The 144,179-nt window shown below is 34.5% G+C and overlaps 4 protein-coding genes and 3 long non-coding RNA genes across 12 annotated transcripts; 3 read left to right on the forward strand and 4 right to left on the reverse strand.

The window, feature by feature from the left end:
• Positions 1–30,351: 30,351 nt before the first annotated feature.
• On the reverse strand, positions 30,352–32,296 carry LOC141721531 (uncharacterized). Of its 3 annotated transcripts, none has more exons than XR_012574781.1 (5): positions 32,210–32,296; positions 31,260–31,319; positions 30,920–30,968; positions 30,760–30,833; positions 30,352–30,398 (listed from the first exon to the last, which is right to left on the reverse strand). It is a non-coding gene; the product is annotated as an uncharacterized LOC141721531 (long non-coding RNA). The 3 variants fall into 3 exon arrangements; XR_012574780.1 differs by lacking the exon at positions 32,210–32,296 and adding an exon at positions 31,745–31,810; XR_012574779.1 differs by lacking the exons at positions 31,260–31,319; positions 32,210–32,296 and having other exon boundaries at positions 30,920–31,006.
• A 19,956-nt stretch (positions 32,297–52,252) lies between these two features.
• LOC141669532 (uncharacterized) lies at positions 52,253–56,947 on the reverse strand. 4 transcript variants are annotated; one of them, XR_012553836.1, is made up of 2 exons: positions 55,268–56,947; positions 52,253–53,017 (listed from the first exon to the last, which is right to left on the reverse strand). XR_012553836.1 is itself a non-coding variant. In XM_074476106.1 (2 exons), the coding sequence occupies exons 1-2, from the start codon at positions 56,468–56,470 to the stop codon at positions 52,429–52,431; spliced, it is 771 nt and encodes a 256-aa protein (XP_074332207.1). In that variant the 5' UTR covers positions 56,471–56,947; the 3' UTR covers positions 52,253–52,428. The 4 variants fall into 4 exon arrangements, 2 of the variants coding, with proteins under 2 accessions (XP_074332207.1, XP_074332206.1); XR_012553830.1 differs by having other exon boundaries at positions 52,253–53,025; XM_074476106.1 differs by having other exon boundaries at positions 56,289–56,947.
• Positions 56,948–75,552: 18,605 nt separating this feature from the next.
• On the reverse strand, positions 75,553–76,222 carry LOC141659133 (uncharacterized). Its single transcript, XR_012549630.1, has 3 exons — positions 76,095–76,222; positions 75,923–75,992; positions 75,553–75,616 (listed from the first exon to the last, which is right to left on the reverse strand). It is a non-coding gene; the product is annotated as an uncharacterized LOC141659133 (long non-coding RNA).
• A 13,103-nt stretch (positions 76,223–89,325) lies between these two features.
• Positions 89,326–89,995, reverse strand: LOC141659126 (uncharacterized). Its single transcript, XR_012549625.1, has 3 exons — positions 89,868–89,995; positions 89,696–89,765; positions 89,326–89,389 (listed from the first exon to the last, which is right to left on the reverse strand). It is a non-coding gene; the product is annotated as an uncharacterized LOC141659126 (long non-coding RNA).
• A 6,811-nt stretch (positions 89,996–96,806) lies between these two features.
• On the forward strand, positions 96,807–98,699 carry LOC141709300 (uncharacterized). The gene has a single exon (XM_074513007.1). It carries the CDS (start codon positions 96,807–96,809, stop codon positions 98,697–98,699), a length of 1,893 nt encoding a protein of 630 aa, XP_074369108.1.
• Positions 98,700–121,236: 22,537 nt separating this feature from the next.
• On the forward strand, positions 121,237–129,722 carry LOC141709331 (homeobox-leucine zipper protein ROC8-like). Its single transcript, XM_074513008.1, has 19 exons — positions 121,237–121,282; positions 122,922–122,986; positions 123,166–123,244; positions 123,666–123,802; positions 124,048–124,126; positions 124,224–124,342; positions 124,798–124,852; positions 125,046–125,099; positions 125,187–125,338; positions 125,491–125,596; positions 127,026–127,141; positions 127,214–127,321; positions 127,488–127,760; positions 127,869–127,970; positions 128,078–128,287; positions 128,373–128,550; positions 128,651–128,916; positions 129,010–129,099; positions 129,281–129,722. The coding sequence occupies exons 1-19, from the start codon at positions 121,237–121,239 to the stop codon at positions 129,635–129,637; spliced, it is 2,592 nt and encodes an 863-aa protein (XP_074369109.1). The 3' UTR covers positions 129,638–129,722.
• Positions 129,723–130,005: 283 nt separating this feature from the next.
• LOC141721541 (homeobox-leucine zipper protein HDG11-like) lies at positions 130,006–131,765 on the forward strand. Its single transcript, XM_074524491.1, has 5 exons — positions 130,006–130,365; positions 130,452–130,629; positions 130,731–130,994; positions 131,088–131,177; positions 131,277–131,765. The coding sequence occupies exons 3-5, from the start codon at positions 130,830–130,832 to the stop codon at positions 131,622–131,624; spliced, it is 603 nt and encodes a 200-aa protein (XP_074380592.1). The 5' UTR covers positions 130,006–130,365; positions 130,452–130,629; positions 130,731–130,829; the 3' UTR covers positions 131,625–131,765.
• Positions 131,766–144,179: the final 12,414 nt, after the last annotated feature.

Consider the following 144,179-nt stretch of genomic DNA (forward strand, 5'->3'; position numbering starts at 1 on the left):
GCTATATGTTAGCAACTGAAAGGAATATGTCCTAAGTCCAATCATGTATGAGGATTTAGGAATAACTTTTATGTAATCTGTTTTGATTTCATTGATATTAATAAAAGACTTGTTTTGTTTTTATTATGGGCTTTATCTATTTAAGTGTTTAAATAAGATATTCCATAGTTTAGAGTAAAGCTTTTTATGGATTATGATGAGATCATAATAGTGAGACCTAAAAAGATGATAACTCTAAACTTAAATAGTTCCTGGTCATAGGATTACTAACCGGTAATTAATAATCCGCAAAGATCGGTACATACTATGCTTGCTTCATTATGAAGGATGTCTGTTCTCATAGACATTTGTGTGGTGACACTATAGCTAGTATGTAGGTGCTTATTATAGAATAAGTTCACTGAACATGACTCGCACAGCTGAACAGCTGATGGAGTTCACTCACGTGTCAGCAGTTGTTCACATAGTGATAGTTGTGCAAGTATCCTTAGACTTGAGGTCATCATAGTCATCTTGTGTACACTGAACTATGCTTTGGTTTAGTTCTTAGTCTCCAGGGACAATTATTAGGGCTCTACTGGGTATAGGAATTTGTACACGAAGATAGTGTATGATCAATAAAGGATCTACTCCTTCCAGTGAAGGAAGCGAATGTTCAAGGCTGATCCACTTATGCTAGTTCAAGAATCTCTGGCCAGAGTGAATGAAATTGGAAAGGAGTTTCTAATTTGCATAGAACTACGCATAGTAAATGGTAAGCAAGTTATTGAATTAGATAGGCTTGACACGAGATCCATGCCTTGTATTTAATCGGGACATTGTAGGGTAGAAGGATTTTATTGTACGGTAACTATTCACTGAATAGGTTCTTGGTATTCTAAGCAGTGAATTCATGTTATCCGGATAGTCGCGATATGCTAAGAAGTATCCCTCACGATGTAGAATAAATGTGATTAATTAATTAATCATATTTAATAAATTAGAGAATTTATATAAATCATGATAAAATAGTTTTATTATTATTTATTTCTACTACCGGCTTAATATTGAACCTACAGGGTCACACCATAAAAAGAGAATGATTTAATGGTGGAGGAATTAATTAATAATGGCTAATAATTATTTATTTATGAAATAAATAATTAATTGGAAAATTTAATAATTGATTAAATGAGATTTAATTGATTATAAATTAATTAAGAAAAGTTCTTAATATTATTAATTAAGGATTTAATTTTTGGAAATTAAATTAAGAGAGAGAATTATTTCTAAAGTATTTAGAAAAAGGATTAATAATTAAAAGGTGTTTTAATTATTAGTGAGAATAATAAATGGGATAATAATAATATTATTTATGGAAAAATTTCAGCTGAAAATTTTGCCTATAAATATACTATTATAGACCCTATTTTCATTCGAACCCCAAAACCCAAAAAGTTTGGAAAACCCAATTCTCTCCACCTCCTTCCTCCTCCTTAACATCGTTTTCTTGGTGGATACCGGTGGAGTGCTTCACACTTGAGGAGCAACTGCTAAGGATCTCTGATCGTTGTCTCCGAATTATTTTAAAGGTTAGATTTGATCCCTCGAATTTTTATTCATGATCTGTATGCTTTTATTTGGATTTAATGTGTGCGAAAGTGTTTTGCCATGCCCCCACTGCGATTAAAATCCATCATTGGTATCAGAGCATACGTTGTATGCATATAGATCTGTGGTAAAAATTTCAGAATTTTATGTGCTTGTATGAATTAATTATGATTTTTACAAGTTATATCATGGATTAATTTTATCTGATGAGAAATCGTTTCTCATAATAATTTTGAATGTTGATCTGGGTTCTACAAGTGTTGTAGATCGTCTGGATATTTTTTTCATAATTTTATGATGTATAGATTATTTATTATGAATTTTTGAAGTTGTTGTAATTAAATTCATAATTAAATAAATCATATATATATATAAATTGAAAGCATGTATATATATCTGCATCTGTACTTTGTCTGTTGCTGTACTGCTGCTGCACGGAGAAAGAAGACAGACACGACAGAGGTCTGACAAGGTACGGTGGCACACTAATCGAGAAAAGGCGGCTGCTGCAAGAAAAAAAAAGAAAAAAAAGGGGTGTCGCGCATTCCGGGAATGCGTGACACCCTGTGGCGCATTCAGGAAATGCGTTATACCTTTTAATTGGTTAAAAGGGTTGTAACGCATCACCGGAATGCGTTACAGGGCTTGTAACGCGTTTCTGTAATGCGTTACAGCCCGACTGTCCAGATTAAAACTGATTTTCTGGGAGTTTCATAACTCCGTTTTGGGCGTGCAATATACCGTTGGATTCATTTTTCCGAGACAGATCTAATGGAGTGATCAATTTTAGTTTATATAAAAGTTTTGAACTGTTTATATTTCCGAAAGTGTTTTAAAGCTGTTTTTAACTATTTTTAATTGCTTTTAAATGCTTCATGTGATACATAGAGATGTATAATGCTTAGACTAATGTGCTAGATGATGCAACATGCCTACCTTGATGTTTATTCATATTTATATATGTGATATATGCTTAGTTTATCATTCGATGATAGATTTAGGTGAACTTAAATGAACATAAGGCGTTTGTTAGACAATCTAGCATAGTGAAATTGTTTCATAACCTTAATAACAATATTATGAATACAATCATGAGATTCTTGTGTTTGTGAAACACGTAATTGAATATGAATTTTCGATATGAGAGAAAGGATGATTTTGTCAACAACAGATTTCTATCTGTAAGAAAGGGTTATTAAGTGACGCCTCTTGACAATGCTCCACCCGATCTGGGAATCATCTGATTATTGATTATTGATTTGAAATATTTAATTTAAAAGGAAGAATCTCTTTATAATATGATTATGATTGTAACGTAATATAATCCCTCTAAAATTAAATAATATCAAGTAGTAATTGGCCAATGATACAACGGGCTTGTGTCGGTCATAGCCTTCCAACATGATAGAAAAGTAGTTCTTATTTTTGAATCATTGTCGGTTCATGCTACAGTCGAGGGCTTTGATTTCGAAATAAGAAATACTTGTCTATTACATAGAGATGTGTACATTGAATAAGAATCTAAAGGTCGGTACGTGCCACAGCCGTGGGCCTTTGGGGACTGATTCAACTGTACGGAATGTTGGGTTAGACTTGACTTAGAATATTGAGTTTGTCGTGCCACAGCCGAGACTCAATTATTCAAGAGGCTAAAGTTTGATTAGGGAATAACATAAGATGTAATTGACAAGAGTTGTCTGCCTATTAAACATTACATGGCGGTTCGTGCTATAGCCGGGGTTGTGTAATGGAATGTAGGATCCATATTCCCACTAGCATTATGAATGCTTAATTTTTCATGTAGGGGGTTGAATAAATTAGGTAAACTAGTGGGAGCCACTTATGAATAAAGACCCGATTCATATAGTGTTTTGAAATGAAATCGATTATTTGCTAAGTGTTGTTATGTGTTTATCATTTACAGATTTACTTTGTACGTTATGTCTTCTGCACTATCACTCAGGAGCATACTGGATGCTCAAAAATTGACTGGTCCTAATTATGCTGACTGGCTTCGAAACTTGAGAATTGTTCTCAGGATTGAGAAGCTGGAATACGTGATTGACTAACCTAAGCCTACTGAACCTGCTAGTGATTCACATAATGATGAACATGTTGTGTATTGTAAGTGGATAGATGATGCAAATGTTGTTCAATGTATTATGCTAGCTTCCATGAACATTGAGCTACAGAAGCAACATGAGCATATGGATGCTCACACTATCCTCATGCATCTACAAGAGTTGTATGATGTGGCAGGGAGGACAGCTCGATATGAGATATCGAAGGAGCTGTTAGGTTGTAGGATATCTGAGGGATCATCTGTGAATGACCATGTACTTAAGATGATCAATTTGATTGAACGTCTTGGACAACTTGGTTTTGCCATGGATGGGGAGCTGAGCCAAGACTTGGTCTTGCAATCACTTCCGAGTTTGTTCTCGCAGTTTGTTGTGAACTTTCACATGAATAAGTTGGATGTCATCCTGCCTGAACTCCACAACATGTTGAAGACTGCGGAATCAAATTTTCCCCCTAAGAAGAGTTCTGTTCTTCTAATTGGTGAAGGTTTCAATCCTAAGAAAAGGAAGTGGAACTCTTCCAAGAAGAAGAAAGTAGGTGAAGAAAAGCCGGTTCCACAAAAAGCTGAAGATCCCGAGAGCAAAGTTGTTTGCTTTCACTGTAACAAGGTGGGGCACTGGAAGAGGAACTGCAAGGTTTACCTTGCATAATTGAAGAAGAAGAAGGGTAGTGAGACTACCGCTTCTGATTCAGGTATGTTCATGATAGAAGTGAATATGTCATTAAATCAAATTTCTACTTGGGTATTAGATACCGCCTGTGGTTCTCATATCTGCAATTTGTTGCAGGGACCAAGGAGAAGTAGGACTCTTGAGGAAGATGAGGTGATTCTACTGATGGAAAATGGAGCAAGAGTTGCTGCTGAAGATGTAGAATCATTTCATTTACATATGCCTATGGGCAAGACTATTATCTTAAATAATTGTTATTTTGTTCCCTCGATCGTGAGGAATATTATTCTCATGTTAGACTTGGCTGGATTTTCATTTATTATTGAGAATAATGAATGTTCTATTCTTAGAGATAATTTTCTTTATGGACGTGGTGCTTTAAATAATGGTCTGTATATATGTGACATAATTTACTTCAGATTGAACAAACTAATAAAAGAAAAGGGATGATGAAAATCTCACTTTATTGTGGCACCGCAGTCTCCATTTAGTAGACATGGAGAGAGGGCTGCAAATTTGCTAGGAATGGTACACACAGATGTATGTGGACCAATGTCTACACAAGCCATTTGTGGATTTTCATACTTCATTACTTTCATAGATGATAGATCTAGATTCGGATATGTGTTTGATGAAACACAAGTCTGAAGCCTTTGAAAAGTTCAAACAGTATAAGTATGAAGTGGAGAAACAACCAAACATAGTATTATAACTCTTCGATCAGATCGAGGTGGTGAATACTTTAATGGAGTATTTCTAGATTATCTCAAAGTAAATGGTATAGTCTCCCAGTGGACTCCTCCAGATTGGTATCTGAAAGGAGAAATTGAACTTTGTTAGACATAGTTCGGTCCATGATGAGCTATGCAAATCATCCAGTATTCCTATGGGGTTATGTATTGGAAACCTCAGCATATTTACTGAATAAGGTTCCTTCCAAAATCTGTTCCTCAAACTCCGTATGAGATATGGAAAGAAAGGAAACCGAGTCTTAAACACGTTAAGTTTTGGGGATGTCCAGCTTATGTCAAGTAAGTTGACCCAGATAAGCTGGAATATCGATCCATAAAATGTAGTTTTGTGGGATATCCTAAAGAGACTTTAGGGTATTACTTTTACACCGATCATCGGGTGTTTGTCTCCAGACACGCTACCTTCTTGGAAAAGGAGTTTATCCTTGAAGGAAAAAGTGGGAGCAAAATTGAACTTGATAAAGTTCAAGAAGCACAAACTACTACGGTTCAAGTGGAAACACCTGTTCTGACTGAACAATCTTTTGTGGAACAGCCCATTCATAGATCAGGGAGAGTGTCTCGCCAACTTGAGAGGTAATATGGCCTTGTCATTAAGAATGACAATGAGTTGTCGATCATTGATGATGACGACCCTATAACCTATAATGAGGCTATGAGTAGTGTTGACTTAGAAAAATGGCATAGTGCCATGAAATCTGGAATGTAATCTATGTATACGGTATACAAAAGATAGATTATAGCAGATGACCAGGTGGAGACCTTTAAGGCCAGGCTTGTGGAAAAAGAATTCAAACAAAGGCAATGGATTGACTTTGATGAAACTTTTTACCTATAGCCCTGTTAAAATCAGTTCGGATTTTGCTTGCGATTGCTGCTTACTACGACTATGAGATCTGGCAAATAGCCAGATGATTTTCTTTCCAAGAGAAATGAAAACCTAGTGTGTAAGCTGCTGCAAACCATATGTGGTTAAAGAAAGCTTCTCGAAAGATGGAACATTCGTTTTGATGAGACAATCAAAGAGTTTGATTTTATCAAAAACGAAGATGAACCATGCATCTACAAAAGGGTTAGTGGGAGCGTGGCAGCATTACTTGTATTGTATTGAATTAGAGTTGACACATATAACAACATAGCAGACCCACTCACAAAGCTACTTTATGAAAGTCACTTTGATCGTCATAAAGACAAGATGGGTATTAGATACCAGAGTGATTGGCTTTAGTACAAGTGGGAGATTGAAAGGAATATGTCCTAAGTCTAATCATGTATGAGGATTTAGGAATAACTTTTATGTAATCTGTTTTGATTTCATTGATATTAATAAAAGACTTGTTTTGTTTTTATTACGGGCTTTGTTATTCCCAGTGGACTAACAATGAGATTTACAGAAGGGGGGTCGAATGTAAATCTCAAAACTTTTTCAAGTTTTGAGCAGTTTGTAAGGCTAAGTGTTTGAGTGATCAAATGTGTGTGAATTGCTTGGAGCTGATGCAGACAGATATCTATTCAAACACAAATGTAATGAACACAAAGAACTTAAAAACTTTTTTGGTGGATTTGTTGTTCCACCAGAGATGTGTTATTTCAGAAAATCTGTGATTCAAAATTAAATCACAGCTGCTTCCTAGTACAAACTAGATGATTTTCTCTCTTGATATTTCTGAACAGCTCAGAGAAAATTCACATCTAATTACTAGCTACTACTTGGTTTATATATCACCAAGTTTACAAGTGAAGACAAAGATAAAGTACAATAAGAAAATAGTTCTGCACTTGTTTCTATTCCATTTTTATCCAGTATAATATGGAATTATCTGTTGACTTTCCATTTTGAACCAGACTAAAAATGGCTGCTTTTTCTGCTGTTCCTGAAATAGGCTACCACATCTCTGTCAATCCATGTGCCTCTGTCAGCTTTGTTAACTGTCACTATCAACTGCTATGAGACTGAGCATCCGTTGAAGCTTTCATCCGTTGATGGCTTTATCCATTGATGCTCTAGCAGTTGAAGCTTTATCCGTTGAAGCGCTTATCCTTTGATGGATATTATCCGTTGAAGCATTAGAGACATCCGTTGAAGCTTTGTTTCTTATCCATTGAAGGTCTTCAATATCCGTTGACACTTCTTCACTTATACAAAATTACAAGGCATGAAATATTTACAATTAGCCCTCCTATTTGTACATCCATTAGTAGTCAACATGACTGATTATTTCCTAACAACATCTAAGAATTACAGCTTGAAACGAGAGAGTGAAATGTGTTACAATACCAAACTTATTGCTAAGTAAGGCTACTCCTTCAATGGATAGCCAAGATGGTCTTATCCGTTGAGGTTACAAACACTAGATTTCTACTTAAGTATTCTGCTTAACTTATCATCAAACTAATACACATATTCCTAACAGGCTTTTTCTATTTAAGTTTTTAAATAAGATATACCATAGTTTAGAGTAAAGCTTTTTATGGATTATGATGAGATCATAATAGTGAGACCTAAAAAGATGATAACTCTAAACTTAAATAGGATTACTAACTGGTAATTAATAATCCGCAAAGATCGGTACATACTATGCTTGCTTCATTATGAAGGATGTCTGTTCTCATAGACATTTGTGTGGTGACACTATAGCTAGTATGTAGGTGCTTATTATAGAATAAGTTCACTGAACATGACTCGCACAGCTGAACAACTGATGGAGTTCACTCACGTGTCAGCAGTTATTCACATAGTGATAGTTGTACAAGTATCCTAAGACTTGAGGTCATCATAGTCATCTTGTGTACACTGAACTATACTTTGGTTTAGTTCTTAGTCTCCAGGGACAATTATTAGGGCTCTACTGGGTATAGGAATCCCTTCCAGTGAAGGAAGCGAATGTTCAAGGCTGATCCACTTATGCTAGTTCAGGAATCTCTGGCCAGAGTGAATGAAATTAGAAAGTAGTTTCTAATTTGCATAGAACTACGCAATGATAAGAAAGTGATTGAATTAGATAGGCTTGACACGAGATCCATACCTTGTATTTAATCGGGACATTGTAGGGTAGAAGGAGTTTATTGTACGGTAACTATTCACTGAATAGGTTCTTGGTATTCTAAGTAGTGAATTCATGTTATCCGGATAGTCGCGATATGCTGAGAAGTATCCCTCACGATGTAGAATAAATGTGATTAATTAATTAATCATATTTAATAAATTAGAGAATTTATATAAATAATGATAAAATAGTTTTATTATTATTTATTTCTACTACCGGCTTAATATTGAACCTACAGGGTCACACCATAAAAAGAGAATGATTTAATGGTGGAGGAATTAATTAATAATGGCTAATAATTATTTATTTGTGAAATAAATAATTAATTGGCAAATTTAATAATTGTTTAAATGAGATTTAATAGATTATAAATTAATTAAGAAAAGTTCTTAATATTATTAATTAAGGATTTAATTTTTGGAAATTAAATAAAGAGAGGGAATTATTTCTAAAGTATTTAGAAAAAGGATTAATAATTAAAAGGTGTTTTAATTATAAATGAGAATAATAAATGGGATAATAATAATATTATTTATGGGAAAATTTCAGCTGAAAATTTTGCCTATAAATATACTATTATAGACCCTATTTTCATTCGAACCCCAAAACCCAAAAAGTTTGGAAAACCCAATTCTCTCCACCTCCTTCCTCCTCCTTAACATCGTTTTCTTGGTGGATACCGGTGGAGTGCTTCACACTTGAGGAGCAACTGCTAAGGATCTCTGATCGTTGTCTCCGAATTATTTTAAAGGTTAGATTCGAGCCCTCGAATTTTTATTCATGATCTGTATGCTTTTATTTGGATTTTATATGTGCGAAAGTGTTTTGCCATGCCCCGCTGCAATTAAAATCCATCAGCAACTAGCGGCTCGGTTAACAATTATGTTAAACTTGACTACTTAGAGCTTTAACTTTGACGAATTGGTTAATTTAACTTGATCGGTAGTTACAACGAGTCTGTTTTGTCGTAAGTCACTTATTTGAGTCATGGACGCAATGAGTCCCCTAATTGATATTTATATTTTAACCCTATTACTCCATTAGTCCATTTTTAGTTATCACATTTCCTTTTATGGAAGTCAAATTCACCAAATTTTGACTAAAAATTAAACATTACTCTTATACTCCTCAGTCCCTCCCAAATGTTTACATTTGGGTTGGGCACGGAGTTTAACAAAAATAATAAAGTAGTGAAGGAAAGTTAAAAAAGTGAGTAAAGTAGTGGGACCGATTAATATTATATGTATAAAGTGGATATATGGTGGAGAGAAGTAGTGGATGTAGTTATATTAAAGATTATAAAAACTTTACTATTTTTGAAATTTTTTGAAATGTAAACAATTGGAAGGGACATTCTAAGAAGAAAACTGTAAACAAATGGGGACAGAGAGGGGGTATTATTTTATAAAAATTTAAAATTATATATTAAAATAGATTAAATCTACTTTTTGGTGATGTAGTTTTCTTATTTTGTTCATTCATCTTTCAAAAATTGTTTAAAATATTAAAAAAAATATTTGTTGAGATTTAAAATTGAAAAAAATATGCTTGTGTTACTAAGTTATCCTTATATTATCTAGTATTGACTGCAATTATAAAAATAGTGGCTTCCACATATGTGCTAACAATAATCTTACTATAATTGGACTTTATAAACTCCATATTGTGTAATTAGTACAAAACATTGGTCAGTGGCATAGTACACGATCATTTTGAGCTAGGTAATCTATTTTAATATTTTTAATATTTTTAAGTAGGATGCTAAAAATATTTATAATTTGTATCAACGACGGGCTCCACAGTAAGGCAAACTTCTATATTAATCTTTTTAAGTCGGATGCGAAAAACATCTATAATTTATATCAAGGACATGCTCGGCATTAAGGCAAACTAAGGGGTCTCTTAGAGCCCCCAACCAAGCCCCTACATTTTTGAAAAAAATCATATAAATATATATTTAGGTAAAAAAACTTAAATTTTTATTTATATTTATTAAATACAAATAAATTAAATATATAGTACTTTCAAAAAATATATATAATATCAAATATTAATAAAATATAAATTAGGTTAACTTTAAAAACGAGAGTCAAAATAATCAAATGACATTTATATTTCAAGTGATATGTGTATAATGTCAAAATATATCAAAAATAATAAATATTTTTCTTTAAATATATGGTATTTATTTTTATTTATCAAAAGGTTTACGGGGAGTTTATATTTTTTTTCTGTTATAGTACTCCTTTTAACATTCAATTAATTACTTTTGTACTATAATTATATATATGTAGGGGTTTTATCAACAGAGAAACCTCTTATGTATATAAGCAAAGAACCCTTAATTGTAGCATAGAATTTCATTGAATTCGTTGTTAATGTAGAATAATAATTTTATTTAAATAAAATAAAATGTTTAACAATTGATTTTTTTTAAAAAAAATTGATTTTAAATTTGATTCTACTGTGAAATAATTTGGCATAAGAATGAGTGGTTTTACTGTGATTCTACTATAAAACCACTTTAAACTATTTCATCGAATTTCATTGATTTTTTAAATAAAAACATGTACAACTTTATTTTTAATTTGGTAATTAAAATTTGTAACTATATATGAAGAAAAATGAAAAAAAAAATTGTGTATTTATATTTTTTAAATAATAATTCTCTAGGGAACTCGATTTAAGGGAGGCCTTCATGAATTGCCACCCATATATACAAATCATTATCTTGTAACAGCCTAAAAATACACTATTTTAAAATATATAAAAATAAGCATTAAATCATATTATCATAAATAATACATAAATTTATATTTATATACAAAATAAAATGAAATCTTTTTTATATTTTGAAAAAAGGCCTCATATTATAAATTTTCTTATAGTCTCAAAATTTAAATGAGACGGCCATGTTCGCATTAAGGCCTCAAACTGTCAAAAATGTCTCAAACTGTCAAAATTTCTCCGGCATCAATTATCAAAACATAAAAGTTGAGAGATGTCAAATTTATAAGACTACAGATGAGTCTTTCATATACTTATTTATGTATTTAGATATGAAGAATGATGTAATATTTTGCAGTGTAGTTGAAAATATTCCAGTTGAAATTGAACATGTGACGTCATGCATGGTGTAACTGTATTCACATCCATAACCACTCAACCAACACAATATTTGATAAAATTCTTAAAATCATTAATGATATTAGTTGAACATGACTTTTAAACATATTTTTAAAATACTTGTATACCTTTTTTTACTAAATAGATCATAATATATATATTTTTATATTTATATATCTGATTTATTATTTTACAAAGATGTGAAAGTATTAATGATAACGTAACTTCAATAGATTATAATATTATATATATATGATTATAGAGTTTGCACAAAAAAAAATATATAGTTACCGTAAAACTATTTGAAGTAATAACAACTAATATTTTAAAAATTGAGAAATGTGAAGCAAATTAATATGGAAAAGTCTGTCATTTAAATAAATATATATATATATATATATAATAAAATATGGTTCGTACAAAGCACGGGCTATCATACTAATTATTAATTAATTTATCAAATTTTAGACATCATATCAAGATTTTTTTTTGTGATATGTTCTTTAAATGCTCGTTTCACGAAATATATATAGGATCTTGTATATGTATGTTGTGTGTAAAAATATATATTTATTTTTGTTGGTGATAAGTAGTGAAATTGGAATTTTATTTATGTCGTTTAATGTTTTATTGTATGAATCAATAAAATAATGGATTGGAGCTTAAATTGGAAAATTTGGAGTAGATTCATTAAAATTGTTGATTTTTTAACAACTTTTATGGTCTTTGTTGTTTTGGCTCCATCAGGTCTACAAATCCGTTTTAAGCCCATAAGAAGACTAATAATCCTATAATGGGCCCATAATTTTATTGTGCTATGAATTTCCCATAAAAGTCCAGGAACATAAGGCTACGAATTTCCTATTTAAAATTAATTTTTATTTAGGAATTTTTTTTATTCCTATTGTAACATTAAAAACACTTGAAAATAGAAAGTATTAGCAGTTAGAGAGAATGGACACATAGAGTAGTTTTAGACAGAGAAACAAGCAAAGGAGAACAAGAGATACACTTGGAGAAGAGGCACATAGAGATTGAAGATTGAAGCCATTTTACAAGTTTTATCTTTCCTTCAACTTCTCTATTCCTTTGTTGTGCTTTACTTGAAGTTGTTGAACTAATTCTTATTCTAAGGTTTATTGGAATCTTGAGTTTTAATTCTCTGTTTTATGTTCAATATGATTGATTATATTGATTTGTGTGTAATGCTTTACAAAGAGTAATTAACTTTCTAATTGAAATGGTAGTCTAGGCCATATTTGGAAAAGAAAACCTAGATGAGACCAAATCAGTATAACTTGTGATTAATAATTATGTTATATTTTTGTTTAGGATAGAAATATACCTAATTACCATAAGTAGTCAAATTAGGGCAATGTATTAATGCTGCTCATGGATTTAAATTCTGCATAGGAATATGGGAGTTAATCTTATGAGTCAGAATCACCTGAGAATCTGAAGATCCTTGTGATTATATATACCTAGACTAGAAATTAGAACATGAAATTAAAGATGACTAGGGATTGTAAAACTCAAGATGAAATTAAAGGCCTAGATCTTGTTGCCTTAGTTGCAGTATCCTTATCCTTCAGTAAACTTATCACTCTTTAAATCTTTGTGGGTGAAAATATGTCCATTAAGTTGCTGCCAAGAAATATGAAGTATACATCGTGATAGTATATTCTTATTTCCCTTAGTGTTACAACCCAAACTCTGACCATTTTTTCAACTAGTTGTTGAAAGTAGTCTTCGAGATGCACCGGTTCAGAGGTAGAAAGTCACTTTGATTGAAACAGTTTCAGATGACCCACTCAGTTACTTGCAGTTTCTTTGATTTCCTCTCAACAGATTTGTAATGAATTTTGGTTGGTGGCTTTACAGAATTTATTTGTACAAGAATTTAGGCTTTGAGGTTTGAGGTGGTTTAGTATTTGAGTTTGTTGGCTTAGAGGGTTGAGCTTGATTGATTTGGATAGTTAGGGTTTGTTGTTGTGGTTCTGAGGTGTCTTCCTTCTTCTTTCTTCTTCTCTCTTCCCCTCTCTTCTTCTCATCTTGATTTTTCTCATCCTTCTTCTTGTCTTTGCTACCAGTTGCTCTAGAAGTTTGACTTGGATTTGAGCCAGAAGGTGGTTGATCATCTTGCTTCTGCTCATCACCATCCTTGTCATCCTTTAAGTTGTATTGTAAGTTTGGCAACATGATATCAGCATTCACAAGGTACCTTTCAAGGATTCTAATCATCTATTCATTTTAAGTTTTCTTGTGTTTCTTGCATTTCAGACCAGATTGAAAAGTCATTATCAGTCTCATATTTCCTCTTACACAATTTTTAGGAATATTGAAGATTTTGCATTTCTTAGATTGAGAATAGATGTAGGCCACCCCCTTGCTTGGATAGAGATAGGCTTCAGGAAAAGCATCTATCTGAGCCTTCTTAAGTTCATGAGGTAATTGGGTGTCCTCTGGAATAACTACATATACTTTATTACTCACTACATCCAGCTCAGATGCTCTCATTTTTTGAATATTGGAGAGAGACACCTGTAGACATCTGTCCAATCTACAATCATTCACATTAACTATTATCCTATTTTCTAGGAAGTTATCAATCTTGGAAATCACTACTCTAACGAAGTTGATGTTGTTGGCCAATGCTCTTTTGTAGGTGATGTAGTTGTTGTGGAGAGACACCCTCAAGCCTGCTAGAAGTTCATTGAATTCTTGATCTTGACTTGGTCCTTCTGCATCTTTTAGAGGTCTATCATTTCCAACATCTTTAGATAGTTGAGCTTTTGAAGAACTTTGACCAACTTAAGTAGTAGATGTCAATTTGTTAGGCTCCTTTGATTTACCAGCATCCCTGGATTATTGAATCATAGCTTATATCTCCCCTTTAGTCTTGGGAACACGCATGAGTAGGGGAGTTGGAATTTCTGGCCTCACAGTCTCAGGAAGTGCAGGAAATGGAATGTTAATTTTTTCCATGATGGCTCCTAAAGCTACAGAGTTTTGCATTTGTAAATGCTTGTGGTAGTCCACCAAGGTTTGTATATCTACCTGTTAACTCTGCAATAAAATAGTGATAGGTTTCACGTGAGTTGTGAGTTTGTCATTGGAGGACTACAAAGTTGAAACTTGGTCTTGAAGAGCTTGAATTTGTAAATTTGTTGATGTAGAGATTGGTTGTTGAGAGCTAGAGTGAAGAGAGATACCAAAGGTTTCTTGAACAGCTTTCTTGATTCCTTCCATGAGAAATGCAGAAGGCTCATACCTACTTTGATGAAGCTGGTTCAACTTGATCTTTGTATCAAATCAACTCTTGCCATTTGATCGGAAATATGTTGGAATTTGGAGATGATTGTGACTTGTGAAGGAATAATTTCATCCATCTTTTCTCTCACCAGCTTTCGAATATTTTCATTAAGACTAGTTAATTTTAATTCTATTGCTTTACCAAACAGGTGAAAAACTTTGAGTTGAGCATTATAAACCTCATTAACTGCATCATAGACTTCCTCATGAGTTAATGCTTTTGTATTGCTTCCCAATATGGTCAAATAATCTTCCCTGAATTTTGCCAACACAGCTTCCATCTCAATACTGTAGTCTTTGTTCGGCCAAGCATCACAGTTCCTATCTTATTCAGCTTCATTAATAATTTTAGCTTGTTGTTCTTGGAACTCTGTCTGATAGGTTAGACATATATTTAAAGTTAGCAGCTGTTAAGATATTTGAGCAAGTCTAGACACTGATCGACTTGAAGATCATCTACAGTTATTGGTTAAACTTCAGCTACTTGCAATAATTGGGAGATAAGGTGTGGTTGTTAAGGTTGAGAAGTAGAAGGTTGATCTGATGGGATTGAACCACCTGTGACTAAGGTCACAGTTTTCCTCACAGATTGCTCTGTGGTTTTAATAGTTTGTTGTTCCTCACTTATGGTGGTAACCTGTATTTGAATTGGAGGGGAGTTAGCTAGGTTACTATCATGTGCCCTAGCCTCAAACCCTTGCTCATTTTGCAGTGAGCTTGCAGTTGAATGTGCTAAACTTGCCTCCCCTATAGCATGATCATTAGCAATTGAACTTCTAGCTTTAATTGTTAGTGCACTTTCAGCTAGGGTTTTGAGTGGAGTTGTTCCTATGACAGGAACCTCCAATTGAATTGAAGAGAATTTAGATAGCTCCCCCTCAAGAGTGCTACCCTCAAACCTTACAGCCTGTGAAGGCTGATTTGCACATAAAGTTGCATATATAACTACCATGTGGTCTTCAGTAAAAACTGATGGATCTCCCATATTTGTAATGGTGTCCTCAAGGTCTACCCCAGCTAATAGCTTCTCCCTATCTAGATTTAGTGTCAGGGTGGTAAGTACAGTTTCTTGAACCATGTCACTTGAAGTTGGCAACACTTGAGGATCAGATTCAAGTGTTTGATTATAAGATGAAGAAATTTTAGAAATCAAAGTTTGAATCTCAGATTGGAGTGTTGGCAGCTCCCCCGGAATAGAAGAGGGAGCTTCAAGTGATGTGCTCTCCTTATGTGTGCCATCGTTATTCCTTCTTTCATACACTTGAATGTGTTCAAGTGATGGTGCATACTCTTTACAAGGTGCATTAGGGAGAGTACTCTTTTCAATAGAGACACCCTGTTGAGAGGATGCCCCTAGGGTCTGTTTTTGTCCCTCTTTTACAACTACATACATTTGAGAGGATGCAGAGGTGGCTTGAGTGGTCAGCTCTAAGTTTTTAGCCTTTTTTGGTTTCTTGATCAAGGTAGACTATATCTATGTGTCATCCTTGAAGGGTTTCGAGCACATAAATGCAACGGAAATAATAATTAAAAATGTTAAGAAACCAGAATTTTCGAAACCCACTGCAAAGTTCATGTGAAAAATAGATATTTAATTTGTAGATCAGATTGTTTACCTTAAGAAGCTTTACAAATTGGTTGAATAATGGAGATTCAATGATTGTTAAATCACCACGCATTCCGCTCTCGCGATCTACGCTCTATCGGTATCCACACTGTTATGCAAGACATGCATGTACCTTAACAAGACTAACTCAAATTGACAACCCTAAGTAAGTTGTATTATAATCTTAGTTTGCATTCTGAATTTATAACATTAAAGTCTGTAAAAATATCAAAGAGCGGAATTAAGTCTTTTTCCTTTGAACAATATCAAGCCTAAGAATTCTATCTGGAAGAAGATCAAGAAGATCATGCCTTAGCAGAATTACGAAGAAGCTTGGAGTTGAATAAATTTGTTTTGGGAAAAATGTTCTAAGTCACAGATTTAGTGTTATAGAGAAGTCATTCGAGAACTCCAAAAATGACTTATCGAGAAGTCAGGAAAGCTATTAGAGACCTAAGAGATATTGACAAACCAAATTGAAGACATGAAGATTGGAGATACGATAAGTCATTTCTTCACTAGAGAACTCAGAGTTATCGACAAGTCAACATTCATTAGAGAACTCTGAGTTATTGATAAGTCAAATTCCACTAGAGAACTTAGAGATATCGATAAGACAAAATTCTATTAGAGAACTTATAGTTATCGACAATTCAAATTTGATTAGAAAACTTTGAGTTACCAATAAGTCAATAAGCCACTAGAGAACTCAAAGATATCGATAAGTTAAAGTGAAGATATGAAGACTAAAGATCTCGACAAGGCAAATTCTCTTATAGAAAACTCAAAGACCTCTACAATTCAAATTTACAATGGAGTATTAGAGATCTCGATAAGCCATTATACTTATCGAGATGTCAAGTTCTCTATAGACTAAACTGGAGATCTCGAGGTAAAATCTTAAAGTACAATTTGCAGACCAGTTCGATATCCAAGATTAACAATCAACAAACAATCCAACCAGCTGGATTAACAAGTCTACAAAAAGCAGCTTGAAGAGTGTACAAGATCAATGATGAAGATTAACTGACAAAGGAAGATCAAAGTTAACACAATATGCAAGGATATGCTAAGCTAGAAATGGAATATATACTTTTCCTTAAATGGAAATGACAAGTGACAGTTTATATTAAAGTTAATAGCATGTCTTATTATACACTGTGTAAACCAGCAATTAACTAAATTATAAAGTTAACCCTGGTACTTTGTTAGAATTAACAATTTAGATCAAGAACTCTTGTATTCTCTCAAGAAAGCAATTAAGCTCTTTATTAACAAAGAGCTTAAAAATTTTGTAGCAAAATATTCTTAATTTTTAATATAAAATTAAGTGAGTTTTGAAAGATTTGTGTTCTTCATTATTGCATGTTTAATTTCTGCATGAACACATTTCACTACAACAATTGATTTACTTTGTTCACAACCAAAATAGTTCAAGAAAAGTATAAAAACATAAAAACACATTCAACCCCCTCCGTGTGTAATTCATTACCTAACAAGTGGTATCAGGGCAAAATCTGAAAGTAAATAGATTCAAGATCTTGGAAGAATGAATACACAGAAAATCAGTAGCATCAAAATTCCTACCTTTGACAAAGCTAACTACACTCTCTGGAAAAAGAAAATGTTATTATTTATCAGGATGGCCAATCCACTCTATATTCAGATTCTAAAAAATGGGTCTTTTACTCCTATGGTTAAAGTTGAAGAATTAACAGATGGTATATGGTTATCCCAGCTCATTATGCTCCAAAAGATCCTTCTGAGTATTCTACGCCTGAGAAAGAAAAACTTTCCCTGGATAATGGCTTATAGTTGATATTGATAGAGTCACTTGACAATGTAATGTACAACAATATTGTCAACTGTGACACTGCCAAACAGATCTGGGAAAAGATTGAGATACTCTATGAAGGAACTGAAGAAGTTAGGTCAAATCAAAGAAGGATATTAATTTCATAGTATGGGGGTTTCATGGCTAATCCAAAAGAAAGTATTACTGACTTGTTTGAAAGGTTTAATAAGCTGATAAACGACTTAGAGCTTCATGACAAATATTATGAAGCTGAAGAAGTAAACTTGAAGTTCTTGTTTACACTTCGTGATCATTTGGAGCAGAAAATCTCAGCAATTAGAGAAGGGAGAGACTTGAGCAGAATAACACTGGAAGTTCTATATGGAATTCTTAAAACATATGAACTTGAAATGATTCAAAGGAAATCATTGACATCTGGTCAAGGACATGTTGTAGATGGTTTAAGTGCTTTAATTTTCAATGAAAGCCAAATCTCTAATGATGACCCAAGATCTCAAACTCCAGTTATCTAAACAAGTGAGAAAAGAACGAATGATTCACAAAAACAAGTCAATCTGGAATTGGAAGAAGATGAGTTTTACACTCTTGATGAACTGAATGAGCTAGATCAGTCAATGACCTATCTGGTAAGAAAGTTCTCAAATATTAGAGTAAAGAAGCCAAGATTCTACAAAGATAAAGGACAGTCTTTCAACAAAGGCAACAGCTGGAAAGGAAAAGGGAAGTACACATCTGATAGAAAAAATGGTTACAAAACTGGATCTGTTGACAAATCAAAGATAAGGTGCTTCAACTGTGATGAACTAGGCCATTTTGCTACAGAATGCAGGAAACCCAAGAAAGCAAAGAAAGATAAAGCTTATCTTGAATTGGAAGCAAAGTATGAAGCTCTTCTGAAGAAACAGGAAAGAAAAGCTTATATTGCAGAGGGAAAGAGTTGCGATGATTCTGAAATTGATGAAGATGAAGAATTTAGAAATTCTGCACTTATGGCCTTGGAGCAAGGATAATGATCCTCATCTAAAATACAGGTACCAACTCTTACCAAAATTGATTTAAATGTGAGTTAATATAAGGAAACTATAGAGAAGATGAGCACATAAATGTTTCACATTCACATAAGCATTGTTGCTACTAATGAAGAAGTTAGCAGACTGGCAAAGATAAAAGAGAAGCTTGAAAATGAGAAACATGAAACTGAATTGTTGTTTGTAGAGCTTGAAGCTGTAAGACAAGAAAATACATATTTGAAGAACAAGTTCGAGTGTGCAAATAAGATTGAAGCAGTGCTAAGGGAGAAGCTGGAAAAGAATGAGGTGAAGTTAAAGTCCTTCAGGAATGCATCTGAGTTGGTTGGACAATATTATGAGAAAAACAAACCATGTGCAAATATTGCTATTGGCCTCGACCATGATGCCTTGAACAGCAAGAAGAAAGAGATAGGTGACAAAGGAAAAGCAACATAAAATGAAAATATTCCAGCTATGCTGAAAAAGGTTATATCACCTATGTTCAAGGCATGTGAAGTTAACTTTAGTGAAGAAGAGTTGATTATCAAGTAAAAAATTGTTAATGAGGATAAAGAGAAGAAAAATGCAAAAGCAACTCAATCTTCCAAAACTGAAAAGAAGCTCATGAATAATCTAAGTTTCAAGACATCTGTAAAAGAAATCAAAACTGAAGATGCAAAAAAGAAAAAGAAAAATAGAAATGGAAAAATAGGGATAAACAAAAGTAATAATTTTGCTTATGTTGGAGATGCTCCAAGAAATAAATGTGAAAATTGTGTCTCTGTAAATCACTTAACTCACCTTTGTAAAATGGCAGTTAGCAAGCCAGTTGAAGGAGTCTGTAAATACAATGAAGTAGATGCAATTGATCCCTACTCTTTCTGTGATAAATTTGACTGCATCCCTTGCAACCTTAAGGCAATGAAGAGTTGCCACAAAGTGAGAGTAAACCTCAATGAAACAAGATTTGAGTCTACAACAAGGGAAAATGCACAGCGGTTAATGAATTCTATTTTATCTAGAAACTACTCATTCTACCTCTGCTAAATCACTTAACAAAAGAAAGTTCCCAACACTACATGGGTTGCTAAACACACTTAAAACTCATTGTGTGCAGGGTAAAGTGAAGAAGGTCATATGGATCATTGACAGTGGATGTTCCAGACATATGACAACAAAGGATTCACAATGGGATATGGCAAGATTGTTTTTGAAAATATTATCATTGATGATTTAGCACTAGTAGCTGGTCTTGAAGTGAATCTTCTCAGTGTTAGACAATTTGCAGACAAAGGTTTTAAAGTTTTATTCAACAAAGAAGAATGTACTTTTATCAGGAAGAAAACTAGTGAAGTTGCTCTGAAAGGAGCAAGGAAAGGAAGCTTGTTTGTTGCAGACTTGGACTCAATAAATAAGGATGGAATTTGTTGCTTCTACACTAAGGCATCAGAAGAACAAAGAAAGTTATGGCATAAGAAGCTGTCTCACTTGAATTTCAAGACAAATAATACCTTGGTCAAGAAGGAGTTAGTGAGAGACATGCCTAATTTGGAGTTTGCTCAAGTTGAAGTTTGTGAAGCTTGTCAAAAAGGAAAAATGAAAAGATCAAGTCACAAGTCAAAAACTGTGAATTCTATAAGTGCACCATTGCAACTCATTCACATGAACTTGTTTGGGCCAGTAAATGTCTTATCTATTTCAAGAAATAAATATGCACTTGTGATGGTGGATGATTTCTCAAGATACACTTGGGTAGAGTTCGTGCACTCTAAAGATGAAACTCCACACATCATAATTTAGCACATCAAGAAGATAGAAAAACAGGCTGAAGGTCACAATTGTGTAAAAAGATTGAGAAGTGATAATGAAACAGAATTCAGAAATAAAACATTGAGTGAATTCTGCAAAAGCAAAGTCATTGTTCAAGAATTCTCAGCTGCTAGAACACCTCAATAAAATGGAGTAGTTGAAAGAAACGAACATTAGTTGAAGCTACTAGAATAATGCTGCAAGATGCCAAGTTGCCAACAAATTTCTGGGAAGAGGTTGTTAACACTGCATGTTACACTCAAAACAAATATCTCATTAACAAGGCACATGGAAAATCACCATACTCAATCATGTCTAAGAGAAAGCCCACTATAAAACATCTTCATGTGTTTGGAGTCAAGTGCTACATTTTGATAGAAAACTCTGAATATATGGGAAAATTTGACTCAAAAGTCTTTGAAGCAATTTTTCTCGGATATTTATTGGAGAGAACTGCCTACAAAGTCTATGTTATAGATAGAAAGAAGATTATGGAAAGCATATATGTGATTTTTTATGATGACAGCTGTCCAGGCTTGGAATGTCTTGATGAAAATGAAGCTGAAGCCCTTGTATTTTGATAACCTCAATATTGATAGTGATTTTGATGGAAAAGAGGAAGTTAATGCACAATAGATGATAAATGAAGAGACTACTTAACAAGAAAATCATTGGAATGGAAGCTCATCTCAAACACTTGAATTTGATAGTACAAACTCAAGGGGAGAAAGAGAAGAAGGATCTAACAGTCATATCAATAATGAAGAAAATGGTGAAGGCACAAGTCAACAAACTCATACAAGGAAGTGGGATAGAAGTAACACTAGAGAAGTAATTATTGGTGATCCTACTGCTGGTGTGAGGACTAGAAGTGCAACTTCTAATGAGTGCCTACATGCATGCTTTTTGTCTTAAATAGAAACCAAAAAAATTGAAGAAGCTCTAATGGATCCTGATTGGATATCTGTAATGCAAGAGGAGCTTAATCAGTTTGAAAGGAACAAAGTTTGGGAGTTAGTTCATGCACCCAAGAATAGAAGCATTATTGTAATAAAATGGGTGTACAGAACAAGATGGATGAAAATGGTATAGTTACCAGAAACAAGGCTCGTTGGTTGGAAAAGGCTACTCAGAAGAAGAAGGAATTGATTATGATGAAACTTTTGCTCCAGTTGCAAGACTTGAAGTAATAAGGATTTTTCTAGCATTTGATGCATATTTAAATTTTAAAGTGTATAAAATAGATGTCAAGAGTGTCTTCCTAAATGCTGAGTTAGAAGAAGTAGTTTATGTGTAACAACCACCTGGTTTTGAAGATCCAGAATTTTCAAATTTTTTGTACAAATTACTCAAGGCTCTATATGGACTAAAGTAGGCACCTAGAGCTTGGTATGATACATTGTCAGAACTCCTACGAAAATATGGTTTTACTAGAGGTACTATAGACAAAACTCTCTTCTACAAAAACATGGTGAAGATATGATCCTAGTTCAGATCTATGTGGATGATATCATCTTTGGTTCTACAAATGGAAAGCTTTGCCCAAGATTTTCTAAGCTTATGCAGAGTGAATATGAAATAAGTATGATGGGGGAATTAAGTTACTTTCTTGGACTAACAGTCAGTCAAAGAAATGATGAAATCTTCATCAGTCAAACTAAGTATGTCAAGGATTTATTATAAAAGTTTGACATGGTTGATTGTTCACCTGCTTCTACACCTATGTCTACAGCAACAAAGTTGGATGAAGATAGAAAAGGCAAGAGTGTAGATATATCAAGTTGTAGAGGAATGATTGGATCATTGCTTTACTTAACTACAAGTAGACCAGACATCATATTTGCAACATGTCTATGTACAAGATTTTAAGCCAATCCAAAAGAATCACATTTGATGGATGTAAAGAGGATTTTCAGATATTTGGAGGGGACTCCAAACTTGAGATTGTGGTATCCTAAGGGAATTGGTTTTGAAGTTGTTGGCTACACAGATGCAGATTTTGCTGGATGCAGGGTTGACAGAAAGAGTACTAGTGGAAGCTATCAGTTTCTTGGTCAAAGACTTGTATCCTGGTGTAGCAAGAAACAACAATTTGTATCAACTTCTACAGTAGAGGCTGAATACATAGCTGCAGGATGTTGTTGTGCTCAAGTGCGTTGGATTAGAAATCAACTAATGGACTATGGCATAGTATTGCACAAGATTCCTATCATGTGTGATAATACTAATGCTATATATATAGTGGTTAATGCAGTCAATTACTTAGAACAAAGCACATTGATGTAAGGTACCATTTTATTAGAGAACATGCTACAAATGGTACCATTGAGCTCATTTTTGTTCCAACAGAAAAACAGTTAGCTGACATCTTTACTATACCTTGGGATGAAACAACTTCCACTAGACTTGCAAGTGAAATTGGAATGCTTAACTCTTAATTTATAATAAATCAACTCTTATTTGATTTAATTGGAAATTAACTGAAATATGAATTATAAATATTTCAAAAATCTCTGCATATTTATTTTTCAAAATTCAAAATTTAACTTGGAATTTTTCTAATCCTAAGTAAACTGCTCAGTTGTCAATTTACATCTTTAATATATAAAATTTGCACAAGGCAGAATTAAAAATGATCAGAAGTATATAGAGAACTGAGTTCTCGATAAGTCTAAACTAACTTATCGACAAGTCATTCTAAGACTTCTCGAGTGAGTTCTCGATAAGTCAATTTACTGACTTCTCGAGTGACTTCTCGATAAGCTTAATTATGACTTATCGATAAGTCCTTGTAGAGTTCTCTAGTAGTGTTAATTCACAGAGTTCTCTACAAGTATAATTTCTAGACTTATCAATAACTCAGAACTGGAATAATTTGATTTAATAAATTATTTTGGTAAAATACTTTTGGCAAATTCATTCTGTTTTATTTTAATTTATTCAAATAAAAGTTAGAATTATTCAGTACATTTCTGGACAAACTGGTTATTAATTTGTCATCTCGAAAAGTCAATTTTTAGTTCTCTGTAAGAGTAATTTTAAATGACTTCTCGATAGGTAATTTCTTTTCTTAAAAATGACTTCTCAATTGACTAATTCTAAACGTCTAATTCTGAGTTCTCGACAAGTCATTTTCTTTTACTATAAATACCCAGACATCTAGATACAAATACATGTTTACAACTTTCGAGATCTCAAGTGACCTAGCCTTTCAAGCAAAATCTGAATTCTCTCTCGTTTTCACTCATTTCTCAAAAAAAATTCTTACCCATTTACTCTGATCAATCAAAAATGGCATTCAATATTGCAAGAGCCTCTATTCCAGAGAAAGGAACTAATTACATCATTTTTACTGATGCTAACCAAGCTCCTGACAGTTTCAAAGGGTTTGTAAATTTTATGTCTGAATCTTACCTTGCAGGAGATTTAACTGCTAACCCAGTGTTGTACCTAGATGTGCTACATAAGTTTTGGACAACAGTTATGGTGAGGATGGTTATGAATGACAATTCTGTATCTCTGGTGGTAACTTTCTCAGTTGGAGGCCAACAAATTGAGTTTAATGAGCAAGATGTCAATAGAGCTCTGGGGCTGCCAACTGCAAATCTGGTGGAGGTGCTAACTTCTGATGAGCTGATTGAGTTTCTGGACTTTAGTAGTTATGGTGGAAGAATCAACTTGTCAAGCTTGAACATGACCAATCTAAGGAAGGAGTGATCCTTTGTCTTTGATTATGTGGTGAGGGCCTTCACATACTGGAAGACAGGGTATGACAACATTTTAAGTTTAGTGCAGAAGCTGAGGTACTCAATAGCCCACAACAGACACTTGAATGTTGGTCTATTGATCCTGGAGTAACTTGTAACCAGGCTAACAATGCCCATGTCAGCTAGAGGTAAGCAAATTTTCTTTCCTAGATTTATTATGTCCACTTTAAATCATAAAGTAGCAGACATACACTTATTAAATGGTATAGATAGTTCAAAAATAGGCAATTGTAAGCAAGTGTCCAAAATAATATTTTGTTAACTTACTACAAAGAATAAGGTCAATGTAAGTCTAAAAATCACTCTATTCATATTGGAGAGGTTTAGGACTTACCCTTACCCAATGCCTGACATGAGATCAAATGTACAATCAGCACAACTATGATTCCTGAACTATGGAAGTACAAACACATGAACACCCACAGGGATCTTCCCAAGCTAAAACCATTTTTTCAAAACCCTTAGTAGCTAGGAAACCAACCACCTCATCTTCTCAAAGGATGAGGTGATTAAAAGGAAGAGAAAGGAGGTAACCTTAACAGTTATAACTGAGAGTGGTGAGGATCAAACGGAAGCTGAGTCACCCTTGGTCAAGATATAAAAAAGGAGTAAGAAATATGAGATGACCACTCAAACCACCTCTGTATCCTCCCAACAAGATGACTTTGTAAAAATGGGGACTAAACAGACTCTAGATATATCCTCTCAACAGGGTGTATCTATTGAAAAGAGCATTCACCCCAATGCTCCTTGTACAGAGTCTACACAGCCTGCACCTGAAGCAATTCAAGTGTATGGTAAGAGAAATACGGATGGCACATACAGTAAGAGCACATATTTTGAAGCTCCCTCATCTATTCAGGGAGAGCTTCCAATACTCACATCTGAGCAACACTCTCTAATCTCTCAAATTTCTTCCCTACCTACAACACTTGAATCCATTTCTCAAGTGCAAGCTAATCAAGTGACTTGGTTCAAGAAATCTTGATCACCATCCAGACACTACATTTAGATGGTGAGAGGCTACTAGCTGGGGTAGACCTTGATGACACCAGGAAAAATATGGGGGATCCATCAGTATTTACTGAAGACCCCATGGATGTCTCAAATGCACCTTCATGTGCAAATCACTCTTCACATATTGTAAGGTTTGAGGGTAGTACTCCTGAAGGGGAGCTATCTAAATCCTCTCCAATATAATTGGAGGTTCCTCATGTAGGGACAACTCCACTCAAAATCCTAGCAGAAATTGCATTAGGAGTTGATGCTAGGAGTACAATTTCCAATGATCCTGTCATAAAGGAGGCAAGTATAACACATTCAGGTGACAGTGTGGTGCAAGACACACAAGGGTTTGAGACCGATACACATGACAGTAACCTAGTCAAATCCCCTCCAATTCAATTGAAGGTTCCCACAACTAGTGTGGAATAAATGGTCATAAACATTCAGAAATCTGTGAGTAAAACTGTGACTTCAGTCATAGATGGTTCTGATTCTTTACTACAACCATCCACCTCATAACCTCGACAACCACACATTCTATCTCACTGGCTACAAGAATCTGGCTCTCAACCCACATATGTAGATGATCTACTAGTTGAGCAGATTTCTGGACTGACAAACATTTCACAGCATCTACTGACTTCAAACATGAGCAATCAACATTATCAAGCTATCATGCTCACATACAATGAAGAAGTTGAGAAACAAAAAGAGAAAATTGTAAATGATGCAGAACAAGATGGAAATGTGGATACATGGCTCTCTCAGGAATTTGTATTAGAGATGGATCAAGTCTTGGCCAGATTTAGGGAATAATACATCACTATTCTGGGAAGCAATGCAAATGCCTTGACTCTACAAGATATATATGATGTATTTACAGAAGTGTACAAAGCTCAGCTCAAAGCATTTCATCTTTTTGGTAAAGCTCTTGAAGTCAAGATAACTGGTCATGAAGATAAAATCAGGAAGCTGGTGAAGGAGAAAATGGTTGAGATTATACCATCTCAAGTATGTATCACTTCCAAATTCAAGCATTTTGCTCATCAAATGTCAAGGATGGATCTTACTACCATTGAAAAGGAAGTCAAAAATCTCAAACAATCCTTCATCTGTCCTAATACAGTTGTCAAGCAGCAAATCATTCATTCTAATGACACAAAGGTCAAGCTGGACCAACTTTACCAAAGAAGATATGAGCCTTCAGCTTTGCTTATGGAAGACATCAAACAGGCTGTAGAAGAAAATTTTGGCACCTCAACATCTACTAGATCTTATCAGCTTGGCTCCACTTCAATAAATTTGCAAATCCAATCTCTTCAAACTCAAGTCTCAGAATTGCAGACCTCAAATGCTTCTCTCAGTGCACAAGTCTAAGCCTTTACTTCTCTAGTTAAGAATCAACAAATTGACATCCACACCTTGGTGGACTCTCATAAGCATCTTCAAATGCAGAATTTTGTTGCTTTGGGGGCCATCATGGGGAAGCTCAATATCTAACTACCTGCTTTACCTGAACAAGTTAGACCAGAAATTCTAACTCCCCTAATCATGCCTGTTTCCAAGACTAAGGGGGAGATTGAGGCTAGGATTGCAAAATCTAGGGATGCTAAGACACAATCTAAAGAGCTTGTTCAGGTGGGACAAAGCTCAAGTACTCAAGTTGATGTTGGCAAAAAAAGACTATTAAGGGTTGCAGAAGGACCTAATCAAGATCAGGAATTCAATGACCTTCTTGCAGCACTAAGAGTATCTCTGGATTGCAAAATCTAGGGATGCTAAGAAATAATCTAAAGAGCCTATTCAGGTGAGACAAAGCTCAAGTGCTCAAGTTGATGTCGGCAAAGAAAGAGTACTAAGGCCTGCAGAAGGACCTAATCAGGATCAGGAATTCAATGACCTTTTTGCAGCACTAAGAGTATCTCTACAACACAACTATATGGCTTGCAAGAAAGCTTTGGGCAAGAACATCAATTTTATAAGAGCAGTGGTTGTGAAAGTTGATAATTTCCTAGAGAAAAGGATTGTTATGAACATCAATGATGGTGGTGTGGACATGTGTCTCCAGGTGGCTCTTTCATATCTTCAGACCTTAAGAGCATCTAAACTGGATGTAATGATTAACAGAGTAAATCCAATGATTCAAGAAGACACTCAACTACTCCAAGAGCTCAAAAAGGCACAGATAGCAGCTTTCCCAGAAGCCTATCTACATCCAAATAAAGGAGCAGTTTATGTCTGTCCAATAACCAGTCAAGCAAGAAATCTCATTGTTCCCAAACACTATGTTAGATCAAACATGAGGCTGATCATGACATTGCAGTCTGACTTAAAGCATAAAAAGAACAAGAAGCCTGAGGATGTTGAAATGATAAAAATCTTGGACAAGTATCTCTTGAATCCTAACACCATGTTGCCAAACACTCAGTACAATCTAAGGAAAGATGAGGATGTTGATGGCCAGAAGGATGACAAGAAAAATCCTTCTGGCTGAAATCCAAGTCAAACTTCTAAAGCAACTAGTAGTAAGGATGAAAAAAGGAAGAGTGAAGAAAAAATGGATGAGGAGAAGAAGAAAAGAAGTGAGAGCATGAGTAAAAAGAATCATGATGGCCCAGAACCATACAAAATCCCTAAAAAACCAAACACAACTAGCTTAACCTTCAACTCAACTTTGAAGATCAACTATCTCAAGCATCAGACCACCTCGAACCTCAAATCCCAAATTTCTATACAAACAAACTGCTACCTCTTTCCTAAAAATTCCAATCACCACAAGACAAACATCTCTCTCAACCTTACCTTCTGTCAAACCATCTCATAAAACTCATTTCAAATCTGTTGGGAAGAAACCTAAGAAAGCCAAGTCTACTGAGAAAGTTAAAGTTACTGAAAGGGCCATTTGGAACTGCTTTAAGCAAAGTGACTTTCTACTTTTAAATTGGTGCATCTCAGATGAAGATTATTTCCAATAACTAGCTGAAGAAATAGTTAGAGTCTGGGTTGTATCTCTAGGGGAAGTTATAATTTACCACTACACCATATACGGGCTATTGCAAGCCCAACGTATATTAGTGTAAAATAAAGTGTTGCAATAAAGATAAAATTTGGTAGTCTATTACAATATTTTGAAAAATGTTGTAAAAAATATGAAAACATTGCAAGGGAAATGATAGTTTTGAATTTTTCAGAACAATTGCAATACTTTAGCAAAACGTTACAATAGACGAAACACTTTTCATTCCTTTTGCCAAAAATTATAGGCGGGATCCTGAAATTTTCATTGAGCAGGATAAATGTGTACCAAAATATTTCTTTCGTTTAATGTTTTCTTAAATCACAAAAAACATTTTCTTCACCCCGGTCTCTCATCTCTCTCGTGACCTAACCTGCAACATCCCTCCCTCTCTCTCGTTCTTTCTCTCCCCCTCCCTCTCTCTCTCCCTCCCCCTCCCTCTCTCTCTCTCTCTCCCTCTCTAAATACACGTCTCTCATCTCTAATTGAGCAGAAGCCCCAAAACCCCAAATCCAATTGAGCAATGCACTACAACATATTTGCAATCATACAACAGTTTTGCACCGTTGTGTGACATGTATAGTTTCCGTTGTCTATCCAACACTCGTGTGATAGAATACCAGACAACGGTTGTTTTAACCCTTGTAATAAGAGAAATTAGACAACCGTTTTTAATAGTGGTTACAATCAAGAAAGCACAACGGGTACTTTATATTTACCATTGTTGGAACTTTTTTAAAACAACTGTTTCTTTATTAAACTATTGTCTATCTAACTTAACAACAATGGTTTTGTAGAAAAACCATTATTGTTACCTTATACGATATTGTCATAAACAACAGTTTATAAGCTTCTTTTATGAATGTTTTTTTAAAAGACAATGGAGTAAAAGATTTAAAACATTGCAAAAAATATTAAAAGACAACAGTTTTTTAAAAAAAATATGTGCAGTGAGACATACAATGGTTTTTATCATTTTTTAAGTGGCTTTCACACAACTATTTACAAATTTAATTTCATTGTTTGAAATAAACCAATTTTAAAATTAAATTGTATTATGACAATCCAATTGTTATTTCACAATTGAAATTAAATTTACAATACAAAAATTCTCTACAAGAATTAGAAGTATAACTTAAAGATTCTCTATACATTTTAATTGGCTCAACTATTGAAAACATCAAGTCCCATTGGAATAGTGGCTTGCAACTCAAATTGGATGCCATCGAGTTCCCTCTTGAATCTGTCAGAGCTTGCGTAAATCATTTTGCTCCGTACCTTTTACAGTATCAGGACACCTTTGCAACCATATACACATGAGAAATAAATGAACTTAATGAAATGGAATGCAAATAAAGCAAAATTAAGACCTTGTATTTTGTACTTACCATGAAATGAATAAAATTCTGCTCTTGTGCTAATTCTCTAAGGTCACAGAATTATAGTCATAAACCGCATAACCGGCACTCATCTTCAGGAACGCTAGCTGCAAAATCTTTGTAACTCTCTGCTACCTCACCAAACATTACATATAATCTTCATAATTACTTCCATGTGAAACAATTTCTGCATTTCAAATAATACATACTTCCTAAAAGAAACTCAATGTATAATAAGCAACCACAGGAAAAACTATTTCACAAACACACATGAAATAATCACTTACAGCTAGTTTAGCTCTTCTGCTAGTCCGTGGAAACAGACAAGTTCCAGCACCTCCCCCCAGAATAACTTAAGCTAGTGTTTTTGGGTCTACCTCAGGATGAACAGGTACAGGTGGCTCAAATTCCTGAAACAGAATCTCAATCATAAAGAATTAAGACTGTTCTTAAACTTAAATTTCAATCAACCATCATCAGAAAGTTGCAGTATTGGTCAAACAGTAAATATTATCACTATTCTAAACCGACATTGCTCTCCAAGCTAAAAATAATAATATAAAGGTTGCAATTTTCAACACAACCTAAAACTCAAGATCTTCTTGGCAGTAGTTTGATCAGCAGTCATGAGACCAAAATGGATGGGTGGAAAATGTGCCCACTGATGAAGTGAAATTGGTAAAAAAGAGATATTTCTTTTTTCATATTAGCCTAATCATTGTATCAAGAAGTCCGAACCCTGATGTTCATTTATAACAAGGGGATACATACATTTAGCCGCAGCACTAAATGCTTCTCTGTGGCTGATATCTGGATTTGCTGCTTTGATTCGTTGAATTTCATCCCTGCATATTCACACCCACATATATCATCACAGATATATATTTATGTATGCATTTATACTGACAATGTTGGTCTGATCGATACTCACTTATTAAACCGATTCTAGGCAGAGGGGACTCGATGTCTCTTCTCCAGAGCTGATACATATATAACATTAACAAAATCACATTTTTAAATTAATCTTAAGGTTCTGGCGGAAATTACAGCCATTAATAAGCAGCCTAACATCTTAAATCACCATTATTAATTTATTAGCGATTGTTTTTCTGTTTTGACGATATCTTACAAGTTATTTCTGACCTTAATTAGTTTCTCCAATATTGGCTAGATTTTAGTAGAAGTTAAAATATTAGTTTCTTCAAGAAATGATTCAAACATTAATCTGTATATGTTTATACATGAAGATAAAGTAGAGAATAAGAACTTACAGGATGACGGGGATGAGCAAGCATAGGAAAAAGTACTCTGATGATAAGTGATTGCCTTGCCTAAACATTCATCAGAAAAAAAACATTTGTGTTAGTTTATGTATGGGCTATACAAAATATAAAGCTTATATTCACCTTACATGAACAATGACTAATTTAAACAATCAAACTTTTAATTCTATTCTTTCAAAGCAATTGACGAGAGAGTAAATGTATACATGCATCAGGAACAGAAACCGTGAACTAAAAAAAACATCACATGAGAATTTAAGGGGATCATCCCTGTTATTTTGTTATATATATTGACACATATTAGATTGGTTTGGCTATAAACTGGATTTTATCTTAGCATGGCTATTTCGGGCTTTGATAGTTTGATTTATTATGTTTGGGTCCTTAGTTTGTTAGCCTGTTAGGTTATATTTGAACATGATACACATTACTCAGGCCAGGTACCAAAACAACAGGGTGGTTTGCAGCCAAACCTTCACGCCGTGCCCCTGGAATTTCAGGTCCTTTAAGTCCACGAAAACTTACAGCAACAATGTACAACAACAAGAGTAGCCATGAGGTAGAATACTAATGTTCACATCTTTCATTCATGAGTGGAATAAAGATGCCCTGTACAAGACATAAGCAGTGCTAATGACAAGAATGACACGTGAACTTAATTTTTGACACTCGGTAAATCTACATATAATTAAAAAACCCACAATCACATACTTTTTAATAAAAGAAAAAAAACTACTCATACTTCATATTACTTCATATGCTACTTAAAATTAAATTATAGTAATCAAATTAAATATAGTAATTAAACAATTACTACTTAATCATAAATTTCTTCAAATATATTTTCAAACTAAAATATACTTAAAATGAATAAAAGAATGTCTAAAAATATCATGATATACACTAGTAAACATAATCTTAATAGTACATATTACTACCTGATAAACAACAACAACATTCCCCCAATATTATCAAGAACAATCTACTGATTTAATTGTATTCCTTCAAACTCTAATTAAAACGATTGCAGCGGAAGGAGCAGGAATCAAGCTCAGCAGTCAGCCACTCTCCTTGTGGTATCAGAAGTTTAGCTGTTGAAGTTGAATGACAAGCATCATAACATGCCTTCAATACCTTCAAACAACAAAAGTCCATTAATCGTTCTATCAGTTCCACAGTCAATCAGGGGGCGTGTAAACAGGGGGCGTGTAAACAGCTACAGTCACAACATACGTGAGGGGTGGAGAGGGGTAGGGAGAGAGTAGAGAGGGTGGAGAGGGAGAGAGTGAGAGAGAGAGAGATGGAAAGAGGACCTGTGCTTGTTGGAGAGAAGCCATGGCTTGGGGATTAAGAGCAGCATTAAGGGCTTGGGGATAAAGGCACTAGCATAAAACACTAGCATTTCAAAAGCAAAAACATACAGCAGTAGATGAAAAGAAAATGTAACCATATATCAAAAGAAATTGAGCTTAATCAACATCTAGCTTACTTTAATTTGCCGATTTTTTGTTTCAACTCCTTTAGAATTTCATCTAGTTGTTGGGATCCTCTAATTGGAACCAGAATCTCATTGTGCTTGAGAATATTACTTGTACCATCTCGGACAGGGAAAATCTCAGTCTCTTTCTTCTCCAAGGCCTCAAAAGACGAAACCCATGGAGTAAATTAAGCACAACAAATATAGAACCTAACCTTGAACTGAATCTTAATAGTTGAGCTGAATTCATAGGCAATTTTGTAAAAGAGAAACAAGATTGGGTGAGTGAGATGGTTAGGGTTTGAAAACTCAAAAACCTAAACCCATCATAATACACACTTAATTCATGTGATTTTAAGCAAAACCAGGTAGAAGGTGGAGAGAGGAGAGAGAAGAGTCGTGGGAGAGAGATGGAAGAGTAGGGAGAGAGAGAACCGATCAGATCTAACAAAGGGGAAGGGGAGAGGTAAGGGGGGAAATGAAAATTAGAAGGGAGAGGGAAATAAAAATTAAAGGGGGGAAATAAAAAATTTTGTGAAAAATGAAAAAATCATAAATTATTTTTCTTAATTATATATTATAATTAAATACCTATTTTTTTACTCTATATTAATAGAATAATTTTTATTTTAAATAATTTCACATAATTTTTTATATAAAATCATTTGAAACAAATTTGAAAATTTTAAATTATTTTTCTACATAACTAAAGTTAATATATATTAACATTGTGCAAGATGATCCTAAAAATATTTTTTAAGAAATTAATTATTTAATCAAGAAAGAGTCTTAATTTTTGGAATTGCACTTCTATTTGATTTTCATTATAAAATCATACAAGATAAATTTAAAATTTTTTGAATAATTTTTTATATGATTACAATCGATATATCACAATACAATTGGATCTTCGAAAATATCATTTTAAAAAATTACTATGTTGATAGGAAAATATCTCAATAATTTTTTCATATGACTAAAATTGATATATCTTAACATCCGTACGGCCGGATCGTCGAAAAAATCATTTTAAAAATTAATCTAGTAAATCGGGAGCGAGTCTCGTTGTTCGGAGGAGTACTTTTACGGGATTTTTCTAATCTTGACGTGCAAGATGAATTTTAAATTTTTTAATAATTTTTTCATATGACTAAAATTGATATATATTAACATCCGTACGGTTGGATCATCGAAAAAATCATTTTAAAAATTAATCTTGTAAATCGAGAACGAGTCTCGTTGTTAGGAGGGGTACTTTTAGCGGATTTTTCTAATCCTGACATGCAAGATGAATTTCAAATTTTTTGATAATTTTTTCATATGACTAAAATTGATATATCTTAACATCCGTACGGTTGGATCGTCGAAAAAATCATTTTAAAAATTAATCTTGTAAATCGGGAACGAGTCTCGTTGTCGGGAGGGGTACTTTTACAAGATTTTTCTAATCCTAACATGCAAAATGAATTTCAATTTTTTTTATAATTTTTTCTTATGACTAAAATCGATATATCTTAACATCCGTACGGTTGGATCGTCGAAAAATCATTTTAAAAAATTAATCCTGTAACTCGGGAACGAGTCTCGTTGTCGGGAGGGGTACTTTTACCAGATTTTTCTAATCCTGACATACAAAATGAATTTCAAATTTTCTAATAATTTTTTCTTATGACTAAAATTTATATATCTTAACATCCGAACGGTTGGATCGTCAAAAAATCATTTTAAAAAATTAATGCTGTAAATCGGGAACGAGTCTCGTTGTCGGGAGGGGTACTTTTACCAGATTTTTCTAATCCTGACATGCAAAATGAATTTCAAATTTTTTTATAATTTTTTCTTATGACTAAAATCGATATATCTTAACATCCGTACGGTTGGATCGTCGAAAAATCATTTTAAAAAATTAATCCTGTAAATCGGGAACGAGTCTCGTTGTCGGGAGGGGTACTTTTACCAGATTTTTCTAATCCTGACATACAAAATGAATTTCAAATTTTCTAATAATTTTTTCTTATGACTAAAATCGATATATCTTAACATCCGTACGGTTGGATTGTCAAAAAATCATTTTAAAAAATTAATCCTGTAAATCGGGAACGAGTCTCGTTATCGGGAGGGGTACTTTTACCAGATTTTTCTAATCCTGACATGCAAAATGAATTTTAAATTTTTTAATAAGTTGTTCTTATGACTAAAATCGATATATCTTAACATCCGTACGGTTGGATCGTCGAAAAATCATTTTAAAAAATTAATCATGTAAATCGGGAACGAGTCTCGTTGTCGGGAGGGTTACTTTTACCAGATTTTCCTAATCCTGACATGCAAAATGAATTTCAATTTTTTTAATAATTTTTTCTTCTGACTAAAATTGATATATCTTAACATCCGTAGGGTTGGATCATCAAAAAATCATTTTAAAAAATTAATCCTGTAAATCGGGAACGAGTCTCGTTGTCGGGAGGGGTACTTTTACCAGATTTTTCTAATCCTGACATGCAAAATGAATTTCAAATTTTTTAATAAGTTGTTCTTATGACTAAAATCGATATATCTTAACATCCGTACGGTTGGATCGTCGAAAAATCATTTTAAAAAATTAATCTTGTAAATCGGGAACGAGTCTCGTTGTCGGGAGGGGTACTTTTACTAGATTTTTCTAATCCTGACATGCAAAATGAATTTTAAATTTTTTAATAATTTTTTCTTATGACTAAAATGGATATATCTTAACATCCGTACGGTTGGATCGTCGAAAAATCATTTTAAAAAATTAATACTGTAAATCGGGAACGAGTCTCGTTGTCGGGAGGGGTAGTTTTACCAGATTTTTCTAATCCTGACATGCAAAATGAATTTCAAATTTTTTAATAATTTTTTCTTATGACTAAAATCGATATATCTTAACATCCGTACGGTTGGATCGTCGAAAAATCATTTTAAAAAATTAATCATGTAAATCGGGAACGAGTCTCGTTGTCGGGATGGGTACTTTTACCAGATTTTTCTAATCCTGACATGCAAGATGAATTTTAAAATTTTTAATAATTTTTTCATATGACTAAAATTGATATATCTTAACATCCGTACGGTTGGATCATCGAAAAAATCATTTAAAATTGAACTTTGTTATCGGGAATCTCATTTTATACAGTAATACTTTTACAATGGTTTCCTTGAAACACCATTGTGTAAAGACAAACTAAGACAACGCTTTTTTTTATTATAAAACCGTTGTGTAAGTATATCAGCTTTTTTCAATCTAACGGCTAATATCTAATCTCATTTCAATCAAGGGCTGTCATTGTGACACTTCAGCAATCCGAGTAATATGTTTACAACCTATCATGCGCTGCCACCTCATCAGGTGGTGCCCATTTAAATTATAAAATAACTATTTCAGACCACTGTTTTATTCCGTTGTATGAAGGTTTTTAAGACAACCCTTCTAAAAACTGTTGTGTGAATTACACAACGTAATACCTAAAAGCTTGTATGAGACTAACTAAGACAACACTTTTGTTTTAACATAAAACCGTTGTATAAGAATATTAGCTATTTTTCGATCTAACGGCCGATATCAAATCTCATTTCAATGAAGGGCTCTCATTTCGCCACCTCAGCAATCCTTGTGAATGATTTACCACCTATCACGTGTTGCCACCTCAATACGTGGTACCCATTGAAATTCCTCAGACAACTGTTTTCATTCCGTTGTTTGATGGTTTAGAGGACAACCTTTCTAAAAAACCGTTGTCTGAATTACACAATGTAATGTTAAAACTGTTGTCTTCTAACCCTATACGTTAACACAGTAACAACGGTTTGTAATCGTTGTGTTAAAGATCTACAACAACACTATATTTAAAAAACCGTTGCCTGACTCGATGAGAGGATACAACTTGTACAACAGTTTAAAAAAGATGGATATCCGTTGTCTATTCTGGAGCTCACACAACTGTTTTTTTTGCAAATTCAATTCACCGTTATATGATTTTTTAGGACGACGGTTTTTTTTTAACCATTGTCTGTCAAGTGTTGTCTGATTGTAAATTTCTTATAGTGGTGATTTGAGTAACAATCCAAATAAAGATTCAATTAGAGGTAAAATACTCATTCTTTTCTAAATATACTGAATTATACATATATATGTATGCATCATATGAATATCTTTCAACGTATTTGTCAAATTTAATGAATTTTTGTGTTAAAATTTAACCAAATGCTGACCCTCCGCCTCCTTTCTGGCTCACCCCTGTCAGAGCCTCGATTATAAGACCCCAAAACCCACAAAACTAAAAACTTTGATTTGCGGTAATTTTCAATTATGTTTCATTAAAGTATTAGCATGTATGTATAAGTACGATTTGAGGTATATGTATTTTTGCAGTTTTAAATTTTTGATTATAAATGTATTACTACAAATTTGGTTTCACAGCTTTGATTATAAATGTATGATTTAACACTTTCTTGTGTAGATCCCTTGTATCATTGTAATTTGTATGGAAATAACTAATATGTGCTGCACAACCTCTAGTAGCTGATAACTTCATTTGTCATTCTATCTAATATTATTGTTAGTACTTTGCAGAACAAGTCAGAAGAGGTCGAAAAATATTTAGACGGAAGGTGCATTTATCTTGTGTTTAGTCACCCTTTTAGTGTTTTCAGCACAAGTAATTACAATACAAGTACCAAAAACTATCTATAATTTAGCTGCTATCTTACATAGAGGGATGATGGGTTCAGGAAAAACAACAGTTGGCCAGATTTTATCAGAAGTTCTTGGTTATTCATTTTTTGACAGGTTTGTACTCTGGTGTTATTAAAATGTACATTCTTTATGTAGGTATATAAAACATAGCACATTGACATATGCATCTAATCCTAATGTTTAATATATCTTTTCAACACATGTTGCACTTCTGAGTTCTTATATTAATTTACAGTCTGATACAATGGACGTATTTATAAAATGTCAACTTTCTCAGTAAGTAGTACCCAGCTCCAATAAAATTGACATCAAATTCCAAAGTTTGATGTGTTGTTGCTTTACTTGCAAAATGGACATTTTTTTTATAATTTGTTCCATGTTAAGTTATCTCTTCTGGGACCATCCCCCCCATTACTTTGGTACCAGATTTCCAAGCTTTTACGTACTCTCTGGGAGGACAGGAGTGAAGCCTAAAGCAACGCAACTTCCACGGTTTCCTTTGAAAGTATGTCCATAATCAGTAGCCCGAAAAACTTCCACTTTTGTGTCAATTTGTTGAACACTTTCTTACTTGTTCTAGCTGATTCACTAATAAAATCTTTACCATTGCCGTCCCTGTTTAGACAAGTATATCGGAGATTCAATCCTTATGACTCTCCTTTCAGTATATAACCTCTTAAAATTAAGAATATAAGCTTTTTACGATGTAATACTTTGAATAAGCTTCACTTTTATAGTATTTTACATCAAGTTAATTGGTTTCTACATCAGCCATTTAGTCTAACTGTTGTCATTCGAACTGTACAAGTCAAATTGAGTTTTTTTTGGAGCAGATACGATACCATCTTATTTGGATGCTATTTATATGAAATCATAAATCTCTTCATCTCCATCAGCAAGTTTCCATCTCTTAATAATGGGTAGATGATTCTAATCAATCTGCAGGTATTGCGGCAAAACTGGGTTAAAGATGTATGCATTGTCACGTCAACTGCAATTGCAATAGAGGTGTTCCTCTTTTTTTCTCATATTTCAATGTTGGATATATCGTACGCGTATGTGCACATTAAAATCTCTTTTCTGTTCATTATTCAAAAATCTGTTTTGTTTATTGATCTTTTATACTTCAAGGCTGATTATTTGCTTATGTTTTATATTTCCTTTTCCTTAAATAGTTTTATCTGTGTTTTCGAATTTTGTGATTCTAGTATGTCTGGAAATAAACTTGAACGTTTGTTATTTATTTTGTTAATACAAGCGAAAAATGATGAATCTCTGGGAAATTTTCATAATAGTTGCAAGCAGTAGGCGTACTGCCGATTTGATATAATCACAGCACTGATCTCCATGAAAAATCAAAAACTACAAGTTTAAGTTATATGCGAGGACTCAGTTTTGTATCAAATTCTGTCCGATACTGATACAACATCATAACAAATAAACGCTTATTTAGATTATGCAAGTATTAGTGACAAACCGTTTCACAGCTAATCTATTTCTGTATGTTGCGAAACTTGGACTGACCTTGACATTTGGATGAAAATATGTTCTAGTAGGGCTTGAGGCAACTAAGCAAGGTTTCAATTTGGATGCAGTGGCAGAGCTAGCTTTTAATTTTTATTTCAGGTTACTTCAACGATAACTCAGAGTTTATAATTATATGCACGGTTTGAGGTATATATATTACTACAAATTTGGACTTATGATACATTATTTACATAGCATTTTTATAAAAAGAGCAATGCAAGTTATTATACAAACTGTAAAAAAATAAAAATAAAAAACTAATTGAGCGCTTAGTAAGTCTTGCACTAGGATGAAGTGAGATAGTCCCATTTCGCTTACAAACAGAAATCAGAAACTTGCAAATCATCAATATATGTGGTAATAAATGCATTGCATGATTGCATCTTAAAATAATAATAATAATAATTTATAGTTTATGATATCTAATTATGCTCTAAAGAGTGTGGAAGTCCATGTTTCATCCTAAGATTTCTAGTGTTTCTTAATAAACTTTTAGATAATATCACCGACACCATTTATCTCTTTTAAATCGTACTTCATCAATGTTACAAAGAGCACAGAAAGAGCACGGGTTGTTCTGTTAAGGGTACATATAATATTATCTCCCATTTTAAAATGCAATAGCGTGGTAAACAATGTGTTAATGGTTTACATTTATGTGCAGGAGAAATATTGTGCCCGACCAGTTCCTTACTGCCATTTATACAGATGGAGATGAATATGGCAGTGAGCAGAACATCTTCAAGTCTAATTAATTAAGAAAAATTATGCATCTTATGTTGTGTAATATTGTAGAAGAGAGAGACTGTTGCACCAGATAAAAAGATAGCGACATTTGGGGTCTTATACTATACTTTTTTGGAATTGCAATAGCCCACATATGGTGTAGTGCAAATTGAGGACCCCAATGGAGAAGAGAATGATGATCATGAGGCTGAAAGCGATGAGGAAGATTTTAATGAAATTGATTATGCTTGATATAGTTCGGTACTTTTATTTAAAATATGTGTGCTTTTCGTATGTTGCTACTTTGATATGAAAGACTAATTAGCTTTATCTAGATTAATGATGTGTACGTCGATTATGTATTTCGATGTTAGATTTATTACTTGCTAGATGCAAGATGATCTTCTGGTATAAGCCAAATTTGTTTGGGCTTTATTGACTTGTACTTTTTTAGATTTGCAAGAAATGTGAAATCAGGTTTATGTAATTTTTGGGATGGTTTTTGACATTTCAAACAGTATATTGCAACTTAGAGTAATAAAAAGTGTTGCAAATTAATGTTGCTAAAACTATTAAAAAGCATTACAATATGAACACAAGTGTTGCAGTAAAATATTGCTAGAAATGATAAATTATGCCAATAGGGAAAAAGTGTTACATAAAAATGTTGCAATAAATTGACATTTATAACACATTAGACTCCAAAATGTTACAGGAAAGTGTTGCAGTATTTTATTGCAACACCATCAATATATTGCTAAAACTGGCAAAAATGTTGCAATAAGTCCAAAAAATGTTGCTATAGGTTTCTATTGCAATGGCAGTAAATGCAACGCCGAATTTGAGTAAAAATGTTGCAAAAACCTCTATTGTAGCATATTTGGTATCTTTTACTACACTTATTTGAGGTTGCAATAGCCCATATATGGTGTAGTGTACTATGAAGATGGGTCCTTCACCTTCCTTGGATGTGATTTACTGGATTCTCTTTCTCACACAGAAATTAAAAGGATGATAAGTTTGTTAAAGGACAAGGACACTGCTACAAAGGTATGTAGATCAGTTCTAGCTGAATGGTTGATTACAAGGGAGGAAATAAGAAAAAGAAATGAGGATGAATCTGAAGAAAGGGTGAGGAAGTATAATGAAAAAATTGAGATGTTTATAAAAAGATTTGAAGACCTCACGGCTAAAGGAATGAGCAGAATCTCAAAGGATGGAAAATTTCTGAACATTAAAGCTGGTGGATTCTCTAGATTTATGATTGAATTACTAGAAAGTGGTTCTCCAAAGGAAGCAAGAAGGAAACTTGTAGAAGCTCTAAGTGGAACACATATTATAGAAGAACTTGAAATTCTTGATCACTTAAAGGATCTTCTTAGAGAAGAAGCAGATACAAAAACTGTTTTTACCTGATACTTGCAACCATTAAATTTTGTAAATCTCCTAATGTATAAAAGTTTTAATTATATCAAGCTTTATGTATTAATTTCATTTTCCATTTTTTAACTTGGGGTTAATCTTGTTAATATGCATGAATTTGTGTGAAGTAATTGGTTTCTCACAAATTAGGGGAGATTGTTGTGCTAGACATGCATTTACCTTAACAAGACTAAGTAAAATTGACAACCTTAAGTGAGTTGTATTGTAATCTTAGTTTACATTTTGTATTTGTAACATTAAAGTCTGTAAAAATGTCAAAGAGCAGACTTGAGTCTTTTTCCTTTGAATAGTATCAAGCCTAAGAATTTCATTTGGAAGAAGATCAAGAATATCGTGCTTCAGAAGAATTATGAAGAAGCTTGGAGTTGAATAAATCTGTTTTGGGAAAAATGTTCTAAGTCAAGATCTCTACAAGTCACAAATTTGGTGTTATAGAGGAGTCATTCGAGAACTCCAAATGACTTATCGAGAAGTCAGGAAAGCTATTAGAGAACTCAGAGATATCGACAAGCTAAATTGAAGACATGAAGATTGGAGATATCGATAAGTCATTTCTTCACTAGAGAACTCAAAGTCATCGACAAGTCAACATTCATTAGAGAACTATGAGTTATCAATAAGTTAAATTCCACTAGAGAACTCAGAGATATCGATAAGCCAAAATTCACTAGAGAACTATGATTTATCGAGAAGTCCAATTTGATTAGAAAACTCTAAGTTATCGATAAGTCAATAAGCCACTGGAGAACTCAAAGATATCAATAAGTTAAAGTGAAGATATAAAGACTAGAGTTCTCAACAAGCCAAATTTTCTTAAAGAGAACTTAGAGACCTCTTAAAGTCAAATTCACAATGGAGTATTAGAGATCTCGATAAGCCATTATACTTATCGAAATGTCAAGTTCTCTAAAGACTAAACTGGAGATCTCGAGGTAAAATCTCAAAGTAGAATTTGTAGACCAGTTCAATATCCAAGATTAAAAATCAACAAACAATCCAACCAGCTATATTGACAAGTCTACAAAAAGTAGCTTGAAGAGTGTGTAAGATCAATGGTGAAGATTAACTGACCAAGGAGGATAAAAATTAACACAATATGCAAGGATATGGTAAGCCAGAAATGGAAGATATATTTTTTCCTTAAATGGTAATGACAAGTGATAGTTTACTAAAGTTAATAACATGACTTATTATACATTGTATAAACCAGCAGTAAATTAAATTATAAAGTTAACTTTGGTCCTTTGTTGGACGTAACAATTTAAATCAAGAACTCTTGTATTCTCTCAAGAAAGTAGCTAAGCTCTTTATTAACAAAGAGCCTAGAAATTTTGTAGCAAAACATTCTTAATTTTTAATATAAAATTAAGTGAATTTTGAAAGATCTGTGTTCTTCATTACTGCATGTTTAATTTCTGCATGAACACATTTCACTATAAAAATTGATTTACTTTGTTCACAAGCAAAATAGTTCAAGAAAAGCATAAAAACACATTCACCCCCGTGTGTGTAATTCATTACCTAACACACACGAATGCTTGAACTCGAGGATTAGATGTGTACTAGCACAAACTCGTTTTTTCTTGCTCTCTCCATCTTCTCTCTTGGTGGCTAGTATTTTAGTAAAAGTCTTGCACCCAAAATAATAATTGAATCGGTGATCGATTAAACCTTTTGTGAATAATGTACAATGTAATATAATCCCTTTAACCAAATATTATAGATTAAACTAGAGTCATGTAATGTGTCATCCTCATCATAGTTTAATCCAAGTTTCCTTGATCAGATAGTAGACTATCATATCAAATCAACATTTGAGCGTGGCCACGCATTTCATAGTCTAGCTCATACAAGAGCCAATAATATCATTCCTAAAATAAGAGGGTTAAATCCAATCTAGATCATTCATATTTCTCATATGATTCGTAATATACCCAATGTCCACTTTTATCAATACCCGCTCAAGGATAATTGTTAATGGAATCAATGTATATTAATTTTCATATAGAAATATAATGACTTCGGGTCTAGGTACCATTACATCATTATCACTGTGATAATTACTTATGACACAACACACATGTGGAATCTCACATTGGGTTTTTCCAGCACTATGTACATTTACATATGCCTGTATTTTTTACTTTAGTATCACTATACCTATGATCAATGAGATGTGATCATCAATCAACAAACACACCTGTCTTAATGCATTATTATTGTCCCCTAATAATAATACTCGACTAGGGACCTTTGGGAATATTGATACTATTCTCATAATCTCATTTCTAACTCACATACTTAGAGATATAGAACTGCATATCATATTCCATAAACATTTATTAATCTAATATTTATATAACAGTAAATTAAGAATTAATAAATTATAAAGGGAATAATCGATAGTACGTAAACATTAATAATCCAAATATCTTAAACTAAAATATCATTGTGTTCTCTCTAGGGCACAAACACTAACAATCCTCATCACTCTCATTGATAATTGGTAGATGTGCCTGCTTTCTCTTCTTTTTACTCACTTCACCCTTTTGAGAGGATGAAATGATTAGCTTCCTAGCAGCTACTGGTATAGAAGAAAGGGTCTCAGTATTGGAAGGTCCCTGTTGGTGTTTTTGTGTTTGTACTTCCACAGGTTTAGGAACCATTACTGCATTAGGTTGACTTACATTAGACCTCATGTCAGGCATATGATAGGGATAAGTTCTAAATTTCCCCAACATAAATGATTTAATTTAAGACCCACCTGCACCTTGTTCTTTATAGATAGTGATCCAAATATAATTTTATACACTTGCTTACAATTGCCTATTAATGATCTATCTACACCATCTATCATATGTATGTCATTTACTTTATAATTTAAAGAAGGCATATTGAATCTAGAAAGAAATATTTCCTTACCTCTTGATGCTAATGGCATTGTTAGCCTAATGCTTAATTCCTCCAAGATGTAGTGTCCTACATTGATCTATTTGTTGTGAGCCATTAAGTAGACCAGCTTCTGAAAAACACTTGAAATTTTGTCAAACCCTGAATTTCTGCAGGTGAAAGCCCTTATTATGGAATTAAAAAGAAAAGTCATTCCCTCAGGTTCTTTTTATTCATGCTTGCCAGATTAATCTTTTCAGAATAATTGATTAAGTCCATGAATTCCTAAAGCTCGTCCAGAGTTGGAACATCCACCAGCTAGTAAGTAGGTATGCCCAAAGCCATGTTGAAATCATTCTCAGAGATCTCCACCTGTTGGCCCTTGATTGTACAATTTATCAATATTTTTGCAGCCTGATTCTCATGCACCACTGTTCTTGTCACTGCTGTAGTCCATAAATCCCTTAACGCATCCAACTAGAGTACAGGATTAGCAGTAAGAGCCCCCAGAAAATGTATTTCAGACAGAAACTTCACAAAGCTTTTGAAAGCTTCAAGAGCTTGATTTGCATCCAGAAATGCAAGAAAATTGGTTTCTTTTCGGATAAAGGGTACAATAGTGTTTGATGCCATTGAGAAGAGTATGAGGTTTAGTGGGTAAGAAAATTTGAAGAAAAAGAGTTCGAAACAGGAGAGAAATCGGTTTGGATTTGAAAATTCTAGGTCACTTAGAGTTCTCGAAGGCGTAAAGATGTGTATGTCGAGAAGTCTGGGTATTTATAATAAAAGGTAAATGACTTATCGAGAACTAAAAATGGACGTTTGGGATTTGCTTATCGAGAAGTCATATTTAAAGAATAAATACATATCAATATGCCATTTTCCTGACTCTTAGCGATTTCTGAAACGTTTATAATTCATATTATAGTTAATTTCCAAATAAATCAAATTAATTTTGATTTACTAGAAATTAATCAGCTGCAAAATATTAGTTGAGTTCTTGCCTCAGGATGAAGAATTTTACATTCCAATTTCACCTACAAGTCTAGTAAAAGGTGCTTCATCCAAAGGTTTAGTGAAAATATCAGCTAATTATTTTTCTGTTGGAACAAAAATGAGTTCACTTATACCATTTGTAGCATGTTCTCTAATAAAATGGTACCTTACATCAAGTGCTTTGTTCTAGAGTGATTAACTGGATTAGCCACAATAGATATAGCACTAATATTGTCAAACATAATTGGGATTTTGTGTAACGTTAGACCATAATCCATTAGCTGATTTCTAATCCAAAGCACTTGAGCATAGCAACTTCCAGCACCTATGTATTCAACCTCAGCTATGAAAGTTGACACAGATTGTAGTTTCTTTCTATACCAGGATACAAGTCTTTGTCCAAGAAACTGACAGCTTCCACTAGTGCTCTTTCTGTCCACCCTGCGTCCAACAAAATCTGCATCTGTGTATCCAACAGTTTCAAAACCAATTCTCTTAAGATACCATAATCCCAAGTTAGGAGTCCTGTTCAAGTATCTGAAAATCCTCTTCACAGCCATCAAATGTTGCACACATACTTCTTGCATAATAGAGTCTTGTCCATTGTTCCTCTAGTGAATCCATATTTCAGTAGAAAATCAGACAATGTGTCATACCAGGCTCCAGGTGCTTATTTTAGTCCATAGAGAGCCTTCAGCAACGTGTATACAAAGTTTGGAAATTATGGATCTTGAAAGGGAGGTCGTTGTTGCAGTTAAACTTCTTCTTCTAACTCACCATTAAGGAAAGTACTCTTGATATCCATTTTTTATACTTTAAAATTTGAATGTGCAACAGATACAAGAAAAATCATTATTGCTTCAAGTCTTACAACTAGAGCAAAAGTTTCATCATAGTCAATTCCTTCCTCCTGTGAGTAGCCTTTTACAACCAACCTTGCTTTATGTCTGGTGATAATTCCATTTTCATCCATCTTGTTCCTGTACACCCACTTTGTTTCAATTACACTTCTGTTCTTTGGTGCCAGAACCAACTCCCAAACTTTGTTTATTTCAAACTGATTTAGCTCCTCTTGCATAACAGATATCGAATCAGGATAAGGTAGAGCTTCTTCATTTATCTTTGGCTCAATTTGTGAAAGAAAATATATATTTAGACATTCATTTGCAGTTCCACTTCTAGTCCTTACTCCGACAGTTGGATCACCAATAATTGCTTCTCTAGTGTGACTTTTATCCTACTTTCTGGTGTGAGTTTGTTGACTTGAGTTTTCTGTATTTTCTTCACCATTTTCATGACTTGCAGAACCTTCTTCTCTTTCTCCCCCTGAGTTTGTGCTATAAAATTCAGGTACATGAGATGAGCTTCCATTCTCATTATTCATTTGTTCAGTTGACTCTTCATCTATTTTGTGATTTGTATTCAGTTTCATCATCAGAATCACTATCAATGTTGAGATTTTCAAACTTTAGGGCTTCTACTTCATTTTCATCAAGGAATTCCATGTCTGGGCACTTGTCATCATCAAAAGTAACATATGTGCTTTACATAATTTTCCTTTGTTCAAGCACATAGAACTTGTAGGCAGTTCTTTCCAATGAATCTCCTTGAAAAATTGTCTCAAAAACTTTTAAGTGAAATTTTCCCATATATTCAGAGTTGTCCTTCAAAACATAACACTTGCTTCCAAACACATGAAGATGCTTTAAAGTAGGCTTTCTCTTAGACAATATTGAGTAGGGTAATTTTCCAAGATTTTTGTTAATTAAATATCTATTTTGAGTATAGCATGCAGTGTTCACAGCTTCTTCCCAAAAACTAGTTGGCAACTTGGCATCTTGCAGCATTGTTCTAGCAGCTTTCATTAATGTTCTATTTTTCTTTTCAACCACATCATTTTGTTGAGGTATCCTAGCTACTAAGAATTCTTGAACAGTGCCCTTGTCTTTGCAGAATTCTGTCAAGGTTGCATTCATGAATTCTGTGCCATTATCACTGCTCAATCTTTTCACACATTCCTGATATTCAGCCTGCTTTTCAATCTTCTTGATGTGTTCAATTATGATGTGAGGAGTTTCATCTTTAGAGTACATAAATTCTACCCATGTGTATCTTTAGTAGTCATCGACCATCACAAGTGCACACTTCTTTCTAGAAATTGAGGACATAAACTGGTCCAAATAAGTCCATGTGAATAAGTTGCAAAGGTGCACTTATAGAATTCACAGTTTTACTCTTGTGACTTGATTTCTTCATTTTTTCTTTTTGACAAGCTTCACAAACTTCATTATGAGCAAATTCGAGATGAGGCATGTCTCTCACTAACTCATTTCTTACTAGAGTGTTGATTGCCTTGAAATTCAAGTGAGACAGTTTCTTATGCCACAACTTATTTTGCTCTACAAATTCCTTGATGTAGAAGCAACAAATTCCATCCTCATTTGTTGAGTCCAAGTCTGCAACAAATAAGTTTCCTTTCCTTACTCCTTTCAGAGCAACTTCACCAGTCTTTTTGCTGATAAAAGTTCATTCTTCTTTGTTAAATGAGACCTTGAATCCTTTGTATGCAAATTGACTAACACTAAGAAAATTCACTTCAAGACCAGCTACCAGAGCTACATCTTCTATGACAACATTTCCAGAAATAAATTTTCCATATTCCATTCTAAAACCTTTGCTATTATCTCCAAAATTCACTAATGCGCCAGCCTTCTCCTTAAATTGTGATAACAGGGTCATATCACCTGTCATATGTCTTGAGCATCCACTATCTATGATCCATATGACTTTTTCCTTTTTCCCTGCACACAATGAGGATTAAGTGTGTTTATCAACCCAATCAATGTTGAGTACTTTCTTCTTATTTACAGAATGTGCATAATTAGAATGAGTGGATTCAGATAAAATAGTGTTCATGGACTGTTGTGCATTCTCCCTTTTTGTTACAGACATAACATTCACTTCTTTGAGGTATACTATAAGTTTATGACAACTCTTCATCACTTTCATGTTGCAAGGGATGCAGTCAAAATTGTCATAGAATGAGTATGGATCATTTGTATTTGCTTCATTGTACTTGTATGCTCCTTCTACTGGCTTGCTAATAACCTTTTTACAAAGGTGAGTTAGATGATTCACAGAGCCACATTTTTGACATTGTTTTCTTGGAGCATCTACAACAAATGCAAAGTTGTTGATTTTGTTTATCTTAATTTTCCCATTTCTACTCTTCTTTTTCTTTCTTGTATCTTCAGTTTTTACTTCCTTAATTGGTGTCTTGGAATCTTGATTGACCATGGGCTTCTTTTCAACTTTAGAAGTTGGAGTTGTTTCTGCAATTTTCTTTTCATTGTCTTCATCAGCAATTTCTTGCTTTATGATCAACTCTTCTTCACTGAAATCTACTTAACATGCTTTGAACATAGGTGAAACAACTTTTCTCAGCATAGCCGGGGCATCTTCATTTTCAGTAGCTTTTCCTTTACCACTTACAGCTTTCTTGTTGTTGTTCAAAGCATCATAATCAAGACCAATATCTATGTTAGCACATGGCTTATTTTTCTCATGGTATTGACCAACCAACTTAGATGCATTCCTGAAAGTTTTTAACTTTACTTCATCCTTTTTCAGGTTCTCCCTCAACACAACTTCTATTTCAGAAACACACTTTAGCTTATTTTTCAGATAATCATTTTCTTGCTTGAATGAATCAAGCTCTACAAACAACAGATCCAGCTTTTGCTTCTCACTCTCAAGCTTCTCATTAGCTTTTGTTAGCCTAATCACTTCCTCAGTAGCTGCTACCATGTTAATGTGTATATGGAACATCTCTATACTCATCTTTTCTACAATCTCCTTATATTGACTAACATTTAAATCAATAGTGGTTAGAGTTGGTACCTCTAATTTTGATGTGGATGCTTCTCCATGCTCAAAATCCTTTAGTGCATAGCTTCAAACTTCTTCATCCTCATCATAATTGTTAGTGTCATCCAAACTCTGTGCTTCTATAATATAGGCTTTTCCAAACTGTTTCTTCAAGAGAGCTTCATACTTTGCTTCCGGTTCCAGGTAAGCTTTATCATTCTTCACCTTTTTAGGCTTTCTGCATTCAGTAATAAAGTGACCCAACTCATCACAGTTGAAGCACCTTATCTTTGATGTATCCACAAATCATGTTTTTTAGCAACCTTTGCTAGCTGAACTGTAATGAGCTTTTGGTTTACAATTGTTGTTGTTGGAAGATTGTCCCTTGTTTTTGAAAAACCTTGGCTTCTTCACTCTTATGTTGGAAAATTTCCTAACCAAGAAAGCCATGGATTGATCATATTCATCTAGCTCATCCAGGGTGTAATATTCATCTTCCTCCAGCTCCAACAAAACTTGCTTCTGAGGTCCTTTGTTCTTTTGTTCTACAGCTTGAATAACTGGAACTTGATTGTCTTACTCATCTTCACTTGCTTCTCTATCATTTATAATCAAAGCACCGAAACCATCAACAACATATCCATGATGTGCTTTCAATGACTTTCTTTACAGCATCTCAAGTTCATAAGTTTTCAAGATTCCATATAGAATATCCAGAGTCATTCTACTTAGATCTCTTCCTTCTCTTATGGCTGATATCTTTTGTTCAAGATGGTCCGGAAGGGCTAGAAGAAACTTTAGATTAACCTCCTCAGCTTCATAATATTTATCATGTAGCTGCAAGTCATTTATCAATTTGTTGAACCTTTCAAAAACTTCAGTAATTCCTTCTTTTGGTTTAGCCATAAACCTTTCATACTGACAAAACAGAATCTTCATTTGGACTGAGCTAACTTCATATGTTCCTTCACAAAGGATCTCTATTTTCTCCAAGATCTGTTTGGCCGTGTCACAGTTGACAATATTATTGTACATTACATTGTCAAGTGACTCTATTAAGATCAGCTGTAAGCCACTATCCAAGGAGACTTTTTCTTTTTTAGGTTCAGTATATTCTGAAGGATCTTTGGGAACATATTGTGTTGGAATGACCATGTCTCCATCTGTAGATTCCTCAACTCTTACTATGGGGGTGAAAGGCCCGTTCTTGAGGATCTGAATGTATAATGGATTGGCCATCCTGATGAATAACATCATTTTCTTTTTTTATAATGTGTAGTTAGATCTGTTAAAGGTAGAGATTTTTATACTACTAAGTTTCTGTGTATTCATTCTTCCAAAATCTTTAATCTGTTTGCTTTCAGATTTTGCCCTGATACCACTTGTTAGGTAATGAATACAACATAGAGGGGGGTTGAATGTGTCTTGGATTATTTTTGACAATTTTGAACTATTATGGAAGTGGTGAACAAAGTAGTCTAACTTGTAGGGATAATATGTTTAAACAAAAATAACAAAATATGCACATGAACACACTATCTTCAAAACTCACTTAATTTTATATTTAAAATCAAGTATGTCTTGCTACAAATTTATGGATTCTTTGTTGATAAAGAACTCTACTTTTTTTTTGAGAGAGTTACAAGATTTTTAGATTTATTTGTCACTTTTTAAAACAAAGCATCCAGTGTTTATTTTATAGAACAGTAAACACACTTTATAGAATAGTAAACACTGGTTTTACACAGCATGCATTAGCATGTACTAAACCCTGCTTTTAGTTAACTAAAACTTTCGATTTCTAGCTTAGTGTATTTTTGCAAATCGCGCATCTCTGTGACTTTACTTTGTCAGTTAATCTTGGCCTTTGATTTAGTACTCTTCAAACTGCTTTTTGTAGACTTTTCAAATCAGTGATTGATTTGTTTGTTGATTGATAATCTTGGATATTTAACTAGAATGCATTTTGTACTTTAAGTTTTATATCGAGATTTCCAGTTTGTTATATAGAGAACTCAACATCTCGATAAGTATAATGACTTATCGAGGTCTCTTATATGTCTATAGTTGTTTTGACTTATCGAAGTCTCTGACTTTTCTATAAGAGAACTTGGCTTGTTCAAATCTCTGAATTTCTGCATCTAGAGAAAAGACTTTTCGATATCACTGAAATCTCAATTTGCATATTGACTTATCGATATATCTGAGATCTCTAATCAGAGTTTGACTTATCGATATCTCCAATCTTCGCATCTTCATTTTGGCTTGTCGATATCTCTGACTTCTCTAATGCATAAATGACTTGTCGATATATCAAAGATCTCTATATACATTTTGACTTATCGATATCTCTGAGATCTCTAATGATGATTTGACTTGTCGATATCTCCAATCTTTATATCTTCATTTGGCTTGTCGATATTTCCGAGACTTCTCTATAAGCTTTTCTTGACTTCTCGATAAGTCATTCTGGAGTTCTCGAATGACTTCTCTATATCATTTGATCTGTGACTTGTAGATTTCTTGACTGAAAATATTTTTTCCAAAACAGATTTATTTAACTCCAAGCTTCTTCACAATGTCTATGAGGCATGATCTTCATGATCTTCTCCAGAGTTTATTCTTAGGTTTGACACTGTTTACATTGAAATACTCCAGTCTAATCTATTGACACTTTTACAAACTGAAGTAACACAATACACAATGCAAACGTAGATTATCATACAAATTACTTAGTGTCAATTTGACTTAGTCTTGTTATAGTACGGGTATGTCTTGCACAACAAATACGAACATGAAACATTATTACAATCAACACATAATTTAAAATACATATTTGAACTTATATAGAAAATCAGTATAAGCTGAATACCGAAAATATCCTTATATATATTAACAACAGGTTCTTTACATGTTCACTGTCCTTGTACAAGTTACGAGGTCTTAACTTTTTTTACAAACTGTAATTTTTATTATAACTTGGTTCTATGACTTTATATTTTCTTAATTTAAGTAATTTCTTATTATCTAAATGGTTGTTACGGAATTTTTTATTAATACATCTCAGAATTATAATATTTAAATAATTATTTAAAAAACAATAGTACAAATGTAAGTATTTGATATAAACAAATATATATATATATATATTTAAATTTACGATAAACTATTAAATTGCTAAATTACTAGAAATAGTCTCTTTATCCCGCTAAAATACGACCAAAATTTATTCTACTAAACTACAATCATGGTTGCTTCCTAATTTTTCTATTATTTTTATTATAAATCTATAAATATTATATATTTAAATAAATATATAAAAGTTATTATATGATTGAATAAACAAAATTTTAAAATTATTTGAATATTAGGGCAAATTAATACAAAGAACAATAAAAAGTTATTATAAGCAATAAAAAGTCTTATAAGCATTCAAAAGCTTCTAGCTTAGTAGCAACTAAACACATCCAAAGAAAACTACAGCCAACCATAAAGGTCAGGGACTGCACAGTAGATCATCTCCAAATTCCAAAATCATTTTGAAATTCTGTCATCTTCTCCATGCGGAGAGCCTGTAAATCTTGTAGTTTACTACTAGCATCATCAATATGACAGTCAATTTCATAAAGCTCGGGAATCAGCCCGTTAACCAACCAACTAACGTTGAACACCTGACTCTTCAAGTAAGCAAATACATCCCTGAACTCAAGAATAACATCAGAATTAACATCAGTCATAGATATCTTAGTAAAGTCATTCAGCGAGGTGCACAGCATGTTCAAATTCATTGTACATAGGTTATTGTTTTTTAAGGTGAAGTGTTCAAAGGTTTTCGGGTACTTGTGCATTATGCGATCAAGTAGGCATACAAACTCCAAATTAACCTCATGACCCTGCAATAACCCCAGTACTCTATTCCCCTTAAAAGAGCTCAACAGATCATTGTTTGTCCCTTCATCTAGAGCATCAGTTTTTCTGGCTCTGTCGGCATCAACTCGAGAATTTTCCACCGAATCAACACAAATTATCCCATTAATATATTGACAATCACCCAATTCCTTTGCTGGAGAAGCCAAAGGCTCGTGTACTACTGAAACTGGTGCCCTGTTATTCTAGGGAAAATAAATAAATTTGATGACATATCTCTAGCTTGCATAAGAAAAGTATAACTTACATAATATATCTAGTTTACAAAAAATAACATGTACCCTAAAGATTAGTAATGTACACACTATAGAAGTTCTGCAAAATATACTATCAACGACACTAGCATCGAACTATAGAGTGACAGACAATTTTGAAAACCACTGTCTTGGAGCATGTCGTAGACCGTATAAAGATTTGTGCAGTTGACAGACAAGAAGAGAATTGGTCTTGACCAATGTTTGATTAACTTGAATCCTGCATCCAAGGTGAGTATAACCCTGTGGCAGTTTCATGAACACAGTTTTATATAAGTCTCCATATAAAAAGCATTTGATACATCCATATGGACTGTTTCCCAGTTTGCAAGAGCAGCAACTGCCAGTAAGGTCCGGACAGTGGTGAGTTTAGCAACAGGAACATACATTTCAGTAAAATCTTCTCCCAACGTTTGATTGCAGCCCAGAATCACAAGTCTGGCTTTCTTCCTTTCAAAAGTACCATCAGCTCTATATTTGGTTTTATAGAGCCATTTACACCCAATGGCTCTCTTTTGAGGTGGTAGAGTGGTAATAGACCAGGTGTGGTTTGTTTCTAATGCTGTAAGTTCAGCATTCATGGCTTCCACCCAGCCTGAATCTGTGACAGCATCTTTGAAATATATGGGATCATTTGTAGAGATAAGAGTTGATTGAAGACATTGGAAGTGTGGTTGGGTAGAGGTGAAGGCCAGGTTTGACACTTGTGGTATATGAGCTGAGGTATTGAGTGAAGAAGTGGCCTGAAAGGTTTGATACTATTGGAGCCAAGGTGGAGTTTGTCGAGTTCTGTTAGATCTTCTAACAAGAGGTGGTGGACTATCATCAGGAGATGTGATGTTTGGTGAGGAGTTGGTTGTGTCTGAATGAGTATCACATTCAGAGGACAAAGGTGACATACTATCTCTATTTTCTGCAAGACTCGTGTAAGGATCAAACTCATCAAAGAATGCTCGTGGCTGAATAATTATTTCAGAGACTGGCAGGGGCTTCGTGTAACTGGAAAGAAAGTCTGGGTGATAGGGAAATATATATTCGTGAAATTTCACATCTCTTGAAGTGAATGTGACTTGAGTGAAAAGGTTTAATAGTTTGTAGCCTTTTTGAGTAGAAGGGTACCCAAGGAATACACAGGGAACAACTCTGGGGGACAATTTGTGTGGAGTTAATGAGGGGTTATTAGCAAATGCTAAACAGCTAATGACTTTTTGATGAGAATAATATGGTGGTTTGTTATGTAGAATATAGTATGGTGTAGTATTTTGCAATACATGAGTATGGAGACGGTTGATGATATGTAAAGCAGCCTCACACAATCACCCCATAGTGACACATGCAAATGGGCATGGAATCTGAGGGCCCTTGCAATTTCAAGAATATGGAGGTGTTTCCTCTCCACCCTAGCGTTTTGCTGAGGTTTATGAGAGCGAGAAGTCTGGTGCAATATGCCATTATCATGAAAGAACTGGATGAATTTGGAATCAGCAAATTCCAATGCATTATCAAAACGAACAGTTTGGATTTGTTTTTTGAATTGTGTTTGAGCATAGTTGTGAAAGGCTTTGAAAACAGAGAAAGCATCTGACTTATGAACCAACAGTGAAATCCATGTATGTCTACTGTGGTCATCTACCAAGGTTAAGAAATACTTGTGATGACCTTGTGTTGGAACTTTATAAGGTCCCCAGGTGTCCATATGAACCAGTTCAAAATTCTCAAAAGCATAGGAGTCACTAAGAATAAAGGGGAGATCAGTGAATTTTGCCATGGGACAAGTTACACAAGTTTGAATAGAGCTGTTAAGAAGAGGTAATTCAGAAATTTGTTTAAGTTTAGCTATGGGATTATGATCCAAGCGATGATGCCAGATACTAATAGATGTGTCACAGGGAGAATCAATAACAGAGTTTAGACAAGTAATGGTCGACATATTGTGTTTAGATAGCCAACACAGGGGGTCTTTAGTGTTAACTAGGTAGCAGGACTTGTTTTGCCTCACCTACAGCTTGTATAGTTTGAGAGAGATTATCTATGATTAAGCAATATGTGGGAAGGAATTTGACTTCACAGTTGCAGTGTTTGATAAGCTTCTGAACAGATAATAGATTATGTTTAAAGAAAGGAACACATAGCACATTTTTCAAGCACATGTCATTGGGAAGAAATATTTTACCAGTGTGAGTTATCTTTACTGTAGCTCTAGTGGGCAGATTGATGTGCGTAGCAGTTGTCACGACTGTTGGAGAGTCAAGATTAATCAAATGGGGTGTCATATGATCAGAGGCCCTATAGTCAATTATCCAATCCCCTGCTGCAACACTTGCATTGTGACATGTCATCATGCCAGAGAATGGAGTTTCCAGTTGTTCTTCAGGAGCTTGTGATCCTTGATAACTAGACATTTGCATTAGTTGTGCAAGTTGAGCCAGCTGCTCAGGTGTGAACAGTGTGGTATATGCATTGGATAATTCTGCAGATTGAGCCACATTTGCAGTTCTAAACTGCTGTCTCTGATTTCCAGTCCATATAGCTCTGTTGCCTTGAATATTTGTAGCTGAGGGCCTGTACTGATTTCCAGTGATTGGACTGTTGCCTTTGTATTTAGGATGCCACCTTGGATATCCAATATTGGACCAACACCTATCTTGCGTGTGTCCCTTGCCTCCATAAGCATTGCAATGATATATTTTTGGAGATGGAGATTGAGATGAAGATGCCCCTTTGCTATACATAGCCAGAATATCTTGTTCAGGCACTTTAAGTGGTTTTAAAAGCTCTCTCTAGGCTTCCTCTTGCTGTAGAATAGCCGTAGCATTCTCAACACTAGATAATAGATTAGTCAACAACAACTGACTCCTCTGTGGAGAGTAGATTTCATTGAGACCATTTAAGTACTGAAACAATTTAGATTCCTCTTTCTGTAACTCAATCTCAGGCGTAGATGCAACAACAGTTGGTAAAGCATTTAAAGAATCTAATTCTTCCCAGAAGGTTCTAAGAGCAGTGTAATAATCATTGACAGACATATCATTTTTCTTTATATCATACAACTCCTTATTCAATTTTTATTTCCTGGACCCATTAGACACTGAGAAGCGTTATTCCATATTCGACCATATTTCTCTAGACATGTTCGTATAAATAATAGACTATCTAATAGCAGGAGAAACATTAGAGGTGAGCCAAGAGATTACCATGTTGTCACATGTATCCCACATATCTCCTTTAGCTGCATCATCAGTAGATCTCTCCCTAGACGTGCCTTTAACAAATCCAAGTTTGCGTTTTGATGTAAGTCCAATCTCCAGAGATCGTTTCCAAGCTCTATAATCTGAGCTGCCTGGCAATTTATCAACTTGAATGGATGTGGCCCCATCTGAAGGGTGTAGAAAGAGAGGATTCAACATATCTTGGTATGAAATTCGAGGAGCAGCCGTGGTTTTGCAAAAAGATTCAAAAAGTAGATCTGAAACACTGATTAAAAATGAAGTCTTAATGTGTTCAAAAAACAAGAAAAATAGATCTGTTTTGATAGATATGGATCTGGTACCATGAAGAGCAAAATAAAATGATAGCAGAAGCTATCTCATGACAGATATAATCATGAATCAATGATTGCAGAATGAATGAATGCGGAGAATAAAGCAAAATGAAACTGTATTAAAACTGCATTGAGAGAGACAGATCTGATAGGCTAGGATAAATAGCCAATGTTCACACCCAAGGACAAAACACACATAAGGACAAACGTTTATCCATACATCCAATAATACTAAAACAGAATAAAAGGAGAATATGCGAAGGTGATCTGTCATTCTTCATGAGCTGGCCATGCATTGATTTATTCCTTTCCTTATCAGGATCCCCTACAATATAGTATTGTATTTTGAAGGAGATATACTTAATAAATGTTGCATGGCTTCAAGTACTAAAAAAGACAAAAAAAGAAAACGGAGTTATCGAGAAGAATTAGACATTCATTAAATACCTTAGGGAAGGATGTGACAATAATGGCCCTAGGAGAGACACCAAGAAAGTAACTTCTAAGAGCACTAGATACATTTGATTCTTTGTAATCCTCAGGTAGCTTCACGTGCTTCAAGTTAAATAATGGAGAAGAAAGACTTGCAAGAAAGTCGGAAATCTCAGAAAGTGCTTACAAAATAAGCAATAAGCAAACAATACATAGATCAAAATAAACTGAAATGTAATTTGCATTATCATTTTACATGCAGTGAAAAATAAGTAACAACCCCAGTTTAAATTCATTGATTTTGCAGGTGACATAATTACTTTCTGTCAACGAAACTCAGATATTACATAATTATATAGTAATGGCGCAGATATTTAATAAGTCTAGTGCTTTATGTATATCTTTCTCAAAGTATTTGATTTTGCGGGAGGCTGGATTACTCGAGAAGCTAAAGAGAAGTGACCTAATTAGTTTCTTTTCGAAAAACATATAAATTGTAACAACTCATGTACACCACGAAGTTTAAGATGAATAGTGAGAATAACTGTTACCTTATAATTTGATGTGAAATATTCTCCTTTCATGGACTCCTCGCTTAAATTTATTGTGAGATTTTGAAGATTGACAAGGGTAGAGAAAATTTATATTATCTTCTTCTTTCAGTAAAAACAAATTGGTATCAGAGCCTTGTACCCTAATCCCATTTTCAAAGCGCAGAATCTGCCAAAATGAATACCTCTATCCCTGCTTCTTTTGTACCCCAGTTAAATAATTTTTTTTATGGAAAATGGAGTATTCAGATGAAGGCTCTCCTTGGTTCCCAAGAAGAATGGGATATAGTTGATAAAGGTTATACTGAAGTAGATGATGAAGAAAGGCTGACACAAGTGTAGAAAGAAGATCTGAGAAAATTAAGAAAGATGATTTTGAAAGCCTTATTTTGGATATACCAAGGAGTGCAATCATATGATGCGGCTTGGGATAAAATAGCATCTGCTACTTCTGCAAAGCAAGCCTGGGAAATTTTTGAAAATTTATTCAAAGGAGATGAAAAGGTAAAAAGAGTTCGCTTGCAAACTCTTCGAAGGGAATTTGAAGGTATGAGTAAAACTGAATCCGAATCAATTTCTGATTATTGTTCACGAGTACAATCTATTGTTAATGAATTTAAAAGAAATGGTGAAACTATTAGTGATGTTCGTATTGTTGAAAAAATCCTGCGCTCTTTGGATTCTAGATTTGATTACATTGTTGTAGCTATCGAAGAATCTAAAGACTTGGATAGCATGACAGTCGATGAACTCACGGGCTCCCTGCAAGCTCATGAAGAAAGATTAAATAAAAATAAAAAAGAGTTAAGCTTTGGATCAAGCACTCCATTTAAAGTTGTCTTTAAAAAGCAAAAATGATGATTTTAATAATCAAGAAAGCAGAGATCGTGGTCGTGGAAGAGGAAGAAATTTTTGTGGAAGAGACTCAAATACTCGTGGAAGAGGAAGATATGTAAGTAAGAATAGTGGATGGAACTGAACAAAACAGATTCAAAGTTTCAGAGGATCACTTAGAGGACGAGGCCGTGAAAATCAAAGAGGAAGAGGATGTGGTTACTTTGAATGTTTTAACTGCCACAAACCTGGTCATTTGGCATGTGAGTGCTGGTATAAAGAAGAAGGGAAACATAATGCTAATCTGGTGAGTGAAGATAAAGAGCCGGAGGAGGATACCTTACTGCTAGTATATTACGGAAGAAATTGTGAAGATGTCTGGTACATCGATAGTGGCGCAAGCAAGCATATGTCAGGTAACAAAAATTTATTTTCCAAATTAGATGAAAATAAATATGGAGAAGTCAAAGTCGGAGATGGAAAATCATACCAAATTAGTGGTGTTGGTGAAATAGAATTTAAAACAAAACAAGGAAATATTGAAAATATGTCAGAAGTTTATTTTGTTCCTGGCTTAAAAAATAATTTATTAAGTGTTGGGCATCTTTTGAAAAAGGGGTATGATATTCATTTTATTGATATGGCTTGTTACTTGTCAAAGAAGAATCAAGTCATTCCTAGAGTTGGAATGAGTTCAAATAATGTTTTCTCACTGACACTTCACAATCATGATATGTCTTGTTTTGTTGGAATTGACAAAAGAATTTCCAAGTTATGGCATGATAGATATGGCCATATGAACTATGCAAACTTGGAGATGTTTTCGAATAGGAGGATGGTGATAGGGTTACCAAAGATTGATCATCTTGATGATGTGTGCGAGACATGTCAGCTTGGAAAGCAACATAGAATTCATTTCCCATCTCAGCCAACCTGGAGAGCAAAAAGGCCACTACAACTCATACATTATGATCTTTATGGCCCAATGTCAATTTCTTCTTTAGGAGGTAATCGTTATTTTATCTCGTTTATTGATGATTACTCTCGTAAAGTTTGGGTATATTGTCTGAAAGAAAAATCAGAAGCTTTCGGGAAGTTCAAAGATTTTAAAGTGAAAGTTGAAAATGTCACTGGATTAAAAATTAAAACCTTACGAACTGATCGTGGAGGTATGTATCTTTCAAATGAGTTTGAGAAATTCTGCAGAGATAATGGCATTAGACATGAATTAACAGCCAGGCATACGCCTCAATAAAATGGTGTATGTGAAAGAAAAAATAGGACAATTATGGAGATGGCAAGATGTCTTCTCAAAAGAAAGAATTTTTCACAAAATTATTGGGCAGAGACAGTTTCTTGTGCAGTCTATCTTATCAACAGATCACCAACTAAGATTTTAAATAATCACACGCCGCATGAAGCTTGGTATGGAAAAAAACCAAATGTCCATCACTTAAAAGTCTTCAGATGTGTTGCTTACTCTCATATTCCAGATGCAATAAGAAGTAAGTTAGATGACAAGTCAGAAAAGTGTATTTTTATTGTATACTAAGAAAGAAGCAAAGCGTACAAGTTGTATAATCCGGTAACAAAGAAAGTGTTGATAAGTCAAGATGTTCGTTTTGATGAAAATTCTGTTTTTGATGATGTTGACATCGAAAAAAAAAGTTATCCAATCTTTTCACTTGAAGATGATAGAGCAACACATGAAACTAAAGAAACTGATGATCAGCCGGATATCCCGATAAGAAAAACGAGAAGTCTTCAAGAATTGTATGAAGTAACTAATGAAATCGAAGAAAATGAAGCTACGTTCTTTGCCTTCTTTGTAGGAGAAGATCCTATTTCTTTTTTCGAAGCAAATCAGACAGAAATTTGGAGAAAGGCCATGAAATTTGGAGAAAGTCCCATTGGAGTAAAGTGGGTATACAAGACAAAAAGGAATCCAGATGGTTCAGTCAACAAGCACAAGGCTCGATTAGTGGCAAAATGATATAAACAAAAAGAAGGAGAAGAATTTACATAAATTTTTGCTCCTGTTTCAAGACTTGAAACATTCTATTTACTAATCTCCCTTGCAGCCCAGAAGAAGTGGAAGTTATTTCAGATGGATATAAAAATCAACAGTATTGATCAATAAAATTTGTATTATCTTCTTCTTTCAGTAAAAACACTAAGAGCACTAGATACATTTGATTCTTTGTAATCCTCAGGTAGCTTCACGCGCTTCAAGTTAAATAATTGAGAAGAAAGACTTGCAAGAAAGTCAAAAATCTCAGAAAGTGCTTACAAAATAAGCAATAAGCAAACAATACATAGACCAAAATAAACTGAAATGTAATTTGCATTATCATTTTACATGCAGCGAAGAAATAAATAACAACCCCAGTGCTTGTGTCTTCTTTTTTTAAATTCATTGATTTTGCAGGTGACATAATTACTTTCTGTCAACGAAACTCAGATATTACATAATTATATAGTTATGGCGCAGATATTTAATAAGTCTAGTACTTTATGTATATCTTTCTCAAAGTATTTGATTTTGCGGGAGGCTGGATCACTCGCGAAGCTAAAGATAAGTGACATAATTAGTTTCTGTTCGAAAACTTATAAATTGCAACAACTCATATGCACCATGAAGTTTAAGATGAACAGTGAGAATAGCTGTTACCTTATAATTTGATGTGAAATATTCTCCTTTCATGGACTCCTCGCCTAAATTTAATGTGAGATTTTGAAGATTGACAAGGGTAGAGAACAATCCACTCATATTATTGGGAATATCATGAAAACCCAGATGTAGAGTTAATAAAGCTGGGAGATTCCATGCTTTTCCGGGTAATTTACATTAAAACAGATCGAGAGTTGTTAAATTAGGCAAAGAGAAAGACATTTCTGATAAATCCCAAAAGTAAAGTGTCAACATTCTTAAGGCAGGCAAGGAGGTCAACCATGATTCATGTAACTTATAATTTACACCATATGTATATGTGTAGTCCAATTGTAAAGTTGTTAAAGCAGGTAAAACCCAAAAATCTGATTCCGATATACTTTGTTCAAGTTGCATCCCCAATGTGAGTTTTTTTAAGAAGTTAGAGCTGAAGGTGGATAATTTATATGGTTTATGCTTAAAACTTGTGCCAAAGCCAATTTCTAACTTTTGGACATTATTGGAGATAGCATACTGAATAAACTTTTCGATAACACATCCACGAAACCTCTTCCTGGAAACACTCTGCTGGACTGTCATTTTACGGGAAACATACATTTTCAATTTAGAGATAGAGGACTGATGGTTTGGGTCAGACAAAACATGGAGAATAAATATAGTAAATCGGGAAATATCAGTTTTGGGATAAGAGTGATCATACAAACCAAAATGGAGAAAAGGGAGAGTAGTCTAAATAAGCTTCCATCATTTTGAGAGAATGCTGGATTGGACAGCTTCATTTGCATCCAAAAATGAGTAGATTTTATGAATTAGTTCATCAGCCAATCCGCTGATTCTGTCTTCACCTTGGTATTCAGGTATGAGTCTCGCTTTCTTCTCCGCCAGAGATTCCATTTTAAGCTACTTTTTTGTTTATAGTTATGAAACCCTAACCCCTTGCCCGAGTTTTAAAAAGGGTGGAAAGCAAGTGCAAGATTTATTTCTAATCATGCTACCTAGTTTTTAAAAGGAACGAAAGTAAAAGGTTATGAATGTAAATTTTACATACTTTACCTCCAAAACTTTGATCTCATTTTTGGAATAAAAGTACTTTACATCCCTATCACTTACTTCCTTTCCTAGTACAAACTCGGGAGTAGGGCCTAAACCCCGATTAGGTGAAATAAAATCAGCTGGAGATTCCATTTTATTTACTCTTTTGTTTAACGTTTCTTTTCAAAATTGGTTCTTTGACTGATTTTGAGTTTATATCATAGTAACTATATTTTTTCCTTCAGATTCACCAGATTTTTGGGGCTACAATATTGATTTTGGTTGAAATATCTTGTTTCGATCAGGAGTCTCGTACACATTATCTTTCTCTATTTGATGGTATTGACTCACTAATAAAAGAAATTAGGAAATATTTATTTCGATCTCATCCTTATTCGCCTTTTATTTTACTTTTTAATGTGGTTCTCTAAGTACATTGGTCCTTTGCGAGAATGTTTGAGTTTTTTTGGTGTTTTAGACTAATAAGCCAAAAATTGTTTTATTTTATTTTGGTGCTCTAGACACATTGGCTATTTACGAAATTATTTTGATTTTATTTTATTTGATGTTTTAGGTAAATTGGAACTTCACGAGATTGTTTTTGTTTACCTTGTGTCTTACACACACTGGCCATTCACAGGATTTGGTTATATTTGGATTTAGTTTAGATTTGGATTTAATTTTATTATGTTTAGGATTTGATATAGTTTGTTATCTTGTATTTAGATATAATTTGGATTCATTTTAATATTGATTTTATATTAAAAGTGAATATAGTTTGTTGGTTGTATTTGGTTAATTTTTTTTATTTTAATACAGTTTGGGTTTCAACTTAGTTTGGATATGTAGTTGGTTTAATTTAAGATTTGGATATTTTAGTGGTTACAAATTTTTTTTACTATTGAAGTTGTTTTGTTTAATTATTGGGTGACATGAATGGTTATTTTTCTCTTACTCACTTGATAATCTGTTTTTTCTTGTCTTCTGGTTATATCACCGCTTCTATTTTGCGCTTGTACGCTTCTTTGTTTTTACTTAGAAGTTTTTGGTTCGTTTGGATTCATGATTTTATTTTTGGATTCGTTTGAATGCTCTTAATTCTGGTGTTAGAGTTTTAAATTTGTTCGATTACGTGACTCCACTTTTTTGACAAACTCTCAATTTATCATCGTAAGTTTGAGAGGAAATTTTAACATTTATTGTTATTATAATTATCATAATAATAATAACTATTATTCTTATTGTAACATATAATATTATCAATATTATTATCATGTAGTCCCGTTATTATGATAGTTTTCTTTTTATGATAGTTTTTCTTTATTATTGTTTTGTTATTGGCAAAATAAATCTCTATTATATGGTAATAAAACCTAACTTCTCTCTATTTCTCTCTATACTTTATCAATTAGGTAATCGGCAAATGAAGAGATCATATAACGAAAAATCGAGTTTTAGAAGTATGAAATGAAATTTATCTCTCCTATATTATAACATACAAAATAATAAAAATTTGGTTGGTACAGTACTTTTTTAATTACTTAATTGCCCTTATTCACTCTTCCTTCACTAATTTACTTAATTACCCTCATTTACTCTACTAACTTTATTCTAATTCTTATTTATTATTCTATTGAATTAAAGTCAAATAAGGTTAATGACCAGATTCACGGTTATTCCTAAATAATTAGAGTACAAAAATATAGGGAAATTACCTAATATATATATATTTTAAATTTATTTTCAAATATACAATTTTTTTAGTTTTATTTTTGTTTGCAACCTCTGCAACCTATTATTGAACTTAATTTTAGATTTTGAAAATTTTGCAACAGAATGAACCTTAAAATCAACTTTTAAAAAATAAAATAAAAGTTGTATAACAGGTTGCAGAAGTTACAAATCGTATTTTTAAAAATAAAATTCAAAAAATTGTATTTTTAAAAAATAAGTTTAAAAATGATAATTTTTTTGATTTTTTTTTAAAAAATGCTTCATTTAAAAAAAACCTCTTTAATTTACAACTTCGGTGCTTTTGTAAAACAAAAGAATCCATCATATATGATGGTTCATGTTACTCTTACTAAATTATAATATGAGTACTCGCTTGTATATGTTTTTCCGGTATTATTTATTAATAGTCTTCTTAAATTATTTTAACGTAATTACCCTTATTTATATTATAATAATGATTTATAACTAAACCATTTATATTTTCAACCAATACTAATTTCTATTTTTATTAATTAAAGTATTCACGGGTTATTCCTATAGAATTAGAGCAAAAAAACGCATACTCAAAGAAAAAGTTTAAAGAGTGCTAAAATATTTAACTAAACAACTTACAATATTCATTGAAGTGTATAAAATTGAATAGTACATAACTAATTTTTAATTATCTTTTGTACATGAAGAATTAATGTATGACAATTGAATTTTATTGACTTTGCATATTCATTTTGTACAACAACTTCATTATATCTTGGCAAAAATAGGGTTTTCATTATACACCATTATTATTTAACCACTCATCGGAATGATTTTATTAGAAATCATTTAAAGTATTGCCAACATGAGTATATTTATTTAACTTTACTTTATACCTATAAATTAAATTTGTTATTTTTATATTTGAATTAAATAGCATCTTAAAATTGTGAAATTTACATGTTTAGCACGTCTCTCTTCGACCAGAAGAGCAAAAAAAGAGCTAGGCCAAGACCTAAACTAGACGTCCCTCCGGTACCTGAATTTTAAATTAACTAAAAGTAGTAAAGGCTTGTTGGCATTATTAATCTAAACTATATTTCCCAAGGTGTTTTATTTTGTTGCTGGTGTTGCTGGTTTGCAGCACTGTTTGATACATGGGACTTGGTCATTCAGCATTAGCATGTTTGTAGGAGAAGTAGTGGAATAATCCGTAGTGGCATATTGTTATTAGGAAAGCTGTTACATTAGTTCCTATTTTCCAGCTTATCTTTTGTACGCTCTTTCTATTTACATGTTATGTTCTCTTTGAAATAAAATAGTGAGTTCCAGCATCTCTGTTTCTCTTAGTTTTCATTCATAAAATTGTTTATATTGCAACATCTTGGTATCAGAGCTACACACATCTGGTGGATGCCCAAGTGTATGCCCAGACAAAGAACAATGGAGACCGAGAAAAATAAGGAGAGCACGGTGGGATTAAATTATCCCATGTTGACAAGGGGGAACTACACGGTGTGGGCCTTGAAGATGAAGGCGTGTATGGATGCACATGGAATATGGGTGGCAGTGTCACCAAAGGACCCGAAAGCTGTTGTTGAAGAAAAGAAAGACAAGATGGCGTTGGCTGTTATCTATCAGGGAATCCCTGAGGATATTCTTTTGTCGATAGCGGAGAAAGAAACCGCGAAGGAGGCCTGGGAAGCAGTGAAGGTGCTTTGTCAGGGAGCAGAACGGGTGAAAACGGCTAGAATTCAAACTCTAAGATCAGAGTTTGAAGCAATGATTATGAAGGAAGGTGAATCTCTCGACGATTTTTGCCTAAAATTAATTGGACTAGTAACAAACATATGAACCCTGGGTGATGAAATGGCTGAGGCGTATGTTGTTAAAAAGGTATTGAGAGCAATGCCACATAAATTACTCCAAATTACTTCCGCCATCGGGCAATTTGGCGATCTGGAGAAGATGAGCATTGTGGAAGTAATAGGTTCGTTGAAGACGCATGAGGAAAGGCTCCGTGGACAACCTGATGCGAGTGGGGGCACTAATCAGTTGCTACTCACGGAGGAAGAATGGAGGAAGAAGGACAAGGAGGAGAGTAAATTGCTGCTTACAAGGGAGGAATGGATTAAACGGTCCAATAGAGGTGAAGGTAGCTCACAGAGATTCAGGGGAAAGGAGACATTCTGAGGAAATCGTGATAAAAGTAAGGTTAGATGTTGGAATTGCCTTGGGTATGGCCATTTTGCTGCAGATTGTAAAAAGCCAAAACGCGACAAGGAGCAAAGAGAAGAAGCTAACATGGTGCAAGTGCCAGACGATGAACCAACCCTTCTTCTGACAGAATGTGACGAAGGAGAAAAGAATGTGATGGTGATAAATGAGGAGAAGGTGAGTCCGAAAATTAACAAAGGAGCTGGTGAGGTAGTGTCAAACCTTTGGTATTTAGATAACGGAGCTAGCAATCACATGACCGGACAAAAATCAAAATTTAAGGAATTGAATGAAGAGATAAAAGGGCAGGTGAAATTTGGTGATGGCTCGTTGGTTCAGATAAAAGGAAAGGGATCGATAGCAATACAGTGCAAGACTGGGGACGAGAGGATTCTTCACGATGTATACTACATACCGACACTTTGTAGTAACATCATCAGCTTAGGACAAATGGCTGAGGAAGGATATAAGATATCAATGAATGGAGATTTTCTGTGGGTTAGAGACACGCAAGACATTCTGTTCATGAAGGTAAAAAGGTCCTTGAATCGATTATATAAGATTATAATTAATACTGGAGATGCAGGTTGTTTACTCTCGGAAGGAATTCAAGGCCAAGAATGGCTATGGCACTCAAGACTCGGTCATGTAAATGCTAATGCAATGTAAGAGATGGGAAAGAGACAGATGGTGCACGGGCTTCCAAAGTTACAACATTTGAAGGGGGTATGTACTGGGTGTTTAATGTCGAAACAAATCAGAAAATCATTTCCTCAACAAAGCAATTACAGTGCAAGCAAGGAGTTAGAATTGGTGCATGGTGACTTGTGTGGGCCAATCACGCCTTCAACAACAGCTGGAAATAGGTACGTATTTTTATTGGTTGATGATTATAGTCGTGTGATGTGGGCTTATTTGTTAAAGGCAAAGAATGAGGCATTTGAAGCATTCAAACGCTTTAAGGCCTTAGTTGAAGATGGTAAGGAGAGAAAAATCAAGACTTTTAGAACGGACCGAGGAGGTGAATTTTGCTCCAAGGAATTCTTGAATTATTGTGAAGATAATGGAATAAACAGGCACTTCACGGTACCATATTCACCCCAACAAAATGGAGTGGTTGAGCGACGTAACAGAACTCTGATCGAGATGGCAAAAAGCTTGCTTAAGGGAATGAAGATGCCAAGTTATTTTTGGGGTGAGGCTATCCGACATGCCATTTATTTGTTAAATCGTTTGCCTACTAGAGCAGTGTCAGGAATTACTCCATTTGAGGCGTGGTCTGGTGAAAAAACTGTATATAGGACATGTACGTGTGTTTGGATGTATAGCTCATATGCGTATTCCTAATGTTAATTTGCAGAAGTTGGATGACAGAAGCAAGGTGGTAGTACACTTAGGGAAAGAACCCGGAACCAAGGCGTATAGAGTTTATGATCCAGTTAACAAAAGGGTGCACGTAAGCAGGGACTTGATTTTTGAGGAAACAAGGTCGTGGGCTTGGGCATGTGATTCTGAGAGTGAAAAATCTGATGAAGGAAATTTCGTAGTGTTTGGGCTGGGGTCTGGTGAATCTCGAGATAATGAAACAGGAGGTGAAGACAACACGTTGAGTGATGAAGTGGGTAACTCAAGAGAGTCAGAGTATGATTCGAGTTCTGATGCATCAGTAGAATCCTTATCTTCAACAAATTCTCAAGTGTCAAATACAGAAACGGACTCGAGTAGTGCACCCCATAAATACAGGTCTCTCTCAGATATATATGCTGATGCTGAACACGTAGAATTGGATGATGATGAGTTATTTTTCGTAGCAGCAGATGAGCCAATAAATTATGCACAGGCATCCAAGGATAGACTGTGGAAACAAGCTATGAAGAATGAACTGGAGTTAGTCGAACAGAATAAAACCTGGAGCTTGACAACGTTGCCACCTGGACAAAAGGCAATAAATTTGAAGTGGGTGTTCAAGTTAAAGAAAGATACAGCTGGTAATATAGTAAAACACAAGGCACGAATTGTTGCAAAAGGTTATGTACAGAGGAAAGGAATTGATTTCGAAGAGATTTTTGCTCCAGTGACTCGATTGGAAACAGTGCGACTACTACTCGCTCTTGCTGCTAAACATAGTTGGGAAGTTCATCACCTCGACGTAAAAACGACATTTTTAAATGGTGAGATTGAAGAGGAGGTGTACGTGTCTCAACCAGAAGGGTTCGTTAAGAAGGGGGAAGAACATTTGGTGTATAAGCTTCATAAGGCTCTGTACGGGCTTCGACAGGCGCCCAGGGCCTGGTACTCGAAATTAAATAAATGCCTAGAGGAGCTTGGTTTCACTAAATGTCCACACGAGCACGCCGTTTATACCAAAAGAATTGAGAAGGAGACGTTGATAGTAGCTGTGTATGTCGACGATCTCTTGATAACCGGAACCAGCAAGTCAGTCATTGAAGATTTTAAAATGCAGATGAATCAAAAATTCGACATGAGCAACCTGGGTTTATTGTCTCACTATTTAGGTATTGAGGTAAAGCAAAGCATGGGACATATAGAGTTAAGACAGACGGCATATGCCAAGAGAATTCTGGAGAAGGCGGGATTAGCAGAGTGTAACCCAACAAGGTACCCCATGGATCCCAAAGAAGTTATCACTAAGGATGAAGGGGGAAAGGAGGTAGATGCGACTTTTTATAAAAGCTTGATTGGTGGTCTGCGTTACCTGGTTCACACCAGGCCAGACATTGCTTATTCCGTTGGAATAATTAGTAGGTTCATGGAGAAGCCTACTACAATGCATCTAAATATTGCAAAGCGTGTGCTTCGATATGTGCGAGGAACTTTGAACTACGGGCTTGTATATACAAAGAACAGTGGTAACAACATTCTGACAGGATATACAGACAGTGATTTGGCTGGGAACTTGGTAGATCGTAAGAGCACTGGAGGCATGGTGTTTTACCTGAATGAGAGTCTGATAACTTGGGTTTCACAAAAACAGAAATGTGTTGCTCTTAGTTCGTGTGAAGCTGAATTTATGGCTGCTACAGCTGCAGCATGCCAGGCAATATGGTTGAAGAATTTGCTGTCCAAAATCACAGGTGAGAGTCTTGGCCCTGTGGTGTTGTATATAGACAATAAGTCGGCTATTGATCTAGCTAAGAATCCGGTATTTCACGGAAGGAGCAAGCATATAGATATACGCTATCATTTCGTTCGAGAATATGTCGAGAAGGGTGATATTCTGGTGAAGCATATTAGCTCAGAGAAGCAAAGAGCAGACGTGTTGACAAAATCTCTTGCAGCATTCAAGTTCGAGAAAATGCGAGACTTACTTGGCTTGAAGGATCTGTCTGTGCAAGTTTAGACTTACTTGGCTTGAAGGATCTGTCTGTGCAAGTTTAGATTAAGGGGGAGTTTGTTGGCATTATTAATCTAAACTATATTTGTCAAGGTGTTTTATTTTGTTGCTGGTGTTGCTAATTTGCAGCACTGTTTGATACATGGGACTTGGTCATTCAGCATTAGCATGTTTGTAGGAGAAGTAGTGGAATAATCCGTAGTGGCATATTGTTATTAGGAAAGCTGTTGCATTAGTTCCTATTTTCCAGCTTATCTTTTGTACGCTCTTTCTATTTACATGTTATGTTCTCTTTGAAATAAAATAGTGAGTTCCAGCATATCTCTATTTCTCTTAGTTTTCATTCATAAAATTGTTTATATTGCAACAAGGCTAACTCACAGAACCCCTTGATATACTGATAAATCCTTATATCGGTTGTGATCCCAAATTCCAAAAGCACAGGAAGATGACGACGCTCACAACAATCAGTACATGTAGAATTTGACTTACCCGAAGATCTCTTAGCAGAAATTCTCAAAATTCTACAGGTAAAATCTATCTTCCATTGCATGTTTGCTTAAAAAATATATGTATATTCTCATAAAACCTCACTGTTTATCGCCCTCCACTTAAATTATCAGAAATTTCCTCGATAATTATCCGGAATATCTCTTTTCCTAAAGTTATTATTGATATATATACTAAGTGTACGTTTCAGTGACATACAAGGCTAAGAATACCCCATAATTTATATTACTTTTTTACTATTTCCAGACTGTTCCTAATGGTCCGCATCATCGTATGGTTTACTGTTTGTTTCCATTTTTTGGAAAATCTTTACAATCCAAACATATATTTGTGGAATCCGCTTGTTCAAAAATATAAAACTCTTCCCGATTCACCTCTTCCTTGATTTCCCTTTTAAAGTGGTCAGAGACCGGTAGGAGACTGGCAGACTTTAGCTTTCGGGTTTGTACTGAATTTCAGCGATTAATTGGTTGTACATTTTGTCAATCTTGATCGAGCTCTGAACCTGACCCTCACTAAGACTCCATTATAATTGGTGTTTACAGTTCAAATACCAACTACACCTAAAAAAATAAGGCAGAATAATGTTTCTCTTGATGGCATTGATGGGCATGATGTTGCTTTGGTTAATGGTGCTGCATAGTGGATACTGTTTAATTTGAACGACTATAAGTTTTTTATATGATTGGATAACCAATACTGATATGATTCGAAAAATAGGGAATTCAAGCTAACCTGTAATATTTTCTAAATTGATTGATATGGAGGCTGTCACGAGGTTCTTTGGAGCATATTCGGGAGAAGACACAGTTGGCAATTACGGAGTTTTGGCCAGCGGTGTTAGATCATCTCCAACGTGGATGCCAACCAAAATAGTCAAATCATTAAAACTACTAATATTATATTTTCTCTTTCTTCTATTGTAATTTTGACACATTTCTTATTAGTATTTACTCCAATGGTTTGCAACACAAGTTGCCACAATTTTCATACATTATGTTTTTTAAACTTGATAGGAAGTTATATGTCTGGTGGAGATATTTTTATTTTTTCCATTTTAGCACATGTCATGTGACATTTTGGCACTCTTTTTGGCACTCCATTGGCGATGCTTTTAATGATAATAAATAGTTTAACCGTAAAAGGATAGCGGTTTTTCTCATCCAGTGTCATGCTTTCATTGCCCCAAATAATGATAAGCAGGAGATTTCATCAACTTATATCAGGTTCGCGGAGAATCTGGACGAAGTTGATTTATACAGAGGGGAGTTGCCTTGTTGGCATGTAGATGTACGAGAACCCGAGAAGGGAAAGTGAAAGTGCTTTGATGGCCATCTATGGATTGTGTTGGTAAGTTCAATGTTCGTTAAGTTATATTATTGTTATATTTTGGTGTCATTATTATTTCTTTATTCATATATATCTTCATTTGACGGGCTCTTGTTAGTTCGGCTCTCAATGATGTAGGAGATGCTTGCAATCAATTTGAGTGAGTATCCTTGGTGTGTTTGAGATGGAGCATCTTGGCTCATATGAATTGTGCGTGAAATAAAATATAAAAACGTACAACCATTAAGCCAAGTAATCTTCACATTTGGCGTAGTAGTTGTAAGTTTTTCTTTTTATTTCAAGCACAATCACATGAGCCATAAAGGTCCCTATCTCACCCGGAGCTCTCTCAAATAGAGTTGAAGCATTTTCAGAATTGAATCAACAAGAAGCACAATCAAACATACAAATTGATAAAAAAAAATGCAGACACACAACAACAAACACAACTAATGACAGACACAAAACAACAAATAAACTATATAAAATACTCAAAGAATCACACCAGAAATTTACTTGGTAAAACTCTGTGATGTGAAGGGGACAGTATGGTCTTGTTTGTTTTACTGATTTTATGGTCTTGTTTGTTTTACTGGTTTTAAGTTAAGTTACACAGGAACTTAAAAATCCCAGGAATTAGTTTACTAAATTTTTTTTAAAATCGTAGGTTTCCTAAAAACATGTATTTGGTTTATAACTATGTAATTGGTAGTTAATTTTTTAAAACTATCAAATTTTAATAATATTAGTATTTTCTTTACATATATAAATATTATTTGAAAATTATTATAGGGTATAAAACAGAAAATTAAAATAAAAGTATATAAAATTATTTTTTAAAATTTTAATCCATTATTAACTGTTGTCCACAAACTAGGCCTATGGTCCACAAAATTTTCACGAAAAGAAAAGAGTTACAATATTAGTTCTACAAGGTACTAAACGGATCGAACATGGTATCCAAATAAGTACAAACTAAGAACAAACACCAATACAAAATATGACAAATACAACCTTCTCTCAGTAGCACAAAACTAAACCAGGCGACCTTCTAATTCAACCAAATTCTCCAGATACCAAAGGTCATTAAGCCTCCAACAAAGCTGACAGAGTTTCAGCAAAATTGAAGTAAAATAACCCAGCAAATTAAACTATAAAGAGAGAACAAAACTGAAACTTGGATAGCAGAAAACCATCTTGAGAATCTTGCTGATACACTGACTTAGAGAACTCAGAGCTCAATATTCTTTTTTTCTCTGGATAGAACTTACACATGAACTTAAAAATCCATGGAATTAGGTTACTAAAATTTTTAAAATCCTAGGGTCATAAACGCATGTGTTTGGTTTATTACTATGTAATTGGTAGTTAATTTTTTAAAACTATGAAATTTTAATAATATTAGTATTTTCTTTACATATATAAATATTATTTGAAAATTATTATAGAGTATTAAATAAAAAACTAAAATAAAAGTATATAAAATTATTATTTAAAAATTTAATCCATTATTAACTATTATAATGATAATTATAAAATTATTATAAACTATAATAGGTATAACTAAACATTTAATTACATATATTAGAGCCAAAAAATCACATTGATAAAAAATAAATTAAAGATAAAAAAGGTATATAAACTTTTAAGGATAAAAAAATAACTACAAATTATTTTGAATATCAATAAAAAGTATCAAATTTTTTATCTAGTAAATATATACCATATTTTAGAAATAGAATTTAAAGAGAGATAATAATTAAACATACAAATTGAATCAATACTTAACTTCAAAAAATCACGGTTAACTAAGTTCCCTCGTTTTTCTGTTACTCATTATACCTTGGAATAACTAAGTTCCCTCATTTTTCTGTAACTCATTATACCTTGGAAGTGTGGGTTCCCTCGTTTATATCTGTAATTTACCTAAATTCCCAGGAACTTAGAGTTACTCAGCTGGGCTACATGCAATCAAACTAGGCTTATGGTCCAGAAAATTTTCACTATAAGAAAAGAGTTACAGTATTAGTTCTGCAAAGTACTAAACAGATCGAACAAGGTATCCAAACAAGTAAAAGCTGAGAACAAACTTCAATACACGATATGACAAATATAACCTTTTCTCAGTAGTAGAAAACTAAACCAGGCGACCTTCTAATTCAACCAAATTCTCCAGATACCAAAGGTCATTAAGCGTCCATCAAAGCTGACAGAATTTCAGCAAAATTGGAGTAAAATAACCCAGCAAATTGAACTATAAAGAGAGAAGAAAACTGAAACTTGGATAGCAGAAAACCTCCTTGAGAATTTTGCAGATACACTAACTTAGAGAACTCAGATCTCAATAACCACCCAATGTCATAGAGTGTTTCTGTTGGGATTAATTTTAATCTAAACATATCTTAGTTATTTGTTTATTTTATTTTCTGAATAACTAGCTATCCATGTATTACGTTAACAGCTTAGACTTATTTTCTGTCAGCTGCGTGAGTTTAGGAAATTAGATTGGAGATGAACTAGGATTTGTTATTCCCTGGTTTATAGCTTAGTAGTTGCTTTCCACTACAAGAAAAACATGATCCTACAACCGTTTTTCACCGTTGTTTGATGTCAAAATTTTTGGTCGTCTATTGAGGAGCCGTGTGATTTCGATCAGACAACAGTGCATCGAACCATTACTAGAAGCTACAGACACAACAGGTTCATAACTGTTACCGAAACTGTCATTCAACAACAGGTTGTATAAAAGACTGTATTGTTGGAACAGTTTACCTGCAACGGTTTTCCTCAAGAAGACAACGGTGTATTACTGTCAACTAAGAGTGCAAAATTTCTATATATTATTTGTCAAACAACGGGTAGTTTGTTGATTGTTGTTTGAAAGGCTAACCACAATAGGTTTAGGACAATACAGTTATGTTATGATGTCTTAGACAACACCTTGAGCCAGAGTATTGTAAGGAAGTCTTTCAAACATCGGTTTGTGAAATGTATTTCCAATAATGAGTTGTGGTTAACGGCCATTTTAAAGCTCTTTAGACCACATTTTTTGTTTAACTCCTATTGTAGTGCACCCCTTGAGACAACAGCGTCGTATATAATGTTGTTTCAAAGGCTAACCACAACAGTTTTAGGTCAATACTGTTATTTTATGCTGTCTTATACAACAGTTTTAGGTAAATATTGTAAGGAGCTATTTCAAACAATGGTTTGTGATAGTATTTTAATACTAAGTTATGTTAACTGCCATCTTAATGCTCTTTAGACCACATTTTTTGTTTAAAGCATATTGTAGTGTTATCCTTGAGATAACACCATCGTATATTTTGTCGTTATGTGAACATGATAGACACAATATTACCATGTTTTAAAGTGTTGTGAATAGAGCTTTAGTCAACTGTTAAAACAATGTTACAGTGTTGTTCCAATTAGTTTGGTACAATGGCTGTTTTTGATTGAGAACACAATCATCTGTTGTATATAAAATTTTGCATATAAAATCCTGATTTCATCCAAACCACCTGTTTTCTAAAAACTAAATCCCAAAAATGAATCCACCAAAAATGAATCCACCAAACGAACAAACCGAGAACTAACTACCAATCACAAAAAAATCAAAATCCACCAAACCAACAAACCTAGAACTAGCTAGAACAAGAACAAGCCAATATATATAAATTCACCAAACCAACAAACTTAGAACTAGCTAGAACAAGAACAAGCCGATATATATAAATCCACCAAACACATATCAATCCAACAATCCTAGAACAAGCCTATATATATATATCCACCAAACATCTAATATAAATCCACCAAACACAACCAATCCAACAATCCTACAACACTAGAACAAGAACCGGGCAATATATATAGATTGAGCACAATATATATAGATTGACCATGCAATCTACTAATAGATTGAGACAAATCTATCAATCTACCGACAATTCTGTTTGGATTGGACCAAAAAGTGCATCACCATGACCAACTGCATAATTTAAAGTTCAAATCCGACTACTAGTTCAAACAAAAGACCACAAATTTGGAACCTAGATTGCATGGCGTTTCATGAAATATTTTGCAAAATCACAGCGGATCTCGTTAATGTCATCATCAGTGTAAACCAAGTTTGATCTGCGCATCCACTGAAAAATAACCCAAAATTTTACATAAGTCATACAATTAAGTACTGTACGAGTAAGAGTATAAGTCAATGGGAAAACCCAAAGTGAAAATCTCACCTTAGCAGCAAACTCAAGTTCTTTGTCCTGAACAATCTCCTTCATATAGCGCATCACAAACAGGCCACAATCCTTGGTTCCTGACTGCACTGGAACTCCCTGGATTAATTAAAAATGCATTACAAAAGCTGTGAATTGGAGAGAAAGAAGCTCTTGTATGTATATTGCAGAGAGATAACTATACAAAACAGATTTGGTGAATGTAAAAAATAAGTCTCTAAACTATGAGTGCAGTAGTGTTTATATACAAGCATTAATCTAACTAACTTCTATCCTTAACAACTAACTGAGATGTAACAAATAATTATTTAATTACAATATCAACTAACTGAGATGTAAGAAATAATTATTTAATTACAATATCCTTAATAGCATAGAAAAAATATGATGAGAATTGATTATTACCGCCATGTTCTCCCACAAAATTTTCTTCTTGACAACCTTGTTGAGATCCTCTTTGTAAATTTTAATGGCACTACAACCAAAATAATACCAGCAAAACCATTAAGCAACTGAAAAATGCGTGGTCTATCAAAGTTTAAGACTCCATACAGATATTTTAGAAGCTGAATCTTACTTGTCGACAACATCCAGCCATTCCACATTAGCGATTCGACGTTTTAGAGGGTCCATGTGGTAGACAACCTCTGCCTCAGGATTTGCAACAGTTAAATTCCAATGGTTCCTACACAAACATGAATGAATTGAAGCCTTGTCATAAAAATTGAAACTTAGAAGCTCCAAAAAAAATCAATTTAAAAAGGCATGTGATCCTGTTTAGCTAAAACATTATATGAGAATGTCTAACTAGCTAGCTCTTGGATTAAAACTTACACGTCATTGTAAGGCATAAGAAAGTATTGCCCTTTCTTAGCATTCTTAAATCGTGCAGCGAGTGCACGCGACCTCTGCCCTGCATTACCACAGCCAATGGCACCAATTGTGGTGGGATCTACGAACTTGATCATGTTGGTCATCTTATTTTTTTTGACGTATTCATTTATGGAGCTACATATAAAAATATGAGAGATTAAAAAAAAATCGTTTCTGGAGCCACAGACTAACTATGAGATATTAAAAAAAAAATTGTGGAGAAACTTACTGAATAAAAAGGACGATCACAGACCCCGACATTTCACCTCCAGAGCACACCGAACACATGAAATCAGGGACTCACAAGCATAGTGAAAATACAAAATCAACACCCACAAGCATAGTGAAAACCACAAAATCAACAAAATAGAACACCCCACAAGCATAGAACACCCCACAAGCATAGTGAAAACCCAAAAAATCAACAAAATCAACACCCACAAGCAGCATCATATATTCAAAACCCCACAAGCATAGTGAAAACCCACAAAATCAACACCCACAAGCAGCATCATATATTCAAAATCCACAAAATGCATTTCTCAAAATCGAAACCCACAACCCCTAAATACATGAAATCGGGGACTCAAAATCGAAACCCACAACCATCATATATTCAAAATAGAAACCCAAAACCCCTAAATACATAAAATCAGGGACTCAAAATCAAGAGTGAGTGACAAAATGCATGCAAAGGACGCATATAATCGGAATGAAGATACCCAAAATATCATATACTCTACAACCCCTAAATACATAAGATGAAAAAACCCCAAATACAAAAGATAAAATCAGGGACGCTAGGGTTCTAGGGTTTAAGCCCATACCAGTGATTAAACGGTTGAGTAATCGCCCTTGTCGCGTGTGATGCTAGGTTGAGTAATCGCCGTTGTCGCCTGTGATCGCCGTTGTCGCCTGTGATCGCCGTTGTCGCGTGTGATAAAATGAAAATGAAAAATGAAATTGTGAATGTAAACTGGTAAAGTAAACACCGCGAAACCAAGGTGGGAGACAATTTTTGATTGGGGGGAAATGAAAAATCAAATGAACGGTGCTGATTTGAGATAGTACCTCAATCTAACGGTATGTAATGTCTTTTAATATATTTTAATTTTTAAAAATTAAATTATCTTGTCTGAAAAACTGTTGTTAGACATACTTTGTTACAATTGTTTAGTTAATAATTTCGATTAGAAGATTTTTATTCGGTTCAGTGTTTCGTTAAAAAGATGACTTTATTTTAAACATCTTATATTTTCCGATAAAATCTGTACATGACTACACTAAGTCGATATTAACATCCGTACGGTTGGATCGTTGACAAATCCATATTATAAATTAATTAAGTCAACTGGGTAGTAGTACCCGTGTCAGGGACTACAGCTTTTACCGGATTTCTATTAAAAAGACGAACAAGAAGAGTTGATTATTTTCCGATAAAATTTGTACATGACTACAATAAGTCGATATTAACATCCGTACGGTTGGATCGTTGACAAATCCATTTCAGAAATTAATTAAGTCAACTGGGTAGTAGTACCCGTGTCAGGGACTACAGCTTTTACCGGATTTCTGTTAAAAAGACGAACAAGAAGAGTTGATTATTTTCCGATAAAATATGTACATGACTACACTAAGTCGATATTAACATCCGTATGGTTGGATCGTTGACAAATCCATTTTATAAATTAATTAAGTCAACTGGGTAGTAGTACCCGTGTCAGGGACTACAGCTTTTACCGGATTTCTGTTAAAAAGACGAACAAGAAGAGTTGATTATTTTCCGATAAAATCTGTACATGACTACACTAAGTCGATATTAACATCCGTACGGTTGGATCGTTGACAAATCCATTTTATAAATTAATTAAGTCAACTGGGTAGTAGTACCCGTGTCAGGGACTACAGCTTTTACCGGATTTCTGTTAAAAAGACGAACAAGAAGAGTTGATTATTTTCCGATAAAATCTGTACATGACTACACTAAGTCGATATTAACATCCGTACGGTTGGATCGTTGACAAATCCATTTTATAAATTAATTAAGTCAACTGGGTAGTAGTACCCGTGTCAGGGACTACAGCTTTTACCGGATTTCTGTTAAAAAGACGAACAAGAAGAGTTGATTATTTTCCGATAAAATCTGTACATGACTACACTAAGTCGATATTAACATCCGTACGGTTGGTTGTGAAATTTACATGTTTAGCACGTCTCTCTTCGACCAGAAGAGCAAAAAAAGAGCTAGGCCAAGACCTAAACTAGACGTCCCTCCGGTACCTGAATTTTAAATTAACTAAAAGTAGTAAAGGCTTGTTGGCATTATTAATCTAAACTATATTTCCCAAGGTGTTTTATTTTGTTGCTGGTGTTGCTGGTTTGCAGCACTGTTTGATACATGGGACTTGGTCATTCAGCATTAGCATGTTTGTAGGAGAAGTAGTGGAATAATCCGTAGTGGCATATTGTTATTAGGAAAGCTGTTACATTAGTTCCTATTTTCCAGCTTATCTTTTGTACGCTCTTTCTATTTACATGTTATGTTCTCTTTGAAATAAAATAGTGAGTTCCAGCATCTCTGTTTCTCTTAGTTTTCATTCATAAAATTGTTTATATTGCAACATCTTGGTATCAGAGCTACACACATCTGGTGGATGCCCAAGTGTATGCCCAGACAAAGAACAATGGAGACCGAGAAAAATAAGGAGAGCACGGTGGGATTAAATTATCCCATGTTGACAAGGGGGAACTACACGGTGTGGGCCTTGAAGATGAAGGCGTGTATGGATGCACATGGAATATGGGTGGCAGTGTCACCAAAGGACCCGAAAGCTGTTGTTGAAGAAAAGAAAGACAAGATGGCGTTGGCTGTTATCTATCAGGGAATCCCTGAGGATATTCTTTTGTCGATAGCGGAGAAAGAAACCGCGAAGGAGGCCTGGGAAGCAGTGAAGGTGCTTTGTCAGGGAGCAGAACGGGTGAAAACGGCTAGAATTCAAACTCTAAGATCAGAGTTTGAAGCAATGATTATGAAGGAAGGTGAATCTCTCGACGATTTTTGCCTAAAATTAATTGGACTAGTAACAAACATATGAACCCTGGGTGATGAAATGGCTGAGGCGTATGTTGTTAAAAAGGTATTGAGAGCAATGCCACATAAATTACTCCAAATTACTTCCGCCATCGGGCAATTTGGCGATCTGGAGAAGATGAGCATTGTGGAAGTAATAGGTTCGTTGAAGGCGCATGAGGAAAGGCTCCGTGGACAACCTGATGCGAGTGGGGGCACTAATCAGTTGCTACTCACGGAGGAAGAATGGAGGAAGAAGGACAAGGAGGAGAGTAAATTGCTGCTTACAAGGGAGGAATGGTTTAAACGGTCCAATAGAGGTGAAGGTAGCTCACAGAGATTCAGGGGAAAGGAGACATTCTGAGGAAATCGTGATAAAAGTAAGGTTAGATGTTGGAATTGCCTTGGGTATGGCCATTTTGCTGCAGATTGTAAAAAGCCAAAACGCGACAAGGAGCAAAGAGAAGAAGCTAACATGGTGCAAGTGCCAGACGATGAACCAACCCTTCTTCTGACAGAATGTGACGAAGGAGAAAAGAATGTGATGGTGATAAATGAGGAGAAGGTGAGTCCGAAAATTAACAAAGGAGCTGGTGAGGTAGTGTCAAACCTTTGGTATTTAGATAACGGAGCTAGCAATCACATGACCGGACAAAAATCAAAATTTAAGGAATTGAATGAAGAGATAAAAGGGCAGGTGAAATTTGGTGATGGCTCGTTGGTTCAGATAAAAGGAAAGGGATCGATAGCAATACAGTGCAAGACTGGGGACGAGAGGATTCTTCACGATGTATACTACATACCGACACTTTGTAGTAACATCATCAGCTTAGGACAAATGGCTGAGGAAGGATATAAGATATCAATGAATGGAGATTTTCTGTGGGTTAGAGACACGCAAGACATTCTGTTCATGAAGGTAAAAAGGTCCTTGAATCGATTATATAAGATTATAATTAATACTGGAGATGCAGGTTGTTTACTCTCGGAAGGAATTCAAGGCCAAGAATGGCTATGGCACTCAAGACTCGGTCATGTAAATGCTAATGCAATGTAAGAGATGGGAAAGAGACAGATGGTGCACGGGCTTCCAAAGTTACAACATTTGAAGGGGGTATGTACTGGGTGTTTAATGTCGAAACAAATCAGAAAATCATTTCCTCAACAAAGCAATTACAGTGCAAGCAAGGAGTTAGAATTGGTGCATGGTGACTTGTGTGGGCCAATCACGCCTTCAACAACAGCTGGAAATAGGTACGTATTTTTATTGGTTGATGATTATAGTCGTGTGATGTGGGCTTATTTGTTAAAGGCAAAGAATGAGGCATTTGAAGCATTCAAACGCTTTAAGGCCTTAGTTGAAGATGGTAAGGAGAGAAAAATCAAGACTTTTAGAACGGACCGAGGAGGTGAATTTTGCTCCAAGGAATTCTTGAATTATTGTGAAGATAATGGAATAAACAGGCACTTCACGGTACCATATTCACCCCAACAAAATGGAGTGGTTGAGCGACGTAACAGAACTCTGATCGAGATGGCAAAAAGCTTGCTTAAGGGAATGAAGATGCCAAGTTATTTTTGGGGTGAGGCTATCCGACATGCCATTTATTTGTTAAATCGTTTGCCTACTAGAGCAGTGTCAGGAATTACTCCATTTGAGGCGTGGTCTGGTGAAAAAACTGTATATAGGACATGTACGTGTGTTTGGATGTATAGCTCATATGCGTATTCCTAATGTTAATTTGCAGAAGTTGGATGACAGAAGCAAGGTGGTAGTACACTTAGGGAAAGAACCCGGAACCAAGGCGTATAGAGTTTATGATCCAGTTAACAAAAGGGTGCACGTAAGCAGGGACTTGATTTTTGAGGAAACAAGGTCGTGGGCTTGGGCATGTGATTCTGAGAGTGAAAAATCTGATGAAGGAAATTTCGTAGTGTTTGGGCTGGGGTCTGGTGAATCTCGAGATAATGAAACAGGAGGTGAAGACAACACGTTGAGTGATGAAGTGGGTAACTCAAGAGAGTCAGAGTATGATTCGAGTTCTGATGCATCAGTAGAATCCTTATCTTCAACAAATTCTCAAGTGTCAAATACAGAAACGGACTCGAGTAGTGCACCCCATAAATACAGGTCTCTCTCAGATATATATTCTGATGCTGAACACGTAGAATTGGATGATGATGAGTTATTTTTCGTAGCAGCAGATGAGCCAATAAATTATGCACAGGCATCCAAGGATAGACTGTGGAAACAAGCTATGAAGAATGAACTGGAGTCAGTCGAACATAATAAAACCTGGAGCTTGACAACGTTGCCACCTGGACAAAAGGCAATAAATTTGAAGTGGGTGTTCAAGTTAAAGAAAGATACAGCTGGTAATATAGTAAAACACAAGGCACGAATTGTTGCAAAAGGTTATGTACAGAGGAAAGGAATTGATTTCGAAGAGATTTTTGCTCCAGTGACTCGATTGGAAACAGTGCGACTACTACTCGCTCTTGCTGCTAAACATAGTTGGGAAGTTCATCACCTCGACGTAAAAACGACATTTTTAAATGGTGAGATTGAAGAGGAGGTGTACGTGTCTCAACCAGAAGGGTTCGTTAAGAAGGGGGAAGAACATTTGGTGTATAAGCTTCATAAGGCTCTGTACGGGCTTCGACAGGCGCCCAGGGCCTGGTACTCGAAATTAAATAAATGCCTAGAGGAGGTTGGTTTCACTAAATGTCCACACGAGCACGCCGTTTATACCAAAAGAATTGAGAAGGAGACGTTGATAGTAGCTGTGTATGTCGACGATCTCTTGATAACCGGAACCAGCAAGTCAGTCATTGAAGATTTTAAAATGCAGATGAATCAAAAATTCGACATGAGCAACCTGGGTTTATTGTCTCACTATTTAGGTATTGAGGTAAAGCAAAGCATGGGACATATAGAGTTAAGACAGACGGCATATGCCAAGAGAATTCTGGAGAAGGCGGGATTAGCAGAGTGTAACCCAACAAGGTACCCCATGGATCCCAAAGAAGTTATCACTAAGGATGAAGGGGGAAAGGAGGTAGATGCGACTTTTTATAAAAGCTTGATTGGTGGTCTGCGTTACCTGGTTCACACCAGGCCAGACATTGCTTATTCCGTTGGAATAATTAGTAGGTTCATGGAGAAGCCTACTACAATGCATCTAAATATTGCAAAGCGTGTGCTTCGATATGTGCGAGGAACTTTGAACTACGGGCTTGTATATACAAAGAACAGTGGTAACAACATTCTGACAGGATATACAGACAGTGATTTGGCTGGGAACTTGGTAGATCGTAAGAGCACTGGAGGCATGGTGTTTTACCTGAATGAGAGTCTGATAACTTGGGTTTCACAAAAACAGAAATGTGTTGCTCTTAGTTCGTGTGAAGCTGAATTTATGGCTGCTACAGCTGCAGCATGCCAGGCAATATGGTTGAAGAATTTGCTGTCCAAAATCACAGGTGAGAGTCTTGGCCCTGTGGTGTTGTATATAGACAATAAGTCGGCTATTGATCTAGCTAAGAATCCGGTATTTCACGGAAGGAGCAAGCATATAGATATACGCTATCATTTCGTTCGAGAATATGTCGAGAAGGGTGATATTCTGGTGAAGCATATTAGCTCAGAGAAGCAAAGAGCAGACGTGTTGACGAAATCTCTTGCAGCATTCAAGTTCGAGAAAATGCGAGACTTACTTGGCTTGAAGGATCTGTCTGTGCAAGTTTAGACTTACTTGGCTTGAAGGATCTGTCTGTGCAAGTTTAGATTAAGGGGGAGTTTGTTGGCATTATTAATCTAAACTATATTTGTCAAGGTGTTTTATTTTGTTGCTGGTGTTGCTAATTTGCAGCACTGTTTGATACATGGGACTTGGTCATTCAGCATTAGCATGTTTGTAGGAGAAGTAGTGGAATAATCCGTAGTGGCATATTGTTATTAGGAAAGCTGTTGCATTAGTTCCTATTTTCCAGCTTATCTTTTGTACGCTCTTTCTATTTACATGTTATGTTCTCTTTGAAATAAAATAGTGAGTTCCAGCATATCTCTATTTCTCTTAGTTTTCATTCATAAAATTGTTTATATTGCAACAAGGCTAACTCACAGAACCCCTTGATATACTGATAAATCCTTATATCGGTTGTGATCCCAAATTCCAAAAGCACAGGAAGATGACGACGCTCACAACAATCAGTACATGTAGAATTTGACTTACCCGAAGATCTCTTAGCAGAAATTCTCAAAATTCTACAGGTAAAATCTATCTTCCATTGCATGTTTGCTTAAAAAATATATGTATATTCTCATAAAACCTCACTGTTTATCGCCCTCCACTTAAATTATCAGAAATTTCCTCGATAATTATCCGGAATATCTCTTTTCCTAAAGTTATTATTGATATATATACTAAGTGTACGTTTCAGTGACATACAAGGCTAAGAATACCCCATAATTTATATTACTTTTTTACTATTTCCAGACTGTTCCTAATGGTCCGCATCATCGTATGGTTTACTGTTTGTTTCCATTTTTTGGAAAATCTTTACAATCCAAACATATATTTGTGGAATCCGCTTGTTCAAAAATATAAAACTCTTCCCGATTCACCTCTTCCTTGATTTCCCTTTTAAAGTGGTCAGAGACCGGTAGGAGACTGGCAGACTTTAGCTTTCGGGTTTGTACTGAATTTCAGCGATTAATTGGTTGTACATTTTGTCAATCTTGATCGAGCTCTGAACCTGACCCTCACTAAGACTCCATTATAATTGGTGTTTACAGTTCAAATACCAACTACACCTAAAAAAATAAGGCAGAATAATGTTTCTCTTGATGGCATTGATGGGCATGATGTTGCTTTGGTTAATGGTGCTGCATAGTGGATACTGTTTAATTTGAACGACTATAAGTTTTTTATATGATTGGATAACCAATACTGATATGATTCGAAAAATAGGGAATTCAAGCTAACCTGTAATATTTTCTAAATTGATTGATATGGAGGCTGTCACGAGGTTCTTTGGAGCATATTCGGGAGAAGACACAGTTGGCAATTACGGAGTTTTGGCCAGCGGTGTTAGATCATCTCCAACGTGGATGCCAACCAAAATAGTCAAATCATTAAAACTACTAATATTATATTTTCTCTTTCTTCTATTGTAATTTTGACACATTTCTTATTAGTATTTACTCCAATGGTTTGCAACACAAGTTGCCACAATTTTCATACATTATGTTTTTTAAACTTGATAGGAAGTTATATGTCTGGTGGAGATATTTTTATTTTTTCCATTTTAGCACATGTCATGTGACATTTTGGCACTCTTTTTGGCACTCCATTGGCGATGCTTTTAATGATAATAAATAGTTTAACCGTAAAAGGATAGCGGTTTTTCTCATCCAGTGTCATGCTTTCATTGCCCCAAATAATGATAAGCAGGAGATTTCATCAACTTATATCAGGTTCGCGGAGAATCTGGACGAAGTTGATTTATACAGAGGGGAGTTGCCTTGTTGGCATGTAGATGTACGAGAACCCGAGAAGGGAAAGTGAAAGTGCTTTGATGGCCATCTATGGATTGTGTTGGTAAGTTCAATGTTCGTTAAGTTATATTATTGTTATATTTTGGTGTCATTATTATTTCTTTATTCATATATATCTTCATTTGACGGGCTCTTGTTAGTTCGGCTCTCAATGATGTAGGAGATGCTTGCAATCAATTTGAGTGAGTATCCTTGGTGTGTTTGAGATGGAGCATCTTGGCTCATATGAATTGTGCGTGAAATAAAATATAAAAACGTACAACCATTAAGCCAAGTAATCTTCACATTTGGCGTAGTAGTTGTAAGTTTTTCTTTTTATTTCAAGCACAATCACATGAGCCATAAAGGTCCCTATCTCACCCGGAGCTCTCTCAAATAGAGTTGAAGCATTTTCAGAATTGAATCAACAAGAAGCACAATCAAACATACAAATTGATAAAAAAAAATGCAGACACACAACAACAAACACAACTAATGACAGACACAAAACAACAAATAAACTATATAAAATACTCAAAGAATCACACCAGAAATTTACTTGGTAAAACTCTGTGATGTGAAGGGGACAGTATGGTCTTGTTTGTTTTACTGATTTTATGGTCTTGTTTGTTTTACTGGTTTTAAGTTAAGTTACACAGGAACTTAAAAATCCCAGGAATTAGTTTACTAAATTTTTTTTAAAATCGTAGGTTTCCTAAAAACATGTATTTGGTTTATAACTATGTAATTGGTAGTTAATTTTTTAAAACTATCAAATTTTAATAATATTAGTATTTTCTTTACATATATAAATATTATTTGAAAATTATTATAGGGTATAAAACAGAAAATTAAAATAAAAGTATATAAAATTATTTTTTAAAATTTTAATCCATTATTAACTGTTGTCCACAAACTAGGCCTATGGTCCACAAAATTTTCACGAAAAGAAAAGAGTTACAATATTAGTTCTACAAGGTACTAAACGGATCGAACATGGTATCCAAATAAGTACAAACTAAGAACAAACACCAATACAAAATATGACAAATACAACCTTCTCTCAGTAGCACAAAACTAAACCAGGCGACCTTCTAATTCAACCAAATTCTCCAGATACCAAAGGTCATTAAGCCTCCAACAAAGCTGACAGAGTTTCAGCAAAATTGAAGTAAAATAACCCAGCAAATTAAACTATAAAGAGAGAACAAAACTGAAACTTGGATAGCAGAAAACCATCTTGAGAATCTTGCTGATACACTGACTTAGAGAACTCAGAGCTCAATATTCTTTTTTTCTCTGGATAGAACTTACACATGAACTTAAAAATCCATGGAATTAGGTTACTAAAATTTTTAAAATCCTAGGGTCATAAACGCATGTGTTTGGTTTATTACTATGTAATTGGTAGTTAATTTTTTAAAACTATGAAATTTTAATAATATTAGTATTTTCTTTACATATATAAATATTATTTGAAAATTATTATAGAGTATTAAATAAAAAACTAAAATAAAAGTATATAAAATTATTATTTAAAAATTTAATCCATTATTAACTATTATAATGATAATTATAAAATTATTATAAACTATAATAGGTATAACTAAACATTTAATTACATATATTAGAGCCAAAAAATCACATTGATAAAAAATAAATTAAAGATAAAAAAGGTATATAAACTTTTAAGGATAAAAAAATAACTACAAATTATTTTGAATATCAATAAAAAGTATCAAATTTTTTATCTAGTAAATATATACCATATTTTAGAAATAGAATTTAAAGAGAGATAATAATTAAACATACAAATTGAATCAATACTTAACTTCAAAAAATCACGGTTAACTAAGTTCCCTCGTTTTTCTGTTACTCATTATACCTTGGAATAACTAAGTTCCCTCATTTTTCTGTAACTCATTATACCTTGGAAGTGTGGGTTCCCTCGTTTATATCTGTAATTTACCTAAATTCCCAGGAACTTAGAGTTACTCAGCTGGGCTACATGCAATCAAACTAGGCTTATGGTCCAGAAAATTTTCACTATAAGAAAAGAGTTACAGTATTAGTTCTGCAAAGTACTAAACAGATCGAACAAGGTATCCAAACAAGTAAAAGCTGAGAACAAACTTCAATACACGATATGACAAATATAACCTTTTCTCAGTAGTAGAAAACTAAACCAGGCGACCTTCTAATTCAACCAAATTCTCCAGATACCAAAGGTCATTAAGCGTCCATCAAAGCTGACAGAATTTCAGCAAAATTGGAGTAAAATAACCCAGCAAATTGAACTATAAAGAGAGAAGAAAACTGAAACTTGGATAGCAGAAAACCTCCTTGAGAATTTTGCAGATACACTAACTTAGAGAACTCAGATCTCAATAACCACCCAATGTCATAGAGTGTTTCTGTTGGGATTAATTTTAATCTAAACATATCTTAGTTATTTGTTTATTTTATTTTCTGAATAACTAGCTATCCATGTATTACGTTAACAGCTTAGACTTATTTTCTGTCAGCTGCGTGAGTTTAGGAAATTAGATTGGAGATGAACTAGGATTTGTTATTCCCTGGTTTATAGCTTAGTAGTTGCTTTCCACTACAAGAAAAACATGATCCTACAACCGTTTTTCACCGTTGTTTGATGTCAAAATTTTTGGTCGTCTATTGAGGAGCCGTGTGATTTCGATCAGACAACAGTGCATCGAACCATTACTAGAAGCTACAGACACAACAGGTTCATAACTGTTACCGAAACTGTCATTCAACAACAGGTTGTATAAAAGACTGTATTGTTGGAACAGTTTACCTGCAACGGTTTTCCTCAAGAAGACAACGGTGTATTACTGTCAACTAAGAGTGCAAAATTTCTATATATTATTTGTCAAACAACGGGTAGTTTGTTGATTGTTGTTTGAAAGGCTAACCACAATAGGTTTAGGACAATACAGTTATGTTATGATGTCTTAGACAACACCTTGAGCCAGAGTATTGTAAGGAAGTCTTTCAAACATCGGTTTGTGAAATGTATTTCCAATAATGAGTTGTGGTTAACGGCCATTTTAAAGCTCTTTAGACCACATTTTTTGTTTAACTCCTATTGTAGTGCACCCCTTGAGACAACAGCGTCGTATATAATGTTGTTTCAAAGGCTAACCACAACAGTTTTAGGTCAATACTGTTATTTTATGCTGTCTTATACAACAGTTTTAGGTAAATATTGTAAGGAGCTATTTCAAACAATGGTTTGTGATAGTATTTTAATACTAAGTTATGTTAACTGCCATCTTAATGCTCTTTAGACCACATTTTTTGTTTAAAGCATATTGTAGTGTTATCCTTGAGATAACACCATCGTATATTTTGTCGTTATGTGAACATGATAGACACAATATTACCATGTTTTAAAGTGTTGTGAATAGAGCTTTAGTCAACTGTTAAAACAATGTTACAGTGTTGTTCCAATTAGTTTGGTACAATGGCTGTTTTTGATTGAGAACACAATCATCTGTTGTATATAAAATTTTGCATATAAAATCCTGATTTCATCCAAACCACCTGTTTTCTAAAAACTAAATCCCAAAAATGAATCCACCAAAAATGAATCCACCAAACGAACAAACCGAGAACTAACTACCAATCACAAAAAAATCAAAATCCACCAAACCAACAAACCTAGAACTAGCTAGAACAAGAACAAGCCAATATATATAAATTCACCAAACCAACAAACTTAGAACTAGCTAGAACAAGAACAAGCCAATATATATAAATCCACCAAACACATATCAATCCAACAATCCTAGAACAAGCCAATATATATATATATATCCACCAAACATCTAATATAAATCCACCAAACACAACCAATCCAACAATCCTACAACACTAGAACAAGAACCGGGCAATATATATAGATTGAGCACAATATATATAGATTGACCATGCAATCTACTAATAGATTGAGACAAATCTATCAATCTACCGACAATTCTGTTTGGATTGGACCAAAAAGTGCATCACCATGACCAACTGCATAATTTAAAGTTCAAATCCGACTACTAGTTCAAACAAAAGACCACAAATTTGGAACCTAGATTGCATGGCGTTTCATGAAATATTTTGCAAAATCACAGCGGATCTCGTTAATGTCATCATCAGTGTAAACCAAGTTTGATCTGCGCATCCACTGAAAAATAACCCAAAATTTTACATAAGTCATACAATTAAGTACTGTACGAGTAAGAGTATAAGTCAATGGGAAAACCCAAAGTGAAAATCTCACCTTAGCAGCAAACTCAAGTTCTTTGTCCTGAACAATCTCCTTCATATAGCGCATCACAAACAGGCCACAATCCTTGGTTCCTGACTGCACTGGAACTCCCTGGATTAATTAAAAATGCATTACAAAAGCTGTGAATTGGAGAGAAAGAAGCTCTTGTATGTATATTGCAGAGAGATAACTATACAAAACAGATTTGGTGAATGTAAAAAATAAGTCTCTAAACTATGAGTGCAGTAGTGTTTATATACAAGCATTAATCTAACTAACTTCTATCCTTAACAACTAACTGAGATGTAACAAATAATTATTTAATTACAATATCAACTAACTGAGATGTAAGAAATAATTATTTAATTACAATATCCTTAATAGCATAGAAAAAATATGATGAGAATTGATTATTACCGCCATGTTCTCCCACAAAATTTTCTTCTTGACAACCTTGTTGAGATCCTCTTTGTAAATTTTAATGGCACTACAACCAAAATAATACCAGCAAAACCATTAAGCAACTGAAAAATGCGTGGTCTATCAAAGTTTAAGACTCCATACAGATATTTTAGAAGCTGAATCTTACTTGTCGACAACATCCAGCCATTCCACATTAGCGATTCGACGTTTTAGAGGGTCCATGTGGTAGACAACCTCTGCCTCAGGATTTGCAACAGTTAAATTCCAATGGTTCCTACACAAACATGAATGAATTGAAGCCTTGTCATAAAAATTGAAACTTAGAAGCTCCAAAAAAAATCAATTTAAAAAGGCATGTGATCCTGTTTAGCTAAAACATTATATGAGAATGTCTAACTAGCTAGCTCTTGGATTAAAACTTACACGTCATTGTAAGGCATAAGAAAGTATTGCCCTTTCTTAGCATTCTTAAATCGTGCAGCGAGTGCACGCGACCTCTGCCCTGCATTACCACAGCCAATGGCACCAATTGTGGTGGGATCTACGAACTTGATCATGTTGGTCATCTTATTTTTTTTGACGTATTCATTTATGGAGCTACATATAAAAATATGAGAGATTAAAAAAAAATCGTTTCTGGAGCCACAGACTAACTATGAGATATTAAAAAAAAATTGTGGAGAAACTTACTGAATAAAAAGGACGATCACAGACCCCGACATTTCACCTCCAGAGCACACCGAACACATGAAATCAGGGACTCACAAGCATAGTGAAAATACAAAATCAACACCCACAAGCATAGTGAAAACCACAAAATCAACAAAATAGAACACCCCACAAGCATAGAACACCCCACAAGCATAGTGAAAACCCAAAAAATCAACAAAATCAACACCCACAAGCAGCATCATATATTCAAAACCCCACAAGCATAGTGAAAACCCACAAAATCAACACCCACAAGCAGCATCATATATTCAAAATCCACAAAATGCATTTCTCAAAATCGAAACCCACAACCCCTAAATACATGAAATCGGGGACTCAAAATCGAAACCCACAACCATCATATATTCAAAATAGAAACCCAAAACCCCTAAATACATAAAATCAGGGACTCAAAATCAAGAGTGAGTGACAAAATGCATGCAAAGGACGCATATAATCGGAATGAAGATACCCAAAATATCATATACTCTACAACCCCTAAATACATAAGATGAAAAAACCCCAAATACAAAAGATAAAATCAGGGACGCTAGGGTTCTAGGGTTTAAGCCCATACCAGTGATTAAACGGTTGAGTAATCGCCCTTGTCGCGTGTGATGCTAGGTTGAGTAATCGCCGTTGTCGCCTGTGATCGCCGTTGTCGCCTGTGATCGCCGTTGTCGCGTGTGATAAAATGAAAATGAAAAATGAAATTGTGAATGTAAACTGGTAAAATAAACACCGCGAAGCCAAGGTGGGAGACAATTTTTGATTGGGGGGAAATGAAAAATCAAATGAACGGTGCTGATTTGAGATAGTACCTCAATCTAACGGTATGTAATGTCTTTTAATATATTTTAATTTTTAAAAATTAAATTATCTTGTCTGAAAAACTCTTGTTAGACATACTTTGTTACAATTGTTTAGTTAATAATTTCGATTAGAAGATTTTTATTCGGTTCAGTGTTTCGTTAAAAAGATGACTTTATTTTAAACATCTTATATTTTCCGATAAAATCTGTACATGACTACACTAAGTCGATATTAACATCCGTACGGTTGGATCGTTGACAAATCCATATTATAAATTAATTAAGTCAACTGGGTAGTAGTACCCGTGTCAGGGACTACAGCTTTTACCGGATTTCTATTAAAAAGACGAACAAGAAGAGTTGATTATTTTCCGATAAAATTTGTACATGACTACAATAAGTCGATATTAACATCCGTACGGTTGGATCGTTGACAAATCCATTTCAGAAATTAATTAAGTCAACTGGGTAGTAGTACCCGTGTCAGGGACTACAGCTTTTACCGGATTTCTGTTAAAAAGACGAACAAGAAGAGTTGATTATTTTCCGATAAAATATGTACATGACTACACTAAGTCGATATTAACATCCGTACGGTTGGATCGTTGACAAATCCATTTTATAAATTAATTAAGTCAACTGGGTAGTAGTACCCGTGTCAGGGACTACAGCTTTTACCGGATTTCTGTTAAAAAGACGAACAAGAAGAGTTGATTATTTTCCGATAAAATCTGTACATGACTACACTAAGTCGATATTAACATCCGTACGGTTGGATCGTTGACAAATCCATTTTATAAATTAATTAAGTCAACTGGGTAGTAGTACCCGTGTCAGGGACTACAGCTTTTACCGGATTTCTGTTAAAAAGACGAACAAGAAGAGTTGATTATTTTCCGATAAAATCTGTACATGACTACACTAAGTCGATATTAACATCCGTACGGTTGGATCGTTGACAAATCCATTTTATAAATTAATTAAGTCAACTGGGTAGTAGTACCCGTGTCAGGGACTACAGCTTTTACCGGATTTCTGTTAAAAAGACGAACAAGAAGAGTTGATTATTTTCCGATAAAATCTGTACATGACTACACTAAGTCGATATTAACATCCGTACGGTTGGATCGTTGACAAATCCATTTTATAAATTAATTAAGTCAACTGGGTAGTAGTACCCGTGTCAGGGACTACAGCTTTTACCGGATTTCTGTTAAAAAGACGAACAAGAAGAGTTGATTATTTTCCGATAAAATCTGTACATGACTACACTAAGTCGATATTAACATCCGTACGGTTGGATCGTTGACAAATCCATTTTATAAATTAATTAAGTCAACTGGGTAGTAGTACCCGTGTCAGGGACTACAGCTTTTACCGGATTTCTGTTAAAAAGACGAACAAGAAGAGTTGATTATTTTCCGATAAAATCTGTACATGACTACACTAAGTCGATATTAACATCCGTACGGTTGGATCGTTGACAAATCCATTTTATAAATTAATTAAGTCAACTGGGTAGTAGTACCCGTGTCAGGGACTACAGCTTTTACCGGATTTCTGTTAAAAAGACGAACAAGAAGAGTTGATTATTTTCCGATAAAATCTGTACATGACTACACTAAGTCGATATTAACATCCGTACGGTTGGATCGTTGACAAATCCATTTTATAAATTAATTAAGTCAACTGGGTAGTAGTACCCGTGTCAGGGACTACAGCTTTTACCGGATTTCTGTTAAAAAGACGAACAAGAAGAGTTGATTATTTTCCGATAAAATCTGTACATGACTACACTAAGTCGATATTAACATCCGTACGGTTGGATCGTTGACAAATCCATTTTATAAATTAATTAAGTCAACTGGGTAGTAGTACCCGTGTAAGGGACTACAGCTTTTACCGGATTTCTGTTAAAAAGACGAACAAGAAGAGTTGATTATTTTCCGATAAAATCTGTACATGACTACACTAAGTCGATATTAACATCCGTACGGTTGGATCGTTGACAAATCCATTTTATAAATTAATTAAGTCAACTGGGTAGTAGTACCCGTGTCAGGGACTACAGCTTTTACCGGATTTCTGTTAAAAAGACGAACAAGAAGAGTTGATTATTTTCCGATAAAATCTGTACATGACTACACTAAGTCGATATTAACATCCGTACGGTTGGATCGTTGACAAATCCATTTTATAAATTAATTAAGTCAACTGGGTAGTAGTACCCGTGTCAGGGACTACAGCTTTTACCGGATTTCTGTTAAAAAGACGAACAAGAAGAGTTGATTATTTTCCGATAAAATCTGTACATGACTACACTAAGTCGATATTAACATCCGTACGGTTGGATCGTTGACAAATCCATTTCAGAAATTAATTAAGTCAACTGGGTAGTAGTACCCGTGTCAGGGACTACAGCTTTTACCGGATTTCTGTTAAAAAGATGAACAAGAAGAGTTGATTATTTTCCGATAAAATCTGTACATGACTACACTAAGTCGATATTAACATCCGTACGGTTGGATCGTTGACAAATCCATTTTATAAATTAATTAAGTCAACTGGGTAGTAGTACCCGTGTCAGGGACTACAGCTTTTACCGGATTTCTGTTAAAAAGACGAACAAGAAGAGTTGATTATTTTCCGATAAAATCTGTACATGACTACACTAAGTCGATATTAACATCCGTACGGTTGGATCGTTGACAAATCCATTTTATAAATTAATTAAGTCAACTGGGTAGTAGTACCCGTGTCAGGGACTACAGCTTTTACCGGATTTCTGTTAAAAAGACGAACAAGAAGAGTTGATTATTTTCCGATAAAATCTGTACATGACTACACTAAGTCGATATTAACATCCGTACGGTTGGATCGTTGACAAATCCATTTTATAAATTAATTAAGTCAACTGGGTAGTAGTACCCGTGTCAGGGACTACAGCTTTTACCGGATTTCTGTTAAAAAGACGAACAAGAAGAGTTGATTATTTTCCGATAAAATCTGTACATGACTACACTAAGTCGATATTAACATCCGTACGGTTGGATCGTTGACAAATCCATTTTATAAATTAATTAAGTCAACTGGGTAGTAGTACCCGTGTCAGGGACTACAGCTTTTACCGGATTTCTGTTAAAAAGACGAACAAGAAGAGTTGATTATTTTCCGATAAAATCTGTACATGACTACACTAAGTCGATATTAACATCCGTACGGTTGGATCGTTGACAAATCCATTTTATAAATTAATTAAGTCAACTGGGTAGTAGTACCCGTGTCAGGGACTACAGCTTTTACCGGATTTCTGTTAAAAAGACGAACAAGAAGAGTTGATTATTTTCCGATAAAATCTGTACATGACTACACTAAGTCGATATTAACATCCGTACGGTTGGATCGTTGACAAATCCATTTTATAAATTAATTAAGTCAACTGGGTAGTAGTACCCGTGTCAGGGACTACAGCTTTTACCGGATTTCTGTTAAAAAGACGAACAAGAAGAGTTGATTATTTTCCGATAAAATCTGTACATGACTACACTAAGTCGATATTAACATCCGTACGGTTGGATCGTTGACAAATCCATTTTATAAATTAATTAAGTCAACTGGGTAGTAGTACCCGTGTAAGGGACTACAGCTTTTACCGGATTTCTGTTAAAAAGACGAACAAGAAGAGTTGATTATTTTCCGATAAAATCTGTACATGACTACACTAAGTCGATATTAACATCCGTACGGTTGGATCGTTGACAAATCCATTTTATAAATTAATTAAGTCAACTGGGTAGTAGTACCCGTGTCAGGGACTACAGCTTTTACCGGATTTCTGTTAAAAAGACGAACAAGAAGAGTTGATTATTTTCCGATAAAATCTGTACATGACTACACTAAGTCGATATTAACATCCGTACGGTTGGATCGTTGACAAATCCATTTTATAAATTAATTAAGTCAACTGGGTAGTAGTACCCGTGTCAGGGACTACAGCTTTTACCGGATTTCTGTTAAAAAGACGAACAAGAAGAGTTGATTATTTTCCGATAAAATCTGTACATGACTACACTAAGTCGATATTAACATCCGTACGGTTGGATCGTTGACAAATCCATTTTATAAATTAATTAAGTCAACTGGGTAGTAGTACCCGTGTCAGGGACTACAGCTTTTACCGGATTTCTGTTAAAAAGACGAACAAGAAGAGTTGATTATTTTCCGATAAAATCTGTACATGACTACACTAAGTCGATATTAACATCCGTACGGTTGGATCGTTGACAAATCCATTTCAGAAATTAATTAAGTCAACTGGGTAGTAGTACCCGTGTCAGGGACTACAGCTTTTACCGGATTTCTGTTAAAAAGACGAACAAGAAGAGTTGATTATTTTCCGATAAAATTTGTACATGACTGCAATAAGTCGATATTAACATCCGTACGGTTGGATCGTTGACAAATCCATTTCAGAAATTAATTAAGTCAACTGGGTAGTAGTACCCGTGTCAGGGACTACAGCTTTTACCGGATTTCTGTTAAAAAGACGAACAAGAAGAGTTGATTATTTTCCGATAAAATTTGTACATGACTACAATAAGTCGATATTAACATCCGTACGGTTGGATCGTTGACAAATCCATTTCAGAAATTAATTAAGTCAACTGGGTAGTAGTACCCGTGTCAGGGACTACAGCTTTTACCGGATTTCTGTTAAAAAGACGAACAAGAAGAGTTGATTATTTTCCGATAAAATTTGTACATGACTACAATAAGTCGATATTAACATCGATAAAATTTGTAAATGACTATCCATAAGTCGATTTTTATTTGGATTTAATTGATTTTGACATTCTTGGACATAATTTAAGGATTATTTAAAATTTTAACAACCCAATCATTGAGCTTTGTTATGTCTGAATGAGAACATAATAATTGAAGTCAAAATTAGGTCATTCATTACTCCTCATCTTATCCCCTCCTGTACTCTCCATCGTGATTCGTGGCGGCTCCATCGCACCTCGACCTCCTCGAACCTCCATCGACCTCGACCTCAAGCTCGACCTCGACCTCAAGCTGCTTCGCACCTCCTCCATCGCACCTCGACCTCAAGCTCAACCTCCCCCATCGAACCTCGACCTCCATCGCAGAGACCTCCATTTTAGGTAAATCCGTAACCTAAATTATCTTTTTAGTGTTTTAGGGTTCCTCCATTGTTTCAGTGGTTTAAGCTCTAACACAAGCTCACCTCTGCAATTAATTGTTTGAAGTGATAAGCTTAATAGTTAATTGTTTAATTAGTTAGTCATAATCTTAATTAGTTAATTGTTTAATTAGTTAGTCATAATCTTAATTAGTTAATTGTTTAATTAGTTAGTCATAATTTTTAATTAGTCACCTCTGCAATTAATTGTTTGAAGTGATGCACATTGGGAATTTGGGTTTGTGATAAGCTTAATTAGTTACTAATTGCTAATAGATTATGTAGTTGTTGCTGATTGTTTTGGTTTGGTAGTTAGTCAGAAGGCAACAATGTCCCTTCTTCTTTCAATGAAGCGAAGAAAACCTTATGTGCATTAGGAATGGGTTATGATAAGATACACGCATGCCCGAATAATTGTCTACTATATCGTGGGCCACAAGATGAAGATGAGACTACTTGTCGCATATGTAAGGCCTCTAGATGGAAACTGAATAAGAAAGGAGAAGAACAAGAAGGAGTCCCTGCTAAGGTCTTATGGTATTTCCCCTTGATACCAAGAATAAGAAATTTGTTCAATACACCAGCGATTGCGAAGGACATGACTTGGCATGAGACCGAACGACAACAAGATGGTAAAATGAGGCATCCAGCAGACTCGCAAACATGGAAGGATGTCGATCAAAAGTGGCCTGATTTTGCATCGGAGAGTAGAAACCTCCGGTTAGCTTTATCCGCCGACGGTTTCAATCCTTTTCATGGAAACCGTACTGATCACTCAAGTTGGCCAGTTTTGCTATCGGTTTACAACCTTCCACCTTGGCTCTGTATGAAAAGAAGGTACATTATGCTTTGCTTGTTAATATCAGGACCGACCGAGCCTGGAAATGATATAGATGTGTTCCTTCAACCACTTATTGAAGATCTGCAGGAGTTGTGGCGCGGGAAACAAGTGTACGACGCATATAGACAAGAGTCTTTCGTACTTAGGGGCATATTATTATGGACAATAAGTGACTATCCGGCCTTGGGGAACTTGTCGGGACATGTAGTTAAAGGATATAATGCTTGTATTGTTTGTGTTGATAAAACAGAGGCTACTAGGCTGGTTCACTATCGGAAGACGGTAGTTATGAGGCATAGGAGGTGGTTGCCTCGTCATCATCCGTATAGAAAGCAAAAGGCAGCTTTTGATAATAGCGTTGAGACAGGTGCTGGTCCTATTCCATTAACTGGTGAGCAGGTTTTTGAAAGAGTACAACATCTAAGGGACCATGTCTTTGGTAAGACACAACGCCAACATAAACGGAAGAAAGGTGATGCTAGACCAGTTTGGAAGAAGTTATCTATCTTCTTTCAACTTGAGTATTGGAAATTTTTGCCAGTTAGGCATGTTCTCGATGTGATGCACATCGAGAAAAATATATGTGAGGCTTTACTTGGAACTTTGCTAAATATTCCCGGAAAGACAAAAGATAGGGAGTCAGTCCGTCTCGATATGGCAGAAATGGGAATAAGAATGGAGCTAAGGCCAAAAACTCCCGGAAAGAAAGAGAAGGTACCTTTGGCTGCATGGAACTTATCAAATGCTGAAAAGAAGGTAGTTTGCTCATCATTTCTTCAAATGAAGTTACCGGATGGATTTTGTTCAAATATCAAGAATCTTGTAAATATGGAAAAACTTCGGCTTGTTGGAATGAAATCTCATGATTGCCACACAATATTGCATCATTTGCTTCCAATTGCGATTCGGTCGGTACTGCACAAAAAAGTCAGGTGCACAATAATAAGGTTTTGCCTTTTCTTCAAGGCAATTTGCAGCAAAGTCATCGATGTAGATAAATTGGAAAATATGCAATCTCAGTTGGTGGAAACATTATGCCAGCTGGAAAAACACTTTCCCCCTTCGTTCTTCGATGTCATGATCCATCTCTCAATTCATCTTGTGAGAGAGGTTAAGCTTTGCGGGCCAATCTTTCTACGTTGGATGTATCCTTTTGAGAGATATATGAAGGCGTTTAAAGTATATGTTCGAAATGCTGCTCATCCCGAAGGTTGTATTGCCGAGGCATATGTTGCCGAAGAGGCCGTTGAACGTTTGGTCAATTTTGAAGAAGCTACCATAGGTTTGCCAAAAAATGATAGGCATGAGCAAAATGCAATAAGCAAACCTTTATCTGGTGCGACAATGATCAAGCCAAGCAAAGAGGAATTGCATCTAGCACACTTATGTGTTCTGCAAAATAGCAATCACATGAGGCAATATTTTGAGTAAGTTACTAACATATGTGTGTGTGTGTGTGCATTTTGTTATTTTCTCATTATCTGCAATTCGGTAAATATATTGAAGCAATTGATTTTACTTGTAGTGAACATATGGCATCTTTAATGCTAAGATACCAGCAGCATGAAAATGACGAGGTGTGGCTAAAAACCAAGCAGAATGAACAATTCCCCGAATGGTTCAGGAAAAAGGTAAGTTTTATTTATGTGTTTATTACCTTGTTACGTAGTCCTGATTAAAAACAATACAGACAAGTAATATAAGAAGTCGAAGACATCCAATAAAAAATAAAAACACAGACCTAAAAAAATTGTTTAATTTTTTTTATTGTACAGATTGAGACGGAATTGCTCCATGACCATAATAGCATAGGTGATGATATAAGGTGGATGGCAGAAGGGCCTAACAAGAATGTTCCTACGTTTAGTGGTTATAAAATCAGCGGGGTTATTTATAGCACCAAGGAGCGTGATAATAATAGACAAGTACAGTGTAGTGGTGTTTGTGTTGTTGCAGATACATTAATGCTTTCCGAAAAATTTAAATCTGTTGAACATACTTCACATACCTATTATGGAGTTATAACAAGTATATGGGAGCTAGACTATAATAATTTTAGAGTCCCTATATTTCGTTGCAATTGGGTAGATATGAACAAAGGGGTTAAGGTTGATGAGTTGGGATATACATTGGTTAATTTAAATAAATTAGGATTTTCAAATGATCCTTTTGTTCTAGGGAAACATGTTAAGCAAGTTTGCTACATTGATGATACTCTTGAAAAATTTTGGTCTGTGGTGTTGAAAGTCCCGGAAAAGAACTTTTATGACCACTGTGATGATGAAAATGAAGGCTCTGTAGAAATAGAACTTGAGAATGAGCTGCAGTTGCCCGTGTTCCCGAATGTTGATGAACTGGACGATGAAAATACTAGCTATATGCGAGAGGAAGAAGAATGGATTCAACTTCCATAGTGGTAATATATATAATTATTTATAGATACTTGAGTCCATGTACCGCTCACTTTATTCTTTTTGTAGGTGAAGCTCCCATTATCCATGTGTACTGCTCGTGAACCCCTTGATGAGATTACTTTTGCCGTGATAAAATCATCATCTAGTTGACTGAGTTTTCAATTTGTGAATGCTGCTGGTTGATGCTCTTCTTATAATAGATGATGATTTTATCATAGCAAAAATAATCATTCGGCGGACATACAAGTATGGCTAGCTTCTACTGCAGAAACAGGGCTTGGAGATATGTTATCTACTGCAGAGGATAAATTATAAAATTTTCCACATCAAACTTGTGCAAATTAATGTTGATCACTTGTTTTTGTGTTTATGCAGAATTACCAGCATACGGCGGTTGTCAAGGCGTGCAAAATTATGGCTAAGCAGCATGCATGTTACCAAAGGCAGTAAACAAGGATTGTGTTTCCATTTTCATTGTAATATTCACTACTAAACAACTCTGTCTTGTATATATGGAACAATGTAATTTGAAATCTCTGTCTTGTTTAATTGAAAGTGTATGGTTTGCCAATTTTGAGGAATGGCTTACAATTTTGATTGAGGATCTCTAGTTTGTTGTTGGTTGGACCTTTGGCTGATTTATGGTATTATATCTGTTGGTTTGGGTTTATTCAGATTGGACATCTTATTGTTGGTTTGTGTACAGCAGGGTTGGGATATGTAATATGTGCAAGTCAATTTTTTTTTCCATCTTTGCTGTATAGACAACGGTTTCTTTTGCTAATCAGTAAACTGTTGTATGAACCTCTATTATCCCATAATGTTAATAACCATTGTCTATGAACTTTGCTTTCTACAATGGTATTTTAAATCCATTGTTTGATAGAGTCTAAGATATCAGTTTTAGTAAACCATTGTCTAAATTAGACAACGGACTTGTCAAAAACTGTTGTCTTAAGATGGAATGAATTTTTGTACATACAACATGCATGCAACATTATGTAAAAGGGTTACAAACAACAATTCGTAAAATAACAGTTGTCTTAAGATAGAATGAGTTTTTGGACATACAACATTGGTTCACGCTTGTTTAAAATAGTCATAAACAACAGTCCATGAAATCACAGTTGTCTAAATAAGTCAAATCGAAAAGCTTAGACAATAGTGTGCAAAAACCTCTATAAACGTTGTTGGATGGAAAGCAAGACAACTGTTTTTTCATAGCGAAGAAAACCCCGTGGTTTGATTTTTTGGGACAACGGGTATATTTTGAACCGTTGTCTCATGACAGTTGTGTGAATGAGATTTTGGTGTAGTGTTCTGTTCCTTTAAATATTTCTTTTTGTATCTTTATCTAGTTAACCCGATTTGCAGACTTTCCATGCAAAACATATCGTGTTCAGTTTACTGTGTTTACATATTGCATACTCTACATCCTATATCTGGTATAAGAGCAGCATTCACCACCTGTGAGGTCACACAGGATGGAGGCTAACAAGACCAGAGAAGGCTCCATCGGGCTGAGTATTCCAATGCTTACAAAATTAAACTACACCACCTGGGCCATAAAGATGAAAGTACTTATGCAGGCGCATGCGGTTTGGGAATCAATCGAACTCAAGGATCCAAAGACGGTACCTAAGGAAAAGACAGATAAATGAGCGCTAGCCATGATTTATCAGGGGATTCCAGACGACATATTACTGGCAGTTGCAGAAAAGAAAACCTCAAAGGAAGCTTGGGAGTCGATCAAAACAATGTGTTTGGGAGCGGATAAGGTGAAGAAAGCTAAGGTTGAGACGCTTAAAATTGAGTTTGAGTCACTGAAAATGAAGGACACTGAAAAGCTGGACGATTTTTGTATGAGACTAAATGGTTTGGTCACAAACATCAGGGCATTAGGAGAAGCAATCGGAGAGGAATATATCGTGAAGAAACTATTAAGGGCTGTTTCAACCAAGTTCTTACAAATAGCCTCAGCCATAGAGCAATTTGGGAACTTGGATACAATGTCAGTGGAGGAAGTGGTTGGATCTCTTCGGGCTCATGAAGAGCAACTGAAAGGGCCTGCAGAAAGTAATGAGGGACAACAACTATTATTGACTGAGGAAGAGTGGCAAAGAGAGGAAAACACTGAAGGCAAGTTGTTACTTACTAGAGAAGAGTGGTTAGGGAGATCGGGCAAAAATGTCTCACATGGAGGAGGAGAAAGCAGGACAAGAGACAACCGATTTGTTCGAGATAGAAGCCAGGTAAAATGTTTTGGTTGTGGTGGCTACGGGCACTTTGCAGCTGAGTGTCGCAAAACTGGGCGAAACAAACAACAAAGGGGCGAAGCGAACCTAACACAGGTACATGACAACGAACCTGCGTTGTTGATGGTATTTTGTGAGAATAAAGTAAATGGAGGAATTGCTTTTAGTGAAGACAAAGGAGCAACAAATGACAAAGAGACTGAAGAACACACCTGGTACCTCGATAATGGTGCCAGTAATCATATGACTAGCAGACGAGACAAATTTGAGAAACTGGACAGGACAGCAAGAGGTGAGGTAAAATTTGGAGACGGGTCATTGGTAAAAATAGAGGGGAAAGGGTCTATCAGAATAGCGTGTAAGAATGGAGAAACCAGAGTTCTGAATAGTGTCTACTACATTCCCAACCTGCGAAGTAACATTATTAGCTTGGGATAACTTTCAGAGGAAGGAAACAGAGTCGTTCTGGATGGTAATCATCTCTGGGTATATGAAAGTTGTGGTCGATTACTTATGCAGGTTCAGAGATCTAGGAACATGCTGTACAAAATATACATCGAGGAAGCACAACAGACCTGCCTGTTAACGAAAGACGAAGAGAAAGCTTGGTTGTGGCATGAACGTCTCGGTCATGTTAATTTCAAGGCTCTGCACATGATGTCAAAGAACCGAATGGCACATGGCCTGCCCTCTATCAAACATCCTGGAGAAATCTGCAGTGGATGCCTCATGTCGAAACAGTCACGTAAGCCTTTTCCATCTCAAGCAAATTTCTTTGAAAAAACTAAATTAGAACTGATTCATTTAGACCTTTGTGGACCACTGTCTCCCCCCACTCCGGCGGGAAATCGTTATTTTATGTTATTGGTAGATGATCATACTCGTATGATGTGGGTCTATATGCTCAAAACAAAAGATGAGGCCTTAACATATTTAAGAAATTTAAACTGCTTGTTGAGAATGGTGAAAAACTGGGTATACAAGTTCTGCGAACAGATCGTGGGAGTGAATTCTGCTCCAGAGTTTTTTAATTTTTCTATGAGAACATGGTATTCTAAGGCATTTTACAGCGCCCTATACACCTCAACAAAATGGTATAGTAGAGCGCCGTAATTGCACGGTGATTGCCATGGCAAGAAGTATGTTGAATGAAAGAAACATGCCGACACAATATTGGGGGGAAGCTGTTCAGTATGCTGTTTATGTTCTTAACAAATTGCCAACTAGATCTCTGTCCGAAATCACACCTCATGAGGCATGGTTCGAGATAAAACCATGTGTGGAACATTTAAAAATATTTGGCTGCCTGGCATACATGAAAATACATGCTCCGTACGCTAAAAAGCTCGATGCAAGAAGCAAAGAATTGGTCCATCTTTGTCGAGAAACAGGAACAAAAGCATACAGACTATTCGACCCAGACTCTGGCACTGTACACATCAGTAAAGACGTCATTTTTGATGAAAAGAAAGGCTGGGATTGAACAAGGAATGCAGACACTGCCATAGACTCATCTGAACAGCTAACAGTTGCAGGCTACAGTGATAATTTATTTGATGATCCAGCACAGGAAGTCACAGAGGAACCGACTACACCTGCAGTTCCTCAGAACAACACTACTGCAACTCCTAGCAGTCCACCCACGCAGCCTAGTGATGCCAGCGAACTCAGTGAACAGCCACTCCATTTTCGCTCTCTGGCTGATGTATATGCAGATTCTGCAGAGATTGAACTTGAGGAGGAATTATTCTTGATGGGAATTGATGAGCCAGTGTGTTTTGAACAAGCAATTACAGACGAAGTATGCAAAGAAGCCATGGAAAAAGAAATGTCCTCCATCGAAAAAAATAAAACATGGGAACTGACTACACTTCCTAAAGAACACAAGGCTATTGATCTTAAGTGGATTTTCAAAGTAAAAAAGGATCAGAACGGTGAGGTGACAAAGCACAAAGCCCGACTCATAGCAAAAGGATACGTTCAGAAACATGGTGTGGATTACGATGAGGTTTTTGCCCCTATTACGAGGCTGGAAACAGTCTGTCTACTTCTGGCTCTAGCAGCAAAACACGACTGGGAGGTACATCACCTCGACGTCAAGTCTGCGTTTCTAAATGACATCCTACTTGAAGAGGTTTATGTACGACAACCTAAAGGTTTTATTAAGGAAGGGCAAAAAGACAAAGTATACAGACTTCTTAAAGCCCTGTATGGCCTACGCCAAGCCCCCCGGGCCTGGTACTCACGATTAAATCAGTACCTCTTGTAACTGGTTTTCCTCAAATGTCCCTTCGAACAAGCTGTTTACACTAAACAATCCAGAGCAGATTCGTTAATTGGTGGAGTTTATGTTGATGACTTGATCATCACAGGTACAAACGCGTCGGACATTGCAAAATTCAAGGGGGATATGAGCAGGGAATTTAACATGTCCGACCTCGGGAAACTGGCTTACTATCTGGGTTTGGAGGTGTCTCAAAACTATGGGGTCATCGAAGTCAAGCAGTCCATCTACGCCAAGAAAGTTCTCGAGAAGGCAGGATTGGCCGAATGTAATGCAGTCAAATTTCCTATGGATCACAGCCTGCAGATACATGCTGACAAGGAAGGACAAGCTGTGAATTCCACTCATTTTAAGAGTATAGTTGGCGGATTGCGATATCTAGTGCACACACGCCCAGACATCGCTTTTGCAGTTGGTATAGTCAGCCGATATATGGAGAGACCAACCGAGTTGCACTTAAATGCGGTAAAACAAATTTGTCGTTATGTTAAAGGGACGATACACTATGGACTGCTGTATACGAAAGGCCACGGAAATTATATTTTAAAAGGTTTTTCAGACAGTGATTTGGCAGGAAGCTTGGACGACAGAAAAAGCACAGGAGGTATGGCCTTCTATCTTGACGAGAATCTGGATACTTGGGTGTCTCAGAAGCAGCGATGCGTCGCCTTATCCTCCTGTGAAGCAGAATTTATGGCCACTACTGCTGCTGCGTGCCAGGCCATTTGGCTTCAACGAGTACTGAGCTGTATTGCAGATGTGGAACTAGGTCCAGTCATTCTCTATGTCGACAACAGGTCAGCTGTAGACCTTGCTAAGAATCCAGTGTTCCACGGGAGAAGTAAACACATCGACTTGAGATACCATTTCATTCGTGACTGCGTCGAAAAGGGCTTGATCATCATAAGACATGTCAGCACACACGAACAATGTGCGGACATTCTGACAAAGGCAATGACAGCTGCAAAGTTTGAGAAAATGAGAGATTTGCTGGGGATCAAGAAAGTAAATGATGTTTAGATTCACGGGGAGTATGTTGGGATTAATTTTAATCTAAACATATTTTAGTTATTTGTTTATTTTGTTTTCTGAATAACTAGCTGTCCATGTATTATGTTAACAGCTTAGACTTAGTTTCTGTCAGCTATGTGAGTTTAGGAGATTAGATTGGAGATAAACTAGGATTTGTTATTCCCTGGTTTATAGCTTAGTAGTTGCTTTCTGTTCCTTTAAATATTTCTTTCTGTATCTTTATCTAGTTAACCCGATTTGCAGACTTTCCTTGCAAAACATATCGTGTTTAGTTTACTGTGTTTACATATTGCATACTCTACATCCTATAGTTTCTGGAACTGCAAGATAAATAAGGTTCTTATTCCTTTTTCTCTCTGGACAGACCTTTTTGAGTAGTGACTGCCTTAAAAATAATTTTTTTTCTCGTGACTATTCAGATTTCACTTTTCTCCCAAGTGAAAAAGAAAAATATTTGGGCTTTTTAATCCACATAGGAATGATGCCCTAACCCAGCTTAAAATTACTTACATGGGCTATTCTCCACATAGGAATGGAGCCCATAACCCAACAAATCTTCCCCTAACGACTATGTGGAGGTGAACCTTGTTCCTACGATCGAACAATACACTTCAAATTTAAACACTGGCAATGCCTTAGTCATCATGTCAGCACCATTTTTATCAGTACGAACCTTCTTTATTTCTAAAAGTTTAGCATCCAACACATCCCATGACCAATGATACTTAATATCGATATGTTTAGATATAGAGTGAAATGTTGAGTTCTTACTAACATGTATTGCGCTCTGGTATCACAAAATAATACGTATTTATCTTGTACCAAACCAAACTCTCGGAGAAACATTTTCATCCATAATAGTGCTTTGCTCACTTCAGTCATGGCAATAAATAAAACTTTTATTGTATATAATGCAATGCATTTTTGAAGTTTAGATTGCCATGACAGTGCTCCCCCTAAAAAGGTTATTAAATAACCCGAAGTAGACTTTCTTGAATCAATATCTCCCCCAAATCGGATTCTGTGTAACCTCTTAGAGTCAGCTCAGTACCTCCGAGAGTAAGTTTTTTAATCAAATTTTCCTTTTAAATACCTCAAAATCCACATAACAACATTCCAGTATTCTTTACCTGGGTTTGAAAGATACCGACTTACTACCCCGACTGCATGAGCTAAGTCAGGCCTCGTGCGCACCATTGCGTATATTAGACTTCCTATAGCTGAAAAGTAAGGTACTCGTTGCATTTCTTTCTTATCAACTTCATTTTTTGGGCATTGTTTGGATCTCAACTTAAAATGGGGAGCAAGTGGTGTGCTCACAGTCTTAGCATGATGCATATTGAACATTTAAAGTATCTTCTCGATGTATTTTTTCTGTGATAGCCATAAATTTTTTAATTTTTTGTTCCGAGTAATTTTGATTCCCAAAATATTTTTAGCTGGCCCTAAGTCTTTCATAGAAAAAGACTTGCTCAATTTTGTCTTTAAACTATTAATCTTTGAAATATCCTTTCCAATAATTAGCATGTCATCCATGTAAAGCAACAAGATGACAAAGTCACCATCATCAAATTTCTGCATAAACACACAGTGGTCTGAACTAGTCTTCTTATAGCTAAGTTTTCGAATTATAGATTCGAATTTCTTGTACCACTGACGTGGAGTCTGTTTTAAACCATACAAGCTCTTCTTTAACCTCCAAACATAATCTTCATTGCCAATAACTTCGAAACCTTCAGGCGGCCTCATAAAAATTTCTTCTTCTAATTCACTATGCCAGAACATGGTTTTAACATCCATATGTTCTACTTCTAAATTATATGAAGCAGCCAAACTTAAAACATCTTGAATGGAAGCGATTTTTACAACTGTTGAAATATATCTGCAAAAGCTAAACCCTTGTACTGGTTAAACCCCTTCACGACCATCCTAGCCTTATATCGTGGAAATTCAGAATGTTATTCATGTTTAGTTTTGTAAATCCAACAATTTTTCAGAGCTCTTTTTCCCTTGGGTAATTTCACAAGTTTGAAGGTCTGGTTGTCATGTAATGATTGCATCTCCTCTTGCATTGCTTCAAGCCATTGTTTTTTTATCTTTACTCTCAATAGCTTCGTGATATGACTCAGGTTCTCCTCCATCAGTAAGAAGCACATATTCATATAAAGTATATTTGGCAGATGATTTATGCTCCCTACTAGACCTTCTAGGTGGAGGTGGAGGAGGTGGTATATCTGATGGAGCCTCTTGATGTTCGTCACTAACATCATTTGTTGAAACATCCGAGTCACCAATATATTATTCACCATGAGTACTCATATGTTCAGTTGTTTCTTCATGCCCATTAGAGTTATCATCAGCTTCATGGTGAACTAGTTCAGGAACACTTTCAACTCTCACAGGATCCACATTTACTAACTCATCAATTCATGTTGACTCAAACTTCTCGGTCTTCTCAATATCAACAACAATTTGATCTTCTAAAAAAGTCACACCCCGACTCCTGATAATCTTGTTTTGAATAGGATCGTACAATCTATAACTAAGATCATTTTCACCATATATATCCCAAAAAATACATTGACGAGTCTTTGCATCTAATTTTGATATTTCATCTTTGGTGACATGAACAAATGACTTGCAACCAAACATGCGTAGGTGATCAATGAAATATCTTTATCATACCACGCTCTATTTGTAACCTCACCTTCCAGCGCAACTACATGACTCAAATTAATCACATGAGCTGCTGTAAGTAATGCTTCACCCCAAAAGAATTTGGGCAATCTTTCTTCTGAAAGCATACATCTTACTATTTCAATTAGTGTCCGGTTCATCCTCTCTGGTAGGCCATTTGATTAAGGAGTTTTCGGAGGAGTTTTCTGATGTTTAATGCCATGTCGCACATAATTCTTGTCAAACTGCCCACAATACTCGCCACCGTTATCGGTCTAAATGCATTTGAGTTTCTCTCCGGTCTCTCTTTCAACAACAGTTTGGAACTCTTTAAACTTGTCAAAAACCTCATCATTTGAATTTAAAACATACACCCAAACTTTTCGGGAGTGGTCATCAGTGATAGTGGCAAAGTAATACGCACCGTTATGGGACTTTACTTTCAGAGGGCCACAAATATCTAAATGTACTAATTCAAGAATTTATTTTGATCTTCTAAAAGAAGTTTTTTTCTTAAAATAAACTCTAGTTTGTTTTTCTGCCATACAATGAGAGCATTTTTCAAGTTTTCCATCTTGCACACTGGATTGTACTCCTTTTTTTGCCAAATAATTCAGCCCTTTTTCAAATGTATTACTTTCACTAACTGCATTCACACTTTCACCCGAAATCCATGCTCGCATAAAAGGCAAGTTAGAATATTTTTCACCTCGATCCACAACAAGATTTCCCTTGGTGAGTTTCCATTGTACCATGCCAAAATTAATCTGAAAACTTTAATCATCAAGCCTGCCAGCTGAGATTAAATTCAAGCAAACTCCTAGAGCATGTCTAACATCTTTCAGGATCAAATTAATTCTTTTACTTGTCTTTAAAGAGATATCACCGAAGCTGATAACCTTCGACAAACCGTCATTACACATTTCAAGAATTCCAAAATCACCTGGTATGTAAGAAGTGAATAACTCCTTTTGAGAATTAACATGTTGTAAAGCTCCGCTATCTATAACCCAACTTGTCTCATCAGAGGACAGATTTACCATATTTTTGTCAAGAATAACGATAAGATCATCAGAAGAGGCAACCGATACATGATCATTATGATCTTTTTTATCTTACTTCAAGTTTCCTTTATTGTCTTTTTTCCATTTATAACAATACTTTTTAATATGAACAGTCTTTCCGGAATAATGACACTCAAGGTGCTTATACTTGCCTCTGGACTTGCTTCGACTTTTATCTTAACCCCTCTGCCATTTTGTCTTAGTTCTCCTCCTATTTTTAGTAACCAACACATCTGATTGCGAAGAAGATCCTTGAGTTTTTCTTCTCATCTCGTCATTTAGCACTCCACTTTTAGCCAACTCCATTGTAAGAACTCCACTTGGAGCAGAATTTGTAAGTGAGACCTGAAACGTTTCACATGAATCTGGTAGAGTGTTTAGAAGCCAAAGTCCCTGAACCTCAACTTCAAACTTTATGCACATGCCCGACAACTCATTTAGGTGATCAGAAATAGAATAGCCATATCTATATCTCAAATTCATCAATTACTTCAAGAGATATAATTTGTTGTTTTCAGTTTTCTAAGCATACAAAGTTTCCAGTTATTCCCATAAAACCTTTAAATTTGTTTCATTCACAATATTATTGTAGACGTTATCTTCTACCCATTTTCTGATAAATCCACACACTTGTTCATGTTCAAACTTCCAAACTTCATCGGATTTTGAACTTGGCTTTTTTGAGGCAAATACTGGAAGATGAAGACTTTTTACATACAACAAGTCCTTCATTTTACCCTTCAACTTATTATAATTTGTACCATTTAAGTAAGTCATTCTGCTCATGCTAACCTCTATCAGAACCAGGCTCGAATACCAATTTGAACAAACACATCTAATGATAGACACAGAACAATAAATAAACTACACAAAATACTCAAAGAAGCACAACATAAATTTACATGGTAAAACCAAATATGAAGGGAAACATCCATGGAACAATGAGAAAAGAGTTACAATATTAGTTCTGTAAAATACTAAACCGATCCAAAAAGGTATCCAAACAAGTACAAGTTGAGAACAAACACCAATACACGATATGACAAATACAAGCTTTTCTCAGTAGCACAAAATTAAACCAAGTGACCTTCTAATTCAACCAAACTCTCCAGATACCAAAGCCCATCAAGCCTCCATCAGAAAGCTGAAAGAATTTTAGCAAAATTGAAGCAAAATAAACCAGCAAATTGAACTATAAAGAGAGAAGAAAACTGAAACTTGGATAGCAGAAAACCTCTTTGAGAATCTTGATGATACACTGGCTTAGAGAACTAAAAGCTCAATAACCACCCAATGTCACAAAATGTTCCGGAACCGCAAGCTAAATAAGGTTCTTATTCCTTTTTCTCTCGACAGCCCTTTTTGAATAGTGACTGCCTCAAAAATAATTTATTTATTTTTTTTGTCTAGTGACTATTCAGATGTTTCTTTTCTCCCAAGTGAAAAACAAAATTATTTGGGCTTTTTAATACACATAAGAATGGTGCCCTGACCCAGCTTAAAAACACTGGGCTATTCTCCACATATGAAGGGAGCCCATAACCCAACACAAATATTACAACAAAAAAAAATAAAAATGAAAACCCAATATAACAATAGGTTCAATGAATAAACATTGAACTTACCAAGACAACACATGAATACACTTTTTTTTTTCTTCTGACACATTTTTATTTCATGGTATATAGAGGACAACACGTCAGTTCCTCATGCATATAAATCAATTTTATCCAAATTATTTAGAAACTGGACGTAAGTTGAAAGAATCTAGTGTTTTCATTGTTAGGGAAAATGAAAGCACGCCACATGATTAGGAGCACCGTGGTCTTTCATCGATTTTTTTTTTCATTTACAATAATAGAATTGATCAGAATCTCTGTAAATGACAAATTTGCCTTGTCCCAAAAATGTTTTTCAAAGACCCTGGCAAAATCGTATTTGTCTATGGATTTATAAATTATTATTGGTTTACTCCGGATTGTCAATGAGCGGACGTATCGAGGATCACGCCTAGAACCTGGTCATCAAAAGTGAAAACTTGTCTCCCATAGTTGTAATACTCATTAGCAAAGATGTTGTCTAGGAAGCAAGCAAACCTATCAATATCCTTAATGTCTACAAGACGAAATATCGCTAGATTAAATTCTTTCTCAATTCAAAATTTATCGAATTATTTATGTTACTTATTAGATAATACACGGTATGTGTGAATAACAATATGATCAAGTCCGTTTTAAATATATAACTACTAGCTCATATTTGAATTAAAATATACACATTTTTGCCCAATTGAATTCAAAAATGAATTTGAATTTTGTTCATTATCAATAAATCAAACTACATCAATCGCAAAAACCACCCGCAACTGATCCGTAGAGTACAGTTAACCACAAAACGCGGGTGGTCGTGGATGTAATTTTATATAACCGTTAATTTACTGTTTGGTTGGGAATTTATTATTTTAAAAACCGCGAAAATCGAATTGTACCTGTGAATGCATATTATATAAATTTAAATATACATATAAATAATATTAATGAAATATTGAAACATGGACTTGGCCCAATATAAATGAAGTCCATAAAGTTTTGCACCAAATTTTATATTTCAGGATTGGTTTTTCTTTTATAATATGTCACTAGACTTTTAAATTTATTTGTCATTTAAGCTTATTGAATTTTTAGGATTATTGAATTTCTTCTGTAAAGCCTTATAATTTTCACATGCACTATTTATTGAAGTTAGTTTTTTAATTATTTGAGCGGTTTAATCGCAAAACCAACCGCAATTACGTGGGTTGATCTGGTAGGTTTTTATAGACCAATGATTTGGTTGCAGATGGAGATATTGGAAAACCGTTAGTTCCGGTTTGGTTTGGTTTTTCTCCTCTAACCGAACCAAGCCGTGTAGACCCCTAATTCAAATCCGTACTATGCGGATTCTTAAGCGGTTTTCCAAAACTACGATTTTTTTTTACAAATTGCAACAAGGGATTAGTATCAAATATTCGGGATAATTCCAAAATGGGTCCCCCTCAACTTCATTTTACAGCTATTTATAAGGTAACAGTTTACTTTTTATGATTTTTTTTGAATTCATTTCTTAACCTTTGTATAGTCATGATTAGCTAATTTATTACAATAAAAATTATAATCCAAAAATTAGTAGAATTATATAATCTTTCGGGTGATCATGATCTGAGTGTAGAAGCATGGGTTAATATTTTTTTTAAATAATTACAACATGTTTAATTGATTTTAGTACAAAATAATAGGGTGGGTACTTATGTTTAATGATACAAAATTATAATTTTAATCAAAAGTATGTATATAAACTATTAAGTATCTTTATTAAGAAAATTTCTAAGTTGTTACTCAATTGAAAATTAATCGAACATTCCAATAAAAATTCAGTCTTAAATTGTTCTAATTAATTTCACATATATAATAGTAGATTTTTTATGGTTTTTTAAGGAAAAGTATTCATTTATAAATTTATGGGGTCTTAATAACTTTTAATGTTCAAAAGTATTGCCAAAGCTTCTTTTAGACAAGTACATTTACCAGTTTACATACCATATATAATAACTACTACTTGCTCTGATTTATTTTGTGGAAATATATTTATGGATAAAACTAGAGACAGGGGTGCACTACAAGAAAACAGGGTAAAACTGATCGGACATAACCGACCGACGTCGATTTGGTCACCTTAAAACCGACCGACGTCAGTGGTCGGTTATATGCCAACTAAACGACACCGTATCGATGACGTGGCATATATAAAACCGACCATCCACCGGTGGTCGGTTTTATTGAAAAAACGACATCGTTTTGTTGATGTGTCACTTTTAAAACCGGCCACCTTCATGTGGTCGGTTATATACACAAATTCTGCAGGTTAAAACCGACCGTATATGGTGGTCAGTTTTGTAGAATAATAAAAAATTAATTTAAAGTACAAAAAAAGTACCTGTTATAGAGAAAACGGTATCGTTTTATTCTTCTGCCTAAAACCGACCGTTGATGGGCGGTTTTAACCTATTTTTTTTTAATTTTTTTGTTATATCCCTCATTTCTTGATTTTGGCCAAAAAATTAAAAAAACAGAGGATTGAAGTAGAGGAGTTTCAGAAAATTGTAAGTTATTTCCATATTTTGTAATAATGTGTGTGTGTGTTTATGATGGTGGTGTATGTATTAAATGTTATTGTATGTATTTAATGTTTTTATTTTTTTATATAATGTTTGTTGTGAGGATTGAAGTTTGGTAGTAGATAATTTGTAAGTTAGTTTCATTTATTGTAATTATAGTGTGTGTGTTTGTGTGTTTTATGAAATACATGAATAAATATGAGATTAATGATAAATTATTTGTTAAATATGTTTTTTTAATTTTAAAACATTATTGTAGATGGAAACCATTGATCAAAGTTGGATTGGTAATCAATTGCAAAGCGATAAAATTTCATTGACCCCGGAATATAGACTTGGTGTAGAATTTTTTTTAAAATTTGCTAGCGAAAATGGAATGGAAGATGGTAAAATAAAGTGTCCGTGTAAACATTGTAAAAATTTGAATTGGTTAAAGATTGATGATGTTAGATTTCATTTGCTCGCTAAAGGTATGCTTGAGGGTTATACCGTGTGGACGTCGCACGGTAAAAAAATAGGAAGAAAATGTAGTCGAATATCACATCACCGTTATTGTGTTCGGGAACCTTCGAGAGTAGAAGAACCGGTAGATTTGAATGCGATGTTATATGATTTAGCCGGTGAAAATTATCAATTTTATGAAACTACGGATACAGAAACTATGAATATAGAAGAAACTCCAAATGATAGTGCTAAAAAATTGTACAAGGTTATTGTTGAAAATGGAGCACCTATTTATCCGGGCAATACAAAGTACACAAGATTAAGCTTTACCAAATTATTGGAATTCAAAAATAACTCGCATTGTAGTAATAAAGCTTTTGATAGTTTGCTTAAACTTCTTACGAATGTGTTACCAAAAAAACATACATTACCCAAAAGTTATTATGCAATGAAAAAAATTATGAAGGATTTGAGAGTTGAATATGAAAAAATTGATTTATGTGAGAATGATTGTATGTTATTTTGTGGAGATGACAAGGATAAAGTTGTGTGTGATATATGTGGTGAAGATCGTTATCGGGATGTTTCTAGGAAAGATGGTAAAAGGAAAGATGGGTTTCAATTAAAATATTTTGGAAAATGTAGATTCAATAGCACAAACCGAATATTCCTTGAATCAAATGATCTATTCCGTCAAAAAAGTAATTGGTTTGATAACGAAGAAAGAAGATTATTTTGTGGTCGTTTTTCCGGTGAGGGTGTTAAGGAATTGCTTAATGGTTTAGTTTTTCCACCACCCAGAAAGACTAATTCGAAGGCAAGGAGTGTCGGATTCGGGGAAGAGCATCATTGGACTCATATCCCAATCTTTTATGAACTCCCTTACTGGTCATAACGTAGTTTACGATATTTAATTGACATCATGCATATGGAAAAAAATGTTTTTGAAAACATTTTTTTTACTATTGTCAATGCGGCAAAGTCAAAAGATCATAAAAAATAAGAGCAGATTGCAAGCATTTTTGGGTGTTACCACATTTGTGGATCGATGAGAAAGGAAAGTCACCTAAAGCACCTTATTCCCTTAGTAGAAAACAACATAAACTTTTGTGTGAATGGATTAGTTCACTAAAACTTTCGGATGATTATTCCTAAAATATATCACGTTGTTGTAATGTTGAGGAGTGTACATTTTATGGATTCAAATCGCACGATTGTCACATTTTTCTTCAAAAATTATTGCCTCTCGCAATTCGTGAACTTCTACCAGCGCCTATTACCGATGCAATCACAAAAATTTCTAATTTTTTCCAAGATTTATGTTCATTCGTGGTTATAAAAACCGACTTGGAAATAATGGAAAAATCAGTTATCAAAGCGTTGTGTTTGTTGGAAATGATTTTTCCTCAAAGTTGGTTTGATTCGATGGAACACTTGGTTGTACATTTAGCCGAAGAAATTAGACTTGCTGGACCTGCTTATTGGCATTGGATGTATCCGATTGAACGTTTGTTGGGCAAATTAAAACAAAAAGTCGGTAATAAAGCAAGGATTGAGGGGTCAATTGCCGAACGATATATGGAGGAGGAGATTCTTAATATTTGTTCTTTTTATTTTGCCTCTGACACGATCCATAATAAGGTACGTCGTAACGAGGTTTTGTTTGATGTGCAAAATTCCGAGAATTTAGAATTATTCAAGTATCCAATTCAATCTCTTGGAAAAGAAGGAACTCGATACATGAGTGATGATGAACGAGAGTTAGCGGAAGAATATGTTCTTTTAAACTCTCCTGAAGTTCAACCTTATCTAAGGTACCAAATCTTACTTAAAAAAATATGCGTAATAATTTTTGTTAATGACACATGCATGATCTTACTTTATATTGCAGGAAGTACCAAGATCGTGTTATGCGACAACGCCCGGAAACAACACCTCAAGATTTATATCGTATTATCAAAAGTCGATTTAAAACTTGGTTTAAACAAAAGGTATTTATCTATTTTTAATTTGCATGATTTTTTTTAAATTCGTATAATTACAACATCTCATCGATTTGAATTATTTTTAGGTTGATAAAGATGAGGTGGAAGGACATCGTTTTAGGGACTTACTTGAAGGGCCGGTATTAAAAGTTAGTGGATATGAATTTTCAACAAAATCTGCATCTGGTTCTGGTATTGTTGTTAAAGGAAATTTGCACGGAAATTATCTTGATTATTATGGTCAACTACAAGAAATTATTAGACTTATTTATCAAGGATGCAATCATGTATATTTGTTCAAATGTATATGGTTTGATAGTGTTGGTAATGGTGTGAGGATTGATAAGAATCGTGTGATTACAATTGATATGACTTCAAGATTGAAGTCAAATGAGATTTTTATTTTAGCTAGTCAAGCCTCACAAGTATATTATGCTCCTAGTGTATTGGATCCAAAAGTGAAAATATATACGGTGGTCAAATCTAAAAGTCGCCCAATTTATGAATCTATCGTTGCGCAAAATGATATAGAGGACACTTTTCATGAAGATAGATCTAGTGCATCAACCTCGTTTTCGCTCTTTGTCAATTTTGCACAATATGGACAAATACCGTTTATTCGGCGTGAAGAAGAAGAAGACGAAGAAGATGATTTGAAGGATGACGAAGATGAAAATGAAGGAGAAGAAGAAATAAGTGAAGGTGACAATGAGGCTGATGATGGTGATGACGAAGATGATAATGGTTTTGACGATTTTGAATAACGTCATTTGTATTTTAAAGATGATTTTTTATAAATTTTATAATGATTAGGATACTTTATTTATAAGTTATAGTAAATTTTTAATGGGTTTGTGAATTTTTGGTTTTAATGCTAAGTTTTTATGCGTTTACGTCCGGTTAGGGCCAAAAAAATCATAATATTTGACCGTAATATTTCCCAGAAAACCGACTGTCTCCTTGACTAAAACCGACCACCTTCATGATAAAATCGACCGTCTCCTTAAAGGGGTGGTCAGTTTTAAGGTGGTCGGTTTTAAGAATTAAATTGACTTCTGAAATAAAACCGACCACTTTGCACATTTGACCTCGGTCGGTTTTAGCAGTCTTGGTCAAAGTACATTTTTAATACTTATTTTCAACGATTGAACCGTACGGATGTTAATTTCATGTCAAAATATGCTTATGCACAAAAAATTAGCACTTTTGAACGAGTACCATTACGTTTTTATAAGTAAATTAACAAATTTAATTAAAAATTAAAAAAAAATATAAAATATAAAATACACATGATCGAATCGTATGGATAGACTAAAGCGGTGAAAACGAACAAATATACCAAAAATTAGGCTATTTGAAAAATAGTATAATCAAAATCATATGAAATATAATTATTTCAGTAAGTATGTCGGCATTCTGTAGACAGAATAAGTTGAACATACCATTCGATACAATAAGTATTATTTTAAAATTTATTTTTAACGATCGAACCGTACGGATGTTAACTTCATGTAAAAATATATTAATGCACAAAAAATTAGCACATTTGAACGATCACAAATACGTTTTTATAAGAAAATTAGCAATTTTGATTAAAAAAGTGAAATAATTAAAAAAATATAAATTATGAAATACACATGATCGAACCGTACGGATGAACCGACGCGGTAAAAATGAGCAAATGTACCAAAAATTGAGCTATTTAAATAATAATAATCTTGTTTTTATAAGATTTTTTTAAATTTCGTGGTTTGTAACCCCTAAACCCTAAACCCTAAACCCTAAAATTAAAAAAAAAATTAAAAAATTAAATATTATAAACCGACCACTTTGGGTCATAACCGACCATCTAAAAAATTGCGGGTTTTTTTTGGTAAAAATTAAAAAACCCCGCCTAGAGCAAAATGACACCATTTTGCATGTTGCACAGGGTTCAAGGTTAAAACCGACCGACCCGGTGGTCAGTTTTAAGTGCCAGGCGGTCGGTTTTAAGTCTGTTATAAATAAAAAAATGGTTCACTTTTCTTTTCTCTATTTCTTTCTCTATCTCTCTATTTTCTCTTTATCTCTCTCTTACACTCAAAACTTCACTAAAATACTTCGATTCAATGGCGTATTCACGAAGGAGCCCCAAATCATCTCTCATTGCCTCCGGTTTCGCTCTCGATGTAAGATTTTCTTACGATTAAGATATTTTTTTACTCGATTGCATATATGTGTGTATGTGTTTATATATATGATTCGAAGTTATAATTATATGTTTTTTGTGTTTGTTAAAGTATTATTCTCACATAAATTGATGTGTTTCATTTCAAATCAAACTTCATTGATTTTTCAGTTTTTATGTAAAGTTTTGCATGTTAAACATTCGTCGGTTATGTCAATTTGTTTAATATAGGTTAAAGTCATATTTTTGGGTGTTTCGTCGGTTTGTTTACTCTTTTTAGAAGTATAAATGTATTTTTAGGGTTAATTTTTAGGGCTTTGCTCTCATTAACACATAAAAGTACTCGAAATGGATAATTCTCACTTAAATTGAAGTTCATATGATTTTTTAGTTTTAATGTAAAATTTTGCATGTAAAAGGTTCGTCGGTTTTGTCAATTTGTTGAATATATGTATAAGTATAAATATATTTTTAGGGTTAATTTGTAGGGGTTTGCTCTTGTAAACATGATCCGTACTCGAAACTGGATAAATATTGCACTTTATATGTGAGTTTGGAACTTTAATTTATTGTATATATAGATTAAATTGATTTAATGGTTTAATTTGCGTAATTAAATAATGCTCTAATTAGTTGTGTTATTTTTTATCGTTAATTTGTGAAATGGATACGTTTATATGCATTTTATATGCATTTTAGGTGATTTTAAATGCTTTTTTATGTAATGTGATTTACTAATGCAAGTCATTTCATCGATTTGTTTGTTTTCATATTGGCCAATATATTTTTAATATTTATTTTAGGATCTTTTTGCTTGGATGTTGACATTGGTTATGATAAGTCTTGTGGTGTTGGCGATGGCGAAAAAAGAGAAGGGGAAAGACAAGAAGCCGGAAAAAGATAAGGGGAAGGCAAATGCCAAGGGAAAGGCCAAAGTCGCGAGTAAGAAGGGCAAGGGCAAGGGTGCAAAGGGAAAAGAAGGGAATTTGCATTTGTAGGATGAGCCGACGGATTCAAATTCGGACCCGAATGATCCGACTCGGCACATGATAAATGCGGAGGAGCGAGTATGGCGAGGAAGGCGACCTCGATCATAGTCGAGTGGTATATATGGAGAGAAACCTCCATTGAAGCCATATCGCATTGATATCTCTGATGGACAGTAAGTTAAAAAGTTTTTAAATTGCATTATTCCTATATGTTTATATTTTTGGTTCTGTTCAATATTGTTATGTGAATTGTTAATGTTTATTGTTTTCTTTTATTTAAATATAGTATTGAAGATTATACGGCTAAGAAAACGCTTTTGGCTATGATTCGGGAGAAGGGGCCTCTTGGGCGTTACACTTATACCGATATCGAAGAACGTCACCCGGGTTGGTTGAATGCAAGAGTCGAGGAGTTTCAAGTAAGTTAATTTTTTTATGTAATTTTGATTTATTTCTTGATTTTATGATGTATTTATCCTTGATTTTTTGCAATTTTAGAAATATTATAGGCATCTTAAGGGGCAAAGCCGTTCAAATGCCCGAAAAATTATGGAAGATCACATTAAAGTGATGATAAAAAGGACTTTAAGCGAGCTTAAGAAGAGGGTGGAGCGAAAAGCAAGGGAGGAGGGCGTGAGCAAGTTGTGTTTGAAGCCGCCTTATTGGTCCGTTCCTTTTTGGAAGGACTTTTGGGCCATTGGGAGAAGAATGAAGGACACTTGCACCGGTCATCGGTTGGATCCACCAACCGACAACAAGTTGAAAGATTGCATAGTTCTGGTGCAAGGTCATTCAATATAGTTCGGGAGGTAATATTATTATATTCCATCACACACACATACATACACGTTCACCATATTTAATATAATCAACTAATTATTAGGACGTGCTAATATAAGTTGTTTAATATTTTCAAAGGTAATGACGAACAAGAACAAGAAAAAGCCGACGAGACTCGAGGTGTGGGATAAATGTCATAGGAAAGTTGGATCCGATCCGGAAAATCCCGTCTACATTACATCGGCCGCTGTGCGTATTGCGATAATTTTTATGTACTTTTATGACCATTTTATGTGATTTTAAATGCATCTTTAATAAGTGAATTTATATGTATTTTCATGTGATTTTAAATGCATTTTTTTGTTTTTTTATGTGATTTTAAATGCATATTTAATAAATGAATTTATATGTATTTTCATGTGATTTTATATGCATTTTTATGTGATTTTAAATGCATCTTTAATATGTGATTTTATATGTATTTTTTGTGATTTTAAATGCATTTTTATGTGATTTTATATGCATTTTTATGTGATTTTATATGCACCTTTAATATGTGATTTTATATATATTTTAATGTGATTTTAAATGCATTTTAATGTGATTTTATATGCATATTTAATATGTGATTTTATATGTATTTTTATGTGATTTTAAATGAGGGTTAATATGTGATTTTATATGTATTTATGTGATTTTAAATGCATTTTTATATGTGATTTTAATTGCATTTTTATGTGATTTTATATGCATCCTTAATATGTAATTTTATATGTATTTATGTGATTTTAAATGCATTTTTATATGTGATTTTATATGTATTTTTATTTGATTTTAAATGCATCGTTAATTGTTTTAAATGAACTTGTAGGAACGATATGCCGCCATTCTCGAGCGCATGCCCGTGGAGGTTACACAAACGGGTGATCGGGATGAGCCGTAGGATTGGTGGATGGAAGCGTTGGAGGTCCCCCAAGGTACAAAGCCGAAAAAGAATTATGTGGTGGGGTTCCGCAATGCTCGGACCACCGATCTCTTGCCTACACTTGCTACTCGGTACCGAGATTCCACATGGAAGGAAGCCGGCTCATCCTCATCCGCTCCGAGACAACGTGAAGCCATCCCCGATAATGTATATCTTGCCATCGTGAAGAATGTGCTTACATAGATCCGTGCTAATCCAAATCGGTTTGCTCGCCAACTTTCCGATGCGGAAATAGCTATATTCGCACGTACCGCTCTCGAGGCTTCAGATCCATCCTCCGATCCTAGCCAAAGGTTACAATGGAATAACCTTATCGGTGGCTAGATCATGCATATCATGGGCTCCTGGATTGAAGATATCGTCCAAAAGACGGAAGCTCGTGTTGCGGAGGTATAATTTTTGACCTTCTTGTTTATTTATTATTTTCATTCACATGTAAATTTTGTTTCTTCTTTTTAACTAGTTTAATTAAACTTGAATCTAGGAAAACAATCGCCGTGCTATGGAAGTCGATAAGGATTACACGTCCGAGGATGAGACCTTCGATGATGAGGACTTTGATGATGGCGGCGGTGATGGCGGGGGTGATGACGGCGGTGATGGCGGCAGTGATGGCGGTGGATCATCCGATGTTGATTTATCGGATTAGTTTATATTGATCGGTTTTAAGACTATTGTAATTTGATGGTAATGGGATGTAATATAATATGTTGTAATGGTTTTAAGACTATAACGATGCAATGATACGGTTTAATCCTCCGGTTATCGGAGTTTGTGAATGTTTGCGTTGGATTTAATTACTATGGTTTAATTATGAAATTTACTAGTTTTTGCGAATGATTTTGAGTAGTATAGTTAAATGATTATCATTGTTGTTTGTTTTGGTTGTTTGGTTGTGATTGGATTGGATTTGTGTATTGATTTGGTTTGGTATCCAGGGGCTGCAGAAAAACCTGCAATTTTTTTTTAAAATCAGACCTTAAAACCGACCGATAATAGGCATAACCGACCACTTTTGACCATTACAAAACCCAGAAAACCGACCGTCAGGTGACATAACCGACCACCTTCTTCATAAATCGACCGTCTTCTTTAGAGGGTGGTAAGTTTTAGGACGATCAATTATGACATTTAAGTTAGCTTCTGAAATAAAACCGACCGATGTGCACACTTTGACCACGGTCGGTTATGAGTTCCAGTCAACATTTTAAAATAGACATAACCGACCGTCTTCTTTAGAGGGTGGTTATGAAGTTTAAGTTAGCTTCTGAAATAAAACTGACCGATGTGCACACTTTGACCACGGTCGGTTATGAGTTCCAGTCAACATTTAGAAATAGACATAACCGACCACCTGCGGTCGGTTATGACTCAGTGACGTGGTGACACGTGTGCACATGTGTTACCACCACTACTAGAAAAAGTAGAATATACATCGCTTCAAAGACATCGGTTGCTTATTGCACCGATGTAAAAGGTGTTTTAGACATCAGTTTTGAGCAAGCGATGTCTTTTGTGTTTATAAACATCGGTGTTTTAGCCCAACCGATGTTAAAAGTCTATTTTAAAAAATTTAATCTGCGCGCCTTCCCCATTTCCCCCCCTTATCCAAATAATTCATTCCCTCTTAAAGATTTCCCCCTTATTTTTTGCCTTAGAAAAATTCCCCCCTCTTTTCAACCAAATGTTCCCCTCTTTTTAGTTAAAAAAAATTAAAAATCAAAATCAAAATCATAAAACATAAAACACAGATCGTAACATTAAAACAAAAAGTCCCCTCTCTCTCGTCTCTCACTCTTCTGTGCTCTCATCCAAGAACACCCACCACTCTCTCAATATGTTATCTCTCTGTGTGGAATGTTGTCTCTCCCTTGTGTTGTCTTCTCTCTCTCTGTGGGCTCTTATCTCTCTCTCTCTCTCTGCTCTCATATCTCTCTGTGTTGTCTGTTTACAGATAAGTCGAAGTTTAAGTCGGAGTTCAAGTTTAAGTCGGGGTTCAAATCTGAGTTGGAGGTTAAAGCTTGAATTAAGTAAATTTTAAACCCTAATTTAGAATTGGGGGTTTCAATTTGAAAACCTAATTTTTTAATTTTTAATTAGTCAAGTGATTGTTCTTATTGTGCATAATACATTGAGCATGTTAATATAAGTTGTGCAATTTTTCATATTTTTAATCATTTTTAGTAGTGTTCTACATTGGGTAATTTTTCAATATTTTAATTGTTTTTAATATTCTTGAGCATTGTTATGAATTCGTTTCTTGTTATGGATTTCCAGGCTGTTAATTTATCTACAGATACACCTCGCTTGTGATTCCGACAGAAGGAGGTCCTTAATAGGAATATACTACCTCAATATGCTTCCTAGCCTCCCAACTAATGCCTTATTGAGTATATTTGTATGAGTTTACTATTGTGTTTCTTAGAGAGGTACAAGAGTGCCATCTCTGATACCCCTAACACTCCTTCAGTTTCGGAAGCCAGTGTTCAGGTTTGTATAATCAGCAAGATAACAGGTTAAGAAGCCTGAAAACTACCAGACGCAAATGATTTATATTCGAAGCTAACAAACCTGTAGTCTACATGTTTGAGTATATATGTGTGTATATATATATATAGTCTACATGTTTGAGTAAATGCCTCAATGAGTGATGAATGTGTTTCTGACAGGTTGTTGCTAATTTGGGTCTTGTTGTATCTGTTTATGATATCAAGTCTATTAATGGAGGGTTTGTGTTTCCAAGTGATGGTGCATCTACGAGGATTTTAGGCTTCCATTACATATTATTAACTTGAATTTGGTTCATTTCTAAATTTTTCATGTTGAAGGACATGATCAAAATGTAGTTTCTTTCTTCCTCACTAGCTTACTATGAGGGTATCTTGCTACCATTTCTCTATATGTTTGGTGATCATCTTAAAAATGACCAGAAGTTGCTTATAGAAGTAAAATAGTTGGTAACGAAACTATTTGACCAATTTTTATGTAAAACCGTGTACAAGGTGATAAGATGCCCAAGCATGTAATTTTAGGTCAGCTAACTTTGTGGATGTTTATTGCTATTTGTGCATTGATTGATCTTTTAGCTTCACAAAACCATATTTCACAAGAAAATTATACACTAACCACAAGCACATAATTCTCTTAATCTGATATGTACACCTCTCAGGAAAAGAAAGCTTAGTTGGTCTAGCTGCGGAAGCAGCAAGGAAAGCTCTTGATATGACAGAAGTTAATCCTGATGACGTAGACCTAGTCTTATTATGTTCGTTGACACCTGAGAATCTGTTTGGAAGTGCTACTCAGGTATTATTTGCAGATTTAGATCAGTTTGGGCACAAGTCAGGGAACTTATGAACCTTATATAGTAAACAAATTGTTTTAGCTCAGAATGACACAAGTTTTTAGCCAAGGATTTTTTTAAAAAAAGATAAATAAATGACTCTCGTGTTTATAAACTTTTCCTGATTCATATAATTTTAGCTTGCTAATGCTTCATTATGTTTCTTTTTGTATTGACTATTATCCCAAAAGCACTTGGCTGCAAAAAGACTCCACTGGCTTATGATATAACAGCTGCTTGTAGCGGATTTATTTTAGGTCTTGTTTCAGGGTCTAGTCATATCCGAGGTAAACACAATTTTAATAGGCGTGTAAAACTTTAGTAATGGCCTAAAGTTTTCCTCATGTCCGTTTTATAAAAGCATAATTTGACAATGTATTGCAGGTTCTGGCTTTAAAAATGTTCTTGTGATTGGGGCTGAAGCGCTTTCCCGTTATACTGGTTGGACTGATAGAGGGACCTGTATCCTCTTTGGAGATGCTGCTGGTGCTGTGTTGCTTCAGGTACTATGTTAATGTTGTTTCTACGATCTTCTTATCTGATTTCCAATAATGTTAGTTGATTGTGGCGTCTAGTCAGAAGGGGAATCAGAAATTTTGGACCCTAGAAATACAATAATTCCAGAACTAAGTCTCACTCTTATTGAAGATTTGGGAGTGTAAATGAATATATTTTCTTGAGAAAGTATAAATTACATTATATCTTTCATAAATTTAGATTATAAATGTATGAATATAAGATTTACAACATACTTGGTATATTATGTTATTGAATTCTATCTGTGAAACGGGATTAACAAGTGTGAGGGAAGTTTTCACCCTACAAGCTAGTTTTTAAGGTTGAGATAGACCAAACAACAATATTTCATGCGATTTCACTAATCTGGTTATTTAAAATGTAGTGAGTGACTTACATGCTTTATGCTTATTCATGTTATGTTAAGCATGTCAAGATGCAGGGTGGATATTGTCTTGGAATATTTCAGAAAAAGGATCAAAGCACTCTCTTAGGAGGTATATATGATATCTAGTGTAAAATATACATTGATTCTTACCCTGCCTTTCTTTGTGTTACATACACATTAATTCTCACCCTACCACTCTTTTTATTCCCGGTTTTGTTTTCAAGGATAAAAGATGAATTGTGTTCCACTTAAACTATTATTTGTCCTTTTAACTTTTTTTTGGTATTTCAGCATTTATACAGGAATAGTTGTCCGCAATACTTTTGTGTCATATGACCGTGAACATGAAAAGATTGGTTTCTGAAAAACTAATTGCCTTCTCACTTATTTAAACATAACTGTAAAGTTGGCTCACTGTTAGCATTGCCTTCTCACTTATGCAGAAATACCAGAATCAAATGTAACGAGTGATACCGCTAGCAGAAATATGAGGCAATATTTGGAGTTACCTTTACTTGATTTCATACAAATTACAAAGGCAACTGGTAATTTCTCCAACAAGCTTGGCAAAGGTGGTTTTGGTACTGTATACAAGGTGAGTATACATTATCCAGGGATGTAATAATATGCAGTGTCGCACCAGAAACATCAAACATGACTACTCCTACTAACTTTACATAAAAAAAATAAAAGCAATCTCAAATTCCTTTAATCAGAATAGTGTATATAACATACATTGGTTTGCAGGTTATTTTGGAAGAAGGGAAGGATGTGGTTGTGAAGAGGCTCTCGAAGAACTCGAGACAGGGGGTTGAACATCAGTTCCAACTTAAGCGAGACTATGAACAGCTTGGTCAATTTCCAGGATGCTTCTCAAACAACAAAGCAGCTGAGAGATTTTCTTCTTGAAGCAAATCTTCTGTATAATTATAAAAAATTATGGATGAATGTTTACTAGTAGTTGATGTTTGATTTAGATGAAACTGTGTAGTAGCTAATACTATGTTTGGATATATTGGTGTTGAAGTTTAGTGTTGTTTTTGATTATATAAACAAAGTTTTTTCACACCGTTTATTTCAATTAAAAATAATGTTAATTTAAAACTATAGAATTTTTTATATAATACAAAACTGATGTAATACCGATTAAAACCGATGTTAAATACTACAACAAAAAAAATCTTAAAATAGAAAACCGTAGTTATTAAGCTTTATAGACATCGGTTTGTCACCAATAGATATCGGTTAGAAATAAAGAACCGATGTCAAAAGTTATGTTTACATCGGTTTATCTTAAAAACCGTTGTTACTGGTATTACTAACATCAGTTTAATGGGTAAATTGAAATATTTTGCTTATCTCACATATGTTTAAATTGATAAAAATATCATATTATAATAATATATGAAGATTAGATATGCATTAGAAATTTAACATCTTTAAAAACTGATGTTATACGTCTTATTTAACATCAGTTTAAAACCGATGTTAAATGGGGGGTCTTTAACATCACCCACGAAGACATCGGATTTTTTTGTTCATAGACATCGGTTTTTAGCCGATGTCTATTCTACTTTTTTTAGTAGTGCACGTGTACACAGTGACCCCACATTTTGGTAAAATGCCCAGACACTTAACCGACCACTTTGTTGGTCGGTTATGAGGCTTAAACCCGACCAAAAGTCATAACCGACCAGGCTAAAACCGACCACCCCTGTGGTCGGTTATGACCCTTTTAACCGACCGTTTTGCCTCTTAACCGGCCGTTTTTGATGATCGGTTTTGTCCTGTTTTCTTGTAGTGGTAGTAGCTCCGACCGAGATGGCTCTGATAGCGACCGAAGAAAGATTTATCACCAAAGATACACAGCTCGGCAGATTCAGAGGCTTGAAGGGTATCGTAATTTATGAATAGTGTTTCATTAATTTTTTTTCGGAATTTAAATTTTTTCAAATTATTTCTTGAAGAAAAATATGTTGTGAAATTTTGCTTGAAAGATTTTTGAAGATGTTGATTTTTGTGATTGAACATTATTTATTTCTTGATATAAAATGTGAGTGCGTAGTTTTGGACTATTTAATTATTTCATGTTTTAATTAGCGAATGAAATAAAATTATTTTATGCTTGCTCTAAGTAGAGCCATAAAGGTAAGGTATCGTTATCTGACCTCGAGAGATCATTTGTCTACTACGAGTGGGTATATGGTATATGTTTGGTTCGGTTGTAAGGTGACGAGTCCTTCTATTATTTCTAATAATTTTTTCTGTGTTTAACATGAAAGGCGTTCGTGAATGTCCCCGTCCAGACGAGAAAATGAGGATGGAGCTAAGTAAAGAGTTGGGACTGTCTTCTCGCCAAATTAAATTTTGGTTTCAAAACAAAAGGACACAATTAAAGGTTCGTTGATATTAATTTATTTAAGTCTTTGTTCTTTCTTGTTTTTGTTTGGGGCTTACTGAAATGTTTTAGGCAAAACATGAAAAAGCTGACAACAATGTTCTTCGTGCGATAAGATCCGAAATGAAAATATCGCCATCATGGAGTCGCATAAGAATGCTATGTGCCCATCTTGTAGAGGTCCGGATCAGTTTGGTGGCGATACTTACTTGAAAGAACAAAACTTGCGGGAAGAGAATGGTTAGTTGAGAGATGAGGTTTGTATCACTAGAGCCGTGTTCTATTTTGCAATTTAGTCAAACTTAAGTTCATGCTCTGTAATTACTTAGTTAATTATGTACTGCAGCTTAAAAGATATGAGAACATAGTTGCCAATTACAAGCCGCTCATGGTGGATGTTTCTCGTAATGCTATGGATGAACTGATCAAGCTTGTACAAAGTGATTCACCTTTCTGGATAAGATCATCAGCTGATGGGGGCGAAGTTTTAAATCTTGAATGTTATGAGAGCATTTTTCCCGGAGTTGCTAAAAGTCCTAATGTTCGCATTGAATCATCAAAAGATTCAAGTGTTGTGATCATCGATAGTTTGGAATTAGTTGATAAGTTCATGGATGCGGTTAGTTTTTGTATTCTTTCTATTATTATATTTGGTTAACACCTTATTAAACACCAAAATGCTATATAATATTTTGGTGTGGGGATGTGAATTATTTCTGCTTTGCAGAACAAGTGGATGGAATTTTTTCCTAATATTGTTTCGAGGGCAACAACACTTGAAGTTGTATCATCCGGATTGACCGGGAGTCGGAGTGGCTTGTTACAACTGGTTATATATATACATATATTTAATTCATTCATTTTTCTCCGCTTCTGTATAATCTATGTATATATTATGGTACAAACAGCTTGAAAATGAATTTGTTCTTGTTGTAGATGTATGAAGAGTTGCAGGTGTTGTCCCCATTAGTACCAACCCGCAAATTCTATTTTCTTCGTTTTTGTGAGCAAATTGAGCAACATACATGGGCTATAGTTGATGTTTCCTATAACTTTCCCCAACAACCTTTTTCTAACTCTCAAAGTCCAGTTCGTCTTCTACCTTCTGGTTGCTTAATTCAAGACATGCTCAAAGGCTGCTCGAAGGTCTTGCTAAGTCTTTAGCAACCGTTTTTTTTCCTCTTTTTTGTGTTTTTTTACTCGACCATCTTAACATATTTCATGATGACAGATTACTTGGATTGAACACATGGAAATTGAAGATATAAGACCAATTCATAATCTTTACATGAAACATGTATGTAGTGGTTTAGCATTTGGTGCCACAAGAAAGCTTGCAACACTTCGAAGAACTTGTGAAAGGCTTTCTTGTTTGATGGATGTTAGTAATACTTCCTATTTTGGAGGAGGTAAGCCATCTACATGCTCTGCATTTTATTTTTTTCTATATCTATTTAGTGGTGCCTTGTGACACAAGTATATGAAATTGATTTAACACCTGATTTCCAGTAATTACATCCACTCATGGCAAAAGAAATTTGATGAAACTTTCCCAGAGGATGGTTAAGACTTTTTGTTCTAGCATCAACACAGTTAATGGACAGCAAGTGATAATCTCTGGGATGAACGATTTGGAAGTACGTGCAATGCTTCAAAGGTGCACTGATCCTGGCCATCCTAACAGCATTGTTGTGAGTGCAGCAACTACTATTTCCGTCCCATTTGCTTCTGTAGAGGTTTTCAATTTCTTCAGGGACGGAAGAAACCGACCCCTTGTAAGATTTATGATACAAAGTTTCTTTTTCTGGTGCAAAACTTCTTATGCATATCACTCTTACAAATAATCTTTTGTTTGTTTTTGTGATCAGTGGGATGTTTTTTCTAATCATAATCCTGTCAAAGAGATTGGCCATATTGCGTGTGGATCTCATCCAGGGAATCGTATCTCTGTTCTCGGGGTATGATTTTTAGCCTTTTTTTGCTTTAAGTTATACTTGCGATCTTTATCTTATTTAAAGGCAAGGATTTTTTAGGGAGCCCCTTACAGAGAACCCTTATTCTCAGGAGAACATGTCTTGAACAACATCTAATTGTTTTTATACTTGCCCCGTTTAAATAAAGCAATCTTACGATTGGCAGGCCTCGGGTACCAGCCAGAGCAACATGTTAATACTTCAAGAAAGCTGCATTGACTCATCAGGTGCCCTTGTTGTGTACTGTTCTATAGACCCACATGCCATCAACATAGCCATGAGTAGTGAAGACCCCTCAGTTGTCCCAATCTTATCCTCTGGATTCGCAATAGCACCTGATGCTGGAGAAAATCTGGGTCCTGGAGAAATGTCAGCTGGATCACTTGTTACAATAGTGGTACAAATTATCGTGAGCAACTTGACAACAGGTACGATGAGCCAGGAGGCGGTGAATACAATAAATCACCTGGTGGGAAACACTATAAGGCAAATAAAAGCTGCCTTGAATTGCTCTACTTGTTAAGATTGAGGTCGAGTTGCACCTGTGTACATGTTAGAGCATGGATCTTTAAAATCATGCCCAGATAGTTGAGACAAAATGAAGTTTAGTGGGGGGGGGGATGAATATTTATTATTAATTTTTCTGAAGCAAAGTGATTCACCTTTCTGGATAAGATCATCAGCTGATGGGCGCAAAGTTTTAAATCTTGAAGGTTATGTTCATATGGAATCATCAAAAGATTCAAGTGTTGTGATCATCGATAGTTTGGAATTAATTGATTTGTTCATGGATGCGGTTAGTTCTTGTATTCTTTCTATTACTATATTTGGTTAACACCTAATTAAACACCAAAATGCTGTATAATATTTTGGCGTGGGGATGTGAATTATTCCTGCTTTGCAGAACAAGAGGATGGAATTTTTTCCTAATATTGTTTCGAGGGCAACAACACTTAAAGTTGTATCAGCCGGATTGATGGGCAGTCGGAGTGGCTTGTTACAACTGGTTATATATATTCATATATTCAATTCATCCAATTTTTCTCCGCTTCTGGATAATCTATGTATATATTAGTGCCAACCCGTGAATTGTATTTTCTTCGTTTTTCTGAGAAAATTGAGCAACATGCATGGGCTATAGTTGACGTTTTCTATAAGTTTCCCCAAGAACCTTTTTCTAACTCTCAAAGTCCAGTTCGTCTTCTACCTTTTGGTTGCTTAATTCAAGACATGCTCAATGGCTGCTCGAAGGTCTTGCTAAGTCTTTAGCAACCGTCTTTTCCCTCATTTTTTTGTGTTTTTTGACTCGACCATCTTAACATATTTCATGATGACAGATTACTTGGATGGAACACATGGAAATAGAAGATATAAGACCAATTCTTAATCTTTACATGCAACATGTATGTAGTGGTTTAGCATTCGGTGCCACGAGAAAGCTTGCTACACTTCAAAGAACATGTGAAAGGCTTACTTGTTTGATGGATGTTAGTAATATCTCCTATTTTGGAGGAGGTTAGCCATCTACATGCTCTGCATTTTAATTTTTTCTATGTCTATTTAGTGGTGCCGTTGTGACACAAGTATATGAAATTATTTAAACACATGATTTCCAGTAATTACATCCACTCATGGCAAATGAAGTTTGATGAAACTTTCCCAGAGGATGGTTAAGACTTTTTGTTCTAGCATCAACACAGAATGGGCAGCAAGCGATGATCTCTGGGATGAACAATTTGGAAGTACGTGCAACGCTTCAAAGGTGCACTGATCCTCGCCATCCTAACAGCATTGTTCTGAGTGCAGCAACTACTATTTCGGTCCCATTTGCTTCTGTAGAGGTTTTCAATTTCTTTAGAGACGGAAAAAACGGAGCCCTTGTAAGATTTAAGAGACAAAGTTTCTTTTTCTGGTGCAAAGCTTCTTATGCATATCACTCTTACAAGTAATCTTTCGTTTGTTTTTTTGATCAGTGGGATGTTTTTTCTAATCATAATCCTGTTCAAGAGATTGGCCATATTGCGTGTGGATCTCATCCAGGGAATAGAATCTCTATTCTCGGGGTATGATTTTCAGTATTTGTTTTGCTTTAAGTTATACTTGAACAACATAATTGTTTTTATACTTGCCCCGTTTAATTAAAGCAATCTTACGATTGGCAGGCCTCGGGTACCAGCCAGAGCAACATGTTAATACTTCAAGAAAGCTGCATCCACTCATCAGGTGCCCTTGTTGTGTACTGTCCTATAGACCCACATGCCATCAACATAGCCATGAGTAGTGAAGACCTCTCTGTTGTCCCAATCTTATCCTCTGGATTCGGAATATCACCTGATGCTGTAGAAAATCTGGGTCCTGGAGAAATGTCAGCTGGATCACTTGTTACAATAGTGGTACAAATTATCGTGAGCAACTTGACAACAGGTACGATGAGCCAAGAGGCGGTGAATACAATTAATCACCTGGTGGGAAACACTATAACTCGGGAGTCTGTGAAGCACCCTATTTAGATGACCATTGATTACAGGCGGGAAGATTAGTTGATATTAGAGATGCCTAACTTAACTTAGGGTAAACATACCAGAAAAACCATAAATGTAGCTAAAGGTAAGTTCGGTTTCTCCAATCTCGACTATTTATCCCATTGATAAAAGGTGTCCCTCATAAACATTGCCGTGTCTAACTCAATATTTAGTTTTATATACTGACTCCGGCTTTTTACCAATTTCCGTGTAAAAAAGTTCATATGTCTACGGTTAAGAGATAAAGGATTCAAAGCCTTTGATCACACAAAGTAAGTAAAAAATGGTTGGGGTTATGGACTTTCTGTTCATCTAGACTTGTAAAGAGTTCTAACTAGGGGAGGATCTAGTAAGGATCAAATTTTACATTTTTTTGCCAATAAATTTTTAAAAAAATATATGAAAGTATCCCCTCAAATTTCAAAATAAAGGGGACTTGTTAAAAATTGTCTGGTATCCCCTAAAAGAAAGTTCCTACATTTGCCCCTAGTTCTAATTAGTCATCCTCCCATATAAAGGTTGCTTTTCTCAACATAGAGAATTTCAACCAATCAAAAGGTAGTAAATGTGGAGCACTCAGTTTAGTTTTAAGTAATCACGTGCTCTGCTACACAAGTCTAAACTATTTTATTATATTTAAATATTTTTATACCAAAAAATATTTTGCAACTTCATATTTTGAAGTTAACATTTTAAAAAATCCTCTCATGAGTTTGTGTTATTAAATTATAAATTTAAATTATAAAAGTAAAAGATAAGTAATGAAGTTTTATTTCAGATAACATAAAATTTAGAGTTAATATAAAATATTAATATTTTAATATTCAAAACCATTGCTTTTTATATGTACATAATACATAAGATTTAAAAAATATAAGCACATATGAAATTTTTTTATAATATATATTTAAAAAATAATACTAATATTTTACGATAGAGACATAAATATCTCTTAACATTATTTTAAATTTTAAAATTCAAATTTAAAACTAAAAGATAAGTTCCTATCCTAGGATTTCTATATAAAATACACATGTGCAGAAAAATTTCACTCATGAAAATTTTAAATTACTTTGGGATGACATTGTTTTCACCTCCATCAATGATTGTCCAAGTCTCTCTCAAATCTCACTCTATCCTCAAGGTTATCCTCCATTAAATTCTATTTATGTTAAAAAATTAAGCATTACAATTCAAAAGATACATGGTCAACTTACTAATATGATAACCGATAGAAGGTAGCACCAAATATTTAGTTAAGTTATTTTGTAACTTGCATAAATCTTAAATCATTATGTCATTATTGTTCACCAACATTATTATGTTTCAATTTTTTTTTTTTTTACATTTAGTTTTATGATTATTTTTTTTAGTATTTTTGCACTAAGTTATAGTTTCAAGTGATATTTTTTTTATGGGGAGATTAGAAAATTGATATCTAAAACTATGAATAATGTAAATGAATTAATGTACCAGGTATAATAAGATAAAATTTATATGTATATAATATGTATATATTATGTTTATCTTAAATTTAAATAACTCAATTATCATGCTATATAATATAATATTTTATTTTACGCGAAAAACAAACAAGTTCCCCACCATATTGAAAGATCTTGAAGGAGAATTAATGCACACTTTTATTGGATAATAAAAATTTGGCAGATGGAAGTGGGTCTTTATTGTCTCAAACTTGTTGAAAGTGCACATAATAAACAAATTAATTCAAATCTAATATTACATAGTTATATATTTGTTCTACAATTTTTTTTTGAACTTTTAATTGCAGCAAATTTGTAGGTAAATAAGGAGGCATAAATTCAACAAATAAATTTTTTGAACATTTGACATCTTGAAGTAGGGATATATTAATAGTGGAATTTTATTTTTAAGACTAGATTTTTTTTAGAGTAGCACTTTGTTAGTTAGTTTATTTGAAAAAATAGTAATTTTAATGTATTTTTCAACTTTTATGAATGCACTGCTTAGTTTTTAAAATTATCAAGTTCATAAATGTTCATTATATTTTATTATTTTTTCGTACCAGTAAAATCCATTTTATTATATATGAACCCTCACATATCTGTTTAAATTATATTTTATTTAACGATTTGCTTACAATTTAATAATTTTAATAATAAAAATGAATGAATTTGTTTCCCAGTGCACGGGCAAGTACTAATCATTGAATAACAAATTGATCGGTTATATAAAAATCAGCCCATTGATGTAGATGGAAAAAGAAAAAGATTCATTAAGAAAAACTCAGACCATGATGCACAACAATTGGAGAAGCATTTACCACCAAGCTGCAGATCTCGAAAAAAAAGTTTAATAAAGAACAATTGAAAAGCATTTACCATGATGCACAACAATTGAATAACCTAGTTTTTTGTCTAGGTTCCTGAGAAATCCATGTTTTGAAGTTGTCCTCTGGAAATTTAATAAAGAAAAATTTCCTATACATTCTATTAAAAAGTTCTTACTATGGATGAATGAGGTATCTAACTACCAGTCTACCTGTAAGTGGACCGAGGCAAAAGATTCATGATGGTTTTCTTAATGAACTTTAATATTTTTATGTCAGTTTTGCTCAACAATAGTGTACGTTAAGTTTGTGACAATTGGTAGATTGAGTTTTTAGTCAGTGACATACATTACAAAGATTGAGGAACTGTATTTTAATTAGGTTCTTAGTCCTAATAATTGGGTGTTAAATAAGTGTTTTATAACATATTGTTTCACAATTTTCATATCATTATATGTTAAGGGCTCAGATCTAATATTATTTTTTCGTTTCCGCGGATTGAACATTTTGAGGAAAATATCGTGAAAAGGAACAAAAATGCTTTAAACTGCGCCATTGATATATAAATTCGACGCCTCTAGACCAATATATTAAATAAAATTTATCCGGCATTCAATTATCATGGAACATGACTCCTTTAAATAAAAAATTATTTTAATTTTATAAAAATATGACTAACTGTGGTACATAATGACACATTATATACAACTCGTATTTATTATTTATTTGGCCTTCAAGACTAAATTATATTGAATAGAAAGAAAAAACAACTTTATTAACCTCCAATTAATTCCTTATCTAATTAGAATCTCCGGCTTGAATCTCCCCTAGCTGCTTATAAATGACTAATATCTCCTCCCTCCTAACTTGCAATTTAATATAAATTATTATAAACAAACACCTTTTTCTCTCTTTTACATAGTTGTAATAAACTATTTATGTGATAATCAACTAACTTACTACAATACTTGAATTCAAAAGATAATGAGTAGCACGAATCACAACTGTTTGAGACTTAATACAATCGACCGACTTTCGAGAGGTCCTCTCTCTCCCAAAACTATAATACGACTACTAAATTATCCAATTGCATAACCCTAACTTTCACATATGTTGCCTCTCTTATCCGTCCCTCCCCCAAAGACACTTGTATCCCTTACTTTTCTAAGTGCTTCATTCTTTGCCCTTCTGTCCAGAAATTACCTCTTTTGCCCTGTCTTTTTTCCTGGTATACGTAATTAATTGTTTTTCATTTGGTTTGTTCATTACATTACCCGGGGCTCAAAGTTTCACCTTGTCCGCAAGGTGGAAGTCTGGAAACCTTGTATCCAAGTCATTAGCCGCCTCCCAAGTAGCTTCAAATAATGGATATCCATACCATTTAATTAAGACTTCCAATGTAGACTGGGAACCATATTGCACTTTCTGCACGTCCACTACTGACTCAAGTGTGGCTAACTGCTCTGGTTTATGTGCTAGATGTGCTGGAATTGTATTAGATGCACTGGCTGATCCAATTGTTCATTTTAGTTGGGAGATATGAAAGACCAGATGAATCTTAATTTCATCTGGGAGCTTCAAACGGTATGCCACCTGCCCAGTTCGTTGCAATACTTCAACTGGGCCATAGAATTTTGGAGATAGCTTTTCATAAGGTCGGTATACTGTGGAGTGTTGCCTATAAGGCTGAAGCTTAACATACACACATTCTCCCACCTGGAAAGCATCATCCCTCCTCTTTTTATCTGCATTGTCTTTCATGGTCTGCTGAGCACACAATAAATTATAATACAACTCATCTAGCACCGCATTATGTTTTTGGAGGATTGTTTCAGCACTATCAATTGGAGAATGTCCCATGCCCAACCGAGCAACTAATGGTGGATCCCTCCCATACAAGACTTTAAATGGTGTTAATTTTGTCGACAAATGGGGGGAAGTATTATAAGAAAACTCAGCCCAGTATAACCATTTCGACCAAGACTTAGGACTGGGCATCCCCTCAATGAAACCTAGTGTAACATCTTCCTATACTCTAATTGGTACTGGTAACGGTTGTAAACAGTGACATGTCTAGCTGACAAGGATGTCACGTGCCTATCAAATAATAATTCCTAACAAATCCTTCTAACTATGTATTAGAGTAAGTCAGAGTCGATCCCACAGAGACAAAGGTACCAACCACTAGTAATTCTTGACTCGATTTAACTAAGTAAGTAACACAATAGTATTGAGAGATTGATTAACAAAAATATACTAAAGCAAACACATTATATTAATCAAATAACTAGAAATATATAGAGTTAAGTATCCCCACTAGCATGAATCAATACAATTATGATTTTCTATCTCAATAAATCATATACTACTCAAGAGGAAAAACGCGCCCTATAAAATACCAATAATCTCTCTTGAGTATTAATGGATTCTCTAAAATACAATCAAGCCTATTTTTATAGTATCATGCAATTTAGAGAAATTAAACACAGCATCCTAACTTCCTAACAATTCGTTCTAGCTATTTTCATGGAGAAGTTCATGTCCTTGTTGGATAAATCACAACCACCTAAATCCAACTTTCGCTGATAAATATATATTGGGTTCAAATAATACACATAATCATGTTTGACATGTAATTGTTAATTAAGCACAACTCAATAAGCAAGAGCATGTAATATAACTAAATTGGGGGGATTGGGAAAATTATGCATCAACCATAACTAGAGTTCAACTTATCCCTAGATTAAAAATCTACTCGCTCATAACTAGATTAACAAAACACATAATATAATAAAAACACATAATTGATATTAATAAGAATAAATAAGAAGACCTTCAATATTTTATAAGAACAAAATTAATGATCCTCCTTCTATATATTTATGTATATGTATATATAATAAAAGTCTTTTAATGCTTCTAGGAAAAATACAAGTACGTTTTCTAAAATGATTAGGTTTCTAAAGAAAAATTCACAGCTGACTTTTTTCAATAATTCTGGGCCACTCCAGTTATAATTTGATACTCGGACCTCTTTATAATGAAAGATAATTCTGTTAGCTTCACGTGAACTATTAAATCGTCCAATTCTGACTTCTAGAACTCAAGATATGGCCCATATAGTGAATTGCCCGCATGCGGTCCAACAAATCCGAATTTCCTTCTAATAAATCTACAAATTAAACTCTTATTCTCCAATCCATCCAAGTTTAGGATTTACTTGCCTCCTACAATAAAAAATTAATCTAATCAATAAAAATTTTAATCAATGCAAAATATAACAAATATGAGGAATAAAATCATATAAAATATATAAAAATATATAATCTATTAAACATCCCTACACTTATCACTTCGCACGTCCTCGGGAAAAGAAGAAATAAAAACCAATATTAACTAATTAACTAAGTAACTAACTCCACTTTCTTAGATGACACGATTACGAAAAGCACATGCAATAAGCCGTTAAACCCCTAGGCGGCCCCACTAGGATGAGTTTTATCTCGTGAGGGTTTATAGAAGATATACGCACAAAATCAAATAATTTCAATCACCAAGTCTATTAGGCATGAAACATATCATAATACTCCACACATTGTAAATCTCATTCACATAACATCCCGAAACTGTCTGAAAGTACAAGTACTCTCACTTTAGGCATCATTAACACATTATAATCCAAGTATTCACACAAAGTCTTGGTACACAAAAATATCATGAAATAGACATCAAAGCTGCATTTAGTAAGTAAGCGTGTGATGGATTAAAATATCATATGACTTTCAACTCACACAAATGTATAGGTTTAAGTGGTTCACTCAAGTTCAATCAATTTACATGTGTTACAATATGCTTGATTGTCCACCAAATCTTCACTGCGTTGAATATATGCATACATGAATCAAAAGGTCTTTGTCAAAGGTTGTAATGAGGCTTAGGTAAAGGGGTAGGGAATCAAAGAAATAGACTAATAAGTGGTTAACATTGATAAACCTATAGAGCATAATGTTCACTTTTAATTTAAGCACCCAACATGAAAAGCAGATCATATAAAAGTTAAGTACATATAACCATGTACTTCCCCTGCTTCACAATATAATAATCAATAAACACAAATCCTGCTTGATCTTCTTTTTCATTTTTTTTTCAATTTTTTTTTCAAAGTCAAGTCATTCTCCAGTAATCAAGGGCAGTGAAAAGTCACAAGACTGCGCTTAATACCAGCACATGTACATGGATTGTTTTTTTCATATGACATTGCATTTGCTACCCATGATCTCAATGGAGGACTTCATACTTTAATTTTTTTCTATGATCAAGTTGCTCCATCATATTGATTCCCACCATATTGTAACTCTTTAACAAAAGAAATCCCGACACTAAATATTCACCAACCCTGAAGTTGAATCAATATGCTCTGCTAGTAAATCACGACAAGAAAGAAAAAGTAGGATCAAAAATTTTAGATTGGTGATATACGAAAGAAACAGATATTATCTCAATGGGGTTCACTAATTTTTTTTTTCATGGGTACTGTTTAGGTTTAATAAGCTTAATCATATTGCCTTTATCATATTCATGCATACACATATCATGTAGCCTCAAAACCGTTTAAAGCAAATTCTAGAGCAACATGCCTAATGATGAACATCAAACAACAAAAAATGGATTGATTATATACAATTTATAAATTAGGCTCAAATTCTCACAAGGTGAAAGCATGCTCGACTCACTAAAATTGACTAAGAAGCATCTCAAGTTTTAAAATTTTTACAAGCACACACAGGGAATTATCATTCATGAAATGATTTTTCATAGATATAAAACTCAGAATAATCATACGAAATAAATCTACATAATGTGTACTTCTTCATGCTAACATACTCTTGAGACAAGACAATTATATACAATTTTTTAAAAAAAATTAATTTTTTTTTAATATTATGAACACATCCCCACACTTAAAAGGTTCATTGTCTTCAATGGATAATATAATATAATATAATATAATATAATATAATATAATATAATATAATATAATATAATATAATATAATATAATATAATATAATATAATATAATATAATATAATATAATATAATATAATATAATATAATATAATATAATATAATATAATATAATATAATATAATGTAATATAATATAATATAATATAATATAATATAATATAATATAATATAATATAATATAATATAATATAATATAATATAATATAATATAATATAATATAATATAATATAATATAATATTTAATTATTACAATCCTAAAAAAAAAAATTATAAAAAATATATACAAAGAAAAGTTTAGAAATACTCCCCTAGTGCATTAGCATGAAGTCTCGGTCCAAGAAGAATGGAGAAAGATGGGCTTTCCATGCTTGAGCTTCAGGTCCAACTTAAGGATATATAAAATTGAGTCCACTTTTAACCACAAGGCAAGGTAGCTTAACTGGTTGTATTTATCACATAGGAAACCTTGCACTGAAAGGTCAAGGGTTCAAATCCTTGGCATCACACATTTCTAAAAATCATTTTACTCGATGATGTGTACGCTGACATAATGATTTGACTGATAACGTGGAAGAATGAATTGGAATGGTTGGCACTGAAATGAAGACTACGAACTTGAAATTGCTATTGGGATGAGCTTGTATGAGCTTTCTTGGGTTGGTGGAACATAGCTAGATGGGCCTGTTGATTTGGGCTTCGAGTTGAGCTTAATATCATGTTGCAAGTGGTTGGACCAGACCTGAAATCAATTGGGTTGGGCTTGTTCAACAGCTGGCACCTATTGCGCTGGGCTTGTATGAGCTTTCTTAGGCTTCTTGGGTTGGTGGAATATAGCTTGATGGGCCTGTTGATTTAGACTTCGAGCTGAGCTTAATATCATATTGTAAGTGGTTGGACCAGACCTGAAATCAATTGGGTTGGGCTTGTTCAACAGCTGCGCCTATTGGGCTGGGCTTGTATGAGCTTTCTTAGGCTGGTGAAGCTGTTGATTTGGGCTTCGAGCTGAGCTGAATGTCTTGTTGTAAGTGGTTGGACCATACCTGAAATCAATTGGGTTGGGCTTGTTCAACAGCTGGCGCGCTCCCATCTTAACAAATAGAAGCTTGACACACCGCGGGGTAGATTGTTGTACCATGGGAAGCATGTATACACCATGAATTAAACAAGCCCCATTCCAATTCATTCTTCCTCGTTATCAGCCAAATCATCATGTCAGCGTACACATTTCAAGTTTTTAGTCTTCATTTCAGCGCCAACCATTCCAATTCATTCTTCCATGTTATCAGCCAAATCATTGTGTCAGCGTACACATCATCGACTTGTGATCCGCCACGTCAGCTGTTGGTTTGCACCAGAGGGTAGAACTATTACACCTTAGGTACATTATCTTTCACAAAATTAATTTCCAAACAAGATCCATGAGTACCGTGGGTTGTCACCGTGGGGGTGTTCTCTTTTAATTTTTTTTTATTTTTTTATCCCTTTTTCTTTTCAAAAATACACCTCTTACAAAAATTATTTCTGAAACATTTCACACAAAATCATCAAGGTATCTTGCGGGAGTACAAAAACAAAAATAAACTAAAAAAATACAAAAATATATTTATAATAATAATAATAATACAATAAATTACATTACCAACCATTGGGTTGCCTTCCAAGAAGCGCTTTTTAAGGTCTTTAGCTCGACCTCCTTATCAATTATTCCGAAGAAGGGGGTAAAAAGCGGAATATCCACTTTCTCTTTGATCGGCTCACCAGCTCTGTAATGTTTGAGTCTTTTCCCATTCACCTTAAATGATCCTCCATGTGTATCCAATTATTCAACTGAGCTAGACCACCTAGAACGAAGCTTTCCTGGAAAAAGTTTCAACCTTGAATTAAAAAGGAGACCTAATTGTCCTTCTTTGAATTCTCTTCGTAATAGCCCTTTCTCATGCCATCTTTTTTTTTCTCCTTGTAAAGCTTGGAACTGCTATAAGCTTCAAAATGAAGCTCATCTAGCTTGCCTGCTGCTGACAAATCAAAATTGAGATTTTTGATAGACCAAAATGCAAGGTGTTCCAATTCAACCGTAGATGACATGTTTTTCCATAGACTAATCTTTACGGGGTTGTGCCAATGGGTGTTTTAAATGCAATTATATACGCCTAAAGTGCATCACAAAGCTTCATAGACCAATCTTTCCTTGATTCTGCGACCGTCTTCTTCAAGATAGTCTTGATTTCACGGTTAGATACCTCCACTTGACCACTTGTTTGGGTATGATAAGAAATCCCCACCTTATATTGAACTCTATATTTCTTCAATATAGATTAAAACCGATTCTCCATGAAGTGCTTTCTTCCATTATTAATCAAAATTCTTGGCACTCCAAATCTGGGAAAAATTGTCTTCTTAAAGAACTTGCTTACAACACGAGCATCGTTTGTGGGATCGTTTGTGAGAGTTGCTATGGCTTGAACCCACTTCGAAACATAGTCAACAACGACCAAAATGTATTTTTTCTGAAAAGATGGAGGGACTGGTCTCATAAAATTAACTCCCCAAACATCAAAGTCTCTACTTCAAGTATGCTATCAATAGACATCTCATTTCTTCTTGAGATATTTCCAGTTCTTTGACAACTATCACAAGATTGAACGTATTGGTGGACATCTTTGAAGAGATTTGGCTAATAAAAATTGCATTGATAAGTACTTGCATGACCACCACATGGTAAATCGTGACAATGTGAGATTATTGAGGCAATCTCATTTTCTGGAAAACATCTTCTAATGACTCCATTAGCTCAAGATTCATAGAGAAAAGGATCATCCCAAAATTGCTTCCTTGCATCATAGAAAAACTTCTTCCTTTACTGTGATAAATAACCATAAGGAATAGTACCATTAGCTAAATAGTTAGCGATATCAGCAAACCAGAAAACCTAATACTTGCAAGAGAAAATAGGTGATCATCAAGAATTGAGTCATTAATTGAAATATTTTTACTATCATCACCATCAAGAACAAGACGTGAAAGATGATCAGCAACTACATTCTCAACTCCTTTCTTCTCTTTAATCTCCAAATCAAATTCTTGAAGAAGTAGAATCCAACATATCAAATGAGGTTTAGCATCATTCTTGCTCAACAAATATTTCAATAATGCATGGTCTGTGTGAACAATAACTTTTGAACCAACAAGATACGATCGAAACTTTTCCATAGCATACACCGCTACTAGCAATTCCTTCTCAGTTGTTGCATAGTTGATCTGAGCCCCATATAAGGTCTTACTTGTAAAATATATGGCATAAAGCTTGTCATCCTTTCTTTGACCTAGGACTGCACCAATAGTTTGATCGCTAGCATCACACATGATCTCAAACGGTAAATTCCAATATGGTAGTTGCATGATTGGAGCAGAGATAAGAGCTTTCTTTAACCTGTCAAAAGCCTCAATGCAAGCATCATTAAAAACAAAAGGGACATCTATGCCTAAGAGTTCAGTTAGAGGTCGAACGATTTTTGAAAAATCTTTTATAAAATGACGGTAAAATCCGGCATGCCCAAGAAAACTTCTTACTCCCTTAACCGAAGTTGGGGGTGGTAAGCGATCAACAACCTCTACCTTAGATCTATCGACTTTGATACCTCTTTTTGAGATAACATGACCAAAAATAACTCCCTCTTGTACCATAAAGTGACACTTTTTCCAATGTAAAATTAGATTAATTTCTTTACATTTATGCAAGTTATGTAAGCATGCATCAAATGATATTTAACCAATAGAGAAATCATCCATAAAAACTTCCACTATATCTTCAATAAAGTCTAAGAAAATTGCTATCATACATCGTTGAAAGGTTGGAGGGGCACAACATAATCCAAATGACATTCTACGATATGCAAACGTGTTATATGGACATGTAAATATCATTTTTTCTTGGTCTTTTGGATGGATGGGAATTTATAAAAAACCTGAATATCCATCCAAATAGCAAAATAAAAAGAATGTTTTTCCAACCTTTCAAGCATTTGATCAGTAAAAGGGAGAGGAAAATGGTCTTTTTAGTGGTTTTATTCAATTTTTGATAATCAATGCACATTCACCACCCTGTTACAGTTCCGGTATAAATCAACTCACCTTTATCATTCTTGACAATGGTCATTCCTCCTTTCTTTGGAACTACATGCACAGGGCTAACCCATTTACTATCAAAGATAGGGTAGATATACCTGCAACAAGAAGTTTTAAAACCTCCTTTTTTACTACCTCCATCATATTAGGTTTAAGTATTTGTTGAGGTTCAATAGAGGAGGCTTTCTTATCTTCAAAAATTATCTTATGCGTACAAAATGATTGATTAATGCCCTTATTATCATCAATTGTGTACCCAATGACATTTTTTTATTTTTTTTTTAAATAGTGATCAACAACTCAATTTGAATGCCATCAAGCTCAGCATTGACAATAACATGATATGAATTATTAGAGCCCATGAATACATATTTCAAAGATATAGGAAGTGGTTTTAGTTCTCCGTGAGGAGGTGTTAAACTCTCCTTAACTTCCTTGTGACGCAACACAATAGAATGATCAAGCATAGCTAGAGGCGCTACATCCAAAAGTTTCTCGTAACCCGTACACTCCTTATTTTCTTCATCCATGTCACCATCCAGAACATCTTAAAGTGGATCTTCACATAATAAATTGTTGGCTTTGATGTAAATCACTTTTTCTAGAGCATCCACCCTGATTATTATCTCATCCATAGAAGGGTGTCCCATTGTGTTTTGGAGCTTAAATCCCATCTTCTCTTCTCCCACTTAAAAAGAAATTCTTCCATTCTTCATGTCAATTATAGCTCCAGCTGTAGCTAAGAAAGGCCTCCCAAGAATGATAGGAATATTTGCATCTTCTTTCATCTTCTTGAAAATAAAATCACATGTTATATAAAATTTACCAACCTTGAGAGGAACATCTTCAAGTACCCCGAGAGGATATTTTACAGTTCCGTCTGCCAATTGTAGAGAGATACGTGTGGGTTTCAGTTCACCCAACAGAAGCTTGTCATAGATTGATAATGGCATTAAGATGACACTCGCTCAAGTTCACACAAAGCTCGTTTGATTTCAACATCCCCTAGTTTGACAGTATTAAAGTAGCTAACTGGTTTCGCAAATGTTTTAGGAAGACGATTCTTCAAGATGGCACT

Source organism: Apium graveolens, chromosome 1 (genome assembly GCF_009905375.1).
Source record: "Apium graveolens cultivar Ventura chromosome 1, ASM990537v1, whole genome shotgun sequence".
Lineage (NCBI taxonomy): Eukaryota > Viridiplantae > Streptophyta > Magnoliopsida > Apiales > Apiaceae > Apium > Apium graveolens.

Bases quoted from the DNA above. Each gene is read 5' to 3' on its own strand.
- LOC141709300 (XM_074513007.1), top strand. From the start codon at position 96,807: ATGGGTTATGATAAGATACACGCATGCCCGAATAATTGTCTACTATAT.
- LOC141669532 (XM_074476105.1), bottom strand. From the start codon at position 56,501: ATGTTGAATCCTCTCTTTCTACACCCTTCAGATGGGGCCACATCCATT. The intron at 53,026-56,288 runs GTAATCTCTTGG...TATTTTCCCTAG, and splicing joins GGGATACATGTGACAACATG to AATAACAGGGCACCAGTTTC.
- LOC141721541 (XM_074524491.1), top strand. From the start codon at position 130,830: ATGATCTCTGGGATGAACAATTTGGAAGTACGTGCAACGCTTCAAAGG. The intron at 130,995-131,087 runs GTAAGATTTAAG...TTTTTTGATCAG, and splicing joins ACGGAAAAAACGGAGCCCTT to TGGGATGTTTTTTCTAATCA. The intron at 131,178-131,276 runs GTATGATTTTCA...TACGATTGGCAG, and splicing joins ATAGAATCTCTATTCTCGGG to GCCTCGGGTACCAGCCAGAG.
- LOC141709331 (XM_074513008.1), top strand. From the start codon at position 121,237: ATGATACGGTTTAATCCTCCGGTTATCGGAGTTTGTGAATGTTTGC. The intron at 123,803-124,047 runs GTATTATTTGCA...GGCTGCAAAAAG, and splicing joins TGTTTGGAAGTGCTACTCAG to ACTCCACTGGCTTATGATAT. The intron at 127,322-127,487 runs GTCCGGATCAGT...TATGTACTGCAG, and splicing joins TATGTGCCCATCTTGTAGAG to CTTAAAAGATATGAGAACAT.